Genomic DNA, 144179 nt, shown 5'->3' with positions numbered 1-144179 from the left:
CCGTAATTTTATCGGGCTAATTCGTGTTGCATGATGTGGACACCCGACTTTAGGCAATAAGGCATAAAACTCAAACCATTACACACCCAATTAGACTCAAATTCTTCACCGTTAAGACACAATTTCAAATATCAGCTCAAGCAAATACGACCTAAAGGTTTAACCGTTTTCAGAAAGTAGAGTTTCCGATAGCATGTTTTCATTTGTCTTGAGAGGTAATAAAATTGTAATATGTTACTTGGAGATGAAAGGTTCAATGGAAACCGTTCTGGAATTTTAATTTTATTGTCTGGAATAACAATGTTTGAGAGTAACCACTTTCTCAGAGTAATAAATGACTCTACATTTTTTACGTCATATTTTGTTATGATGAGTCGATGAACTAGTTTTTGCAGTTTTTTTATAGAAAATGGTCTGTAAAGCTTTCATGTAATCGAATAATAGAAAATTTGCAAATATTTGCGTGCTCATTAATACATTATCGAGTTATATAATCTGTTTGCGCGCCATTTTTCCAATTATTCGTCTCGTTTCCACTGAATTGTGTCGTGTTTTATACGAGCGGACTAACGACATAAACTGCCGGCCAATTTGCTAATATTTACACATCCTCCCGCCATTAGCGGTCCAAATAATACTAATTTTACTAAACGCGAAACAATCGTAAATTATACTTTAATGTTTCCGCTACCGATGTTGCTACATTAAAAATTAATGGCCGTTTTAAAACTATTTCGCACTGGCAACAAATCTGATGGGAACAGGAAACGGACACATCCATTATATCATTTGGAAAACATGAATTTTTTTTATGAAAATAGCGTTATGAGGAAACTATAAAATAGCGTGATTTATGTAACCCGTTTATGGGTTTTAAAATATCGCGATATTTATAGTTTGCTGTCTTGGATATTTATATTCGTCACTGTTGTCTGCAAAGGCATTTGGGTAACTTTTGTAACAGAAGGCAATAATCCCATTTTACCCCCTCAGGGGTTTAAATTTGCAAAATCACGTCTTAGTGAGTACCTACGCTCTAAAAGGAACCTCCATGCAAAATTTGAGACTCTTAGCACTTGTAGTTTCTGAGATTTCGTGATGAGTGAGTTAGTCAATCAGTAACCTTTCGCTTTTATGGCATGTATGTATATTACACGATATGGTTTTACCCGTGTCAAATAAAGATTAAAGATGATGTTTTGTATGAAAATGACGATATGTAATTTACCTGTTATAAATTATAGTAGGAACTTATGCCACCAAATTTTTATTTCAAACTTCAACTGACCTTTGTCTATCTTTGTTACAGTCAAAGACCACCTCCAACACTCGGACCTGGAAGCCGACGATGTGGAGACCGACGACCAAACCTCCAATATGGATGACGACATCCTTACCCAATCCGATCTGGACGAGAATGGGGACCCAAAGAGTCCCACCAGCTCCAGCTCCAAGAAAGGAAAGTCTGGGTCTTCCAGCAGAGATTCTAAAGGGGGCACTAAGCCAAGAAGGGCGAGGACGGCCTTCACGTACGAACAGCTGGTGTCTTTAGAGAATAAGTTCAAGACCACGAGGTATTTGTCGGTGTGCGAGAGGCTGAATCTGGCGTTGAGCTTGAGTTTGACAGAGACACAGGTACGGATATAACTAATGTCTGATTCTTTAGACATAATGTAAATTCAAAGTTTGATTATTTTTAAATTAAGCTCTTACTTGTGCCCTTTATAAATCTTATTTTTAATTGTACAAATAATGATTTTCAGAAATGAAAACTCTGTTTAGTTGCTCGTGCAGACAACTGGTACAGTCAGCGTCAAATAATTCGTGACATGTCTTTGTTACAATTCGAATAAGGATGCGTTATGAACTTTTTGGTCACTTTGGGTGTCACGAACTATTTTACGCTGACTTTACAAGTTGTCTGCACGTACCAATTTATATTAAATGTCAATTTCTTGATATACTTATATGAAACAAACCAAAAAGAGTTTTAAAACGCATATTTTGTTCCTAGGTCAAAATTTGGTTCCAAAACCGCAGAACGAAGTGGAAAAAGCAGAACCCTGGGATGGACGTCAACAGCCCAACCGTGCCACCCCCCTCAGCTGGGGGATTCCCCTCCGGCCCCTACCCTGGAGGGCTGCTATACTCCCACGGGGTTCCCTACCCCTTCACAGGCCCGGGACCCTACGCGCCATACTTCCACCACCTTGCAGCGAACCACCACCATTCTCATGGGAGTCTGGGACATTCCCACACGTGATTGTGGCAGCGCCCAGGGTCCCAGGATCCTAGGGTTGATAAGGAAAATGACAGCCCGTGCGGTCTGTCAAATTGAAGTGACAGTGACAGTTAGTGTTGAGGTGTTGGCAGAACACAAGGTGATGATAAAAATTATCTTTTTTGAAAGATATTCTTCGAATCAAGCATAAAAGGTTCATCACTAACATGTGTTGGCGAAAAACATTAGTGAACAATTTTGCCAGTGACAGTTTCGGTCTAGTTTTTATCAAACATTTTTTAACATAACTAGTGCTTTTAGTGCAATTGTCTAAGTGAAATTATGAATCGATTGTGATATGTATGGATAAGGAAAGCGCCGTAAAATTTTGGATAATGATTTTATTGTGTCAGAAATTACATCAAATACTTAAAATCATATTCCGAAATCTACTGGACACTCTTTTGCATCTTTAGACTAGGCGCAGACCACCGATTTTCAGTTGGCCGATGTTGTGCCCGATTTTAAATTGTATGAAGAATCGGCCAAATCAAATCGGTGATATCGGTGTAATGTGCGCACTTCCATACATGCCCATACTGATCTACTGCGCGACTAAACTATCGGCCGACGAAAAATCGATGGTCTGCGCTTAGGCTTAAAGTATCTATTTTCTGTTCTAATGAACTGTTAGCACTCAAAAGTTGGCGCCAATGTAGAGTGAGTCCTGTCACTTGTTTGTTAGTGGCTCATGTTTCAGCCACACCAACGCGTGCAGATTGCCATCACCGGCGCGATCAAAGGCCAATGACAGGTCGCGCGTAGGGTTGCCAGGTCCAAAAATACAAAGCCGGACTCTGTGCTTCATTTGGCCGGACATGTTACCCTAAAAGCCGGACATGTGACGGGGGGGGGGGGGGGCTCACGAGTGAGTATGTCATCGTATCATCGGTTGCCCAACATAACATCCTGATGCGTGCGCTTCATGTTATTCTGTGGCTCGACTTTCGTCTGGCGCAGCAGGCCAAATAAAAAGCCGGACAGGCCAGACAAGGCAATATTTGGCCGGACAAGACCGTAAAAAGCCAAACATGTCCGGCTAAAGTCTGGCAACCCTAGTCGCGCGACCTATGACAGTTCACGCCTCCTGTCTTTGGTGTTTGATCGCTCCGGCGATGGCGATCTGCACGCGTTGGTGTGGGTGAAGCTTATGACAGTGGCACTAAAGTAGTACCTACTATCGCATTTTGCATTCACAAGATGGCGCCACTGTAAAGTCCTGTCATTACCAGTGGTGCCAACTGTTGAGCACAAAAACGGTAGGCCGCATTGAAATATCGCAAGTAAATATTGTAATTTCCTTTGAAATTAGATAGTAAAATAATTTGGTTTACTACTTATGTGACTAATTTTCTGTAACTGTTTTATATTTATTTAATGAACATCTCAAAAGGCAATGTTGTGAAATCAACCCTCAAAAAGGTGTTGCAATTTCATTATTAACTAAATTAACGACAAAATTTCTAATTATTATTCTCGCAATTATGTAAAAAGTTAGTCTTAAGGTAAGAAATGTACAAAGAGTGTTGTAAATATCAACGAGTAGTTTAGTGTTAATGTACCTACTTTATTTTTACTTAAGTGCTTGGATCTGTGCCAAATAACATATTTTATAGTTAGTACTCGAGCATTTGGGTATGGTGGTTTACGAGATAGTTTTTGTATAACAACGAATAATAATAATTCTTAGTTATTATAATAAATATTCTACCTTTTTCACAAAATTTTAAATTGTAAATTCAAATACTTGTCTCTATTACTCTGGCACATAGCGGGCATGACACTTGTGAAAAGATCGCAGCGTTTATACCTACAGGTTTCTTAATTCAGTCAGTGCCTGAGGTAATTGGGAGCGGCACGGGAGAGTCTTTGTAACGTCAGACGTCAGCGAGACTTCCAGATCTCCTTCAGAATTATATGACTTGTCACGTCACAATATGTCAATGTCACCCATCCCTTGCCACTTCCATACCCCAGGCATAGACTAAGTTAAGAGCTAGATCTATAATATGATTTGACAGCTTGCACCCAAGACAGCGCAGTCTCACTATTGTATTCAACAGTTGGCACCACTGGCGAATGTTACACAAGGCCTAATGAGGGCTATCGTTTTTATACTTAACAGTTGGCACCCCTGGAGATTGACAGGACCTTACTCTACAGTGGCGCCATCTTGATGAGTGCAAATGCGATGGTCCTCCTACCACTTTAGCGCTCACCAGTTGGTGCCACTGTCTTCGCTACTAGCAAGTGACAGGACCTTACTCTACAGTGGCGCTTACTGGTGAGCGCTAAAACGATAGCCCTCATTAAAGTTCGCTTCACGGAGCAAGTAACTACACAATTAAACGCCAGAGCGAAGTGATTTCGGAATTACAATTTTCATATTTGTAATTTTGACGAGAGGGATATTCGGCGCCAACTGTTGCAATGGACAGTCCTCATTATATGACAGGGGTGGCTCGGTGGTCGATCGCGAATATTAGTCCAGTCGATCGTGGCAAGACAAAAAATACTACATTGATTGTGTACTAAACTATGCTGTTTCATATAAGATTTCAAGAAGTATGTAAGTGGTAGAACGCCAAGGGTTTCGTTAGTAAACAGTAGATCTTATGTCTAATAAAGTTGACCACCCCTGTTATATGAGAATGCCTTCAGCGCTCATGCCAGGCTCAAGAATGGTTTATTTTCTTTTTATGACGACCAAATGTCAACAATTCTAAGCAGCCTGTATTTTACAACACTATAATTTTCACGCTTATTCTCAATACCTCGACGTTAAATTTTCAGAGTTTTTACAGAAAAAAATATTTATTAGACAGGTAATTACTTACATGTCATTATTATCACAGCGTTACTTTGTAATATTGATTAAGTTAATTCATATTTTATTGTGTACTAACTCTACCTATCTAAACCTTATAAAAATATAGGTACCTACTATAAAACTATTTTAAAGTTTTTATTTTATTTAAGTTATATTGTCAGACTTTCTGTATCTCATTAAAAAAATTGTCTTTCTAAGCGAAACCAAAAATTTTTTCATATCATTATTGTGTCAACAATTTAAGTGAAGATGAAATAAAATTGTAAATAGTCTTGTATATTATTTAATAACATAGTTTAATTTAAGTTGAAGCTCAATGCTGTAAATACATGTAGCCCGTGGACGACCCACTTACAAATTCGATGTTGATATAAAATAGTTTCAAGTTGTACAATTGTTTTATTATACATCACTAAACCACCTTTAATGAATAGAAACCCACATTAGGTTGCATGCAAAAGACAAATTAAGAGTTCGTAAGTATGAAATTCAATCGATTTTTTTATTGAAACTACACAATGGCGGATAACAGACTGCATTTATTTTATTTCTTTTCCATATTTAAACAGGTTACAGAAGCTATGACACTAGGTGGCGCTAGTTTAGTTCGTTACACTTATAACACTCTCTCCTAACGAAATAAACTAAATACTATTCCAACTAAAACATAAAACAGAACAATATTCCTTGGAACAATCTTAAACTTCTGATATGCCCATTAAATCTAAAAACTTATGATGTTTATTAGCACTAAGACTCTTTGTCAACAAATCAGCTGGCATGTTGGATGTTGAAACATAATCAAGTTTGACTTGACTATCATGCACACATTGCCTTACAAAATGATGTCTCACTTCTATATGTTTTGTGCGCCTATGAAACAAAGGATTAACAGCCAACTTAAGTGAACTCTGACTATCACTATACAAACATATAGGTACATCACACATTGTTCCAAACATTTCACATAAAAGACTTTTCAAATACAGAGCCTCTTTACAAGACTCGGAGAGCGCCATATACTCGGCTTCTGTACTCGAAAGCGCGACAGTTCTCTGCTTTCTTGATTCATATGATACAACACATCCAGACATAATGAAACAGTACCCAGTATATGACCTTCTGTCTAAAGTGCATGATGCCCAATCAGCATCTACAAATCCATGCAATAATGAATTATTTTTCTTATACACCAAACCATAACTTTTAGTTTTCTGTAAATACTTTAACAATCTCTTTAAATGCTTCCAATGAGTTTCATTAAAACAACTGTTAAACTGACTTAAATAACTTACACTAAAAGCTATGTCAGGTCTAGTCAATACAGATAAGTACATAAGGCTACCTACTAACTGTTGATATGGATATTTATTTTCACAACTATCAACATCCTTTTCCAACTTTAAATTCACTTCCATAGGTGTGTCTGAAGTGTAACAATTTGACATATTGAACTTATTCAAAATTGTGTTTATATATTGTTCCTGGTCAACAGTAATACAGTCTTTCATAACTTTAACTCTCATTCCTAGACATTGCTTTACCTGACCTAAATCTTTTATTTTAAATTTATTTATTAACTCACTTTTCATCTGATCATAAGAACTTTCACAGTTATAGAATACGAAAAAATCATCAACAAATAATGCAATAAATACTTTAACATCATTATTACACAACATAAAAAGACATGGCTCATGATCAGATTTTTTATAACCTAAGTTCAACAAGCATTCCTCTACTCTGATATACCAGGCTCTGGCAGACTGTTTCAAGCCATACACTGCTCTATTTAGCTTTAACACTTTGTTATCACAATTTTCAAAATTTGAGCACTCTGGTATTTCCATATAGACATTTTCTTTTAAATAACCATTCAGAAATGCTGTAGGTACATCGAGATGATTAATTTTGAAATCATATTGAACACTTAAGGCAAATAAAAGTCTTAAAGTGGAATACCTCACTACCGGTGAGAAAGTCTCTGTGAAGTCGACACCCTTCTTCTGGGTAAAACCCTTGGCAACCAGTCTAGCCCTGAAGCGCACTCCACCATCGCTGTTTAGTTTCTTTTTAAATACCCACTTATTCTTGACTATGGTAGCATTATCTGGCCTATCCACTAGTGTCCAAGTGCCATTATCATCGAAAGACTTCAACTCATCTTGAATTGCCTTTTCCACTGCTCTTTTTCAGGTCCATTCATGACTTCATCTAATGAAATTTGTTCCCCTGTCACTTCCTCCACGCACATATTAGCAAATGTGAATCTATCTGGTTTTCTTCTTACACGTTTTTCTGGAACATTCTCCACATCTGGCTGTGTAGTGACATGATTTTCCTCGGGGCTCATAGTGTCATGGAAACTGGTGTCAGACTCACTTGAATCTGGAACATAAGTTGGATCACTTACATTATGTCCTTCAACATCTGTGACATCTGTCTGACTGCCCAGAGTTTGGTCTTGAGAGTGGTCTAATCCTTGGTTATCTTCACTATTCTTTACTGGCAGATTGCTGGTTGTGTTATCCTCGTCCTTCATGTTCTCATTAGAGTTCTCCATGACCACAACATCTCTGGCAATAACTATTTTCCGCTGATCTGGATTGTATAAGCGATAGCCTTTTGTGTTTTCCGAATAGCCAACTAGGATCATCTTGTTTGCTTTCTTATCCCATTTACTGTGCTTCTCTTTCGGAACATGGACCATTACTGGACTACCGAAAATTCGCAGGTGACTCAGATTCGGTTTTCTGCCCGTCCATACTTCAAAAGGTGTAACATCGCATTCCAATCCTGCTGCTGGTGATCTATTTTTTATATAAACTGCTGTGTTAACAGCTTCAGCCCAAAACTTTTTCTCTAACTGAGCATCAAAAAGTAGACATCTGGCTTTTTCAATAATAGATCTATTGTATCGTTCTGATACACCATTTTGCTCCGGAGTGTATGCATTTGTCTTCTGATGAACTATGCCACTTTGCTTCAAGTATTCCTCCATCTCAGTTGAGCAGAATTCACCTCCATTGTCAGATCTTAGAACCTTTATCTTCCTGGATTTCTGGTTTTCTACTAACGTCTTGAATTCCTTGAAGTATCTGAATGTCTGATGTTTTGACTTTAGAAAGTAGACAAAGCACATTCTGCTATAGTCATCTACAAATAGCAACATGTATCTGGCCATTCCGAGCGAACTGTTCTCCATTGGTCCACAAAGGTCTGTGTGAACCAAGTCCAGCACATTCTGACTTTTGCTTTCACTCATAGGAAACGGGAGCCTTGTTTGCTTGCCCTCGCAGCAAATTGTGCAACTGGATTTGTCAATTTCGCTTTTCTCTTGGAATGTCACGCCGTCAACCACTCCATTCTTCATTTTGCCAAGGTCTTTTGAGTTTATGTGACCTAGCCGCCTGTGCCATGTAGTTACTGATGTTTTTACTGTCGCTGCCAAAACTTGCTGTGACCTTGCTATGTTCAATCTATAGACATTGTTCTCTAACTTTGCTTCACCAATGCATTCATTCTGTGAGTTTTAGATAAAACAGCCTTTCTTGTTGAAAACCACTCTGTTTCCACTCGCGATGATTCTACTCACAGACAGCAAATTAGCGGTGAGGTTAGGAACACATAAGACATTCTTTACATTTACTTCATACTGCTTGTTTCCTACTGCAGTCGTAATCTGTAAGTCTCCTGAACATATTACTTGCACACTGGTCTGATTTGCCACAAGTATTTCTTTGGTTTTCGGCTCATACGAAACATTCGACAACATCTTCTCGTTTGATACTAGGTGAGTACTCGCGCCGGAATCCACATACCAGTCGTGCTGACTGAATTGACTTGTCAAGAAAACGGCACTAAATGCATTCAAATTTGCTTTCCCTGCTGTACACTGGCTCTTGAAATGTCCAATCTGTTTACATTTGTAACAACGAATCTTTGAAGATTTGTTTACATTATTGACATTGACAGAATTGACATTTTGCGTTTCATTACTTCTTCGATAATTTGAATTACCGTAACTGCCATTTTGACTTTGTCGCTTTGAGGAATTTCTTGCAATGAATGCACCTTCTGTTTTCACCTCAATATCCGTGCCCATATCTAAAAGCTTCGTCTTTATCGCATCAGCACACAGCTTCATCCCCGAGTGTTCGATCGCCATGATCATCGGACTGTACTTCTCTGGGAGACCCGCTAACAGCAAAGAGCCTACCCACTCGTCACTGATATCAAAACCAGTCCCCTTTAGCTTCTGTGCTGTTTCTACTAGCTGTGTAACATAACTAGTCATGGAATCACACGTCTCCAAGCGAATTGAGATCAGATTTCGCAGTAGATTGATCTTGCGTGTGAAGCCGGAGTCGTCAAACAGTGACTTCAATTTGTTCCACACTTTCAGCACTGTACTTTCCCCTTTAATGTGTACGTAAAGGGTGGGATCGATGGTCATGATCATCTTTGCTCTGGCTTTTCTGTCATTCTGTTCATCTAGCACTTCTTTACTAGACAAATCGACGCCTTCGAGGATCATAAAATTTTCAACTGCAAATGCCCAGTCGTCATAATTCTCACGCCCTTTCAGTTTAGGAACGTTTACTGAGTAATTTCCTGACATTTTACTACTGAACACTGCGAAAATACTTGATAAAAACTGATAAAAACGGGTCTGGGCCCATAACCTATTGAAACTACACAATGGCGGATAACAGACTGCATTTATTTTATTTCTTTTCCATATTTAAACAGGTTACAGAAGCTATGACACTAGGTGGCGCTAGTTTAGTTCGTTACACTTATAACATTTTTGACACCAATAACTAAAAATTAAAAGACACATTTCTACAAAAAAGGCTTGTTCAGGAAAGTTACTTTATTAATTTTCCACTGTAAAAGTAGTGTTGTTGCACTATACAAAATCTTAGGAAAAATCAAACAGTTCAAAAAAGTATGTTTAGCAGATATTGCACAAGCTCATCCCTATTACAGCAATGGAACAGCGGGCCACAGTTACAGCTACCCATTTCCGGTCATATAGTCTCGAATTACCATCTGATGAGAGGGAAAGGATGCCTGCCTGATGCAGGCCACTACCAACCGTGCGATGTGGAAGTCGTTATAGAAATCCTTGGGGGAGGCCTATGTTCAGCAGTGGACGTCCTGTGGCTGAAATGGTGATGACGAGAGGGAAAGAAAAAAAAAAGAAAAAATGGGTAGCTGGGAACTGTACACTACAATACATACCTACATATAGTGAAGGACTGATGAATGATACTTCCCAAATCAATGGTTTAACAATATTTCAGGAAAGCCAGCCTGCTGGGCGATGGGAATACCCCAAAACCTTAGTTCTCTTGAATCTAAAAATTGACCGACGACAGACACAGGCCTCCCCCAAGGATTTCCATAATTACCAGTCCCGCATCCAGGTATAATATACGTCCCGTGACCTTCACCAGATCATCTTGAAAATTACTTGAAAGATATTATACTAACGTAGGTACATCATAGTCTGGGTTCAACCTCACAAAAAATACCAGTTATCGTTAAAGTTACGGTCAAAGTTAGGTGGTGCAACTCAGCCATAGTCATCATAATTTTCGACCATACTCGTCACAATTGTTATTACATCCCTGAGTCCTATACAAGACACCATAATCTTCACATTTCACCAATACCATCACCGCCACAGCCACCATAATAGTCAAGAATCTCTTCATTTCGATTTTCTTTTCTGAAAATGAATATTCAAAATAATTAAAAAAAGTGGATGATGGATCTTGTAAAAGTATGTACATTTTTTGATTGGAATATCTAAAAATGTTGCAAATTGTGAAAATGCGTTATTAATGTTTAAAATATTTTTGTAGTAATTATTAAACCTGCAGTGAGAATATAGTGATGATGGCTTGACGTCGATCTTAATTCTGATGAATTTTCTGAAAGGGTCTTAATTTTTATATTAAGCACATCTGTCGTATGGTATCCTTCCGTTTGGCCAAATTACTTTTCGCCAAATTTCACTTCGCAAACAACTTATCGCCAAAGTTTCATTTCCCAAATGAACTTTTAGCAAATGTACTTTTCGCAACTAATTCATTTGGTCAAATTATCATTTGGCAAAATTTTACTTGGCAAATGTTTGTATAGCAAATGTTTTATTTTGCCAAATATTATATCCCAAATAATTTGTTTGGTCAAAATGACACTTCACATACCCACCGTTACCCACAAATCAAAGCATACGGCACATGATCGTGGTTTTCACAAGAATTTTATGTAAAACAAAGAGATTACAGAAAACAGTATGGTTGCAGAAAGTAGGTATTGCAGAAAATAGTAGGTTAGGTTAGGTTAGAACAGTGACCCTTAACGCGCGAAGGCGAGCGAAGCGTGCCGCGGTAGCGGCCGCCGAGCGCTAGAATCACCTCTATTGTTAATGAATAATTTGGAAATTTCGATAAAAAGAATGAAATTATGAAAATTAATTTAGAACAAATTTTATATTAACTACCCACTAAACAAAATAATAACCACAAGCTAATTTTTATTCCATTCTATGCACCAATCAAATTGTTTTGTAAATAGTTTATCGTGAAATATTTTTGCCAAATGAAACATTTGGCAAAACATACTTTGCCAAACAATAATTTGCTAAACAATAATATGCCAAAAACGACATTTGCGAATTAAAAGTTTGCAATAAGTTGTTTTGCCAAATAAGAATTTGCCAAATAAAAAATTGCGAAACGTTGTTTGCGATGTGATAATTTGGAAAACGTTTTTTGGCCAAACATTAGTAATCCCTGTCGTATTAACAGGTGTTGTATACAAAACAATTTTTATATTATGCACATCTGTATTAACAGGTGTTGTATACAAAACAATATGAATATAAATAGCTATACACATTTTAATTAATCATTATATTATTAGGCGAAAGTCACCTTTAAATACGTCATTGAAAATAAATGTAGCATGGCCGTTCTGCTGTCGTCACATGCGTATTCTATTGACAATACTTAGTTCTTGTAGTAACGGCCAAGCCTCATAATTTATTTTACTAAGGTGTAGAGTTAGTGCGTGTAGAGTTATACGCCTGACTCTATAAATTAGGGATAACTTTTTCACCGTGCGAACCATACGGTTCTTCTTGGCAACTGGCAAAATTTGAAACACGTTATAAAGCTTTATAAAGTTGACAAAGCTTCATGAAAATTAATGCAGTGATTTTTTACGTGAAAGAGTAACAAACACCCGTTCATTCCCGCGAGCTTGTACCTACATTATTAGTAGGATTCATAGTAAGTTAGTATGATCGCGATAAAATTCGCATTATGGCCTTGGAACTGTTGTTTATTCTTCAGACGAGGCCACGTGCTAAAACCAGTCTTTTAATGAAACTGAAACCAAAGTACTAAATGCGAACTTAACATCAATTTTAAAGCTGTTAGCTGTCGCACCTCATAATCTCAACAAAATTACCTCAAGATTGATTGACAGCTACTGAAAAAACAAATTTTAACTAGCTAAAAATGTGTCAAGCAAATTCCTAACATCAAGGGTGTTTTGCCGCACTAACGGTGTCTTTGAAACCGCAAGATGGCGGCGCGTCATCTGTCATTTTTAATTGCTTGTCAGGGCGGCAGCGTCACGCGCCGCCGCGAATATATTTAGTTTATTGCCGTATAAACGAGGCTATTATAGCTGGGGAGGACCTCATTAGATCGGAATACTGCTTCGATCTTTGCCTGCGGATAATAGAGATATTTTGTGGTAGATTTTGGTACTAGCCACGACTTTTTGACAAGTTATACTCGTACTTATCATTCCAGGTGTACAAGTCTGAGAAATGGCCCGATTCTGATGCAGGGTTTTCATAGTCATTAAATACTTTTACAGTACTTAAATTTAGAGCCACCGAAATTATATTGAGACTAGCTTTCCGCCCGCGGCTTCGCCCGCGTGGAATTTTGTCTGTCACAGAAAAACTTTATCGCGCGCGTCCCTGTTTCAAAAACCGGGATAAAAACTATCATATGTTGTTTCCCGGGACTCAAACTATCTCTATGCCAAATTTCATCAAAATCGGTTGCGAGGTTTAAGCGGGAAAGCGTAACAGACAGACAGACAGACAGAGTTACTTTCGCATTTATAATATTAGTTGGGATAATTTTATCGTAGCTTTATATTAAAAGGATCTGAAACTTCAAAAAAGCTGTTAAAATGATCCAAATTAACGGACGTCATTCGTTTTTAAATTTTGTCTATTTATGGCCGGGACATGTGAACATCAAAGCGGCCATCATCGATGACGTACAAATATGGCCTTTGAACAAAACTATGCTCGATCTCCGTAATGTCTTAATTCACCCGCCACTGGACCGCATCGGCGCCTAACTCCGTTTATTTCACAATAAACTAAATATATCGCTTTCCCTCGCTTGTTTTCGACAACCAACAAGTGGCAATTAAAAGTGACAAATGGTTTGAGTTATATGTGTCGTGGCTGTAACCGCGTGTCGGCTTTGACGGTGCGTTCAAAGCTCCCGTCTGTCCTGTGATCTTTCCACCGTCCACTTCATTCTTCTGACGAGCTGACAGTGTCGCGATAATCTTTAAAAAACCGTTTCAAAAACTCAATTTGCGCTTTAGCACATGTCACTTATTATGGCGGGCGTTGGCGCCAAATTTACTCCGCCATGTTTGTATTCGTTACTTTTTGACGGATGTGAGGTTAGAAAAAGATGAAAGTGAACGTTATGACGCGTGACTGGCTGGTTTACGGTAAAGCGGCTTGTCGTCTAGTACATTAAAAAGCAATAAATGTTCCCGAGAATGCAAGAGGAACACGGCAATTTCGTAAATTATTGTTACTCGTTTGCCGGACAGAAATATGTGGGACCCGTGTAGTTTTTACGCGGTGTCAAATATATCAGAGTTACCTCAACGAAAATAGACATTAGGATATTCTACTAATAGGCTATATTGAGCATCGAGAGGACAGATTTATAAATGTGATTTAAAATCGCCCATTTTGAAATGAATTGTAAGCTCAGGGAATGTTCCATTCTAATTTGAAATTGTAATCGATGTTATAGATCAAACGAAACATGACAATCGTTGGTCGATTCGCCTATCCTTGTGTTCTTTGAAATATTTAGATTAAGTTATAAAAACTTTTAAATAAAACTTCACGATTTTATTTCGTTTGCTCTATATTTTGCGCCATTAAATTAGCTAAGAGCGACACGTTGAAATCTGTATTAGCTACCCTCAGCGTAGCCAAACGGTTTCATACACCAAAGTAATTAATTTTAATTGCTGTGATTAGTGCCACTACGCTATAGCGAAGTGATAGTACCAGGTATTAGCTATTAAATTTGTGTGTTTAGTCAGGTGTGTTAAAATTCAACTAACCTGACTCCGGTTCATCAGATACAGTCTACTCCACAATGTCAGATGTCAGAGGCGTATAATAGTCACTTTGGTTACGGAACCCTAAAAATAGATTTTATATTAATAGGTCAATTTCAGAAGTTTATTTTTATTTATTTATTTATACTTCAATGCCAAAAATATTAACACTAGGCGAACTTAATGCCATAAAGTTTCAGTTTGACTCGCACTCACTCAACTGAGAAAACGTACAGTAGGCCTAAGATGTGCGCCACGATATTAAGCTTTTATCGCGCTATTTTATCGATCAAACGCGATAAGCCCATACATTTGTCATTTAAAATCATCGATAATATTTTATCGCGGCGCGCATCCTAGCCTGGCAGACGACAGCACGTAAAGGTAAACTGATACAATTATCTTATGTAGTTGTAATAGGTGCTATTTTGCAACAAAATGTATAACTCTAATATTCCGTCGACTGTTTAAACTTACCTACAAAAGCCTTCACAGACTAAAGCTTTTTATTGGCCTACCTATAGTTTGGTTGGCTTCTATTTTTTGTGAGGATTGCCTAGTACCAAATCAGTGTAACGTGCGTCCTTCCATGTTCATTGTTCATACCGATTTACAGCCCGATTAAACTTCAGCCGGCAAAAAGTAGGTATGTAGTCTGCTGGGAATAACTCTACGTACAGTCAGCGTCAAATAGTTCGTGACATTCAAAGTGGCCAAAAAGTTGATAACACAACCTTATTCCAATAACAAAGACGTGTTGCGAACTCATGCCAGTTTTCATCATTAATCCCTAATTTTAAGTGACCCCTTTGAAAACAAAATTCCTGTTATTCTTTCTAATAGTGACTGAATTTCTTGCGCTGCTTCTTCTCTGCACTGGCCTATTTATTGTACCGAAGCAGTGGTAGGGTTAATAGACCAGTAAAAGTGCTTTTTAAAAACCTACTTGCAGAAATAAAGGAGGTTTTATGAGTTTTCTTGCCAAAACGTGTTGCGAACTCTTTGGGTGTCGCGAACTATTTGACGCTAGTACAGACAGACCTATTAAATCAAATCAAATCAAATCAAATCAAATCAAATCATTTATTTTGCGAAAATGGGTTTACATCAGTAGGTGTTACAATTTTTCAAGTAGGTATCTCCATCTTCCACCTTTAGGCATGCAAAATTATTACTGTAATTGTCATTTACATTCATTAACAAAATATAATTCACATTTATAAAAACTAATGTCAGACAACTCAGGGTCAATAATTACATTAATGTCAAGTCAAAAATAATAAATTAAAAATACTAAAATTACCTATATAATGTCAACTACATTGTACTGGGTATGTCAAAAGTATTAGATTTGGACTACATACATTACAAACACATGAAACTGTCCAGGAGGAATTCGCTAATCGAATAATACGCCTTATCTACCAACAACTTATGAAGACATTCCCTGAACGAGAATAAGTCCTCCTTATTTCTTATACCCTGTGGCAGTTTATTATAAATACGGGGTGCCATTCCTGAAATATTTTTCGTAAAAAGAGTCGTTTTGTGGATTTGTGCGCATATCCTGTTTTTGTGACGTTTGCTGTTATGAGTAGGAAACATACTTGGGTTTTTACGAACGAATAAACATATTTCCTCTATATATATTGATGGAAGAGTTAACAAATTCAATGATTTAAAATGGGGCTTACAGCTGTCTCTAGGTTTAAGTTGACAAACTGCTCTTACGCATTTCTTTTGTGCTCTGAAAGCGACGTCTCTATCAGTGGAGTTTCCCCAAAATATAATACCATAGCGGATAGTCGATGAGACGTATGCATGGTAGGCGATTAACACTGTGGACTGGCTCACTACTTTAGATAGTTTGTATAAGGCGTAAGAGTACTGGTTTAGTTTTTTACAAATAACATCAATGTGAGTCTTCCAGGTTAAGTTATTGTCTAACCAAATGCCTAAAAATTTTGTGGTGTCAGTTTCATTAATCTTTTTATTATCAAATAGAATGTCAATGTTAGTTGAATTCGAATGATTTTTAAATGTCATTAAATTTGTCTTATCTAAATTTATATTAATATTATTCAGTGTCAGCCAGTTTACTATGTCTTTTAGAGTTTTTACGATTTCCGATTTAAGCGAGTCTACATCATCATTTTTCATGAATAATATAGTGCTGTCGTCTGCAAACAATGTCATAGGATATGGGGATATTTTTGGTAAGTCGTTCACATATACCAAAAACAGTAGTGGTCCGAGAATACTGCCTTGAGGTACACCATATGCAACATGTCTTCTTTTTGAGAAATAGCGTTTGTCTATTAATGACTTAGGACAGATTCTACTTATACACGTTACTTGCTGTCTGTTATTTAGGTAAGATTCCATTAAGTCCAGCACATTACCTCTAATTCCACACGAATATAACTTTTCCAAGAGTAAAGTGTGGTTAACATAATCAAAGGCCTTGGTCATATCCATATATAATGCAATAACGGGTATTTTTTTGTCAACACATTCAAAAACCTTAGTAAGAAAATTATATATTGCTAGATTTGTATCTTTATTTTTTCTAAATCCGAACTGTTCCTTGGTTAAAATTTTATTTTTTTCGAAATAGTTACTGAATCTGTTGTGTATTACTTTTTCTATGATTTTAGAAAAGATGGGAATTAATGCTACAGGTCTATAATTATTAATATTCAGTTTGTCATTTTTCTTGAAAAGTGGTTTTATAATCGACACTTTAAGTTCATCGGGAAAGTAACCTTTTTCTATACATAGGTTTATTATATAGCTAAGTACAGGAGCAATAATCGGAGCAACAAACTTAACAGCCTCTGTTGTGATATTGTCATAGCCACAGCTTTGTGTATTTTTTAAAGACATTATTATTAGATAAATATCATGGGGTATGGTAGGATACATGTAAATGGAATTTTCTGTCAAGTTCAACTCCGATTTATTATTATCATCCATACGATTTTGTAGTGGAGCTACTTGATCTATAAAATGATCATTGAAGACTTCAGCTATTTCTTTTGGATGTTTGATTATTTTACCATTGTGTGTAATTGTTGAAATTGTTTCTGTTGGTAATTGTATTTTTTCCCTTTTTATTACATTCCATGTTGCCTTGGATTTATTTTTAGCTTTAATGATATAATAGTTATTTTGAGATTGTTTGGTTAATGAGATAATTTTTTTTAATTTTTTTGAATATTGTTTAAGTTTAGTTTTATTTTCTAAGTTAGGGACTTTCCTATACTGCCATAACATGTGACATTTACGCTTACAACATTTTCGAATGCCATTCGATACCCATTTAGGTTTTTTAGTTATTGAGTTTTTGATTCTTGTAGTCGGAAAACATAGGTTATAAAACAGTTTAAACATGTCATTAAATTCTCTAAAGGCTACGGATGCGTCCAACTGCTCAAATACGTTGTTGAAGCTTAAACTTTGGAGACACTCTTTAAATTTACGCATATTATCTTTGCTAAAATCGCGTTTTTCCGAATACCAGTGGGTTCGAAAACATGATTTTCGAACAGGGCATTTGATGACCTGGGCTGTGTGGTCAGATAGGGCGAGATCAACAATGTCTGTTTTACTTCCTCGAATGTTGTGGGCTATGTTGTCAATACATGTTCCGCTTATTGGGCGCGTAGGTTCGCGTACACTTAGCTTTAAATTATAACAGAGTAATATGTTTTCAAATTGGGTCGAATATTTCGTTGTTTTTAAAATGTCAATATTAAAGTCACCACATAAGATGACTTTCATATTTTTAATAAGGCAATATTGGGTTAAAATGTCATTTAAATAATTAAAATAAATAGTCATGGATTGTAATAAATTATTTGGTGGTCGGTATATACATATTATAGCTATATTGTGATCTACTAATTCAACCCCACAGCTTTCGATAAAGCTACATTTTCGGAAACCTCGAAAATCTAGTTCCCTAATTGCATGGACGTTCCTAACAAGTATGCAAGAGCCCCCACTACGACTATTCCTGCAACAACTGGCGGCTAATTTGAAGTTTGGTATATTGATATGTTCACGGTCACATTCTTTCATATTATGTTCAGATATACACAGGACGTCAATCAGCTTATTCTCCCGGACCATATTCCATAAGTTTGCGCATAATAGGTCTGATTTATTGAGGAGTCCATTAATATTTTGATGTAAGACTAAAATATGATTATAAACAATATAGTTGTCATTTAGGTCATACATAGCTTGAACAGATCGCTTTGTGATGTTATTCGACTGTATCATGTGAGGCACGAAAAAAGTCATCATCAGAATCCGTTGAGGAGCAATATGTTTGGTTATTTATATTAACACCAATGTCATGTTCATGCAGTGAAGGGCTGGTCTGTGTATAGACCTCACAAGTAGATTTATATTCTCTGTATGTTTCACGTGACTTAGAAATGTATTCTAAATATTTATTTGTGTAATTTAGGCGTAGTATAGATTTAAGTAACAATTGAGTAGCCTGTAATTTATTAAAATATTTTTGTTGTCCATACTCGTTATGTAAGTTTGTGTCTAGTGGTACAAAAGTTGCATTCGCGCTCAAATTACAAATATGTCTTAAAGTATCATTCAACATTCTCAAATTCAGATTTACGTTTTTATAGACTTTTCCAACCAAGATATTTGTATTTTTAATCTTGCATAGATTATAGTATAAGAAGGACTGTAAATTCATGGGATTGTTATCATTTGAGCCACCTAAAATTATTACAAAATCTGAGTTGGTAAAATCCTTACAAAACATTTCGGCAGAACATAGAATTTCACTAATTGGGGCATTAGGTTTTATGATAGAGGTTACAGTAAAAGTGTCCCCCAGATACATCTGGAGCAGTCTTCTCATTCCGCGTCCAGTTTGATCCGCAAGAATCAATACTTTCTGTTGTCTCAGTCTTATCGGTGGTAGACAGGTCTTGTTCTTTTTCAATTCCATTAACGTTTCATATTCATGTCTTGGATTCTTGATAGGTTGATGTTGAATGTTTCTATTCGTAAAGATTTCCGTAGAGTTATGTTCCACTAGCGTTCCCATTTCTTTATGACATTTCTGTGGTGTACTACTTAATTTATTTTCTATAGACTTTTCCTTGCATTCATCATTGATCTCCTTCTTATTATGGTGTTGATTGTCTACATGCTTCGGTTTATTATTAATACCTGAGGATATATTATCCTGGGTTTTAGAATTTATCAAACTTCTGTCGATTGCACCAATTGTAAACTCTCTTGAAGATGTTCTAGGGAGACCCATTTTCAAAGAAGGATATTTAAGACGTTTTTGGTATTGTGGGGAATAAAATTTGATTGGTGTTTGGTTCAGAGGAACGTTGGATCCGCTGATGCCTACAGATTTATACCGAGCAAGTTTTTGTTTGTTACATAATATCTCTTTCTTTAGATTGATATTTTCAGTATTTAGATTGTCTATTTCTGCATTCGCAATTTCCAGTTCAATTTTTAGTTTATTTATCTGTTCCATTGTCGTTATACTTTCATCTTTATTTCCAAAGCTATTAGGTAGGCTTTGGTATGATATATCCATTTCGCAATCACTGTGCACTCGTTCTGTATTCAAATTTCGTCTTCTTTGTGTATTAATATTACTTTCATAGCTGTCCATTGTGATAAATATTATGTAGTTCCAAAGACAAATTCCAATGATAAATAATAAATAAAAAATCCTTTTCTGTGGATTTGAACTTGGGTCCCACCGGATTACGCCTGCCGCTCAGCCAAATGCGCCACGATGTCTTAAGTCGTGGTGACGAAATTTAGTATATGAGAGTTCAAGTCAGATGATCAGGACTGTTTTACCGACACTATCTACGTAGTCTGTCCTGGGGTCAGCTAGATGTCACTGTTTTGTATGAATAGTACTGTATTTGAATAAAAAACGATTCGCACACAAATTGTTTTGACGTTTTTTACAATATCTCACTGTTTAGCTTAGTTTTCTTCAAGAATGTTATCAGAAGAGATCAATACGATTAAGTCCAATGTTTATTTATGCTTAACACACATTCTATGTAGCTAGTCACTGTTCTAGTCACTAAGTTATTTTGGTCACTTTTTTATCGGATTAGTCACATATTTTCTCTGGATAACACTTTCACAGGTAAGTTACACATAGATGTTTAGTTTTTTGTATATTGAGCACTTCAAAATGTAGGTTTTATATTTTTAAATTGAACTAAATCACGGATGCAATGTTTACATCTTGATGACTTTTTTTTTTGAACTATAGGTAGATACCTACTACTGTAGAACATCAGCAGTCAACACCAACACGTGTGATCGACACGCTTTATCATCGCCTCAAGGATATCGGGTGCCGCCAAAATTAGAGCCGCCCTGAATCTGTCCCTTTCGGTTTGGACAAGATAGAGAGCGACAGCTGTAACGTTAGAGGTATTGGTTTCACGTTGGATAAGGTGCGGTTTTGTGACAACGATTTCAACAGCTAATGTAACATTTATGACATGATCGCCTCGCTTCGTTTTTTTCCTTTTGTACGAGTTTCTTCCACCACTTCTTCTCAGCACCAGGCAATAAGGTAATCCGTAGTGGTAGAGGAAATTAAATAATAGTTATTTGCTTTGAAAGGAGCTTAAAAATACACTCTACAGCAAATAAATCGCACCACCCGCGACAAGCACTTTCAAACGTATGCATCCCCACTTCACACCAATATTGGTACCATTCAAAAGCCTAGTTCTAAACTTCATTTCATTATAGGAAAGGTTTTTACCCCAAAAATGTTTCTTTAGAAGGATCCAGAGTCACTTCTTCAAAAAATAGATAGTTACGCTTGAGCCAACTTTTATGGCTATAAAACTATTAAGTTGGGAATAATCGCTATCCATCTGTTAAAGAGGACACGTGTGATCATTATTTGGTTTTATAACCATAAAATTTGGTCTAATTGATCCCAGAGGTGAGACCAAAGTGAGGTCTTTTTTCAAGTCACATTTATGGTATATGTTAATCATTTAGGGGAGAGTTCGGTATATTGTACCGCCGGGTAAATTGTACCACCCTCATATTTCGTAAAGTATTTATTGAATGTCTGTAATTGCAACACTCAGCGATACACAACTAAAATCAATTAATATCGGCCATGTGGTTTTTGCGGTGACAACAAACACGTGTATTTTATTTTGAAAAGTATTTTTTCATTGTTTTCAAGTAACTTTTGCCAATACATGTTTAGATTGTAATTTTGTTAAATTTAATCACAGGATGTTTCTAATATATTATTTAGAAGCGTAAATTAGTGTGGATTACAATTATTTGAAACATTTTTCGGTATTTATAAGCTATATTTTTTACCGAATTTTTAAAAGGACTATCACCTAGTCGGCTAAATTGTACCACATCAAGTTGTATGGAACTTTACCAAAGGATTTTGAATTTTTTTTAGTAAATCATATTTTGAAGTTATAATAGCGTAGTTATGTTTGACTAACAATAAATGAAAGCAAAAGACTGGCAAAGTAGATTAGGTACAAGTGTGCGTTACGATAATTGGAATTACAAAACTTGTACTCAAAATCGTGATAACGTGTAAAACAATATCGATTGTCTATGTTATTAACTACTGTTCCTCTTCGTTTCCTAATTTGTTAAGAATGTATCGTATAATATTTTGCCATAGTTTTTTTAAAGGCTTGAAATTTATTGAAATCCAATTTAGTAACCCTGTGGTACAAATTATCGAACCGGTTGGCTAAATTGGACCGAAGCTCTGAACTCGTACTTTGTTGATTTGTGCTAAATATACAACAATCATGTTAATTAATACTTATGAAATAGTAAGTTGAATAATGTATCTTTTATTATATACCATGGACATTAGCAAAAACAAAAGAAAACTATGTGTAAAATGGGATTGAAAAAAACTGGTCCAAATTAGCGGACTCTCCCTTATTAAGAAATTAAATGTGTTTTTCTTTAAGGATATTTATTGGACTTTCAAATAACACCAATATTGTTGGGGCACCATTATTGTGTCAAAAGAAAATCTTTAAAGTTCGCGTCGCGGGTGGTGCGATTTATTTGCTGTCGAGTGTAGATAAATTTCCAAAATTCGTAAATTTGCTGAAGGACCTGAAGCAAGCTGACACTCTGTGTACTACAATGTTCAGGATTGGACTAACTTTGTCATACATTAAAATCGTCTAAATGTCAATTCTATACAAACCGTGAGATTAAAATGGGGCGACTAGGATTTGATGTTGCACGTAAGTGCCAGTAATAATAACCAACCTATACTAACGAATATTTTCCCGACTACGACTAGGCGTCGCTACAGAACGGCACCTTGCCACCGGGCGTGTAAAATTGATGTTAAACTACGCGATATGTATAATTAAATGTAAATTGCAACCATTAGCCAGTCTTTGATCGTTCGTACGCTCCAACGGCTGAAGCCTCGGCTGATTATCGTGACAGGAATATCTGGTAGTCACAGACACAAAACGAAGATGTTACATTTGGCTTTGAAGAAAATATCAACAGATATAATCGATTTTCTATCGTGCTACGCGTTTAAACTTATGAAATCTGTACCTACCTATGTTTAATATCTGATAAACTGTGAGGCGAGATTAAATAAAAAATCAAAATACTCGTATTTATTTAGTACTTAGGCCCTGGTACACATCCTAAATATAGCATGCCCTACCACCTTCGGGATAATATACGGGCTGGTGCAGAGAAGAAGTGGCGGAAGAAACTCAGGCATTTGTCAGCCTCTTTTTCAATACGAGTATGTAACATGTACAAGCTAGGCAGGTAGAGTCTATGCATTCTATATAAAATCTTCACATAATCTTTTGTTCATACCGTGTAGTGGATTTTTAGATAATTCGAACTCATAATTACTTATCAGCAGATTTTTTGTGAATTTATCTCATTCGCGGGGAAATAAGGGCGACCAAATATGAGAAGAATTCCACGAACATTTTAAAATCCTGCACTAGCGTTAGAGAAATGTAAGTAAAACAAGTTTCGCCTTTTTGCTTTTCTTTTCATCCCGAATGCTGCTGTCTTTAGTAACTAGTTTTTAAAACAGTGAAAAATTTTAGTACTCCCAGACAGAAACTTAAAATGTTCTTAATAAAACTTCTCCAACTTTTCTTTGGAGGAAAAATAATGCATTTTAACAGCAGCGCCTGTTTATTACATTTCTCGGGGAGAATAATTCTGCTTCGACATAGTGGAAATGTTAACACGGTAAGCTCTCACTCACAACCATGCATATAAATCATACCATCAAATGTTTCATGATGATGATGATGACTTATCAAATGGATGGATGGATGATAGATGGATTATCCACTGGACTAATCAATCATTGATTAGTTGTCAATTGAGAATGTTACTAGGTATGCAAAATCGAAAATTTCAGCTTAATCGGTTGCCTGGAAGTGGGTCTTAATTCAGCTTGCAAGATTTCACCCATACAAATATGAGCCAGTCACTGTAATATGACGTCACGCGCATAAAATGGCGGGCCGGCCGCCGCCCGCACTTTTAAAATTCAATATCTTGGAAACTAATTGACGTATCGAAATAATTCTTTCACGTGTATTTTTTATTTTTAACAGAGAATACAGAAAGCTAAAAAACAAAATTAGTGAACATTCTTCATTGTCAAGATGAGACTTTCCATAGTTTTTTTGACAGTAGATGGTGTCTAATTAGCTACTGTCGTTCAGTCTACAATCAACACATTGCGTATCTAATGTATTTATTTCTGAAGCATACCCAGGAAGTCGAACTCGCACAAGATAAGTACGAATTTCCTCTAACCATCGCGGCATCGATGCGCCTAATAAGTGAGGATGGGAAATAAGGAAACTTTTTATATTATTAGAAAAAACATATCTAACATTAGTATGAATAGATTTTAAGGCTGAGTTGCACCAATTTATTTTAACCGTAACTATAACAATAATGTTCAGTGCAACTCGGCCTAAGAAATTATATATTTTAACACTGTTCATTCAGAGTAATGCTTCTGTAAGTGCCTCCATTGCGGTCCAATCTTCAGATAAACTGCTGTATAAAACGTATTTTATTTACTGCTCACTTCTAGCAACAAATTACCTATTTTGCGATGTAGATTTAAGCGACATTGGACCGTATCGTCGGGAATTTAAACAGCATTTTGTAACGTGGTCTATGGACAGGTAGGTATAAAATTTTGTATCTTTGGTGTCTGAGAATCTCATCTTTGCTAGTGCTCAAACGGAAAGTTATAGCAATTTAAATGTAACAGATAACAGTATCTGGAATAGGTATTTTTGTTTGTATTTGTTGTTCACACTGCATTAGTCCATTTATCACTTTAAAGCTATTCTAAGATTAGGTACTTATCCAGATGGATACCTGTATTTTTCAGACTGTCAGTGAAAATAGCGTCTCACTATTGAGAACAAAGTCGTAAATAATATCTATTCTGAAACAGCATTTTCATCAAAATAAAATTAGTTTTCATAACGCTAACATGAAAAATATTTTTTGCAACCAAAACTAGTGTAATTCTTCAGTAAACGATAGAATTATAAAGGCACGACTCAAATGTTTAGAACGCGTAGAAATAAGTATTTCAGCAATTACGAAACATAGATATTTTGCAAATAGGTACATCTACTTTAAGCCCATATCACATGCAACACTAAAGTTCGGGTAATTTTCTCACACGCGTGTGCTTCCAAAATCGAGTCAGTACCTTATTTTACGAACCAATAAGAATCGAGGCAGCGCTCTTTAGAAGGTCATTTATCCAACCACTTCTCTGAAACTTTCCGGGCTGCTATCAAAACAAGATGGCGCCTTTACGTGGCACGATATCGAACGCGGTTCCTCGATACATATTTGATGAACGAGCGCCGTACTTGCGAACTAGGAACGCTAGTGGTGTACGCAAGTATGGTAATCCAGTTACATACATACTTGGTCCAACGGAACGAGTATTGTTTTTGAATGCTTTTCCAGTGTGATGTTTAAGTTTTATAAAAAATCCATACTAAATTAATTATAAATTCCAAAATAACTTTGTTCATTACATTTTCACTCTATTATCCATTAGACCAATTTAGATGCAAATGTGTATCAAGTAGGTATTATAAAAATATTATAGTTTGAAATTCAGGGAAAACCCCTTCTTCATTTTCCTAGTCATAATTTTCTTTTCCGTATTAACTGCCTCATTTAACCGTTCAACGTTCGACGGTCACACTATGGTGGAACGGATATATTAAGTGTGTAACGCGGTGTAACTTCGTGATGTGTGACTACAATGACATCACTAGTCCCCACATTTAGCACTCGAAGCACGCGGCCCATCTCCCGAGATTTCTTCGGAAACATTTGTAAATTGAACCCGAATTTTGAATAAATAAGAAATGCGCAATGATAATAATTTAGAGTAAGAAATGAAGAGCGAAATACTTTAAAACCCACCAAATGTCATATTGGTCCGAGCTATGAAAATGTTTTAGGTAATTTGAAATAAATTATAGCTGTCTTTATGTATGAAACAACTAGACATCATTGACTGATTTAGCTCTACCTGTCACCTACGAATTTCCATTCGCGTTACTATAATTTTGTGTTGGAGAAAGAGTTTGAAACTGAAAAGTTGCTATGTGTCGTTTTACAGTTATTTAGGTTGATCTTCTGTTAAAAAAAAGTATCAACAGAATTTAGCTTTGGGTTAAAGTTATTTTAGTCTTGATAACTCACAATTCGATTAACTGTCAAAACCTAATTTAGCAAAAAGAACTTGGCAAATACGAGTATTGTTCGTATTGCATCAGAGTTAGCAAGTCAAGGATAATGGGAAAATTGCGTTGCAGGTCCTAAAAAAAGGTAAGCCAATTAATGGGTAATATTTTTTAATGAGACCAAAAAGCTCATGGCCATAGGATGATGGGAGGTATTCTTAAAGGCATTATACCGAGATATCCTAGCGGATATACGGCCGCATTAAACGGCGCGAGTCGTGGTAATTGAGAATTCAATTCTTTCATAAATCGCGCCGGCTCTACGAGTAGACGGTCGACACTGGCATGATTCCAATGTCTCGCACGGCACGGTGCGAAATGTTATTGTGATATTGTTAACGCGATCTTATTACGCTATATTCGATCAGTAGGCATTAGACATATAAATTTAAGTATATTGTTAGGTTATTGCAAATAAAATACAGTGAGAACAATAGTCATAATAACATCAAAATGTGTTTTAATTAAAAACGATATTTAGAGGTCCGCTTAATAGGTATTCAAGTGAAACCCAACGATTATCTGAACTCCATTGTTGTGTTAAGTAGCGTGATTTAATTTTTAATCGCACGAGTAGGTGAAAGTTAATAAGCAATACTGAAAATAAACTGAATGTCATCATGTTTTAAGTTCATTCACTAATACCTAGTGTCAGGACCATCTTACTCATAGATGGAATCACGAGAATAAGTCTTATTTCCTACTTGGGGAACAAAATACTACAGTTTTATTTCAATTCTAAATAAAAACTAATAACAATGGAAACAGACAGCGTCTAAGACTTCATTTAAAAGCTGCATATTTAGGCGGCTCCGCGCTTTAAGCTCTTAAAAAGAATCATCGCGCCCGCCCGCCCTAGCACACACGAACGGAAATCTTGTTTCATTTGTTTGAATAATTTAATTAAATAGCTAAAAAAAATTAAATTTGCTACAAGTTAGTTACTAAAAGAACTCTTTATTACAAAACAGGCGATACACGTGTTCCTTACTTTTTACCTTCCCAAGTGACGATAGCGAAACGACCGTGCCGCCTATTTTGATTAAAGTGTACATAGGTAGAGTTTGCTTATTTACGGCTATTAGAGATAAGTACGCCCGCATTCACAAACATTACTATGAGGTCTCACAGAGCGCGTGGACGCACAGGGTGACATACGAACCAATCACAGAGCTCTATTCAAAGCTGTGCGTTCGATTTTCTGCTTCACTTAAGCAAGCATCATTAGTGAATACGGGCGTTAGGGACTAGGCTCTACACGAGTTCTGTAACTTTTACACAGAAAATGTTTTTGTGGGATTATTTAAATTACGTTTAACTATTTTTTCCTGTTTAAGTTAACAATTTTAATAAAAGAGAAAGAGGTTTTTTTTTAAATCCACAAATGCAAATGCCGGATATACCGCCGTGTGTACACACGCGCAGTAAAAGCCCGCATTAGGGCCGTATGAGGAAAATTGCTTCCAGCGATTTGTTTTGTTATACCAACTTAGTATGCGGCAATACCCCGGTATGCTCTTTCCGCTTTTTAAAACTTCCAGAAGGTTCCAAAAGAAATCTCTGCAAAGTTTAATCAGGTTTTTAAAGGCGGTGATGTTATTTCGGTTTTGTTTTCATTTGTTTTTTAGAGTAGCGGTTGGAAAATATAATTGAAGTATTTGCGGACGAGTTTATTTCATGCGACCTTTCTGCTATGAAAGTAATGTACCTAAGTAGTTATGTAGTTAGTATTCTAAGTTTCAGGCATTATGTAACTGTACGTATACTAAAAAGATTACAAAGTAATACTAATAAAAAGTCGTTTAAATACTTAAAACTCGAGTATTCTTTATGGATGGTCTAATGCAGGGTACAGTCAGGGTTTTAACTTACTAATCTATCTTAAAAAAAGCTCTACATAAGTTCTCTACTGGACACTGAGCTTGACTGAACATACCTTCTCCTGTTTTATATTTGTAGTCAATCGTGTTGTTGTAAAAGTATGTCCTGTTGCTGATGTTGTAAGCTGAAATAATATTCGTCTGGAACTTGCTTAACCTCCAATAAAAGTAGAATCATTTTCGTTTAGGACAAACTTCAGCCAATTTACTGTACAAACTAGAACCCATTTATGAATCGAACTCAGAACTCATTCGAAAGCATCCAACTAATAATTCAATTCATTTGAGGGTTCCCCATAATTCTGCAACTAAGTGATACGCAGCGATTATGCCCCATTGTAATGTTAAGCAGCGTGATCTATTTTTTAATCTCACGCCTGGCTGCCGGTTTAATAAGGGCGAAAATTGTGTTTGGGGACGCTTTTGTGACGTCATAATTGCGATTTCATAGCCGTGTAAAGATGGATGGAATGCCACTGGTTAATCTTTGGAAAAATACAGGCGAAAGTTTCCAATTGTGATTGGTGTCTTACTCAAGGAAAAACTTACTGACGAAATCTAGAGCAAAAGTGAATTTGATAAAAACTTAAACTGTATTACCTACTTGAATTGTTCAATAGAATAGGTAAACGTGAATCAAACCATATTTAATGTAACTTAAAAAAAGATTTTTTATTTATTACCCGACTTTATTATGCGAATTTACGCGAATAAAATTATCCCCAACGAAGATAGTAAAGCAAACAAACCTTTAAAACAAAATTAGCAATGTCAACATTCCCAACCCAAAACTTTTAACTCTGTATACAGCCAATATCACATTTTCCAACTGATCTGAAAACCGCGCGCTGAAATCGTTAGTTTTCACAAGCTCCCGTTAAATACCCTTAAATCGGCCGTCATATTAACCGACTACCCACTCAACCGTGTGATTAAAAATTATGCAAACCCCGCCATTCGCTCGCCGACCGCCGTCGCGCTAGGTCGCGTGCGCGACGCGTGGCGGCGCTTTTCCCCTTTTATAATAGTTTAAAAGTATATTAACATTGTAAGAGGTCAGATTAGCATTAGAAGGATTTATTTATGTCTGATGAATCGAGTTTTGAAGAGGCTTGATTTGATTGCGAAGTTGAATTGGGTGTTTTGAAATGTTTTGTCATCTTTACTTCAAATGTTTGCATTCTTTGTTTTTTGCAGACGAATTTTCCCATTTAACTGACTCTAAAGCAGTTTGACCGATTTAGACACGGTTTTCTGTCAAGAGTTTTAGAATTATTGGCTAATTTTGAGGTTAATTTAATACATTAGTTCCGCCACGATTAATTAGGTAGAACATAATTCGACATAGCAATTTTTACTAAGATACCTAATAAGATTCGTCGCACTTCAAGTCAGTTAATGATGTAATCTGCAGAAAATAACGTTAATAGCAGCATTAACCGTAGAGTTACACCATTTGGGTTATTTAAAAACTTTTCCTGTTACAATTTTAACGCCCGTATTCACAAACATTACTATGTGGTCTCACAGTGCGCGTGGACGCACAGGGTGACATACGAACCAATCACAGAGCTCTATTCAACGCTGTGCGTTCGATTTGCTGCTTCACTTAAGTAATCATCGTTTGTGAATACGGGCGTTAGTAAACTGACATTTAACCTTTTCACTTATTCATTTAACAAATAATGATTTGCCAAGCCAAGGTTTGGCTTGGCTTTGTAGTTATAAACAATAATCTATGTAAAGTTTCATAGAAATCTTTTCAGCAGGTACTTTTCATGGAATAATAGGTAACAGACAAACTTTCACATTTAATATTAGTAGGATAAAATCCATGTCTACCTTTTGACGGCAGAGTCGAAACGTTTCAATTCTGCTAGCTAGAAAAGGAGCGCCCGGCCGTGAAATGTGACCTCTTACTGGATATCGATTGGAGCATACGACATAGCGTAATAGCTCTCTATTAAGCTGTTAGTAGATTTTATGAAAGATAGAAGTATATCATAAACGCGCAAGAAACTCTATCTTCACATTTATAGCACAGATCCGATTTAGATTAAAGGTATAGGTACTTTGAGGTAAAGGTAGAGATAGTTTGAGACTCAGGAAAACTTTTGACACGCTCTTCTATGAGAAATTAAAACAAGACAGGGCAAAAGCTATTTATCATAATACATTAACTGTTACTCTACTAATTGATTGAATACTAATCAGCGGCCCGCCCGGATTTGCGCTGAATTTTCTGTTTTCGATTAAGGCTCTTTTCGACTTGAATTTTCTGAAATACAACAACTTTTTGTATGAGAACATCGAACAAACAATTTATTTCTCTATAGTTTCTTAACTAGCCGATCTGTAGCTAAAGCACAGAATCATATTGTCACAAATAATGTCACTAAAACTACTTATAAACAAATCCATGGAGTAATTTCACACTTTTAATGTGTAAGATAAAAAGAAAATCTTTATTCAGAATTTAACAAAAGTTTCTTAAGTCTTGAATACTTAAATTAATTAAGATGCTGAAAAGGTGTTACACCGTTTAATTAAACTCTATCACCTTCACGAGACAGTTCAACTCTGACACCGTTAACGCCAGTTACCTAGCGCCAAAAACGGTCGTTCAAAATGCCGGCCATCCAGGGCGGGCTGCAGTGGCTTTGTGATGCAGATACCCTTAATCCCTGTCTGTCGGCGACGTGTCAACACCAGCCGCAGAGCCGCTAGCCGCGCTGGATACGCCCTTGGATTTGTGGGATGTATTACGCGGGATTTTCTTTGTAAAAATGTATGAAAAAAGCGTACTTTAAAGTAATTTTACATAAATGAATTAATAGCGACAGATATAAGTAATCATGGTACTTCAATCCTGACTTGTTGTCGACCGAATGGTTTAATTAACTTGATATATTCTGAAAATAAGTAAATAGCGTAGGATTCCATGCAAGTTAAAGTGTAAACATATTCAAGTGTTAACTCAGTTGTCTAATATCTAACTTAGTTGTCAGAAGAAGGTCAAGAAGGAATTAACTTTTTACTAAAAGTGAATTTCTTTTTAACCAATAAACGTTTTGGACTTGCCTGAAGGAGTTATTAATGTTCTGGGATGACCTGAAAAAGAATCAATTAAACCTAATTCCAATCAAAAGGCTAAATGGTGAAAAAGCCTTTTTTTCAGGCAAAAAATGCATGAAATCGTATAGCTACACCTACCCACTAAAATAACCCCGATGTCCCCCCGATCGCCTTAGTGGGAAGAAATATTTGAATCCGGCTACCGCCCTCCTGTACTACCATAGTCCCTCCCGGACTACTATGGGATATTACTATGCCTATTTTAAGGCTAATATTCCATGGCATGTCCACACTAAGCCCAACCACCCGCAGACGCAAGCAACAGCGCGAAAGGATTATGAAGGGCTGAGATAGCAATTTGAGGCGTACTTAATTACAAGATAAATTAGTATGCAAATTAATAGCTCGGCGGGTAAATACTAAACACCAACGCGCTTTCATTTTGAGGAATACGCAATTCGCGGATATGATATAGGACGTTTATGAGGTAATCTTTGAGTGATGCTAGTAGGCACGATTAATGAAGTAGAGAATTTATACATGTTAGGTGCTATAAGAGACTTTATTACTATGACTTGTAAGTTTAGGTAGTGAAAGCTGATTTATTGCTCACTGAGTTAGTGAATGTGACCGAGCAAAAGAGGCAGGTGCCTCGAGTGTTATGACTTATGGCACGATATGAACCGTTAGGCGCCACTACTCCTGTAGTGAATGACCATTGACCATCTCTAATTTTACCAGTGGATAATAGAGGATTTGACCAGTACAGGTGGGTGACGGTTAACATAATATATAGGTGTTATGAGGTTTAATATTTATTGTTTTGATCAATCGACAGCAATGGCAATAATTCTACGCCTGATTCTCTTTTAGCTATTTTATGACCACTGGTATTAGTTTACGAGGTAGCGTTACTAATCTTACTGTGAGAACTCAGACAACCTCCATTGACTTCACTGCCCTATTATTCCACCATAAAAATAACAATCAGGCAAATCCACTAATAACACATCTCAATTTCGCGGCAGTATTCAATGAATGCCCTTGCCTGTATTAGATTAAAACGTTACACGGCGACGCGTGCCGCGCGTGCGTCGCGCCAAAACTTTGACAGCTAAACAAACATGGCCGCCGATACAGGAATCAAATCTTTATTAATATTATATCAGTAAACAAGCTTCCTTACTGCTTGCATTGTGCAAATATATTTTTTTGTAATTGATCTGCTCCCCTATTATTTTATTGTTTGAAATTGGGGTAAATCTTGGGCAACCAGAAGTGGTTGGTTAATTAATTGGTATGGGATTGAGATGAATTGGGCAGCGGTTGACTTTTGCAAATATTTGTCTTTTGATTTAATGTGGTAGGTAGAGCTAGCTCTACCCAACTACGAAAGTTATTAAAATTAAATGCTGTAGAGATTATTTTTGTAATATTAATAGAATTATTCCAAATATCACATAACTAAACTCAAACTTCGCAATGTTTTAAGAGAATAATCTAAGGAGATAATAAATACTTTTAGGAAGCATAATATAAAAACTACAACCGCAATCTTTACAGCCATCTAATCTTAGACTTAATTGCTTGCTTTGAAAGAACTGGAAAATTATAACTAATTCTTCTTGCTTTGTTTGCTTTACTACAAGGTTTATCTTAACGCTTTAAATCATCCAAAAACTATATGTATATATCAATGTTTCCCAAAAGTTCCCATATTTTTTGCCGATGACAACATTACAGATTACAATCTCAGGGGGTGCACTCTGCACTCCGGCATCAAATCGCAATTTGGAGATCGTGTCGACAGATCAGTAGCGATTGCATCCCTTGTTTATTTGATTAGGACGCTTTTTGTCAGAATATCTCCCCTCTAACATTTTGGCGAAATTGCGGTCGGCTGCTAGTTATCTGTGGATGGTGTCAGATGATACGATCGCGGATGAAAATGATATTTGCCTGTTATTTATTTATTTATTGTGATGAGTAGAGTGCAGGAGCAGTTAAAGTTTGATGATACATTATTAGGTACGTTATGCATATTATTGGTGTTAGAAGTTTCAAATACTTACATAGAAACTCGAAATTAAGGTACATAGTAGCAATCCCATCAATAATTATTATTATAGTATAATTAATTCTACCGGTTGATTGTGCGATAGTTTAAATAGGTAGTTCTATTTTCTTTTATTTATCTAACTCTTTCTTAAAATACACGGTAAACTTGGCTGGTAGAATGTCTATAGCGCAATCAAGTTTCGCTATAAACAATTGACTACGAAACTCCTTTCAACTGACATCCAATTAAAATACTGGCAGCCAAGAAATAATTTGTCGTAATTGGCGATCTTAATTCAAATTTGGAACGTCATTGTTCGCGCGCACCGGCCCCGCGCTGCACTTGCCCGATAGCTGACATTTCTGTTTAAAACATAATGGAATAAAGAAACAGTAAACTGACAACCCTCGTTTGGGGGAACACTTCGTTATAGGCCGAAAAGCGGGACGCAAGTGTCTTGATACTTGGAAATTATCTCTACAATATTTTACTATTTTAATAACGTGATTAATATTGTAAACATTAATAATTTTTTTACTTACATAGTGCCATAGGATTAAATTAAGTAAGTTTGAAATTCAGTCTTTGAAGATCTAACACTTAAAGAAGTCTTAATTTTCGTCTCTACTAATAAGTTTGTATACCTACGTTTATTTTCGCCTATTAATTTAATAAATTAAACAATAAAAATGTTATACTAGATAAACAGTTTCAATAAAGTATCAAACTTTACCATCCAAATACACAACGCAGGGTAGGTAGCACCATTCAGAACGAATCACCGTACAAAATGATATTATTTGTAACAAAATCCGCGAACAACTACGCAGAGAGATTGATATTACACTAGGGTGGTATTGACATTAATTTATATGGATACGGTTTAAAAATGTATAATGGGCAACGTCGCCTCTAATAAAGTCCCTAGGGGGCGCTTTAGTGCGAATATTCGCGAAATTACGTAATTTGGTAGACAAAATTTTGATGATATTCTTGTGACGTCACTACCGAGCATTTTATTTGAGCAGTTTAATTATTTTTAGCTGTCCTTATCATCATCCTCAGTGCTAAAATATTTGTTCGTCGCTTGTCCACGTTCTCGTCTAAACTAATAGGTACAATGAGTAAAACAATAAAATAATTCTTTAGCTAAAATAATTATAAAACAATTTTAATCAATTACAATTTCTGAGGTAACATACACCCAAAAAAAGTAATCTCTTTTCTGATTGCTAGACAAATTAAAAATAAATTGATAAGCTGTCACTTTTCCCGCCAAAATTGTATCGCTTTTTATCTGTGGCGTGTGGCCCTACAAATAATGCTGCGGTCACACGAATGATTGATCGGCTAATTTTGTAGGACGATACGGACTATGAGAAGGCGTCTGTCTGACAATGATTGTGACATTAAAAACTCATTTAAAACATTTTCGCACGAGAAATCAGTTATTGTCTATGTGTATGATGGATGGCTTTACATTACGAGGTTATTTCGTTCCAATTTAATATCTGGTTGAAAATTTAAAAATATATTTCTTTAATAATAATACTTTAGCGTAGAGAAAAAGTATAATTTATTAGGTACATAATAAGATCAGCAGCATTTACATAATTATCGCTATTAGCAGTTTTGCATGACGAACTTATAATGAAATTTTGTACCGTAACTACAAAATTCAACTTTTATGAATGGGATTATGCAAATCATCTGACGAGCAATACGAATTAATGTGAAATATATTGTTAAATAGCGTGTAAACTCTTTTGTTAGCGCGTAGACAAACAGGGTTAGTTTGACAATTTAAAAGGTCCGGCAACAGATTCGTCTTTCGAAGTCAACTGCGTGTTAAATTTAAATAAACGATCGGTGATTTCAAATTTGAATATGGCAGCGGTTTTGACGTCTTTATAACAATTTAGGATAACGAGAAATTAGCGACGCAACAACGAACGCTTTGATATTGAAATTGTCTGCAAATGTTTCAATTATGCGCTTGAGATTAATTTCACTGATGTCACATTAGCGCGTCCGTGATTTGATACCAATTTGATTTAAATGATTGCTAGTTTACAAAGAAAGAAAGAAAAAAATGTTTATTTAGTACCAAGTAATAAGCAATACCGAAATCAAACTTGATTATATTCTATACAAAGTTTACACCTGCATAAATACGTTTTTATTAAAGTTACAATGTTTTTTTTGTCAATTCGAATAATTTCACATAATCTCCTATGATTTGCCATAAAAACTGTCAAGACTGCTTCTAATACACTGACTGACAAAAGATTTATAACCTGTAGAAAATACGAAAAAAATATCGTATAAAAATCTGAACCCTAACATTACTGCAAAACCCATCCCTTTATTACTTAACAAACCCCGAATCGTTTATATCTCTAATTATCCCGGCGTGAAGGCGACACCTCCGGGCCGATAAATCAAGTAAAATAAAATAGTTGTCCCGCGGGAGAGGCCTGCTGTCGCGACATAATGGCCTCTTATCGGCTGTGTAACGAGCTGCGAATAGTGTGTACTCCGCTCTATGTTACACTTTCGTTTGTTTTTGGAAGGAAAATGAACACGCGATTAAAAAGGTTTTAGTTCAAGTAACTGGCTGTTACTACACGATTAATACCTGACGTTGTAGTGAGTGATATGGGTCATTCCATAAAAATCTGTATATTTTCGACGTCATTTTGTCCGTAACTTTTTTAAGATGCTTTTGAATACTTTATTAGTGTAAATTATTGTTTATTAATTAATTATGTTATGTCTAAAAGGGCCAGTCACTTTATGCTTTATTTTAGGAGAAATTATAATTTTCAATTTTTTCATACTACATTACTCCTATATGACTTCTAATAAAGTATAAAACTTTTAACCTTAACATTTATAGATAAGTTAATACACATAATGTAGTTGTTTTGTTATTATCACTATATAAAAAACATCATTCCCTAACTAGTAATTTAGTCCCAAGTGCCATTTAAAGCTAGGGCCTGACGCTCTAGGGACTGACGATTTGGAGTAAAACTTAACACAAATGCAGATTAACTTTATATTATAAGATGCTTAATACCATGTGCCGAAAATAGCCAAAAAACTACACGTAAATACTATTAAATTATATACAATTTCCTATTATAATCAATAAAGCTACTCAACTAGGGACTGACGAAGTGACTGGATTAACACATGTTTCGGTAACAACTGGCACGTTTGCACTAATTCAAAAAACGGCTACCGCAAAGCCAGTATGGTCTGAGGATAACTTCGTATCGTACTTTAAACTCAACTAAATGTCATTCACTCTAAATACATATTAAAGCGCAAAATTATAAAATCAGTGCGTGGCGAGGGAATGACGCTAAAAACTGTAGACTCTTTTTCAACTAAAGAAAATCAAATTATTGTTTATTGAAACCGCAAAATATTAATAGAATTTGGTGTAATATACATTTAAATAGATTATTCGTTAATTAAAACAAAGGATAAAGTTGATGTTTTTATAAATGTGGGTACCAAAACACAAACTTTTGGAGTACGGACATGCCTAGGGAATGACGTTTTGGGTCATTCAAAAGGAATTTAAGATGTTTTAAAAATAGTTTCAAAAAATATAAATGGGTGATGAATAAAGCACATTGCGAGCTGTTATTTAACAATTTTGGAATAAAATATTAACAAATATTTCATGTGAAATGTGGCGCGGACTAAGAGTTGACATATTTTTGTGGAATGACCCATATAATTATCATGCCTATTCAATACGAGAACATGTTTGGGAAAATATTTATCCGATAATCTTCAATTTAGTCTTCAATCGTTACATACACGTCGTATGTACTTGTACATACGTCTAATAGAGTTTGGTAAAACGCTGATAATCGAGTAATAATTTCGAATAAAATAAAATCGAATTTGAATGGAACATTACAGCTAAAAACGTTCGTTAATTCTCACTTTAGGTTCCCACATAGAGTTCAAACAAAACAAGTGCTATTTGGGAGCCTACCTGCATTTAAATAGACGATTTGATTTAATTTGAGTTAATGTAGGTACCAATAGAGATCAAAAAGCCCTATCTTTTATCGTTAGTTTCATATATCGCAAATGATTTATTTTCTCTATTAAAAGGGAAATAAAATAGTTTTTAATAGGCACTACATCTACCTCTATGAGAGTCCCAATACTCCCAATCGCCATACAATTATCTACCACATTGGACATTCTGTAAGAGTCCCACTGGATTAGAGGAACCAATGAAGTGGTGGAGAGATCTGTTGTCGTCCCCTACGACATTCTCGATTGGGTTTGTATTGTATTTGCTAATACATAGTTTAACGATAACGAATAAGTATGATAAAAAACTCATTTATTTGAGCCCATTCTTTACTAACTGGACCGCGGAGAAAGTTACAACGGTTGTCTTTGTATTTCTCACTTGTATAATGATATAAAATAATTAATTTAATTCACATTTTACCCTCCCTACTTAAAAAGTGTTATTAACGAATTAATTATTACCAACAAAGATCCCTGCTGAATGTTCAATTTTCTCCTACATCGGGGTCCTGTGAGGCTCCCGAAGGATTAGTGGGACCAATGGCACAGACTGACCAGAGCCATTGTCGCTCCCCTACGATATCTAGATTAGGCTAGTGGCTTCGATTCGGATGTAAAGCATAGTTTAACAACATTTTTATGAATCACTAGCGGCCGCCCGTGACTTCGTACGCGTGGATCCCGTTTTACCCCCTTAGGTGTGGAGTTTCGTAAAATCCTTTATTAGCGGATGCCTACGTCATAACATCTACCTGCATGCCAAATTTTAGCCCAATCCGTCCAGTAGTTTGGGCTGTGCGTTGATAGATCACTATGTCAGTCAGTCAGTCAGTCAGTTACCTTTGAGTTATATAATTTAGATTATCAACAATATTTAACTCGTAGAGTACTATATTTTCCCTTTTTTGCAATGCTCTCTACTACCAAGTTGATACTTACCTACTAAAATCATTTTAGCCAAAAAAACTTACTACTAACTTTTCTATTATGGACACCTATATGTTATTATGACAGGTGATTGTAATTATTATTTATCTGTGGCAATAACTACGTGACGGCTACGTCGTAGCAGCTACGAAGACTGGCAGCTACAAAAGATGCTACGAAATAGACCCACCAAAGCGCCTTTTATAGAGTTGCTATCGCTAACTGGCATCTACGAAAGGGACCCAAAACTACAGGACGAATATTAGTTTATCAGTAATTGATTTCTCAATTAAAATAATGCCATTTATATTACACTATAATATTCATAGGTGGGCAGTATAGATGCTTACAAATATTGAAACTGATTAATCATTGAAATACTGTTTACTAGGTCTAGGTACCTACCTACTAAGCATCTGACTGCACTGGATGTCCTTGCCTACAATGTTATTTGAGGAAAAAAGTGTCATTCAAAATCGAATCGAATTCAAAGCAGTATGTTCCCACTTCGCCTCAAGTCCATTTGCTAAGGACCCGTCCCCGCCGAGGACTATCGATTGCGTCCGACAACTATTCGAGTTGAAGCTCGCTTGTTTGGTCAACTCGATAACGGGTGCAGGGGTGCTACTCTTCTGGTCTAAAAAGTTCACCATTATATAGCTTTATCGAGGAATTTTTATCGATTTTTGACGATAAGTTCATACATTTGTTGTCTAAAATCGACGATAAGATTATATCAAACCATAGTCATATCATATCATAGGTTTTTCTTAGAAAGCTTTAAGACCAAAAACTGAAATACACTGTGATGAAATTAAAGCTGCTTAATTGAAATAATCGGTCATTAAAAAAAGTATTTGTACCTAAACGTAACGAGATATGAAAATGTACTTAATTGTAATCTGTAATTATTCCAAGAATCTTTCCCATTTCACAAAATATCATTTCGTCTAAAGTTTCCTTCTGTTGGCAGCCCTGAAGGGGTGTAATCGAAGACGTCCGCCGTTGTTGATCGAACGGGATTGGTTTTTAAATAGGTTTGGCTGCGTAGGTTGAGGTGAATTAGCGGCCCGTTTGCATAGGCAAGGAGGTTTGTCAATAAGTTTTTAATCTGCTCTAAATAAAGACTAGCCCGATAATACTTAGGTACTTAAATATATGTATTTACGATTACGCGATTCTTTTTAAGACGTAAACTATACCTGTATTTGGCAGATGTCATCAGATATTTTGGCAGATAAAGTCACAGGTCACCAGCAATTTTTATTTTTAGATATTGTTTTAGGTACTTTATATGGTGATGCATATAAATATCTAATCTATCTATCTATAAGAAATTTCCATTTCGTATCTCTTAAAAATTGGCAGTTGTCTAGTAGTAAAGTACCTTTCTATCTTCAAAGAGACAATCACAATAAGCTATCTACATACGCACAACACTTATCGGAGATTTACTTAATAGAAATGGGCAAAAGTAGGCTTGCTAACCATTCGTGAAATTCATCGCCGCTGGACTATTGTGGTGAACCAACTCCTAACAATAAACTCACGCCTAGCCTCAAAATAGAGCTTGAAAATACATAAATAGGATCTAATAACCTTATACATACTGTCGTAAATTCTCACGTCTGTAACACAAATAGGTGCGAGTAATGTATTCATTTCATCATAATTTCAGCTATAGGACGTCCACTGCTGAACATAGGCCTCCCCCAATGCTTTCCATGTTGATCGATTGTATTCATTTCAATATTCGACAATTTTACTTTGAGCATGGTAGAGTATGTAGAATATCGATGGCTTAGAGTGAAAAACTCTTCCTCTTATTTTCAGGAGGAAGATCCAGAACTGTTTTATTCTGTAAGATTGACTGAAATACATAAATATGAGCAAAATGCATTCCCGAGGTTATCACTCGCGACGATATACAAGTAAGTCTACCGTAAGTATTTGTACTGTGTGGTAGTTGCAGGATGCAGGGCCCTGTTAAAACGTTAATCGAATCTGGACGTAATGGGATTTCTTTCTTGAGGGGCGCGCTAAAGGATTAATTTATATCAATTTAAATCGGACTGCTGATACAGGGTGAGACTTGTTGCGATATTGCCATAATAAGGCAATTGTTTTGACCAATCTTGACTCAATGTGCTGCCAAAAAGAAATTATAAAAATTAAGATGATTTTTCACGTTAACACAAGAGCATTTTCATCCTAAATAATAGATTTATCTAAACAAAAGACGATTCATTTTAATTTTTGTATCGCTCACTCTTCAGTTAGGTACTTATGTCGATACTAAGATGAATCCATAGTTTTCTCTCAGTAAAAATAGTTTTATCCATACTTTATCTACCATATTTTATTTTGATGCTAGTCATTATTTTAAAAACTACTAAACTTTCATTTATTTTTTGACAAAAAGTTTCCTAATCTAGCTTTCGCTACACCCTGTAGATCCGTAATCCCGTTCCTAATGTATGTGGGAGCGCTCGCGTGTAGCGAATTAAAACACGCTGTAGAGCTCTTTTTGAACGTGACGGATTGGAGACAAAGAAGCTCTTGCAGAAGGAAAATCCTCGAAAAGATCGGAAAAGAAGAAGATAATCTGGAAATCTTTAGGGGTGACCTTCATAATTATGCTCAGACATCCTGTGGCTGATTTAAATGACAAAAGTGCATGGACTTTACCTTCCTAGCTCGCACTAGCGGCCGCCCGCGACTTCGTTCGCGTAGATCCCGTTTTACCCCCTTAGGGGTGGAATTTCGTAAAATCTGTTCTTAGTGAGCACCTACGTTCTAATAGGAACCCCCATGCAAAATTGCGACTCCTAGCACTTGTAGTTTCTGAGATTTCGTGATGAGTGAGTCAGTCAATCAGTGACCTTTCGCTCTTTAAGCTATACTAACACGAGAAAAATTATGGAAACAACGAGGTGTCGTTGGGTTTTATTCAGAGCGATCTTACTGAACAAATAGGATGATTCCATACTTTTGCTTGCGAGTGTATTCGCTGTTTCTTCCGTCACTTGTTCTCAGCACCAGCCGTTTCAATTTGAAATAATCATAATGATGATGAATATCTACAACATTATGCAGCTTATGCAGTGTTTGATTGCTGTAGGTATTCACTGTCAAAACCGCACCACAAACCACTCATTACTTTTTCACGTCCTCGGTTGTTTGACAAGTGTACATCGGTTAGCTTTCCAATGAATTGCCACAGGGTTTCGGCATAATTCAACCATGGAAGCTTTAGTTTGTATTGTCAATTAAATTAACTAAAATTAAGATTTAAGATTACAATATTGTGGCTTGCAACAGCTTTAAACACTTAGTTTGATTTGATTGATCCTACTAAACTAATTGTGGGTGGCTAAATTAATGAAAAATGCCTTAGTTTTTTTCATAAAAGTTTTTGGAAATTATCTGTTTGCCTCCAAAGATACTTGATTGAACCTTTTGAAAATCCTTCCTCTACAGTGGGTTTAAAATGGGGTTTGGTTTTACTTATGATTGTGGACCAGAGCGGTTCCATTAGTAGCGTCATGTAGGGTCGTGTCGCGTTGCCTCGCGTGTCGCTACAACTCATGTCGCAACTCTGTGGCCTATCGCATTTTATACCCGAAACTAAGCAATGGCCAAACGTTGCGTACAATTTGCTTAATATAATTAATCTTTGCGGTGATGGTGCTTAGTGGCGTTGTGTAGCGTCGTGTCGCGTTGCGTCGCGTAACGCTACAAACTGGCTCATGTCGCAACTCTGTGGCGATGGCCTGTCGCATTTTATTCCCAATACTAACCAATGGCCAAACGTTGCGTACAATTTGCTTAATAGTTTAATCTGCGCGGTGACGGCGCTCGAATAACTCGTGAATTTTTCAGCGGCGGCCATTTTTGGAATACCATTCAACCTTTTAATCTGCAAATTGAGACCATGTTTGCTTTGGCTACAGTGTTTAACTCAAGCTGTGTTTTATAGTCATTGGCTATTAGATATGCAAGCGTTTTATTGGTATGGTAAGGAACTAAAATATTAAAGGATTGACTATGTTTTTTTTTTTGAACAGTTTTTACTATGCAGAACTTATATTCACAGTGAGAATCGAACCTACAAATTCGCTTGCTTTTTGACTGTTCTTTATGACGAACATTTTTACAGCATCTTCTGCCTCAACAAACTGTAGTTAAGAAAATGAAAAACATTTCAAAAACAACTTGATAATTTGCATTTAAACTACTATCACTCTCCTAAACTATTCAAGTTTAGATGTCATTGTTAATCCGCCATGACAGTTTTGCAAGCGGTTGCCTAGCAACGCGTTAATTGGCGGCAAATTGGCTGCCGGATTATTCGACGCGAGTGTGCGAGAAAATATAATGAACTATTCGGATGAAATACAATAAAGTTATTGTGATAATTTGCGCAGATATGTAGAATTAATGGCCTAACGGAAAATGTAAGATAGGTGGAAATGATTTTCTGGGAAGATTTATCGTGATTCTGAGAGAGCTGGTAATATTTAATTGTCTATAGAGGCTATAAAGAATTTGATAATCTTATTGTTTTTGATAATCTATGGTCCATTGCATATTTTTATGAAGAACTAGCGGCCCGCTCCGGCTTTACACGGTTGCAATGGATTTTCTCGGCTTTTCTCTTCTAATGCATGTTTTATACTGGCAGGATCGCCATCATGCTAACAAATGTAATGCTTAACTAAAACTTACATAGGCAAATATTTATTGTTATAAATAAATTCTTAATAAACCTTCCTCTTGAATCACTCTATCCGTTAAAAAAACCGCATCAAAATCCATTGCGTAATTTTAAAGATCTAAGCATACATAGGGACAGACAGACAGACAGGAAAGCGACTTTGTTTAAACTATGTATGTAGTGATAGTAATTTGTATTGCACAACTTACCTACTAAGTAATACCTGTTAACCCCTCATTGCATGCTTGTGTTGCCAGTGGGTTCACCACAATATTCAGCGAACGATGGGGTTCGAATTTTTACAGGAAGACTAAATTCCGGAGTAGTAGGCATTGCTGCGTCATAGCAGAGCCTCTTGCTCTTCGAGTATCCATGGAAGACCAGCGTCCGCGTCGTGGTGACTGGTGTCCCTATACACCTCGTCATGATGCTGAGTGGTTTCGGTGACACGCACATTAGATACCTACTTTATTTAGTTTTAGTTTTGTTTCATTTTCTTGATGTTCTTTTGTGTCACTGAATAATATGAATGGTAATATTTCTTATTTGGATTTAGATTTAAACATTAATCTTCGTCTCTGTCTTACGTCTAAGTTAACTTTTCATTTCTTGAGTTTTCATTGTTACTGAAAGATGATATATTTATTAAAAATATGAACGACTTCCTTGATCAAAGCAAAAAAAAAGTATCAATGTCAAAATGAGCACGTGTTCAATCCGCAGTCACGTGGCGCAAAATGGCCACTCGCAGGTGTCATTGTGACCCTTGCTACCTCAGGGCTTAGGGCTTCGTTGGGGGACATCCACACCTGTTGGGATTAGGGCTGCCTAATCAAAGCTCGAGCCTCGAGGTACCAATTAAATATTAATTGATTGGTACATATTTTATTGCGATCAGTACTAAATATTTATTCGTGGTGTGAATTGTAGGACTTTTTTTTTACTTACTATATTATACTGTGTTACATATTTGAAAAAGAATTCTTAGTATTCAGTGCATTAGAAAAATAATTAATTATTAACGAATTTATCTCTCTAGATTTTATTACTTTAAATATTTCTTTAATTTTAACGGTAACTTAAACTTATTTCTGTAAAGGTAACTTTTATTGCCACCCCTATTTAAGGATGATTATTCCGTACTCAGTGGCCTGTTCATTTTAAATTGGAGTTTAAACCGATGCGCTTTTTCAAAAGGGAAAATGGCTAGCTTATAATCGCATTTATCCCCCTCTTTTGGTGTTACAAATAATAAATATCTTAAAGATAAATACTTACCACTTTTTGTCAGTCAACCGCGTAGAGTTGAAATGGCATATAACTGAAAAGACTGTAAAGAATAAGATGCCACAGTGTTGATCTGGAGGTATACCTCGAAGCGCGCCAATTTTGAGGCGCACCTATTAAAGCGTACCTACCTACCTAAACTATTTCTCATAGCGCACCTAAACTATTGCTCGAAGCGCACCTATGTTTAATAATAAGTATAAAGATTTTGAATTGAAATCGAGCCTTAGTAGATTCTGTAGATTCTACTAAGGCTTGATTTGACCAAACTTTTATCCGAGAATAACTCCTTGTAGGTATACCTGGCACATTGACAGTTTCAGTATGGGAAATATTATGTCAAAACTGACGATATATTCTGAGATTAATATTGACTCTTGTTTGGTCGAATCCAACATAAGATGATTAAAAAGTACCAGGGCCACATAACATAGGTGCGTTTCCAGGAATACCTCTTTAGCTAGCTGGATGTGTCTCATATAAAATACATTGTGCATTAGTCCCATATATTTTGTATTGTAATAGGTACCCGGGTTAATTTAGCCGGGCGTCGTTATCGCGGCAATTATAACTCACGCGCAAACGACACCGCCATTACCCGGCTAACCGGGTGCGGTCAGCTAATAAAGGTTTACACACACTGAACGAAAAATGTGATTTTAGTTCAGTTAGAATGTGGTTGAACTCAGGTTTAACTCATTCGTTCGTTCGTTTCAGCCGAATGACGTCCACTGCTGGACAAAGGCCTCCTCCAAGGTTTTCCACAATGAACGGTCCTGCGCTGCCCGCATCCAGGCTCTTCCCGCGACCTTCACCAGATCGTCTCGGTCCACCTAGTAGGAGGCCTGCCCACGCTACGTCTTCCAGCCCGTGGTCGCCACTCGAGAACTTTTCTGCCCCAACGGCCATCGTCTCTACGAGCTATGTGCCCCGCCCACTGCCAGGTTTAACTAATCTAAGATAACTCGAGGAACCCTAAGCGGTCGCATGAGACCGCGGTAACAATTGAGTTCTATTGTGTCTCGATTCGCTGGTACTTGAAGGGCTAACTAGAAGATGGTTAGGTTTATCTTAAGCTCAAATTAAACACCATATTGTATTATTTAAATCTTTGATACTAAATACATTGACCCTGAAAAAGTACAAAAGTTCAGTAAAAATACTTTAAAAAAAATTTACACACTGTCTATTTCATATTATTTTTACTACATGGGCATGGCCTATGTTCAGCAGTGCAGCGGGATACGGGAGCGACAAAAACTCATTGACAGCCCGAATTCACGTGGGCGAAGTCGTGTTGAAAAGCTAGCATATAATGTCAAAGCAACGCCATTGTGAACACTGTAATAGATGCCGTAACACGCCCAATAATTTAAGCACTAAATACAGTTTACAGCTATGTACCGGTATGTACGGGTTAAATACAGTTTACGGCTATGTAACCGGTATGTACGGGTTAAATTAACTCGGCGTTATCGCGACAATTATAACTCACGTGCAAATGACGCCGTCATTACGCGCTCCGGCTTAACGGGGTATCCGGGTACGGATAGCAAAAAAATATTATGTCCAAAATTATTATTATGATCTTATGAATATAAAGCTATCTTAGCGTTAAGTTGTTAACTGTTTTGTAAATAATATCTTCAAACATTTTTAAAAAGTATTTTAACAATCGATTTGAACACAAAAATGTTAAGAGAAAAGTTGTATTTCATCATTTTAAGGCAAAACTCTTTGGTTGAGAATAGGTGAAACTAACTATCATCACTTACCGTCACGTGAGATGCAGAAAGAACTGCGGTAAAATAAAAATAAAGTTTTTCACTCTAAATCATATTTTACTTCAAGTTACGGTTAAGAGTCAAAATAGGTACCTACGTACCTACCATACGGTTTCCTCGTAAGTTACAAAACGGGAAGATTATCTATTTGAAATAACTGTACACACAGCTGTAAAAGTTCTATTTGGGAGCTACTTGCAAATAAATAACTACCTTTGGTTTTGTGTGTGTGTTTCCATATGACAGAAAAATATAAAACCCCAAAAATATGTATTACCTCAAACATTTTTTTTTGCCGTCAGTACACCGGGTGGTGTCATAACAAGGCGTGCCGCCCCGCCCACCCGTTAAACAAAGCAGGCTATTATTATTAAATATTCGAGGCCGATTGCCGCCGTAATAGCAGCGGACAACGCCGTAATCGCGCCAGCTTAATTAGCCTAATTAATGTGTTTACGCGTTTTTGCTGACGGTACACAAATTAGATTGTTATTGGTGATCTGAAGCGTTATTTATTTATTAGCCCTGTATATGGTGTAGCAAATGGCGACATAATTCCTATCGAAGACACGCTTTGAGTCACTGAGTTTTTGGAGTAAAAAGTACCTAAGTATAATATAGGGTAAATTGTAATAATGACATATTTAACACAATACGTTTCATTTTCTTTTTTTAACGGCGCAACATTGATAAGTCTTATTGCATTATACAGTGGATAACACATCAGACAAAAATCTCTAATGAAAAACAGCAACTAAATACTTAAGTACTTTACATTACATTAGATGCCACAATATTTAACTAGATGTGACTTCCTCCGGATAGTAACTAGGTTGTCTGTAAGTGATCGTTTTGTAGCGATAAGACCGCCTAAATTGTGCCGTAAATTTCTTTCTCTTTCTTTTCTTGTTTTGTGGTGTAGTTTCTAACTTATAAGTGTATTACGAAAATAATACTAAATGCAACTGACAATAAAACAAACACCGTCTCATAAATACCCATTAGATAAATATCAAACCTACAATTGTTCCCAATGACTTAGTGGCAATTTAAAATAAACGACATGCCATAAAGACAGCGTACTATTCCTCGGAGACCCACCGGGAGTCGAACCCCGCGCATATGGCCACTTCTGCCAAATGTAATGTGACGGGGTGCATTTGTTTGTAATGTGGGTGATTGTAGTTAATTGTGCCAGTATGACAAGTTGTGAATTTTATAAATCGTTGTTTATTAAATTAAAGGGTGGGATGCAACGGAAAAAGGTAAGGTCGATGAGTAGGTTTTTAAATGACAAGAGTACACGGACTTTTTACATAATAAAAAGTGAAAAAGGTGCCATTTCCCAGTTTTTCGAGCACTATAGGAAAAGGACACAATTTTCAGGGTTGGAAACTTGCGTGTAAACTTCTCTCAAGGAAACTAATAATAAAAAAATCCGAGATACACGCGCGTTTAAGATGTTCGATGTTGTCGATATTTATTGGACTTAATGCTCTGGCAAAGTATTTCCTGTAATAAACAAAAGGCTGACAAATTAAGCCATGTATTCATTAGGCAACATTTGTTGATAAACTGTTTATGACTAGTGTGAAATAAGTTTACACAGGTTTCTGAAACTTGGCCGTCCATACTTGCTCTCCACTCATAGCGGGGAGCACGGCAACATGTATCATAAACAATCTTTCATCACCTATGTTTATGGACTGTTTACAGAGATGATGAAACATTATGAAACATTGTTTATGAACAGTTTATAAACAGTGTTTATCAACAAATGTTGCCTAATGAATACATGGCTTTAATGTAACTGAGTTTTTCTGTAACTTCTTAACACCAGTCTATGTTATCCAGAAGTGGTGGAAGGTAAATCTATGTTGGTACTGAAGAGGCACTAAATAAAAAAAATGAATTTGAATAATGAATTGAAAAAGTGTCAATCATTTAGTTTTAAACCCGATCAACGTTCTTTGTAATCTATTTGTTTAATATTATTTTATCATTTAGTAGAATTTTTCAAATTATATTTTGTTACACAAACTGCATTTATAATCCCATAGTTGCCACCTGTGTAATTGAACCGAGTGAATAATGAAACGTCAGATTAATCCAAGTCATTATTAATGATGCCGTAATTAATGACGCCACTGCAAACAATATTGCACGGTCAATATAACGGTATTATTAGAGTAAACGGTTTAAATATTATTTTCTAGCCCAACGATTTAAAATTTTACCTTTTTTCGTGTATTTAAAAGTTAAATGCGCATTTATAATCTAAGCTGGGTTGTACCATCTCCCTTTTTAACAAACGTCAAAAGTCTGTCGTCCAAACCAAAAACACCGATTATAATTATGATTATGATCTATCTCAGCCTTAGTATGTAATAAAGATAGGGTGGTATTTAATCACAATAATAGGATTACAAAAAAACATTAATGCCTAAAAAGTTCATAAGATTTTTTTTGAGAAAAATGATCTTATTATGCACCATACTACTTATGCTACGAAGTCATGCCGTAGCCCGAAGCACCCGTAGCGTTTTCTCGTAGCACTGTAGCGCCGTAGTGCTATTAAATTATTGCTAAAGGGTTGCACCATATTACCTTAACTGTAACAAACGTCAAATCTGTCAAATTTCCTAAAACCATCGGTAAAGGTTATAGTTACGGTAAAAGTTAAAGCCAATTCAGCCTTAGTAGTAAAGTATGCCAAGATTATTTTAATTCTCTCCTTTAAAACCCATGCTGTTTTTAATTTGTGAAACTATTGCGGTAAATGTATTCCTCTGGGACGCCAATCAGCACAAATTCAAACCCCGGCCTTCTAAGCCCAGCATAATGGAATACTAAGCCATAGTACAATCAATTATCGCTATACCCTGAAGCAAATTATGGTGGAGCTATAAAAAATAGCTGACAGGGGTGAGTGAGGTTCCGTATCAATATATTTACACTTCGTAAAACTTTTATAAAATTTATAAAATTATAATGCCAAATGAAAGTTTTTTTTGCATAACAAGGCAGGTAATTGCAGTATAGGATGGTACATATTATCTGCCCTATTCACTGTCGCCTTGAGAAGACCCGAATTACAGTCTTCGGGAAAGACAGCAGCAGGCAGCGAATTCCAGTCCCTAGCTGTTCGCATTATAAATAATAATACTGTAGACAGAATTTACTTAAAGAAAACATTCAAAGATTTCCGAAAATTCGCTTGCCACACCCGGGAATCGAAGCGACTAAAATCTATTAAATAACTTACAATAGTCTAAAACACTGTGGAAATCATTGGGGGAGGCCTATATTCAGCAGTGGACGTCCTATGGCTGAAATGATGATGATGAATCTAAAACGAAACGATCTCGAAGGATCTCTATAAAATTGGCACATGGCTCACTACAGAGGGCGCCACGTTCGGACTTGTTTGCTTGCCTTAATACAATTCCGCTGTTGACCGATATCCCCGGGCGGTGGGGACAAATAACGTATAAATGGGGACCATTGGCTTTTTTAATGGTGAATTAAAGGTACCTATGCGATTTGTTTACATTTAGAAACTAGCGGCCGCCCGCGACTTCGTACGCCTGAATCCCGTTTAGGATTGAATTTTGCAAAATCCCGTCTCAGTTGAGCACCTACGGTCTAAAAGGAACCCCCATGTAAAATTTGAGACTTCTAGCACTTATAATTTCTGAGATTTCATGATGAGAGAGTCAGTCAATCAGTGACCTTTCTCTTTTATAGATACAGAGATTAGAAAAATGAGTTTAAGATCTAATTAAATAGTAGATCTAAGTAAAAGTTACATTGTGTAAATAATTTAGCCATAAGTAATTCTATTGATCAATTTTTACAATATTATTTGTAGGTAGGTACGAGTACCTACAAGCAAAAGTACAATGTTTCATCTCAACGATGCCTTAATTAAATTAATCAATTAATAAAATAGAAAGGGATAGGTATATATCTAATTATCTATGTAGTTAATTACTATCCTCAAAGCAGAATGTTCAAATATTTGGCATCCAGCAAAACATAATCAAAATTCCGCCCAGCCCTCCATTAAAGGAGGTAAATTAACAACAATGAAGTAAGGCAATATTCAGGAGTAGATTACCCTACAAATCAAAAGGGGACTACCTGCACTCACAAGGGCGATAATGCCGTGAACTTAACTCCGGTGTTCTCATACTTGGGCAAACTTATTTGGTGTAGATGTGTACGTGAATTTGAACCTTATGTTACATGTATAAAGATTAAGATTGGAATTTTCGTGTGTAAAGGTTGGCTGGCTTGATGTAGCCGCCACTTCATTTGCGAAATGTTGGCAAGCCTAGCTTAAGTGTTGCTCGCTGTTAAATTAATGAGGCAATCTCAGTCGAGGGCCCCATACTTTACAAGGTGGTAATGTGTTGTGTAGCATACCTCTTTAAAGATTCAGTAGTAAATTAGATAATTTCAGCTGAAAGTAAATTTTCTAATCATAGTAATTTTGTCTGATTATTTATGCTTTAATCTAAAAATAACATAATGTTATTTACATGTTTAATTTTAGACTTTAGGAACATCAAAAGACCTAAGATAGTTCCCTGTGGCATACCACACAGAAAAGTGGCGTGAATTAGTTAGACTGAATGTGTATTAGATTAAATGAGATAGGTAGCTAGAAATTTAGGCTATCTTAGTAACAGTTTAGCTTAGCTTAAAAAGAAAAATAATAAATTACTGATACCTATGCGTAGATAGAGTACTAATTTGAAGTTTTAGAGGATTCGTAACAATCTTAACTATTGTATGACCAAGGATGGTCAGTTAAAAGTGAGTTTTAGTGGTGTTTGTATTAGTAATTGTTTTCAAATTGTATCAGATAAGGGCACTTCTTCGAAATTGCATTCTTCGGCTGATTCATATGGACAAATTTCAAATTCAATTTTAGGTCTGTAACATAGACTCATATGAAAATAGGTACACCCAATAACATATATTTGGATGAGGGACTCGTTTTTGTAAAGTAGTTTTCAAGATATCGACGTTAAAATATTTTGTGCCCATATGAATCAGAATTTGTTACATATTAATCAAAAATAGAAATAAAATTAAAAATTTTATGTACAATTGGCTCTACATAAAGAAAAGAATCATATTATAACAAAAACAATGATCTGTTGTTATGAAAACAATATCAGTTATCAAAATATTACGAGAAAAAAAATGCAACGAATTCCACAATAATTCGTGAAAAACATTTTTCTGAAACTTTAGTATACATCCATAATATTTTGTCATCATCATAATCATTTCAACCATAGGATCCACTACTTAACATAAGCCTCCCGCAATAATTTCCATAATGACCGGTTGGTAGCGGCCTGCATCCAGCGCCTTCTTGTGGATGAACGTTCTACACTGAGCTTTCCGGCACGTGGCTTCCACTCCAGAAACTTGCTATCCCATCGGCCATCAGTTCTGCATACTATGTGTCCTGCCCATTAACACTTCAGCTTGCTAAAACATCGGACTATGCCACTCAGCTGTATCACTTATCCAAGCTATCGTTGTTAAGACGTCCACCCACAAGGTGAAGAAGGTGAGATGAGCTTATAGAGGTTGTGGAAATGGCAATCAGTTAATCTCGAAATCATTAGAGGCCTATGCTCAGCAGTATATTATTATGTGCCATGGATGGACGCCATAAGTGTAGCTGAAATAATAATAAAAATAAATAATCGTTGGGCAATTTCATACAGCGCCATTTAGCCACAAAATAAGCAACAAATATGCTTGTGTTATGGTTGCTAGCTTAACGGTAACTTATTCACTGTTTAAACACATGCATTACTCATAGTATAAAAATGATGATGATTTTTTTTATTCATAACAAGACCGCAATCGCACCTGGTCTTAAGTGAGATGCAGCCTGGGATATCATTTTTAGCTAAAAACACTTTTTTGGTGCTTGATAGATCAAAAACTAATTTATTTTATGATTCATATAGGGCCCTGACCATATGAATCACGCACAGATGAATCAGTTTTTTGCCTAAAATCGAGCAAAACTCATACATACAGACTATAGTGTTGTCATTTTTCTACATGAATCTATAACCCAAAAGCATCACATGAAAGACAGATTTGATTTTTAATGCAATAATATAATTTTATAAAGTAGGCATTGTAATCAGCATGCCACCTGAACCAAGCACAGATGAATCAAGTATTTGCCTTCGTTACACCGGGTTCTAAGCCAACCAGCTCCACTTCTGCCTTCTAGCTCATCGGTTGCAAGATGGGCTTGCTTCTACACCAGAAACCAGACTCTCATGATTAAAACCTGACCAGTTATGGTCAAGAACAGCTCACGCCATATGAATCAGTATTTTATGCCGGACACTGCTTATTTATTTTTTTGCAAACAAACTAACTTAATTAAAATTATGACACATTTTTTTTGGAGAAGGACAACTCATTATCTTTCGAAATAATTTTAATTTATATTGATATATCAAAAGGAAAATGCTACATCAACCATTTTGTTCCGGAAAATGGCTAACGGACACACCATATTAATCAGAGAATCACACTTCAAATATTTTTATTTTGTATAAAGACAGCAATTATGTCAAAAATGTAATTTGCGCCAGATAGGGCTATAGCTAAGCTATACGAAAAAAAATATTGCATGCCATTTTGTTAGTTGGTTACAGAACTATACCCAAAGACATCGAAAATTTTGCCTTCGAAGAAATACCCATAAACTCGAGAATACTTAGACCAATCTAATTAATAAACGCTGTTGTCTTTATTCTGACTTAACTACAAAACGTAGTACCTCGATTGTTGTATAATGAATATTCTTAATCCAAATCCCCCAAAAACCAAGATGTACAGCTTCCACAATCCAACTACAACGTTGACTGATGCTCCAATCCCATGGAACAATGGCGAAATGAGCTAATCTATCCGATGGCGGTATTAATAGCTGCGGTGCACTGACAAACAGGCCGAACGAATGCGGAGACGTACTACTTATCAACCCTCTTTGGATGGCGACAGTCCCTGATTCCTTTCGCGGATAGAGTTTGGACGCAATCGCCATGTGAACATTGACTCTTTCTCATCGGGAAGTTAAGCACCGAAGACCGCCTTATACTTAGTGTTATTTTCAATTTTGTGGTTCTTTTATTAGGTTGAGTTGTACCACCTAACTTTAACAGTAGCTATAACGATAACCGGTATTTTTTGTATGGAGTTTGAAAAACTTTTGACGTTTGTCAAAGTTAAAGTAAGATTGTGCAACCCAGCCTAAGAGTAGGTCAGTCGGTACCAAGCATTTTTATTTCCTCCAAACGATTTTCTTCTGCCATGTTACATCATAAGGTATGCTATGATGTCATAGTTAATTAAAATCATTGTTTTTCTATCAATAAATTAAATTTAAAATAACAAAATTTGCAAAAATATGTATTAAAATCCTAGATAGCGACCGCACTTGCCATGTCAAAGCGCAATCCTCCCCAATTTCCATGTACACAATAGAAACCGTATTCGTTATCTTTGAGCGCGCCTTAATCAACCCCTGGCGATCATTACTCAGGGCCTAATTACCGCGTTTGTAGGTCGCAAACTACCCCTTTAACCCCCTACCCCTGGGGGTTGAATAGTGGACGGCGATTTCAAGATGTCTTTCCTAGTTTGCTCCACAATTGGGTGTGGATTTCGAGTATTGAAGATTGTTCTAGTTTGCAGAGTGCAATGGATTGTTGTTTCACGAATAGAAGGGAACTGAACATTGGTATCTCTAAAATCTGGTTTTGGCACATTTTACTCGTAATATTTGTAACAAAGGTATTAAGTTTATTTTTATTGCATCATTCCGAAAAGATTGTGGTGATCTGCAACTCTAGAAGTTCGGCGAATACATAATGCGATATACCTATGAACTATGTATTCGTGGATTTGTAGGTCTAGGATAAATTTTTATCGAGGTATTTTATCGACTTTACGCGATAAGCCCATACATTTGTCATCTAATATAGATTTTATCTAAGCGCGAATCCTAGCCTGGCTGCTAAACTAATAAAGTTTGTTTTAAAATATTTCCCACCTTCAAATTTTTCTCATTTTACAAAAAAAATAACAACTTCATAGGTTAGGTAGGTCATTACTTTTTCAAGTAACCTAACACTTGCCCCAAAGCCGCCGAGCTAAGTCTTCGCAATCCGTTTACAACAGGCTAAACCTAGTCCTGGATTCCCTTTATCGGCCTCGTGACAAGGTACTAGTCTAGTCAATGTTTCCCAAACTTCTTTTGTCTACGGCAAGGCTGGTGCGGGCCAGAGGGCCACGCTGTGGCCCGCGAAAGAATTAAAAGTGGCCCGCGCAAGTATGGTTTGATCTTAATAATTGAGTTTTTATTGCGCTTGAGTAATTGTAATTTGTAAGTGACCCGTTGTTAACGACTGAATCCACCGTTTGGCCCTTGGAGACTGAAGACTGAAGAGAAACTTGGAGTGCAAGTGTGGTTTTGTTCCCCAGTCGACGAAGCACATAATGTCGTGCCCTGCGTGCCGAAATAACTGCACGCAGGAAGATTTAATGAAGGCTACTGACAACGCCACTCTTGTGGCTGACCCTGTGTAGATTTGTTGTCGACACGACCCAGAAGAAGACCGTTTGGCCCGACTCTTCAAAAGATTGAGCAGCCTTGATATACGGTAACCTAACTTTTCATAGAGATAACACGACTCACCTGTCAATGAGGGCTTTCAGTTGGCACCACTGGTGAGTGACAGTCCTTACTCTACAGTGGCGCCATCTTGGTGAGTGCAAATGCGATAGTCCTCCTAACGCTTCTGTGCTCACTATAGGCATGGCATACTGGTCTAACGCTTAATTTAGTCAGCGCCTGAGGTATGAGAGTGGATTCAAAAGACAATGCCGGAAATTGGCGTCTTTTTTTTTTCGCGCGGCCATCGACCAAACCTTGTTTTTTGATTACAAAATAGTGTAATAAACCAAACTTACTAAGACATGTATACCTCTAAACTCAGTCTGAACTGAGTTACGAGCATTAGAAGTTTGATGATTTTACATACTAGATTTGCTTTTTGCGCGTAAGTTTTGTAAGAAATTCCAACAAAATAGTGACATTGTATGTGTAAACAAACAATACCATCCATTAAAAACTCCAGACATCAGTATAGAGCAGAATCAGCGCAATAAAAAATAGCGCAATATTTTGTTGCAATTTCTTACAAAACTTACGCGCAAAAAGCAAATCTAGTATGTAAAATCATCAAACTTCTAATGCTCGTAACTCAGTTCAGACTGAGTTTAGAGGTATACATGCCATAGTAAGTTTGGTTTATTACACTATTTTGTAATCAAAAAACAAAGTTTGGTCGATGGCCGCGCGAAAAAAAAAAGACGCCACCTTCCATACAAAATCTGGCATTGCCATTTAGCGAGACTTCAGGTAAGCTTTTCAGTGGGTCTAGACAAAGTGCTTAATATAATCGCAAACCAGTCGAAAAGTGGTCGAAAAGCCCCTTTTTTGTATGGAGTTTTGACGGATTCGATTTTCGATTCGATCAAAAAGTGCGTTTTGTCTAGGGCTTGTTTGTTATTTTTATGATACGTCATAATATGTCAATGTCACCCTCAGATCATAGAAGGGAATAGATGTGAAACGGGGGCGTGGCGCGTGTCTCCGCGATATGCCCAGAAACGAACATCGCCCGCGACGCCAGGTTAGTCGCGATTCAGTCGTACTGAAGAAATGTTCTCCGATATTGTTGGATAATGCGTCGTAACGTGCAATAACATAAGTGAAACGAAGAACTACAGGAACAATGAAGTCATTTACCACATGTAAGTATTGCAAATCCATTGGTATTTAGCTTATAAATAAAAAAAACTAAACATTTTTACGAACGAATTCAGTGCCGTGACATTTACTGCGATATCGAAATTAGTGGTGATAAAAATTCAAACACGTTGTACATTGACGATTTAGTTAGCAACCACTTTATGTCATGCGTAACTACTGCGCAATGTATTTTATTTCTTCCGATATCCACTGACGCGTGAAAATACACAGTACGGCCGCATGTGCCGGTCGTAACATAGTGCAGGGCTCGTGTTCTAATACGGTTTCCTATTATCGATAAATAGAAGTAAATTATTATTTTCTATTTTCTAATTTTGAATGAAAAAATCATGAGTTGCTTGCGATTTTTAAGTTTTTACAAAAACAATAACAATAGTAGAAGGGATTAGTAACTGTCAACTATGTAATTACTATAAGAGCTAGTTGAAAGCCTAATATAGGCATTATTTTTGATAAACATAGGCGGTACGATTTTCGCCATAATTAAAAAGTTAATGCGCGATAGTAGTTAATAATAATTACAGTGATCCTGTTATTATTATTAAAGTACATAATAATATATTACCAATATTGTAAATACTGGTAAAAATCGCAAGTACCTACTTAACCCATGACTTTTCATACAAACTTTGTCAGTCTAATAACTTCTATACTCCATCGATAACGACATTGAGCTTTGGTTGGGGTAAATTAATATAAGGTAACTTCATTTAGTCCCAATAATTGATTCTGAGTTTTTCGTCCATACAAAATGGAACTGACTCCTTTATGCAAAAATCGTTAAAGAACATAATAATAACGTATAATAATAAAAAGGTTTTCATACAAGCATTTTTTAAACCAATTTCGAGCCTTGCCCCCAGGATTTAAAGTATCGATATCTTATCGACTCCATTTTATCTTTCTTCTCTCTAATTGCTTTTTTCAAAGTGTGCGTCACGTCACGCGGCCATTGATTGGCCATAAGGCACGCCTTCTGGCCAATCACAGCACTTTTAAGCCGGTTGCACATGTTGTCGTAGACTCTCAGTCGCTTTGTTTTTACACAGTTGAATGTGTGTGTGGGAGCTGTGGTGGGGGAAATGTGGGGCCACTGGTTCTCGTTGTAGTTACGCGCGACTTCATATCTATTCTCTTTCTATGATCTGAGATGTCACCCCTCCCTTGCTACTCCAATACCTCAAGCACTGACCGAGTTAAGCGCTAGCACTATAGTTGTTCACTGTCTTAGCCACTAGCAAGGACTAGCCCTTATTGACACACTTATGAGTTATCAATTGTTAATTATGAAAAATCTAAAACGTTAAAATAGCGGTATCGTTATAGCCAATGAGATGCTGTCATAGTGACATTGACAATACGTCAATGTCACACGAGAATCAAACGTCAGAATAGAGGGACGCGCGGAGACGACTCCGCGCGCTTTTGTGCTAAGTGATGAATTGTACCTATCTAAAATAAGGCAATATACTGTGAAAGTTAAGTATCCAGTGTTTTATTTATGAGAATAGATCGACCGGCCTTTAATACAATGAAACCCAATCAGAACTACAAAAACAATTTTCTTTGAAGACGGTAGAGTTAATTTAGAGTTCGATTTTCTTTGATGTTGCTACAACCCATTGGTTGTGACAGCTGAAGTTATAATTCATGAATATTCTCCTATGTTAACGTCAAGTTTTGGAGACGGTTATAGAAAAATCCAGTGTTTTCTATAACTTTTTTTGTTTACATGCCGCCCCCAGGTTGAGAAACTCTGCTCTAAGTTACTCCGTCTCACCGAGGGTGCTTCCCTGCTCAAACACAACTTGTAAAGTGATTGAGTCCTTCGATACCACACGATCCCTTCACACACAACACCAAATACACCCCAATTTCAGTTTTATTACGTGTGCACTAAAGCCGTGTGGAGTTTCGACACTCATTTCTGCAGCTATTTGCTGTTGGGAGATTTACAAAAACCGCGTTACGAACGATAAAGTTCTTCAGCTTCACGATTGTGATCTCTATTGCGTAGGTTTAAAGATGAAAATTTGTTTATTAGGAGGTTCAATATCAGTGATTTGTTCGAATACCCATCGGACTGCAGCATTCAAATTGGAGGTTGAATGTTGTTTGCGCGCCTTTTTGAGTGGACACGCGAGATTTTTCTTGTATTTGAACGACCGTCTGATAGTTTGCGCTTAAATTAATGGAATCGAATCGCATCGTTCGATTAAACCGTTAAAAATGTAGCAACTGCAATTTCTTATGATCTTCTTTTTTTTTAAGTGGGAAAATCGTGTCATTTTTTTAGAGGTGGAATTTTATCTGAGTTTTTGCTATAGTAGGTATAAAAATAAACTAAGTAGCCACTAAAATAAAATGGCAATAAGTAATTGTATCGAAAAGCTCTAAACAAACTAATTTACTGCATAGAGATAAACTTTTTAATCTCAAATCTAACTTTAAAGCCGCCACCACCAAAACAATGCATCAATTTATAGCCAACATCGCCGATTCTTCACCTTTTTCCATTTCGGAAAATCCGTCCCCGTAAGCCGTCTACGTTCGGGAGCCGGTAATAATTGATGACTGCATTAGACTACACGTGTCGCGATCGAAGGCATTCGTTTTGTGCCGCACTCCCCAGTGCGGCACAACACGTTTCTGAACTGAATCTTGGATTGGGAGAACGCAGTATATTTCGGTAAGGAAAACATGGAAGGTGAATTGCGATTGTAACTAAGCTTTAGCTTTAAGAGAAACGCAGTGAGGTTTTATTTTCATTAGATTCCTGCTATATTATTGTAGAGCTCATAATATGGCTAAAGGCTGATTTTTCAATCGTCAGATATCTTTAACTGCAGAATAAACTTGTCATTTTGACATATTTCCCATACTGAAACTATCAATATGCCAAACTCATACGTTAGCTCATACCTACATTCATAAGTTTTATAAACTGAACGTCGCATCGCATCGTCGCAGTTTTATAAATTTCTTGTAGATGTCTTTTTCATTTTTGAGTCCCAGACGGCATTAATTAATGTCATAACAATTGATTATCTATTGTGTCTAGATTCGCGGAGCTTGAAGGATTAATAATGACTGTCCATTGTCTTCACTTTCACTCATAGTCGTCGTCGTCGTTTCAGCCGAAAGACGTCCACTGCTGGACAAAGGCCTCCCCCAAGGATTTCCACAAAGACCGGTCCTGCGCCGCTTGCATCCAGGTACTTCCCGCGACCTTCACCAGATCATCGGCATCACTCATAGTATCTAAAGTTATTTATTGACTGAGTAGTATCTGTATATCCAATAAGTAACTGTACTTTTAAGTAGAAAATTCGCTTTAAACTAAAACTTACCAAAACAATAAACAAAATGAGATCGCACCTACATGATTTACTATTCCCGAAGCATAGTCAAAGAGCTTAATCCAAACAGGGTGAAAGCCTCTTATCTGAGCACTTTGTAATTTCGTCTAATCCGATACAAGTTTTAACGCCCGTCCCCGCGCCCGCGGCAACGAAAAAAGGGTCCGGTAAGTCTCGAAAAACTGTACGTTTTCACACGGTCACATCCTTTAGGCCGAGGGACAGGGTGCTGGATACTAATACTGTGCTCACACCCCGATGATGACGGTATGTTTGAGTCAGAAAATAGAGCTACTTTAGAGTTTGAAGTCCTTTAACATATTCTGCTGTGCTACTTATTTCTGATCGCTAGATATACTACATAATTATGATAAAACGCGCGTACTTAGTTGGCGCGTTTATTAGAAAGAAAGAAAGAAAGAAAGAAAAATTTTTATTTGGTCCAAAACAATTTATACAATTTTACAGTTCAAAGTATTTGTACATGTTTGAACCAAAATGGCATCCGCTCAGCATTGTGTCCTGCTCTGAGGTAGACCCCAGAACAGGACGCTGTTATTCTGCGGAGGCCATTTTTAAAAGAGCGTCACATTGGACGCCATAAATACTGGCATTTTTATTTTAAATAATAACTAGCTTTCCGCCCGCGGCTTCGCCCGCGTGGAATTTTGTCTGTCACAGAAAAACTTTATCGCGCGCGTCCCTGTTTCAAAAACCGGGATAAAAACTATCCTATGTTCTTTCCCGGGACTCAAACTATCTCTATGCCAAATTTCATCAAAATCGGTTGCGAGGTTTAAGCGGGAAAGCGTAACAGACAGACAGACAGACAGACAGACAGACAGACAGAGTTACTTTCGCATTTATAATATTAGTTGGGAAGTTGGGATAATATAATAGGTAATTATAAACTTAACAATTCACAAAACTTAAACAATTAGGTAGGTACATACAATTTTTAGTGTGTGTGCTAGGCGTATGCGTTTTGTATATGTGTGATCAGAAAGTGCTATATGTATCAGAAAGTTATGTTTATGCAATAGAGGAAAGAGATACAGAACATCTACTCAGGCACCGGACATCTGTTCGTTAAGCCCTGTATTGAGCATATCAACCAATTATTTAACAAAAATACTGTAGGCAAACTTAGCTTGTTGTTACGGCCATAAAAATACCTCCATCAATTAGTCTGATAACTTAAATAACGTTTTATTGGAGCAATAAAAATATTAAATAAGTAAAGTAGATTACAAAGTCGACAAATAAGTTATTTCTAGTAATTTTCCGAACACGCCTATTGTTATCTCAAATGAATTGATTTACAGAAAAGCTTATCAGTTAGCCCTTAGACTAAATGAATTAGGAATGGAAATTCTTCTGTATCCATCTCGCTCGCACTCCACCCTGCCAAAAAGAGAGCACATGCAACATAATTGAAATCATTTTACGCCGGACCTTCCTGTGTCATACCCTTTTAAATGATTTAGAAAGGATTTGAGACCTTCATAATGGCGACAATAGCCTCCGGCTCCGACTCAAGTATTTTACATGGACAATAAGTGCTTTTATTTCTGTTAATTACTGTATTATTTGTACCAAATTAAATATTTAAAGTGTGTTAATGAAGAAATCGTTTCAACTGCTAGAAAAAAGGCGTTCAAGATAAAGTGTCTCTCAAAACTTTCTTCACAGTTAGAGGAAGGGAGTGCATTTAATAAAAACACCAAGTATTTCAATTTAATTAAAAAGCAAACTTTAATTGGACACAAAACAATATTTCTTTCCTCGTAAATAAATCCCTGCAAACTGTATACCTACAAATTGTGTACAGACGTTGCAATTAAACAAGTTCCGAACTTGAACGAGACAGCTCCCAACTCCGAAGTACAACAATGTTATTTTTCCTATAAACCGCCACCGCAATCTACAAAAGAAGCAAGATGGAACTTGGAGCGCAGCCTGACTCCGATACAAAGGGGAGCGAGCTCGTTACCATTCATAATTCACGGAGGAAACTCCTCGTACGTTTTCCCATTAGAAATTTTATAAGGTTTTTATTGCGTCGCCGCCATTGCGGCACCTCGTTCCCGCGTAAAGTTGCGCTGCGGTGTTTGACAGCTCGCGAGCGCGGGAAACGGACGATTTTTTTTAAAGAAAAAGTAGAGTAGCGCTGTAAAAAGGTTGCAACTTGCAGTGCGGTGTTAAAAGCTTTTCGGCTTAGCTTGCGAACATGAAAATGGACGTATTTAATCTACTATTAATATAATGGCAGACTTGGTTTAAAATTGTAGATTTCCTACGCATAATTGTACAATCCTAGTCTTCATACTTAATTAAGTATTTTGCGATAACAAACCTGTTTATTTTAGTAATAGAAACCCACCTAATTTCTAAACCAGAGGATTTTGTCTCATGTCAATTAAATTTGCCAAACAAGCGAGCCTAAAAGTTGGGTACTTTACAGCGCAATTTTGGGGAAACAAATTTAGCTGAAAATGAAAACGGCAAGTCCTTTGCGGCCAGAAAGTTAATTTGTGCTTTACAAAGCGGCGGCAAAGATTGCGCTGCATACAGAGACGAATTAATAACACATTTATTTATTTTGATAAGCAGAAAATGTAGGTTTATTACGATTATTTTGTTAAACTAGTTACTGTAAGATTCATATGCTTGTATGATAAATTAAAAACACAGCTTATTAAAAAAACTGACTTTTATTTATAAAAATTATATCTTAAGAGATTAAAACGATATCCGTACCTATAAAATTTGAGGGTTGCCCACGATTTTCCAAGAATCCCATTATCAGACCCTGATTTCGTAATAATGAGACCACCATCGAACAAAAAAAAATGTAAACCGGTTCATAATTGATGGAGTTTTGCGGTACCTAACATACCTACATACAAAAAAAAAACATACAGTCTACATGAAAACCTCCTCTTTTTAAGTCGGTTAAAAATAAATTAGAGACCTTTTAAAAACAATTACCTACCTACAGATAGTGTGTTAAGACACTAGTTGATTTTCGCCTTAACAAAATCCAAATGGCTTCTTTTTTCAGTTCTCCTTAAAGAAATAAACACGCAAAGGTGTTGCCTTCTACAAAAACGTTCCCTTATTCTTTGGCCCAACACAGCGTGACAGTCGAGTCTTGATTACATTAAATTTTGGCGGAATCATTCTCCCAGAACTTCGCCAACTTAGATGGGACTTTGTATCGAACGTTGTTAACAACTTCTAATGAATTAGGTACGTGGGCACGATGGAGCTACACCTCGGCAGAATAGAGGTTCAGTCTAATTACTGATAGAATAAAAGTACCTACTATGCTATGTTACTAGCTTTTTGCTCGCAGATTCGTCGTTTTTTAACGTCACTTATTTTACAACTTAAATAAAAATTAAATACCTTGTATCTGCAACCATAATTTGTGACATGCTGACAAGCATAGCATGGGACGTCCCATGAAGCGGACAAAGACCTTATAAAGATTGCAGGAAGCCGGTAAATGTATTTAGGCCCAGCCAATCAGGAAATAACTGCGTATGTTCAATGGATATCCTGTGGCTAAATGACTGTAATGCACTGAACCGTAGATGCAGCCGCTGAAATGATGATGACTCCGACTCCCGATGCATATTTATCAATATTTAAAGAGTTAAAGCCCTAGCGCTCAAATCATTCGACATGACGCTATATAAATAATCATCCAATCGTAGTATCACGATGATAAAGACGATGCTGGAAATCATCGGGGTTCAATCATCCCGAACAATCTAGGTACATCACATCTAAAGCACACCGCTGGAAAGCGCTGGATGCAGGCCGCTGCCAACCGGCCAATCTGGAAATCATCGAGGGAAGCCTATGTTCAGCAGTGGACGTGGCTTAAATGACAATGAAAGTACATCCAGCGTTTTAATAATTCCCAGATCAAAAAACCCAATCGCAGTATAAGCACGGCAATCAAACGCGATAATTATTCGTAATATCGCGTCGGCCGCAGGTGTCAGCCCGCGCTTGACGACCCCTATTAATTAACGCGCTGTGTAAACCGAGCTTTATCGGGCGCGGCCGCGGCGTTAAGCGGAGTACACATTCGGTTTTTAAATTACATAAACTATATTCTCATTTCTGATTCGATTGCGCAGGGAAACTCCGAGCATAGCCCGCTCCATCGCCCTTTGGGTGACTTTGAGCGACCACGTCTCAGATCCATTACGAGTACCACACTGGCAGGAAAACCAAAGTGACCGTTGTGGCAAACCCATCAAGGTGTAGAGTTAGAAGCTTGGCTCTACGTGAATTCTGAACGCTAATAAAAAAAAAATAAAAAAAAAATGTGCTTCTGATGCTACGATCATTGTCGTAGCAATGTTGCTACGATTACATCTACGATCTACGAAATACCTTATAAGTACCTATAAAAATTACTACTACGTAGTATTAATGTCATCTTTGATAATACTAAACTAAACTTAAAATAATATTAGTGAGAAAGAATGACTTTTAGTAAGATTTCTAAGATCATCGATTTAATAAGTTAGTAAACCTCAAGTTACGATAGACAAGACAAAAATAAATATAATTACCTTCAGGTATACGTATTTTTCTCTCGAAATACCTATTCTTTGAACAAGGCAGCAAGATTTATAATCTTTGCCAGCTCCTTTAAAAAGGGTAAATATTTCAACAAGCCATGCAAATTGCAAGTGACAATGTCCTTCGTAAGCTGAAGTAAAAAGGTGGTTTTGGCCTCCAAAGTTTCCAATAATACATTATTCATTATGTAATAGGTAGTTATGATTTCCCTCTACAGGGTGGAAACGTTAAGTGATCTCACTCGATTATTTCTAAACTATACAAGATGTTGAAAAACTGGTTACTAATCCTGAAAGTGCTTCATTAGCTCTTTCAAACGGTAGCAATAATAGGTTACAGAATAAACTGGATCTATCTGAAAATTTAATGTTTCCAGCTTCCATACTAAATGTTTTTTTTTTTTTTTTTTTTTTTATGTGATAGGATGTATGCCAGACACACAATATTAGAAGTGTATTTTTTTTATTAAATAATAAACTCTTAAAATAAACACGTAAATTGTATTCTTCTTTAAAATTATTCATAAAAAACATTAGTTTTAGGCTTTACTTGCTATAATATCGTCAAGAAATGAGTGTCATGACTGTGGTAGTACTAAATGTATGGAAGAAGGAAACATTGAATTTTTGGATAGATGCCGTTTATTCTGTAACCTAATATTGATACCATTGGATAGAACTTGTGAAGCACTTTCAGAATCAGTAATCAGTTTTACGATATCATGTGTAGTTTTTTAAATAATGTGACTTTACCAAATGTATGGAAGCTGGAAACATTGAATTTTCGGATATATCCAGTTAATTCTGTAACCTATTATTAATACCATTTGATAGAGTTCATGAAGCACTTTCAGTATCAGTAACTAGTTTTTTTATATCATGTGTAGTTTAGAAATAATCGAGTGAGATCACTTATCGTTTCCACCCTGTATACAGTGTGTTTATCCCTTTACCGTTGATCGGCAGCACCCAATTAGGGCGCGCCAGTCCGACGCGCGCCAAAAATTACGCGGCTTAACGGTTCCCGCGTAATTTTGACAAATGACCGTTCCGATACACGCCCGAGCGCCCGCTGATCGATTACTCTATTAAAACGATTCGGTAACTCGCAGCGGATTTGGTTGGCTATTTGGGAGATAGTTTGAATTTTAAGCTGTTAGAATTTGTTAACAGGTTTTTTTATGTTATGTTAAGTTCCCATTCATCAGAGGAAGGCAGATAAGTAGTTACTGGTAGGACGGTATTTGAAGTTAAGTGGCCAGCCTAAGTTTTGTAAATTGTTCGCATGTCATATTTTTTTAAATTGTCTTAACACCACTGTATACATAAATAAATAATTTCAGCCTGAGGCATGCGAGTAGCTAAAAACATCTTTATAATCCCAAAGAAAAGGTTGAGTATCGCTGTTTTAACACCTAATACCAAAATGGTTATATTATATGAACCTCGCCTAAACTCGCTTACCAACTCTCCAACCCTTAATTTGCTGTCTCAAAAATTTATCTCAAAGCGCTCCGGGGACTCGGCGGCCATAATACGTGGCACCAATATGCCATTCATCAGGCAGGCGTCGCTAAACACCGGCGCCCGCGGGAGATAACCGCAGTAAACCGACAACAATGCCAGCCTCGCACTCAATAAAAGATGATAACGCATGAAATATGAACTGACGACACCCTTCTGCCGAAAGACACCACCAAACCTCCAATTTGCACCGTAAACTGGAAAATATAGAGCTTAAAATCCGGTGCAGCAAAGATAAAGTTAAGATGTTTCGACATAACAAAGGCTTAGGCATAATAAACGCACGCCAACGAAAACAAACCACTGAACGTACGCGCATACAGCCAAAATTCCCAACGAAAACAGGACAGCGTTAGAACGTTTCGGAACGCGGCGTCGGCGGCGCGAAACAAAAGCGCGCGAACCACCGCCATTGGCGTAGGAGGTGGGCGGACTCCGGATAATATGGCGGAAATATTGCTAGGAGGTATTCAAGGTGCCGGGCGGGGTGGCACCCCCGAGGTTAATTACACCGACCGATAAGGCAGCGGCTCGCTAATTACGTACTTATGGCGGACTGAAATTAAGTTATCGTCGGCGGGAGAACGACGCTCGCTTTGTTTGCGCTCCGTTTTACGGATAATATGTATTCTGCGGTGCTCGAGAGTAATGGAACAAAATTGGCGGCTATTCAGCTTTATCTCTTACGTCTGGAGATAATGGAATCATTGTTCAAACACCGAGCGCTCGGGAGTCCTTTTTAATCGTTTAACTTAATTTTTGCGTTGTTTTATATTCAAATTCTTAGCGAATAAGGAGTGGAAAATGCGTCCATGATTTTCTTTTCACGAAAAACGTTGAGTATTTAGAAGAATCTCACAAAGAATATTTAAGTAGGTATTGAATAAGGCTCTGTGCTCTTTTTAAACTTTCAGAAATTAAATATTAGGTTGGAAACGTACGTGAATCTTATAACGACGATGAAGCATCTTAATATTTATAGGAAAATAAATATTGAGGCTTAATCAGACATACTCTCTGATATGTGGCTTAATCTTCGAATAGTTCAATTCAGAGATTCATGAATGCTGGGATAAAAGCTATCAAATGATCAGTCATAATAACGTTACAAATAAAAACAATGAAACTTGAATAACTGTAATTCCAAACTCCTGGCTAAGTTAGCTACCTACTTATAACCAACGTTATATTGCGACACACAAAAAATATACAACACGCGAAAACAACATAGCTTGCAGCTGAGCTCCCAAATAAAACTCGATAAAATAAAAAGATGCCGGCGACAAAACGTAGATACTTACACCCGCACAAACTTTGTACGGAATCATATTTTTTACGCCTTTGCCTTATATCCTTAAAAATAAGATCCAATATGGCGGCGGGGAAATTTTCCCGCCCGAAAAACTGGAGCGCACCGCCTATACATATTTACCACAAAGCGGCTCAGCGAAAGATCGCGGGATCCGTTCCCCAGTTTTATTTTCCCAAACTCTAAATGGAGTCGGTGGAGCATTTAAATAAGCTTCGCCTGAAGTATGGTAATGTTGGTAATACGCGGCAAGAAACCGCGCGAGCTCGCGTTTCCGACGGCCATTTTGAATTCTTGAAATTCACGCGAGCAGGATCTGCTAATAAAGTTTTGTTTATTTGGTTATGAAATAGGTTTGGTTATTCTCATAAGTAAGTATTAGAGATGTAAAGCAAATACCACTGGCTTGACTACATTTAATTATTACACTACGGCATGTAGAGAGCACTTAGATAAGTGTAACCTACCCTACACTGTACATTTTCGTCTCCAATATAGCCAGACATTTCGGTCCACGCCACGTACAAAATGCATCGTCATTAAGAAACGAAATCATGCTTCCAAAACTGAAATTCCGAGTAAAGTTTAATGAAATATCTCTCAAACCATTACAAATGCAATTAATCAAACAAGCAAAACGAAGTAAAGAGTATCGGCATCGGCCACATGTTCGCTGATCAAAGGGCGGTTTTTTGTCACATAATTAGTTACAAATTATGGCGCAAAAAATGCCCCACTTTAGCGGCGTCAGCGCCACGGATGGTCTCGCGGAACCGCTGAAAAATGTAACGGTGTAGACTTACGAAATGCGAGTAAGAACATTAATTATAACACTTTTTACAGCCCCTGAGAAAAGCTGAGAAAAGATTGAATTAAAATACTTTTCAGGGGTCTTTCAGGTTTCAGGGATATTGAACCACCTCGTCTTACAAGGCGAATGTAAGTCAAGATTATTGAGGCCTGCTCTTCTAAATAGCAGTAGGTACCAGATTAATTTCTTCACCATCTAGTACTTATATTTCTACCTTGTAATCGAATTTTAAGCATTTCCGAGTCTTTTTGCTAACAACAGACGCGCAATGCAACAAATTACCTAACAACGTACTTACTTCCAAATATCAGTCGTCTTAATAGCAACAAACCTCACAAAACTAATAGCAGCAATCACAACCCAATCCCAGAATTTAGCCGCGACGAATCTCAAACAGAATCGTCGATCTATCTGTAATCCGATCTATCAATCATGCTCCCTCTAATCTTTCCTCGTCCTACGTTACGTTCCGTTTCACACGAGGCGTGCGGGCGTGGCCCGTGCGAAGACTGTCCCTCCCACTCGTATCTAATTAGCTTCCGTTTGCTGTAAATCTGACTTATACTGCGCCGTCAACGCGCCAGCTTTGATCACGGGCTAAGTGAAACGGAACGCAGCATGTGAATGAGCGGCGAACTGAACGGTTCCTGAACGCAGCACTTAATGTCAAATGTGGCGGGAACGCTGTTCCGTTGGCTTTGAAACAGATTGGAACGATAATTACATCCCATTTATAGAGCCCATTAGGATTTAGGTGTTTGTAGCTCAATCATCCATGGGAGGGAAGGAATCTGTAGCATATTACAAAAGTCTGTAGCACAAAACAACAAGACAGGAAGAACACCTATCAGGAACTCACGCGCATCTACCACATTATCTCTCAGACTCTCAGACAACGCCTGTAGTTTCAGTCTGACTGAATGCTAAATTCTAAAATATCTAGTTTATCTCCTCGTGATTCTCCTAGTTGTGGCAGCTGTCTCGAGAACCAGAAACAAATTAGTTGACCACCTGATTAATGTGTAAAATAAATAAATAAATACACTTATAATTTAGGTATTCCGAAAACAAATTCCAAGCCTCCTTGCAGATTTAATTATTTTAGTTTCAAAATACAATACCTGGCCATACATTGCGCTTCAAAAGTAACCTGATATACGCTCCTAAAATAATTATCACCTGGAAAAGACCTAAAAAGGCGAAGGTCAAAGGAGAATTTTATTACCTTTTTTGCAACAAGTCGAATATTTATTGAGGCCCATCAACAAATGCCTGCCTATATAGGTGCGAAAGCACTTAATCAGTGCTCCGACGACCTACCGGCTCGGTGGGCAGGACCTAATCGCTCTATCATATCAATCAGTCGACCAGAACAATCAATTAGAGACGATCCCCTTTCAATTACCAGCCGTGTCTGATCGTAATTGCCTTGCCGCTCCACCCTGGGGCGGGGTGCGTACTTATTAGATGTGAGGTAGAGGCTATCGGTGAAGGCGATTTGATAGCGATTTTCTGATTTAAAAGCGACTGTTCGGGTGGGGATTCTTAGATGGCTCAAACTTGGAGTGCAGGTGTGGGTTTGTTCCCCAGTCGACGAAGCACATGATGTCGCGTCGTGCCCTGCGTGCCCAAACAACTGCAAGCAGGAAGATTTAATGAAGGTTACTGACAAAGTGACAACGCCATTCTTGTGGCGGAGTTTTGGGCCGACGCTGTGTAGGTTTGTTGACTTGTCGACAAGAAGAAGAAAAAGCGACTGTTGCACCGTGAGCCAACCTCATCATCCATCATAAAAGCTTCTGTCTCTTTTATTGAACTTGAGAACGCCTTGGATGCTCACACAGATGAGATATAAATCAATGACTTGTTTTTATTCAGGCTGGGTTGCACCATTTAGAACTTTAACAAACGTTAAAACACCTGTAGGAAGGGTTAAATTTGTAAGTTATAGTTACGGTTAAAATTAAGGCTTTGCTACTCAAAGTTAAATAATTGGCTTGAACAAGAATTGTAAATTACAAAGAGGAAAGCATCCCACTTTCCATCCAAACACGTAATGGTCTCCATCACAATTTCGACACCTGAGTCGTTGACAGCTCTGATGGATAGCCACACCATTGTCACTGGACATGGCAGGCAGACCACCTCCTACCTACAACCCTATCCACCCACATTTAGAGCCCAAAATCCTTCAGCCACAATATCGTCAGGTTCGTTATACCTTCGCCCTAGCGAGGGGGGCAGTCATTATATTCAGATTATACGGGGATCTCCTATACTGTATTGTTTCGTACGGTGATATGTTATAGATAATTATGTCTTCACTTCACACAGGCTTGAAGATGGAAATGTATCCTCATGTATCATAAATAATTCTTCCTTCGGGAGAATTTCTTATCAGTATTTAATTATGAGAATACTTTTCTACCGAGAGCTCTGCCAAGTGAAGGCTATTATTATACCTAAATGAACAAGTAACTTTAAAATATGTGTAGCTTATCATACTATGCACAATTGTGTCTACAATTTATTGCTTCTTTAAATGAATTGCAGATTGTTTCTGATTATTAATCTAGCTAAGTTTAACTGCCAATTTAATAATGAATATTTATGATTATTTAATTTTGTTCAACTTTTTAATTAACTTTCATAGACGATCGATTGTTGAAGTTTCTTCTCGCGAATATAATCTTACATAAAAACTTTTTGAACAAAAAAAACCAAACAAACAAAACACCGCGACATCAATCATTCAATGTCGCTGTCATCAGTTATTTTAAAATTTTTGTGCAAGTGGCGTAAATGGGTCGGAGGGAATGAGACCATGAATGCTACTGCCGCCGCAGGGGCAGGAGTGCTGTTCGTATTGTTGCTCCTCCTCATCAGATGGAAATGGAAGTCGCCCAAGGTAGAGAATGTTTACATTTGCGGACTATGGCCTCTGGTTTCTTTAGTACCTTCACTTTGAGGGAAGTACTGACCCTCCTGCTATTGTTACCGTCTAAGGAAGACCAAGGGCACCTGTAAATATCTAAAAAGCACCTTAGTGACACAAAACAGAACTATGACCCGCCATACACGGACAGCCTAAAGCAGAATCGACAGTTTCAAGCTGCGACTGCATAACAAACTACAGTATTCTATGTACACATACACACGGAACCGCTCGAGCAGTGGTGACTTCTTCGGGCAGTTGGCAGCATGGTGAAATTTCTTTGACTATGACTCTAAGAGCAGTCCGTGTATGTTTATCATTGGCTTACTGCTCGATCTGTCCTGTAGGCGGGCCTATAAGCCCTTCTACGGTTCGAAGTGAAGGTACTAGCGATTCTGGAGTCCTTATGACCTTTTGTTCTGGTATGCGGATGCGGGTTACCTCGTCGTATGACTTTTGCAGAGAAGGCCGCATCCGCATGACTGCGGGGCAGGACGCCGGGAAGATTAGACGACCACGGAGAGGAAGCGACATGTATCCACGAAAAGAAAGCCGATTGCATAATGTATACGACGGGATAACAGCTGCCGCACACGAGGTCACATGTAACTGCCACTGAACACGGTCAAGCCTATACATGGACACCAATTGACTACTAATGGCAAAATGCAACGCAAAATTGGCGACTAACGAAACTAGTGAAACGCCAAGTAGCAAAAATTAAGTTTACTTGTGCAGCTTTTGTCTTCTAAATAGTTTATCTTGGGTGTCACTTGTCACCTGATGTGCGGCAGTGCTAAAAGATAGTTTTAAGAAAGTAGAAAGAATGCGGGAATTTTTCCTACTAAAATAAATCATAGTTATCCTACCATTTCCTAATGGTAGCTAAATAGACGTATAATTAATAATCTGGAATTTTTAGTTAACGTTAACTTTCACACACTCTTTTTGCCAATTAAAGTTTTTAATTAGATGCCACACTTATAAATTTTAAAGAATCTTTTAATACATTTGCAAAACAAATCTAAGAATTGCATTTACTTAATTGACTTTGACAACTTTTTAAGCCATATTATCCGTTATCGTGATAGTTTTCTACTGCTGAGAAAAATTACCTGTCCCATTAGGCTTCAGTAGTTAGGTTTTATAACCTCATATACTGTCAACCACTCCATCCCTCCCCAGGAGGTGGAGTGCCCGCCGTGCACGCCGGTCCAGCTGGTGCACCGGCTGTGTCCTCACAACAACGTCGTGCAGAGCTACGAGGTGGAGCAGAAGGACAGCCTGGACGAACACCTGGACGTGCTCACTAGGAAACTGGCTGAGAAGGTATTTGATACGATTTGAGTAACTTTTTCAAGAGTTGTTGGATGATATTGAAACTAAGTGTAACCAAACTTGAACTCGTTTCCTGTGTAGCCAGGAACTACAGCTTGACCGCCAATAAAAACCCAACCAGTGTGAATTAAGGTCAAGTTTTATCCCGGGGGAAAGTTTAAACTTCATCAGTAAAGAGTTTCCACTCTCCCTTTCAGGAAGGCCGTCTCCGCCTCTCCAAGTCCAAAATCCGCGAGACCCAGCACGAGATCGACAACCTCCACGCCATAGACCACGACGTGCGGACCCAGTACCGGGACATCATGGAGTCTCTTCGCAAGGACCTATTGGGCAACGAGAAGGAGTGCAAGAAACTACAGGAGCAAATTGAGTGGGTTTCGCGTCGCCGCGCGGAGTTGAGAGACGAGGTACATTGCGGCTGTCTTGTTAATGTGACCTGATAATCCTGATATACATTTGTGATTTGTATTGTAGTTGCTTTGAAGATGGCTAGTCAAAATATAGCTTATTTTCTTTCTAATACGTATAGAGATAGAGATTACCTACTCTTACCCAGTCCCCAAAAATTGATAAATAAGAAAATTGGCGCATGAAGATTGCCCTTTACCAGTCTTCAAGTTTAATATGCTCATTAGTCATAGCAGCATAGCATACTTGCTACTTTGGATATAAGAAATTGACGATACAGTCGCTTTTCAAAAGAAGCTATGACCGCTACAGAATTGGTAGTCGACTAGTCGCTTGCTATTGCCAAAAGTAGCAAGTCTGCTATAGTCCTTTCTTATTATCGAGGCGACCTAAGTAGCTCCTTTCAGAAACACCTAGACTTCATATCTCGTGACCTGCTTTGTTGTGTTTCCCTTCACAGCATCGTCCAAAACTTTCATAGAAATAGAGATTCAAGACCTTTTTACATTAGGTTCGTCGGGGTCAGAGACTGTATGGGGAGGCGGCGGCGGAATTGGCCAGCAATCTGGCCGAGCTGCAGCGGGGTCGGTCCACCGAGCATAAGGTGACCGAGAAGCCTCAAAGGCAACACTCGCTCACGTCCCTAAGGCACCGAAAGGAACCTCAGCTCCCCAGGGCCTCGCCCGTCGGCTCCATAGTCATCAAATCGCCACCTTCCTCTCCGCCCGAAGTGGTCGCGTCCCAAATGAACCCGCCGATGCAGAAATAACCTCCTATCACGTCATAGTGCTCTGGTACCTTCGTTGAAATTGCTGTGTATTTATTGACTTATTTTAATTTGTTGTTTTTATCGTTTTGTATTTTTATTGTTATAATATTCTTTATTATTGTTTGAAAATAAGAAATGTGGTTGATAATCATGTTTTATTTTTATTTTTTAGACCAATTAGGCCAATCAATCATTGCTGTTCCAGTGTTGCAACCTCAAGATAAGCCAACAAAGGCACTGTAAGATTAATGCCCCTAGCATCGCACACGGGACAAACAACTGCACCGTGGACCCCCTTTATAACTCTCGTTAATTCAGAGGGTTAAAATCCCCGAAAAAGTGAGCACTTGCCTTGTTTACAAGGTTTTAGATTTTAATTTAGATTGGGGTAAAGGTAGCTTCGCGCGCAAAATGACGTAAGTGACGCACAAAATGGCGGTAAAATTGGGTCTTTTTACAGGGACATTGAGTCGCGTGGGTATTTTACGAGGGGAGCGCTCGGAGTATCCATTAAAATCGCATTCGTATGTGATCACCTAATACAATATCATCAAGTCCGTGCCGAGGGTGTTTTGTGAATAATTTCGCGGCAATCTGCTCGCATTTGGATTTGTATAATTTTATAATTTCATAATTGTTGGAGTTTTTGAGCAAAAAGACCGATTTTCCAGTTAAATGTTATCCTTCACTCAATAGACAACTTCTTGGTACCTACCAAGGAAATATAGATATCCACTGCATCCCAGTGAAGAAAGTAGTAAAATCAAGATATCCAATCAAAGGCACAAGCTAAGTTAAATCCATTATACCTAAGGAGCAAAAAAATCACAAATCTTTTGAAATCTGCACAATGCAATATCGCAACAACTTTTTTTTACTCTGAACTAAATTATGTTTCCCTACAAAGCACACGTTGCCCTATTAGTTAGTTGATGTCCGGAATGAAAGCACTTTTCCCATGTTTACAAACTTGACAATCATTGAGTGTTTGCCCACTCAATTACCGACCCTGCCCGCGGGCGAACAAATGCATAGTTTTAAGCCTGTCAGAAACTGCACTTATTTATTTATTTATAAGCACACTATATGTTGTTCCTAACTATACCATTGATTGCCTACTTTAACCATTATTAAAATCTCTACTTACGTTCAATAAAAATAAGTGAAATACATATTTAACAAATGGTGAATTTCCAAAAGCTTTTTCGACTTTCGGAGCTTTTCCGACGTTCACAAGATTCTACGTAAACTTGTGGTTAAAACTGTAAAACAAACTGGGATGGACACTGACTAGGCGATAAGCTTTTATCGCGCCATTTTATGGATTTTACGCGATAAGCCCATACGTTTGTCGTCTAAAATCATCGATAAGATTTATCACGGCGCGCAGCCTAACCCGACTGGACAGGGTTTAGGTGAATAGTGCGACGAAAATTAAATATTTTATTAAATCCCGTTCGTCCCAGTGGTGGGACAAAGCTTGGTGGGACGAACGGATACGAATATTCCATTATAACGGGACTGCTAAGTGCCGAGGCATGTTATGTAACCAATTAATTAAAAAAATGTATTTTAGTCGTACACCACGGGATTATTGGGACAAAGTTGAAAGTTGTCCCATGATTGGATAAGCCAAATAAAAAAAAAATACAATAGAAGTAGGTAGATAAGACAGTACCAAAGTAAGCAAGCAAACGCCATAATTTTTCTATTCTAATAATTTATATTTTAAAATTTGTTAATTTATGTTAAATGTTTTCATATGTTTATATCAATGGGTTAAGTTTTTTACCGCTGTCATTGTCGGTCTTGCGTGCAAGTACAAACAGACAGACGGCCTGAGAGACCAGATGTGGAGCCATCAGAATTTAATTAGGGGGTCTTTTGTCACTTGGAGCGGGTGACGCGAGATTTATTGAACCCGAGTGACGTTAACAGGGGCATTTAGTTCAAATAAACTTTCTGATTCCACTTTATTACTTATTTGAATGGATGTAATTAACATTGATCTATAATTGGTTGTATGCTCGTTTTTAAAATGTCTGCGGTTAGTCAGAGGCTAAGATTGATTATGTATTAGAGGTCGAAAGCTGACAAAAACTGGTGGTGCGGTCTTATGGCTAGGAAAAAATATCTTAAAGACAACTTCAGGAGAAGAGGACTGGTATGGAATTATTTAGTTATGTAACTGAGACTTATCAATGATTAACACATTCATTCTTCTTCTTTGCTAGTGTTCTAGATTTATATCTACCTACCTACGTTCCATGCAAAACCGAAAGTTGTAGAAGACTAGAGGGCTAAACTACCTATCTAGGCCTTCTCCGTTTTGATTCAAACCAACAATAGCCAAAATAAGACGACAACATCAAGTGCGACGAACTGAAATAAAGATTTTACTGAAATTAATTACTTAACCGCCTAATGGGTGTTATAACAGCTCGAGAGGCCACAGTTAACAAGCCATAAAAATTCAGCCGGATTACTCCTTTCGCCATTTAAATGGAATCTAATTGTTAAACAGACGGCAAGCAACATTATCAGCTCGGAGCGAAAGCTTTTAAGACAACCAGCGACATCTATCGGGGCGTGAGTGAACTGTGAATAAGTAGTGCTGAAAACCTCTGAAAACTGGAGAAAGTCAAGAGTTGTGTAAATAAGTGAAAAATGTTATATTTTGAATGGCGTAGTAATGATACTTATTGAAGCAGAGGAAATTGATTTATTTTTATGATTTTGAGCGTGTCGAGAAGCTTACCGTTGGTTGATGCAGACGTTTTGTGAAAATGTACAATAAGAAGTTTGATTTAAGTATGTTTTTGCTAAAACTTTATTTTCATGCACACGGTTTTACTATAATTTAGGTGACTCTACGACTTTTGTATTAAACTGGTGGACACCATAATTGTAGAGCAATTAGAAATTACTAGACTGAACAGCACCACCTTACTTTAACCGTAACTATAACCGGTGTTATGGGATTGGGCAGAATTTTGACGTTTGTTAAAGTAATATGATGCAAGTTGCACTGTGCAACTTAGTCTTTAAAAATACTAAATTGTGTTTCTGTGTATTTTAAAACCGCTCTGTAGGTCTTAAAAATAATACAGTTTCATTAAATACTTATTACAATTTACATGCAACAATAAAAACGTTTCGTCCCCCAATCCCGAAGCGGCGAAATCGCTAAAAGAGGAAGTATTTAAAATAACTTTACATGCTCGCCCCGAAAGCATTTTAAAAAGGAATTTTCCGAATGCGCAGCGATAGATGTAAATAAAATAAAAATGTAAATGAAGACCCCCTCCCCTCCCGAAAAAGGGGGAAACCTCCTCAGAGGGGTGCAGAGTTCGCGGAGGAAGATGCTTTTATACGGAGGTCAGTGGAAGTCAAACATAGGTAAGTAAGTAATTCACACACAATTCGGTATCGAACGAAGAGGTAGGTCAATTCTAATAAAATTCCTCTTCGTTCATTTTCATTTGATAATTTTCGGAAAAAAATATCTATGTATGTTTATTTATATCAATTTTATTAGGACAAAAGGCTAGAGGAACATTCGTCCTAGGCGCCGGATGATAAGTCGCTCCACGTTTAGGTACTAAAGGCATAAAATATAATCTCGCCATCAAAGATGACCCATTTTCTTGTGCTTCTCAGCACTGGCCCGTTTATCGTTCCGAAGCAGTGGTAGTAAAAGTAGCGGTTAAAGTAATACTTGGGACGTGTAACCAGCGCTTTTTAAAAACTATTTTCAGAAAATAAATAACTTTTGAATTTTACGAGTATCTTTGATTATTCCGATGCCGCGATGGTAAGTAAATGCTGAAACCTTTAAACTTGTACGCCAACCTTTAAACCTTTTTAAACTTCTCACATTTTTATTTTAGTTTATTATTCCCATTTGACTTTCACAGAGAATCCATGACGTCTGGCAAAATTATTCAAACCATCAGAACTATTTATTTTCTCTGAAAAAAGGAGAGGGAAAGATATTTTTTAAATAAAATAAACCATCTAGATTTAGAACCACCTTTTCCTACTTCATTAAAAGTGGTCTACCTCCAAAATCCGACGAAAAAGTTTGAGATCCAGCATTTTTTCTCACTCGTAATAAGCGCATTAAGGGTGGAAAAATTTAAACTCCGTGTTCCAAAACTTTCGCGTTTTCTTTTTGCATTAAAACAAAAAGGAAAAAAAGATCGCCTACTTAGAAGGGTGGCAACTTTAATATCCCTCAGATGGTCGCTACATCGGATGAAACTTACGTCGCTATTTCGTTAGACATAAGATACAGTTTTGCAGTTAATCGAAACAGAAAAAAGTTGATGCATTTTTTATTATAAATACAGTGTGTGCCGCTTAGAAAATTTAAGCGATGGTGTCTCGGGAAGTAATTTCAGTTATTTTGTAAGCAATTGTATTCCCGATTATGTTTGTTCGTTACACCGTGGATAATATTGTTTATACCTACTATTTATCTTTACGTGTAAAATAAGTATTTCAATATTGTTATTTTTCTTATTAATATTCTCATAGTTACTACAGTAGTTTAACAATCTATTGTAATGCGTGCCCATGACAAGGAAAGTGTATCTTAGGAGAAATTAATTTGATCATTATGCGCTCTTGAATAGTTTCAGTTGTTGTAGAGTAGTGTGTAAAGTATTAAAAGAGTGGTGATGTGGCGCGTTATAATGGAAGGTAAAATCATTATAAAAACACAAGTATTCATTACATGATTTTATTTAATACCTTAAATACAAAATAATTACAATGTAAGAAACGGTCATGTTTGGTTTCCTAATACTATGAAAGTGAATTACATTTTCTAATGTAAATAGGTATACTGTATATTCCAAATTCCTTCTTACAATGTGAAGGGCGACTGACTGGGGTTTAATACATTTTTTATGTTATTTTCTAATTAAATAACTATAAAAGTTTAAAATTACAGGTATAGATAACAAAGAAAGATAGTTGATTAAAAGCGTACATTATTTTAAAATGTTTTCAGTTAACATAGAACATCGATTATGTATAATTATTATGAATTTGGTTTACAATTACATAATTCCCAATCAGACTCCCTATTTTTATACTGAACCCTAACTACGAACATGAGTGACTATACAGTGACATGTTTGATTATACCAACGTTATTAGTTCATAATTATTATAAATATCCATTTATGGATTTAACATTTGCTATCGTCGTCTTCTATACAAAACTCTGCATTCAACACCCCCTGTAAAAAACGACAAGTTTTAATTACTCGGAACTATAAAGTTAATGTACCTAGCGGAATAGAGAAAAAAAGGAATGAGCGAGGGAGATGTCACTAGCTTCAACAGTGTGATAAAAAGAGATGCGTGATGCGTCGTAACAGAACCGTTTTTTGCAACAATTTGACAGTTCGTTAGCAACTTAGCACTCATTGGTACACTGAAAATTGAAACTCTTGAGATTTTTTCACTCATTTTTTCAGTGAAATCGTGTGCTTCAGAAACTTGGTGCCTGGTTCAGAGATTGATTAATGTACAAAACAGTGAAACCAAAAGAATCTTAGGAATATTGTCATCATCGACTATTTCAAAATCGATTTCGTTCGATCGTGGTAGTTGCTCTATTGCTGATGTCGTGCCCTGAGTGCCCAAGCAACTGCACTCAGGAGGATTTGATGAGTGCTGCTGACAACGCCACTCTTGTGGCGGAGTTTTGGGCTGACACTGTGGTTTGTTGTCGACACGAAAAGAAGAAGTTGCTCTATTAACTTTATGGTTAGGCCCAGAACACACCAGTTTGAAACCGGTTTGAAATGGTCGCGTCATGTGTGGTCTCTCAACGGAATCTATGGCAGAAACTTAGATGCAACTCAAAAGTAACTAGAAGTTGCAGTTTCGTTGCAATGCGTTTCACCGTGTGGTCTGGGCCTTAGTATGAGTAATGTGTATGTATTTTGTTGCCAAATATAATTTTTCTTTCTTTCTTTGATGTGTATTAATTGCATATGAAAACCGAGTGTTATGATAATAATGTTAGCATGTTATGAGTACCGCTTGCATGTCGGCCACGGCGCGATCGGTCTCCTTGTCAGCGTCCTCCAGGTGCTCCACCACTTGCATCTGAGCATCTTGCTCGCCATCTGCCGGGGATTTACACAATTAAACCAAAACCACCCTTTTAAAACTGAGAATTGAGAACCTCCTCCTTTTTAGGGTTCCGTAGCCAAATGGCAAAAAACGGAACCCTTATAGATTCGTCATGTCTGTCTGTCTGTCCGTCTGTCCGTCCGTATGTCACAGCCATTTTTTTCCAAAACTATAAGAGCCATATACTGTTGAAACTTGGTAGGTAGATGTATTCTGTGAACCGCATTAAGATTTTGATGCAAAAATAAAAAAATAATAATAAATATTGGGGGCTCCCCATACTTAGAACTGAAACTCAAAAATATTTTTTTTTCATCAAACACCTACGTGTGGGGTATCTATGGATAGGTCTTCAAAAATGATATCGAGGTTTCTAAAATACTTTTTTTCTAAACCGAATAGTTTGCGTGACAGACGCTTCCAAAGTGGAAAAAAGTTGGTCCCCCCCCCCCCCCCCTCTAACTTCTAAAATAAGAAAATCTAAAATCTAAAAAAAACATATTATTACGATGTTCATTACTATAAAAACTACCAACGAAAGAAAATTGTTTTGAACGAGATCTAGTAAGTAGTTTTTTTTAATACCTCGTAAATCGTAAACCGCGTAATCTTTCATACAAATAACTTAAATAAAAAAATTAAAAAAAATTCATAAATCAATGTTACGGAACCCTTTGTGCGTAAGTCCGACACGCACTTGGCCGGTTTTTATTGAAGTCGTTTAAAAAACAAGAAACACAAACATCCGTACGAATACTAAATTATCAGACGCTCTTCAATTTAGCCTAAAACAGAAGTGGAACTGGGCAGGGCACTTAGCAAGATGGACCAGATGGACCTATCAACAAAATGGTAAGGCTTGGCCCAAAAGGCAAAAGAAACGTAGGACCGCCGCACGGTGGATCGAGCCCATACAAGGTGTTGGACATGGTGCTTTAAATGCAACTACTTAAAACAAGATTGATTTGCATATAAGTTGAAAGATGAGACTTCATTCTATCAAATATCATTAATATCAAGTCATGATCTACTATCATAGCTATGTGGTGCGACCGTAAAGTGAACAAAGTCAAAATCATGGATTTTCTGACTTCTGTTTGTATTGTCAATATATCCAATTTCGTTCACTGGTTTTATGTTAGTACTTAATAATGTATTAGTTTATACCTTTATCTTAATCTGTGTGTTAAAATGAGTGCCTAAAAAACTTCTAGCTTGGCTATTTTGACGTAATTTTAAAAGGTATTTTTTTAAATGAAAACTGCGTGTTTTAGTTGACATCTTGGGCGATCTTTAACAAACCATGAATGAGAGATGATAGATGACAATGTGGGCGATATTATTACTCAGTTTTTGGACCCTTGTTCATCCATATTTTCGAGAAAATCACAAAAAACTAAATAAAAGCGCCTCATTTTTCCGCATAGCAAAATTAACTTAGGTAAAATTCGTTACACTAAAATAATGTCAGGTAAACCAAAGATGTTTATTTTGGTTTATGAGTTATTTATCGTGTGCAATTCAGTAAAAAATACTCATTAAAATGGAAAACCTCAAGGCAAATAGAGATTTGTATGCATTATTAAAAACCACGATGAAAGATCGCGCTAGTTCTTTAGCTAGGATACTAGAGCTGTTTTCCCATACACTCTCTTCAGATAAACAGAGGTAAGTACTAACGTAGTTAATACTTTATGAACATAAAGAAATACTATAAAACAGACATAGTAAAAAAATCACACTGTCATCATCTCAAAAGATTGTCGTCGTTGAATTTAGTACATACCATACATACATTTTGTATGTATTTTTTTCTTAATTTATGATTGTGTTAGGTAGGTACTAAGTTACACATTTTATTTATCAGATAACTATCGAAAAAAATCAATAATTTCATTGACACTGTTTGTCGCAAGAAGAAGCAGTGTCATTATAATGAGAACCAGTTTTTAGCTACAAACGTTCTATTGGCGAATATAAACGTATAATCTGTTGATTGGAGTCAGTTTTGTAGTCCGCCAAGTTCCTATAAAATTGCATTAGTATGTATCTAACAGCTAACAGAATATAAAATCAAGCTCGACAAAATCGAACAAAGTGATTGTGTGCAATGAAAAATCAGGCGTTTACAAAAAAATTTCTTTCATAATTTTAACACTTAATGAGAATAAATTTAGAGTATTGTTAGATTATGTATCTAACAGTTAACAGAATATGAAATCAAGCTCGACAAAATCGAACAAACTGATTGTGTGCAATGAAAAATCAGGCGTTTACAAAAATATTTCTTTAAAAATTTTAACACTTAATGAGAATAAATTTAGAGTATTGTTAGATTATGTTACTCTTTAAATATGGAAATAGACCAAAATGAGTGAGTATTTGCTTTTCATTGAACAATAAATACAAGTTTTTCATCACTATATTTTAAGAATTTTTTTCACTTATATTAATTGCCATCTAATAAGTAAAACCTATCACATTAGAAAGATAAACTTATCAACCTTACACTGTAAAAATTTGAAGTTACTACGTTGACGCAATCTCATTTTATTTTAAAAACACTGAGTAAGGAAGCGATGTCCAACGCTTTGTATGGGCTCGATCCAGTGTGCGCCGAAGAAAAGATAGGGTCGCCGAAGAAAACATAACAAACAAGGCAGGGAAAAATTGGATGCACATAGCCAGTGACAGGGAAAAGGTTTTCGCAAAATGGTTTGCGAAGGTATTTAAAAAAACTCAATTTCGTCAACAATATGGTGTAATTCTAGTTTGTCTCAGAGTTGAGCATAGTTTCGTTTAGTGTGCGTCAGAACCGCGGGTGGGGTATCATGAAATCGAATGAAACATATTCTGGAATTTAGTAGTGTTTTACTATTATTTGATAGCGAAGATAAAAATTTTAGTACTTATCTATAAACAAAATTAAACGAAAAACAAAGTTCCACCGCCAACCTGACGTCAGAATGGCGGGTGGGTAGTTGAACGGTGTACAATACTTAGAAACTGTAAATGCCAATTTTTAGTATCTCTTCATTAAATAAATAAAATAATGTTAATTCTTATCTACGCCTTTTTATTTACTTGTGAAATTTATTTTTTTCAATGTCGGAAGCCATACAAATTTTTTTTTTGTTTAGATTTAAAAGTTCTCTGATTAAAACAGCATTAAACGATAAATGAAGTGCACTGATATTTAATACATATCTACAAGTATTGCATAGTAGAGTAAAAAGATTTAGTAGTTCTACTAAATACAAGATGAAACGATTAGCAAAGTCCGCCGCCGTCCATTCTGACATCAAGTTGGCGGGTGGAAATAAAACGGTGTAAAATGCATAAAGACTATAGATGTTAACTTATTATAATAGTCCTTTGGTAACTACTTACATTTATTTTAAAATTTTAACTTTTAACATCTTTAAATATTATTTATTTCATTATTTTTAATAACCATTCTGTGCGCCCACATGTTAAGAGTCGCGGCTTAGATTAAATTATGGATTGTAATTTGTATTGAAATATGACTAACTTGTTTTGTGAGCCTTAAATAAATAAATAAATAATAAACCCTTGTTCCACATACTGTATGGAATGAGATCTAGTTGACGGGAGGGATGATCGGGATCACATTCTTTATTAGCCATGGAACATTTCTCTCGACAGAGTAAGAGCAATGAGAATGAGAAAATGTTTTAAATTACTGCGTTTCATCTTTTTAATCTATTATTTAGGTACTTACCTACTTACTAGTAAACATTTACATACATTTACAATATTTAAATAAAACAACTGCTGTTTACATAATTTATTCATAATCATCTCTAAATTAACTATAATATTATTATATCCGCCAATATTCCTAACTATAATTTACAGTCTTGATAGGAATTCTCATCTGAGGACTTAGTGTGAGTTAACATCAAAGAAGATTTTAGTTCTTGAAAGTTTCCGCTAGGTTCGCTGTCATACGTTTATTGTTACTTTTGCAGTCGACATCGAATGCGTTTGTCATAAACTCACACTACGCCCCCTGCTCTGAGGAACTTCTATGTAAATGTTTACTAGTAAGTAGGTAAGTACCTAAATAATAGATTAAAAAGATGAAACGCAGTAATTTAAAACATTTTCTCATTCTCATTGCTCTTACTCTGTCGAGAGAAATGTTCCATGGCTAATAAAGAATGTGATCCCGATCATCCCTCCCGTCAACTAGATCTTATTCCATAAAGTATGTGGAACAAGGGTTTATTATTTATTTATTTATTTAAGGCTCACAAAACAAGTTAGTCATATTTAAGTACAAATTACAATCCATAATTTAATCTAAGCCGCGACTCTTAATATGTGGGCGCACAGAATGGTTATTAAAAATAATGAAATAAATAATATTTAAAGATGTTAAAAGTTAAAATTTTAAAATAAATGTAAGTAGTTACCAAAGGACTATTATAATAAGTTAACATCTATAGTCTTTAAGCATTTTACACCGTTTTATTTCCACCCGCCAACTTGATGTCAGAATGGACGGCGGCGGACTTTGTTAATCGTTTCATCTTGTATTTAGTAGAACTACTAAATCTTTTTACTCTACTATGCAATACTTGTAGATATGTATTAAATATCAGTGCACTTCATTTATCGTTTAAAGCTGTTTTAATCAGAGAACTTTAGAATCTAAACAAAAAAAAATTTTGTATGGCTTCCGACATTGAAAAAAATAAATTTCACAAGTAAATAAAAAGGCGTAGATAAGAATTAACATTATTTTATTTATTTAATGAAGAGATACTAAAAATTGGCATTTACAGTTTCTAAGTATTGTACACCGTTCAACTACCCACCCGCCATCCTGACGTCAGGTTGGCGGTGGAACTTTGTTTTTCGTTTAATTTTGTTTATAGATAAGTACTAAAATTTTTATCTTCGCTATCAAATAATAGTAAAACACTACTAAATACCAGAATATGTTTCATTCGATTTCATGATACCCCACCCGCGGTTCTGACGCACACTTTCGTTTACATACGTCAGTGATCGGTACTGTGCCTTGTTGATGCACCTTGTTGTGGTACTTCAGGCGTCTGGATCCGGACAGAATTCCGGACAGTGTTAGTGAAAAAAGAAATAGATCTCGTTGCCTATTTACCTTCGAACGACGTGATAGGCCGACTGTGAGGTTCCGTCCATAATCTGTCCGGATGCGGACAATACTCCGGACAATTTGAATGAAGATCCTATGAACCTATTTACCTTCGGACGGCGCGTGATGGGCCAGCTGCAAAGTCCCGTCCACAATCTGTCCGGACAGCACTCCGGACAGTCCGGTGGCGTTCATCTGCTGACGCATCTTCTTGGCTTGCATCTCCAGCTGCTGTTGTATGTAAAGCTCCTTGTGGTGCACCTTGTTGTGGTATTTGAGATGGTGGGCTTTGGTGAACTTCTTGTTGCATGGGCCGCAACTGGGGGGAGATATTGAGATTGTTACCCATTTACCAATTAATTCAAAACACAAAATTTTCTAAATTCACATCATGGAAGGCGCTGGATGCAGGCCGCTATCAACCGGCAAAATTAACGCCCGTATTCACAAACGATACTTGCTTAAGTGAAACAGCATATCGAACGCACAGCGTTGAATAGAGCTCTGTGATTGGTTCATGTGTCACCCTGTGCGTCCACACGCACTGTGAAACCTCATAGTAATGTTTGTGAATATGGGCGTACGAATCATTGGGGGAGACCTATGTTCAGCAGTGAACGTATTTTGGCTGAAATATTACTTGCTTTAAAGTTAATAAAAAGTCTTGAGTGAGTAAAATGATGACGTCAGCATGTAATGACATACAAATTCTATGTATAGAAAAATCGTGTTTTAGCGCTCTTAAAATAAATTTCAGTAGATCGATGGTGTTAAATACCTATTGAGACAGTTTTATGAGTTAGCGAGATTAGTAATTTGTGCAGTAAAAATTACACATTAATTCTAAAACTGACCAAATGATTGTAGATTTTATAGGTATCAAATAAACAGATCCCATCAAAAACAATACTTGTCAAAAAAACCAAGTCTCGCAACTCAGTTGTTCTACGGTAAAAAGTTGTGAGATCCATGTAATACCAAGTCCAGGCCAGGAAATCTTTAACGTTTTACATAAATTATTGACTTGGCCATCGCACTAAATAATTTAATTTACACGTGTTTTCATGCGATGGCCAAGTCAATATATTTATGTAAAACGTTAAAGATTTCCTGGCCTGGACTTGGTATTACATGGATCTCACAACTTTTTACCGTAGAACAACTGAGTTGCGAGACTTGGTTTTTTTGACAAGTATTGTTTTTGATGGGATCTCATTTCTTTTTGTATTTTGTAGACAGCAGTTATGTATCTAGAAAACTGGACCGAAATTGAAAAATTTTACTCGACTTGGCGGTTGCACTACCGTGCCCCCAAATATCATTTCTTTTTGTATTTTGTAGACAGCAGTTATGTATCTAGAAAACTGGACCGAAATTGAAAAATTTTACTCGACTTGGCGGTTGCACTACCGTGCCCCCAAATATTTTAGTTTTTCCTTGATTCATACACCAAACACTACTTATATTCCAAATTTGAAGCTTCTAGGTCTGCTAGAAGTGCCTTAGAGTTTTGATGATCGGTGAGTCAGTGAGTCAGTGAGTCAGTCAGTGAGTGCCAAAATTAAGTAACTTTGACCCGTTATAATTCTTAAACTACTGGTTCAAATTGAATGAAATTTTAAATATACCGTGTCTTTACAATGCCTGCATAGCTAATGAAAATTCAGCCTTCTAGTTTTATCCACAACGAAGTTACAGGCGGTCGAAAATGGCCTGAATTGCTTCGAGAAAAGGATGGTACGGCCGTGCCGCTTTTTTGCTCGACTTGGTGGGGGCACTGCCGTGCCCCCAGATAAATGATATTGAGCCAGCGCTTATCTTGATATGCCATCGTGCGTACATAGAAGTCTTATGTAATATACAATATACTCACGAGTATTTCTTCTCCCCAGTGTGAGTGAGCATATGGTTGGCGAGCACGTACGAATACGTGAACGACTTGCCGCACACCGAACACTGATACGGTCGGAGGCCCATGTGTAACCTGTGGTGGAATATGATTAATTAGTTGTGATACTATTGAAAAAGTAAAGGTTGGTGAGAAGAATAATTGTAAAAAAATAATTTCATTGCCTTTTTGAGGGTTAGAAAGTAATACAAAAGTTTTTTTTAAATACATCTGATTCTCCTTTCTTTGAATCACGTATTTGTTGATTATGTCTATTAACCAATTTAAAGCAAAAATGTAATAAGAGATTTGTATGATCACAGCCAGTGGCTGGTATTAATTTTGTTCAGTCACAAATGAGTGGTTTGAGCAAAGACTTATCTATGTCCTATTTTCTTACCTGTCTTACTTCTGCCTCGTGTTACCTCTTTCTCTATCTTTTCCTGCGTCGCCTCGTGATACCCATCTTAAGTCTAGTGCTTCTGCCTCAAGTTACCTCTAGCTTCTGCCTCTTGTTACTTCTTTTTCTTTTCGTTAAGCCGCGCTCGCACACGCGACACTTGTATGGCCGCTCGCCCGTGTGACGTAACATGTGTCGCTACAACGCCTCATTCATGACGTACGCGTATCATGTTACCTCTAGCTTCTGCCTCAAGTTACCTCTAGCTTCTGCCTCACACTACCTCTTTCTTACCTCTCATGCTTCTGCCTCGTGCCGTAGTCTCCAAAGCGGCGCTCGCACACGCGGCACTTGTAAGGCCGCTCGCCCGTGTGACGTAACATGTGTCGCTTCAACGCCTCATTCATGACGCACGCGTAACCACACACGCTGGCGACACGTTTACGTTACGTTTAAGTTAACAAGCCTAGGGTTAGAGTGATGGTTGCCGTAAGTAAACCAGTTTAGAGTGGATTAGTGATGGTTGCCACATACCAAATACCTGTTAGTAACGCGACGTGATATGACACTGCGATTTTTGGAACATCTGAAAGGTTTGTGTAAGAATCTATGCCCATGACGCTTTCATACAAGCAGGCGCATATTGAACTCTTGTTACCGCGTTCTCATGCAACCACTTAGGGCTCCACGAGTTAATCAAATTATGGCGTTAGCCGGATCTCCAACGCGCGTTTTGCCTTACACAACAAAAACGTCAACATTCAACATTTTTGCAGGCAATTTTGTTAAACGTTGACATGTTTTTGTTGATTGTATAGGGCAAAACGCACTGGAGACCCGGCTTTATGTGAGCCTTTAAAAAACTGATGCTGTCTGCTCGTAAAAAAACATCATCTACATAGTCCCGCAACAAAACACTCGCCTTTCGTGCTTCTGTCGGGAACCGAAGTCGCCGAAGCGTCGGTCGCACACGCGACACTTGTAGGGTCGTTGACCGGTGTGCCGCATCATGTGCCGCCGGAGTTCCATGTTCAGAACGCACGAGTACCCACACACGCTGGAAGAACGCGGAATGTTTTACTACCCTCCGTAGATTTTTTTTATTTTTTTTTTGTTTTATTTATTAGGTATAAGTATACTACAGTTGAAAATTCGACATTTTAAGGTAAATTTTAAGGTAAGCTGAGAATGCCTATATGGCGTTAAGTTCGCCTTATGTACCAATTATATGGCATAAAGGCTTAAATAAATAAGACGCAATGTTATACTACGCTAGTCAGTTAAAATAACGCGCTAAGTTATACTACGCTAGTTTATTATAAGACAAAAAAAGAATGGACTTTGCATTAAGGTAGGTTTTATGAAGATTAGTTCCGATTTTCATTCATAGATGGCGTTATCCTGAATTAACTCACGGTTTCATGATAGGTTTTTATAAGATTTTACTTCTTGAACTATAGTTAGGACGTAGTAACCCTTACGTATGACTATTTCGAATAAACACATTCCATTAAATAAATGCAAAATTATTTAAAAAAAAGTTTTTACCTACTTTGTTTAGTTTCGATTCATGGGTGCGGGTGCGTTTTGAACATGGTTATTTCAAAAAAAAGCTCAAAATGTCAATACAAATATGTGGCAACCATCATTATTTGCGACATGGGGACAGGTGATTCAACAATTTAATATCACTCTAGATACATGAAATATAAGGTTCAATTGACAGTGTACCGTTTATGAAATGTACTAACATTTTATCAACATGCCCCAACCCGCACCCATGTCTCGAATTATGAAAGGAATTTAAGTTTTTAGTTGGTTTAAATATTGAAATTCACTGACTTTAACTTGATTATCATTTAATAGTAAAAAAGTAAAAGTTAAATTATACTGAGGTGTGAATAAGAGCTTGAATACAGTCTCTTAAATCCGGTAACTAAAAGGGTTAAAAACTTTTAGGATTAATATTTATTATTTATAGAATATAAAGAACTTTAAAGCTAAGTTACACCACCTTAACCACCTAACTTTGACCGTAAATCGATAACTGGACCTGGTGGTTTTTGTATGGAGTTTGACAGATTTCTGACGTTTGTTAAGTTATGCTTCAACCACACCAAAGCGTGCAGATCGCCATCGCCGGTGCGATCATAGGCCAATGACAGGTCGCACGACCCATGACAGTCCGCGCGACCTGTCATTGGCCAATGATCGCTATGTTAGTGTGGTTGAAGATTTAAAGTAAGATGGTGCAACCCAGCCTTAATTATCTAATGCTTACTGATCACAGTAACAGCTTACCTGCAAACAAAAGGCTTGATGCCGAGATGTCGGCGAATGTGAGCCTGCAGCGAGGCGTTGGACGTGAACGAAGAGCCACATGTCTCACAAGTGTGCCTAGAAATCAAAATCGAAAATATTTTATTCAATTTAGACCACTAGTGGCACTTATGAATAAAAATGTATGTCATGTAATAAAAGTTGTAATATGCATAAATAAATAGTCTATGGCCAGATTTCTTCTGTAGGAATTGCTCCAGCCATTCTTAGGAAACCCTGTATAAACTGAACATTGTTTTACAAGTGGGCGAGAAAAAAATTAAAAAGAACATCCAAGAATTTTACAGTTTAGATTATTTTTAATCTGCAATTCTAAAATAAGCTAATAAGTTTTCTTGCCTTTTTAAATTTTTAAAACTTTAAAATCAATGAATGTAACTGTAAAGAAATCCTCTTATCTAAGAACTAGCGGCCCGCCCCGGTTTCGCACGGTTGCAATGCAATGGAATTTACTGGCTTTTCTCTTCTTTAATATGCATGTTTTATACCTATAAACCTACCTCCCACCTCCATCTATTAAAAAACTGCATCAAAATCCGTTGCGTAGTTTTAAAGATACACAGGGACAGAAAGTACACGGAAAGTGACTTTGTTTTATACAGTAGAATCCCGATTATCCGGATCAATTAAAACCAGGGGTGTTCCGGATAATCAAAAATCCGGATAATCGAATTCAAAGTAAAATCATACAATAATTACCTTTTTACAATAGAAAGGGATTTCAATACATCTTTTAAAATCTAAAAATCTAAATTTTAGACCATTGTATGAATCCATTTCTTTTAACAATGAACTAAACGACGTCCGTACCGTGTTACGGTGGCGGCGCCTTCTGTTTTTAAAGGTCCAAACCTCAAATCGGTAATTAGAAATCGTGAAGAATGAGTCCGGATAATCGGATATCCGGATAATCGAAGTCCGGATAATCGAGATTCTACTGTATTACGTAGTGATTTGCTTTATGACGCTACTGCTTTTCCTTTCACTCTACAGCATTTAGTCACAAAAATTACAATAGAAATAGGCATAACAAAAACTTACGTCTTCTCATAGACATATTTCTTCCTCTTTGCATACTTCTTTTTCTTCGGCTGAGGGTTGAGTATGTGCTCCGGTATGGGTTCTGAGAACGCGAGTATAGTTTCTTTTAATAGCACGTCCTCACCGTCATCCTCCTTGGATTTTTCTGGTTTGTCTTGGATTTGGACTTTGCGAGGCCGGCCGCGTTTCTTGGGGGCAGGTTGCTGTAAAAACAATCAGTTATCATTAAATAATGAATGCAGAGAGATCAAAGCCTTTTGGTATGTGCTTCGTTAAAAATTGTGTTACCAGTCCAGTAGCCTTATTCACGTAACAAAACTTCAACGACAACAAAACACTGAGTTGCGATCCTATCGAGTAATCATTCTATCGAAATGACCCTTGTGAATACGGATTTGGAACTGTTTTTCAATGGGACGACGTAACAAAACTTCAATGACAACAAATCGATGAGTTGCGATTCTATCGAGTAATCGTTCTATCGAAATGACCCTTGTGAATACGCTTTTAGAACTGTTTTTCGGGACGACTTCTGAACGTCAGCGAGATCTTGACTGTTGACTGTCAAAATACCTGAATTAGGGCAGTTATGTTCTAACTCAGAAACTACAAGTGCTAGGAGTCTCAAATTTTGCATGGGGGTTCTTTTTAGAACGTAGGTGCTCACTAAGATGATTATCACACTACACAGCGCTCCGCCGCGGTCCGCGTGGCTACATATAAAGAATCCCGCGCGCAGACGCGTTGTCAGTGTGTTGTGCCGCGCGTGTTTTCTATACAGACTGAGGTACTTGTATACAATGATTAAATCTGTCGTTCCGCGTACCGCGGCGGAGCGCGGTTCAGTGTGATAATCGCCTAAGACAGGATTTTTAAAAATTCAACCCCTAAGGGTGTAAAACATAATACTTTTTAACATCTTAACAACAAAACTTACCACTTTCTCAACAACCTCTGCTTCAGATTCATTTTCTTCACTCTCTGGGTTAAATTCTGGATCATCGTCAGCAAAATCTGTAACAACATTGCGATTCTAAATTGTATAACAAAACATTTTGTTCTATTATTAATATTTAACACTTGTAACTTTGTTATTTGTCAGGCTTTGCTTCAGCACTGATACTGACAAAAAGTGTCCGAAGAAATAGAAATGTTACAAGTTAATAACTATGTGTTATGAGCACTTTGGAACCAGATTTTGTTTTTCAAAGTCCTGTTAGCCTCTCGTACTAAGCTAAATATGCTTGTATCACGAGTGAGCTCACTACAATAGTCGAGCGCCGGCGGGGACCGAACCCGCATTCCCCGGATCACGAGTCGGCCAGTCCGACCCCTTCACCGTTCGGCTATCGTGGCTTCATTTCTGATGATGATGAGATTACTGAAATAAATGATTTGAATTTGTCATACCATCACCCAAATGCTGCTGCTCATCCTCCAGAGGCTCCTCTTTTATGGCCTCTATAGCCAATGTGCCGCTTGCAATCATCGTAGTCAACGATTCAGGCTCTTTCACCGGCTCCCTCGGTTTCTTCCTCTGATAGGGTGATAGATCTGCAAGGTATTATTTATGATAATGCATATTCAGCCTCTAGTTCTAAAGTAGGGTAAAATTCCTGTCATTGGACACTTACTTAAGGGCATGACGTTGAGTTATTGGACAGATCTTTAATGAATTTAAAATAGCATTGCTATTACAATAACTAAGGAATAGTGACTGATAGAGATAAGGTGACAATTTGTTTGAAGTCATATTATAATTTAGGACGTTCAATGAGTGTTTTATCCAATGACTGGAAAATTTAATTAAAATTAATTAATCAGCTTTATTCTGAAACAATTTTTAGTTAGAAATTATAACTATTTTTAATCATTTATCAAAAAGGTATTAAAAATTACGTACGGATCTGTCCTTGTTCATTAGGGTATTTCCTCGGACGGCCCCTCTTCTTCGGTTTTGGAGCTTTCGTGACCACGGAGCTACTTGGTGTCTTGTTGAGAGTCCGCGTCCATGTGGCCGTAGGGTCGTGCTCAACCGGCAGCTCGTATTGTAAGAGCAAGCCATTCTCTTGCTTTATGGTGATTGTCTCGGTTTCTGTAGCTGAAATAAGCGTACAAGATTGTAAAACAAAGTGTATGCTTTGTAAGGCTTGAGTTTATATGAGAAGAATGGTAAATTATTCACAGTATTATAAATTTAGATACAGAATACAATTAAATTGGTACTGCCCGTTATCACCATCAATTCCTAATTTTTAAGTGACCCCTATGAAAAATTCCTGTTGTGTGTTACCATAGGGGTCACTTAAAAATTAGGGATTGATGGTGAAAACGGGCATAAGCCAACTGACCAGTCCAAAGAAAGGTATTTCTATGAAGGAACTTACGTTTGGATGTTGAAGTGGAGCTCACAGCAGCACTACTCTTCATGAACTCCCCAAGACATTCTTTCAAAGTGGTATTCGATGTTAAACATTGCTGCTTGAACTGATAGGCGAAAGTAAGCCTATCTACGCAATTCAAACATATCAGCGTCGGCAGAGAATCATTTTTACACACCTAAAAATACACATTCAAAATGACCATGAGATGTCAATCAACAAGATTTTCCCAATTTTGCAAATAGGGATGACAGCAAAAAATCACCAAATAGTTACAAAATAAAACAATATAGCAACATTATCTTAGGAAAAAATTATAGGGTGGCCATCGCAACCATTTTGGTGTGGTAATTTTTCCATACCTTGATGCCGCAGCAGTAGGTGTACTTATCGCCAAGTTGTTGATTATTTTCGTCCCAATCGAACAGGGAAACCATATCACCCGTTTCCAGGCAAACTCTACAAGTTAATTGCCAATCCATTTTGATATAAAACTTAGAAAACACCCAAGAATTAGATTTTAACTCCTAATAATTTTTAGCATTTTCTCACCGGAAATTGATATATATGGCAAATTTAGCCAACATCACAAAACTAACGCTTGCGCCCACACGTCAAGCATTGCTACGTTTCGTTGTACGCAAAAAAAAGGAAAAAAGTTTTAAGTACGATAATTAATAATTATGATATTAATTTAAAATACACTTCATGATTAACAACCAACATTGTTATTGAAAGAAATGTTTGACTTGATACGATCGAGTACCTCAAAACTTTTTTTTTAACTATTACTTTTTCTATTGTAGTGAAAATTATTTCAGAAGACTAAAAGAAGCTTAGCTGATTTATTTTATTGAGCTCACTTAACTTTTTCTGTTTTATTATGGTTTTATATTTAAAAAATTAACGTTCCTTCACACGTTTCTTTTTTTCTATCAATATCGATCATCTCAACGCGATGTACCGGAAATGATACCACCATTTAGAAATTAACTGTCATCTGCCCCTTCCCCAATTTCTGAAATGTCAAATGTCTACAAATTACAACAATAATAAACACGATGAAATTCAATAGAAACGACGCGAAAAATAAATAATTTTGGCAATAATGGAATTGTTTCGATCAGATCAATATTATATATTTGTTAGAAACGAGTCAAGTTTGTGGTGGAACCGGTTAACTGGGGCTTTTTCAGTCAAATCAGGTACGCATTCAATTTCGTATTTATCATATTTTGCTTTGTTAACTGACCTAGATTGTACTCAGTTTAGGTAGGAAAATAAACTAATTGTATTTTCAAACAGTTTTTTATTTGATTTCAATTATTAATAGTTGTACAAAATAAGTTTCATTCATCATAAATATATTTTCAATAATTTCTTGTTTTTAGCATGGGACCTCTCAGATATCGAAGATATAGAATGTCTGGGCATAACAGAGGGCATTTTAGGCAAGGTGGAGCATTCCAATATATTCGAACCGCGTCTAATGATCATAAAGGAGAGTGTGCCCGTTGGTCAAATTTATTTTCATCACACAATTTATAAAATTAAATCGATATGTTTCCTGAATATGGGTGTGACAAATCAAGAAGTAGAGTTGTGTCCGTGCACAAAACATGGGTCCTCGAGCTCTGTTGCTAGTTCAGGGAGATCAATCAACAGAAAAATGGGAGGGCGCCTGTTTGAGAACTCTGCATTTCTGAATAAAACAGTTGGTGCGGTCAAAAACGTCAGTAATACCATCAAAACTACTACTCAACAAGCTGCTACACAGGTAATTTGTATGTTATAGGCTGTTATTCACCAATTTTATAATTATAATTTCATTTGTAGTTAAAAATTGGCCATAATTTATTGCTTCCTATTTACATTTTCCTTTCTAGTTCAAATTACATAGGTAGGTACTCGTATTCAATGTGTTATCTTAGTTTTGCAGACTGAAAATAACTTATTAATTTAACATGATATTGTTCTTCCTTTATCCTTAATAATATTTATGATAAATCAAATTAAATGAATAATCAATGTTATTAATTCATAATTCTGGGGCTTAATGTTATTAAGGTAATTTCTTATATGTAATTTTTTCAAAGGTGAAACAAACAGTGAAAAAGCAAAGAGATCCAAAATTAGCCGAACGGTTTGAGAAACGTCTCACCGATGAGCTCCACAAAATCTTTGACGATTCAGAAAGTTTTTACTACTCCCGGACTCTAGACTTGACGAACACTTTACAAAGACAGTATGAGATTGAAAAGATTCTGGAAACCGAAGAAGGGACAGGGAAACCAGTTACGGACATCACAAGATGGTGGAAACATGTTGACGATAGATTCTTCTGGAACAAACACATGCTAAAAGACATCATTGCATTAGAGGTATGTGGAATAAAGAGTATAATTCATTTTGAACCTCATTTTGTGTTGAACCTCATGTATGAAGTTCAAAATACATATATGGATATATAGCTGAAGTCTTGCATAAGTACCAGCTTATTTTATGTGTAGAAGGTTCAAAAATAGGTGCATTATTATTACATGGTTGAAGTTTACTTTCTAAAGTGCTTTTAGTCATTCCTATCTTATCTTTAGATTTCATTGTTTATCTATTTTAACAAGTAACTTCACTTATATCTATCATCAAAATCATATCACGATTATCTACAACAAGTAACTTCCCAAATATTTAAACTCTTTTGTAATTACTTACTAACAAAAAGAAAAAATTAAAAGAAACCTTATTGCATTGGCCCATTTATTGTCCTGAAGCAGTGGTAGGGTTAATACAGGGATGTGTAAAAGTGCTTTTTAAAGCCTATTTGCATAAATAAATGAGTTTTATGAGTTTTATTGAAATAATGGGGGCTTTTGGCGAAATGAAGTGCTTAAAAACGCTTATAAGCTAAATGGCGATCGCTAAGGGCTGTCGCTATTAAAAAAATAATGAAACACGTCACTATTGCAATTAGCAAACGTTTCCTCGCCGAAAACTGCCTTAGCGATCAGTATTTTGCTAATAAGCGCTTTATTCCGCCAAACGACCTAATGTTGTTTTTTTTTTAAGATTATTAGTAGGTTAATTTCTAATTGCACAAATTACTTATAGTCCCGTTAGTCGCTCGTACTAAACTAAATATGCTTGTGTTACGAGTGAGCTCACCACAATAGTCGAGCTGCGGCGGGGACCGAACCCGCGTTCCCCGGACCACGAGTCGGCCAGTCCGACCCCTTCTCCTATCGTGTCTTCTATCGTTATTGATGATGAAATACTTTTTAGAGTCCCAAATGCGATCAATGGGTGCTCCCCATCATCCAAGGCTACGTCCACCTGTCACAAATAGCGGTGGAGCCCGCAGACAGCAACCCACTGAACACTGAGTCTCTGACCAACACTAATTCGTGCGATGAGACCTTTACTTTGGGCTTGATTTCACGGCGGTCGCGGTACCAGGCTGGCACCAGGTGAGTAAAGAAATATGCTGGAATCAACATACTTTTTTTTAATTATAAATAACTTGAAAAAATCGAACTGCCTAAGGCGGGAATTGAACCCACGACCTTCCGCTTGCCGGGCGACTGCTCTTCCAACTGAGCTACTTAGACACTGGATGAACCCGTCAAGTGTACTGCTGCGTTTACACTGCGCGGAAATTAGCCAAGTCAAGTCAAAAAAACAGAGGAGTGGGGATGAAATTCATTCATTTTTCATCCCCACTCCTCTGTTTTTAGGGTTCCGTACCTCAAAAGGAAAAAACGGAACCCTTATAGGATCACTTTGTTGTCCGTCCGTCCGTCTGTCAAGACCCTTTTTCTCAGGAACGCGTGGAGGTATGAAGCTGAAATTTATATCAATTACTCAGGTCTACTGTCCCTTGAAGCTGTGAAAAAATCAAACTTCTAAGCCAACGCAATCAAAAGATACAGCCGTTTATGCCGCAAATTTTCGACACTTGCAAGGGAATCAAAACCTACAGGGTGCTTCCCGTGAACTCAGAATCTTGAAATTTGGTACGAAGCAACGTCTTATAGCATAGATAAAGGAAAAATTACGAAAACCATAAATTTTTAGTTACATCACATAATATATATTTTTTTAATAATTTTAAACTTACTACCCATTTCCTCATAAACGCGTAGAGGTATTAAATTGAAATTCATACCAAATACTCAGGTCTATTAAGCTGTAACAAAATCAAACTTCTATGTCAACGCAATCAAAAGAAACAGCAATTTAAGCTGCATATTTTGAAACTCGCAAGTACTCGCAAGGGAATCAAAACCTAAAGGGTACTTCCAGTCGACCTAGAATCTTGAAATTTGGCATGAAGCAACGTTTTATAGCACACATAAAGGAAAAATTCCGAAAATCTTAAATTTTTAGTTACATTACAAAATATATATTTTTTAATAAATATAAACTTATGAATTTCATTTTGCAATAAAAATACCATAGTTATGACTCGATTGTCGTAATGAACGAACTTTGTGAACCTTGCAGGTTTGTACGGAACCCTCGGTGCGCGAGTCCGACTCGCACTTGGCCGGTTTTTTTGACTTGACTCGGCTAATTTCCGCATAGTGTAAAAGCAGCATAATACTCTGTTACGGACGTTACGGTCAGCGTTTTGTTTCATCAATGTTGGGTTTAATCAAATTAGTTTGAGATGCATCTCTTAATGCTTAAAATTAAATAACAACATACATTTTTACTCTAAAATAGCTCGTAGAAATACGACTATACTGCATAAGATGCCATAATGTTTATTGGTTGATAATGTTTAGCTATCGCAGTTTTTTCTGGTGTTGTGTTGTGTGAACAATATGAGATTAGAACATTCGAATCTCGCAATAAATGCTTCTATTTTCCTAAAAAAATAAAAAAGCAAGTTTAAATAGTCAGATGATAAATGGCTATACTTTGAACTTGCGTATAAAGCAATACAAAATTTGTAAGATTTACCATCTTGCTACAGCTTAAGTTAAGTTCTTCTTCTTCTACTTTACCATTTCCCAATTTATTTGGAATCGGCCCTCCTCCTTTTAAGGCGCAAAAACCCAAATACAGTTTATGTTGGGTTATCTAAAGTTGTCCCGAAATGGTGGTAGAGTAAGCTGATTTTGGACACGTAAAAGCGCTTTTTAAAATCAACTTTAATTCTTTTCAAAGGTACAACCGCCGCGGCATCGAACCCGGTGGCAAAGTGGCGAACTATGTGGAGACAGAGCAAATCGTCTCCATAGTCTGTTCCGACAGCATTCACAGGGCTTCCTTCGTGCAGGTATGTCGTTTTGAACCTTACTACCAAGTTATTAAGAGCTAAAGTACAATCACAGTGACTTCTTATCCGGCACATGCTGATATGTCACTTTGAACCTTGTTAAGAAGTAATACTTGACAAAGTTCAAACTTTTACGGTATTGAATCCGGCGAACTATCTAGAGACTGCAAATTATTTCAATAGTCTGTTCTGACCGTATTCACAGAGCCACCTTTGTGCAGGTATGTCGTTTTGAACCTTACTACCAAGTAATTAAGAGCTAAAGTCGCGGAATGAAAAGGTTCGTCACCTTAGTGTCGGTTTTCGCTTGCACTAGGTAGGTACTGTAAGAGTCAAACCTGCCAACATAACAGTTCAAGAAACAGTGCTGCTAACATTTAAATAAATAATAATATGACGTTTGCTAACGAATAAGGTTTTGCTTGTTTATTTTTCTATCCCATCAGTGCAATGCAATGATGACATTGACCAATTGACAATAGTTTTTTTTTAATTTAATAGAAATAATAATGGCAGGTTGAACCAAGAAGAAGGTTTTAGTGTATCAATCATAATAATCTTCTTGACAAGATAAATCGTCAAACAACTTTGATCTGAATAATTTTGAACTTTATTGACGAACAGTTAAAGATTATTTTCTCTAACTCGAGATTATTCTGTAACATAGTTTCAAAAGGTAATATGTGCTCGCGATTCGTTGAAGGAATCAATTTGAAAACTGACGAACCTTTTCATTCCGTGACTGTACAACCACAGTGACTCGGCACAAGCTCATATTATATCACTTTGAACCTAATAAGTAATACGTGATTTTCAAATCTTAACGGTATTGAACCCGGCGAACTATCTAGAGACAGCAAATCATGTCCATAGTCTGTTCTGACAGTATTCACAGAGCCAACTTTGTGCAGATATGTCGTTTTGAACCTCACACTACCAATTCATTGACTCGTGCTTATACGTCACTTTGAACTTCATTAATAAGTAATCCGTGATAAACTTCAAGTTTAGTCTGTTCTGACAGCATTCATAGAGTATTCGTGTAGATATTTCATTTTCAATCAAATCAAATCAAATCAAATATATTTATTTTGCGAACATGGGTAAATGTAGGTATTACAAGTATTTTAGTATCTCCATCTTCCACCTTTTGAACCTTACTAACAAGTAATTTAAAGTACAAACACCGAGCATCAAATCTGCGACAAGGTGGCTAACTGGGTATACAACACTGGGTTTGTGCCCATACGGACACAGAGCAAAATAGTGGCTATAGTATATTCCATCAGCTATCAATCTAGTACATTATTTACTTATTTACCATAATTACGGTAATATTATGCATGTATGCCAAAATTATATTTATCTCACAATGAGGTCAGTACCCCATAGTAAGCAGAGCATACCATGCAAAATTACGAATGAATAACCATATCTAATTACAATACCTACAAAATAATAGTTGTGTCATGAGTCATCATGTCGCAAAATAACCCAACGTGTAATGATCTAACGGATATTTCAATTTATTTCATTAATTTCCTATTACATTATAAGAATAAATGGATTTTGAATCTGTATAGTTCATATTCATTGCTACAAATTCGCGTATAATTTATGCTAAATCAAAAGGCGTGAAGGCTATAGGAAACAAATTATAAATTTATCAATTAACATAAAATTAATATTACCTACAGTAGGTAATAATTTATTGAATAGGTATTCAGCTACATTTGACTTCGATTAAAACTTTTATACATACAAGCTTATGATTGTATCATAGCCTCATAAATTTATTTTTATGGCACAGATAAAAAGGAAATACCTACATACATTACAATAATGTAAGTAAAGACCTGGACCTCTTCGGTCCAACTAATACATTGTATTTATTCAGACTTGTAGGGATAGGGTAAATGAATTGTTATAATAAGATTGAGTGAAACTGTCTTTTGTTTGTAAGCCCGTTTTTTATTATTTTTTTATTATTTAAATGTTGTTACACTTAATATTGTGCTATGTTGTTGTGTTAATTGTTGTATTGTTATTGTTTGTTCTCTGTAGCTGTGCCTTAAATAAATAAATAAATTATTTATACCTACAAATACGCGCGTTACGTAAATTCTACACCATTTTATGTATTAATCTTGTAAATTGCACCCGAGTCATGTTAAGTATTATTATAAGTTTCACTCGTAGAAAGTAAAACGCCTTTCTACAGTTACAGTCATGCGCTGTTGGTTTTGAACGTGCAGCGATTAGTTTTGTTACACCAGTGTCCGAATTGGGATACCGTTTTGAAAGGCTTTTTGTATGTGCTATGGTCAAAGACATCCACTGTTTGTTAGCCTGTGTATTTGGTTGTTTGATGCAAATGTATGAACTCTTCATTAGTTTTTATGTTCTCCATACAAAATGCAAAACATATTTCAGATTCGTAGCTACTTTTTATCTTTTGACGGGGTTTTATGCTAAAATAAATCTATAATTCAGCCAAAAAATGCAAAACGATTGTATTATGTACTAGCTTTTGCCACATATTGGTTTGTCACATATCGTCATACATTATAGCCTATGTTATATTATGGGTTATAAACAATAATACTGTAAAGTTTCATCAAAATCCGTTCAGTAGTTTTTGCATGAAAGAGTAACAAACATCCAGACATCCATACAAACTTTCGCATTTATAATATTATAAGTAGGATTGTGAATCAACAACATAAATAGGATTCTGATGGGAAATCATTAAAGTTTTTTCCTTTTCACAGGTGCGCGGATCGGTGCCCATATTTTGGAGCCAACCGGACTACAAGTTCAGGCCGCCTCCTCGCCTTGATAGAAGTTCGTATTCTTTATATTTCACATATGTACGTACATGTTGTGCTTTTCTTTGATTATCTAGAGACATAATTATGGAAACATTCTGCAGCAATCATAAGTTTTCGTCTGAAATAAATGGGTTTCAAAACTAGGTCCAACCAATCGCAAGCATACTCGTAGATTGAGGTTTTTGTAAGCAAATATGTCATAATGTGTATTAAATGACTAATTTCAATATTTAGTAGATGAATTACTATTGTACTATTTTCTCTCCTGACTCACCCGTTGTGTGTGCCTTTCATTAATAAATAAATTACAGGGCAGAATATTTTATAATGAACATCATACAAATATACTCGTATTATGTCGTTACCTCATTCGATTCCATATCTCTTTCTCCCTCTAAACAGCCGAAGAGGAATCTCACGCAGCCTTCAAGAACCATTTCCAGGAAGAACTGAACATTTACAAGCAAGTGTGCATTGTGAACTTAGTGGAGCAGCAGGGACGAGAGCGGATCATATGGGAGACGTACGGCAACCATGTGCTGAAGTATAATAGCCCGGATATTATATACGCTACGTTCGACTTCCATGAGTATTGGTAAGTTTGTTGTATTTATGGTAGTTTAAAAGTTCTTTAATAATTTCTGAAGTACTAGTAGTAGTATTACTTTTCTGAATTCTACAGGGTGTTTGGCGCATCGTGTGCCAAAATGATTTGGCGGATAGAATGGGTCATTTCCTATATTTTCAGCCCCCATAACACGTTCCATGCCAGGCGGCTACTTTTAAATTAATTTTTTTAGTAATTTCACCAAAATACCCAAATCGCATCATTTAATTTCGATTTAAAAAAAAACTACTAGGCGCAGCCCTAAAGTAAATATTTTGTTTTGACGTGCATTAATGTAGGGTTGCATCAAATCTAAATTTACTGGCAAATATCATCTAGTTTTTTTTAAATTCACCTTTGAAGTTTTCCGAAAAGTTAAAAATGGACTGAACATTTAAGTTTACATGGGTATAATTTTTTTTTTAAAAGAGATAGCGATCTTCGGATTTTATCAAAACTTCTCTAGTCTATCCTCATTCAAACGGTATACTAATCTTGTTTAAATAATAACAACAACTTCACAAATTCCTTAAATTAGTGCATTGACTCTACTCGGACTGATTTGCGAAATTTGTGTTTATAGCCCCTTTTTGTGTGAATAGCACGTTAAATACCTACAGGTAAAAATTATTTATCTTATGCAATGTAAAAACCTTTTCCCTATCGTTTTTCAATGTGGATTTCTTGAAATTAAAGACGAAAATAATTATTTTGATCGTTTATTAATTATTACAAATTTTGTTCAAAATGTCCGCCTCGGCAACGTATACACTCAAGACATCTTCTTCTAATTTCGACTGTTGTCGTATGCAGCCACATTTCTCTTTTTATTACTAATAAGGCGTTTTCTATTCGTTGTAGTTTTTCTATTGTTTGAATCCGTTACGTACACCAGTTCTTTAGCTTGTCCCCAGACGTAAAAATCGAACGGAGTTAGGTCTGGGGAACGTGCAGGCCACTGTATAGGGCCATCTCTTCCAATCCACGAGTAGAAAACGCCTTTGTAGTAATAAAAAGAGAAAATTAGAAGAAGATGTCGTGAGTGTATACGTTGCCGAGACCATTTTGAACAAAATTTGTAATAATTAATAAACGATCAAAATAATTATTTTCGTCTTTAAATTCAAGAAATCCACATTGAAAAACGATTGGGAAAAGGTTTTTACATTGCATAAGATAAATATTTTTTACCTGTAGGTGTTCAACGTGCTATTCAAACATAAAGGGGCTATAAACACAAATTTCGCAAATCAGTCCGAGTAGAGTCAATGCACTAATTTAAGGAATTTGTGAAGTTGTTGTTATTGTTTAAACAAGATTAGTATACCGTTTGAATGAGGATAGACTAGAGAAGTTTTGGTAAAATTCTAAGATCGCTATCTCTTTTAAAAAAAAAATATACCCATGTAAACTTAAATGTTCAGTCCATTTTTAACTTTTCGGAAAACTTTAAAGCTGAATTTAAAAAAAAACTAGATGATATTTGCCAGTAAATTTAGATTTGATGCAACCCTACATTAATGCACGTCAAAACAAAATATTTACTTTAGGGCTGCGCCTAGTAGTTTTTTTTTAAATCGAAATTAAATGATGCGATTTGGGTATTTTGGTGAAATTACTAAAAAAATTAATTTAAAAGTAGCCGCCTGGCATGGAACGTGTTATGGGGGCTGAAAATATAGGAAATGACCCATTCTATCCGCCAAATCATTTTGGCACACGATGCGCCAAACACCCTGTATAAGGTCACTCAGTCATTCAGTTGCCCAAAAGTCCCCCCTCAATATCACTTTTCGATGAATATCATTCAGGAAACTTATACGCGTCACAATATAGCCTACCCTACCACCAGTTTGGGACAACATATCGACTGGGGCTGAGAAGAAGTGGCGGAAGAAACTCAGATATCGATATGATAAACGTTATTTAAGATCTTATTGCCTTGTCTTAAGATCCAAAAAAATCATGTAACTTGCTGAGGCTCAAAAAACACTGATGTGTATCGATTAAAGCATTATGTTCCCGTTCCCACTCTCTTACCAATAAAGACCATATTCTCTCGTTCGCTTCACACACAAATTTAATCTGCAAAAGAAAAGTACCACTTTCTCCTTGTCAATAAAGCTCATTTTCCTACAGCCGCGGCATGCACTACGAAAACGTGAGCATCCTTATCAACGCGATAGCAGACATCATCGGCGAGATGCGCTTCTGCTGGCGCGATGACCGCGGCTTGATCTGTGCTCAGAATGGGGTGTTTAGGGTGAATTGCATCGACTGTTTGGACAGGACTAATGTGGTGCAGGTAAGCTTTATCATCGATAACCGTTGACAGCCACTGATAGCCACCGATGGCCACTGATAGCCACTGACAGCAACCGATAGCCACCTATAGCGACTGATAGCCACCGATACCAAATCCATGATAGTTACTAAGAGCTCCGATTGTCACTGGCAGCTGAAATAGCCACAGTACCAAATCCATGATAGTTACCAAGAGCTCCGATTGTCACTGGTAGCTGAAATAGCTACAGATAGAGATTGTCACGTATTATCAATGCGATCTCGGACTTTATCGGCGAGATGATATTCTGCTGGCGCGATGACCGCGGACTGATCTGTGCTCAGAATGGCGTCTTTAGGGTGAATTGCATCGACTGTTTGGACAGGACTAATGTTGTTCAGGTAAGCTTTACCAACTATAACCGTTGACAGCCACTGACAGATACCGATGGTCGCTGATAGCCACCTATAGCCACTGATAGCCATTGCAGCCATTAAAGCCACTGATAACCACCGATAGTCACTGGTAGCACTGATGGCCACTGATAGTCACTGATAGCCACTAACCGCCACTACAGCCATGATAGGAACCAAGAGTTCCGATAGTCACTGGTAGCACTGATGGCCACTGATAGCCACCTTTAGCAACTAACAGCTACTGATGGTCACTAATAGCTACCAAATCCATGATAGTCACCAACAGCTCCGATTGTCACAGCACTGTGACTGTGATAGTCACAGAAAGCCACGCTGTCACGTATTATCAACGCGATAGCAGACATCATCGGCGAGATGCATATCTGTTGGCCCGACAACCACGCATATTTCAAAAGAACGGCCAAAATAATGGTACCTTTTGCCGTATTAACATGACAAAAAAGTGAAGCTTATCCCTAGTAGAAAGAATTTTGAATCCAAATAAAATATTCGTTTGAGACCCGTTACTTTCAGTTTCAAATATAATATAATGTGAAATCGTGTGTATTTTTTACAGACAGCGATAGCGAAATACGTGCTAGAACTCCAGCTGTGCCGGTTGGGATTAGGGACTCCTGGCTGCGGCCTGCCGCCGGCGCTGCGCCACGCCTTCCTCACCATGTGGGCCGACAATGGAGACGTGGTGTCCCGCCAGTACGCGGGGACCAAGGCGCTGAAGGTACTCGCATAGTCACAGTGGCCCATGGTAGCCACTGATAGCCACCGATAGCCACTGTCAATCAGCATAGTAGCCACGATAGCCACAGTGGCCCGTGATAGCCACCAATAGCCACTGATAGCCACCGATAGCCACTGATAGCCACCGATAGCCAATGTCAGTCAGCATGGTAGCCGAGACTCCATAGTAACCGAAAGCCACTCTTAGTCACGACACCATAGTGACCAAAAGCCACGATAGCCACGACACCAAAGTGTCTGAAAGCCACGATAGCCACTGCTAGACTCCAGCTGCGCCGGTTGGGATTAGGAACTCCTGGCTGCGGCGCTGCGCCACGCCTTCCTCACCATGTGGGCCGACAATGGGGACGTCGTATCTAGGCAGTACGCCGGCACCAAGGCGCTGAAGGTACTCACACAGCCATGGTAGCCATAAGTTTCTTGGTAGCCACTGATAGCCACTGATAGCCACTTACATCTATTGTCAGTTAGCATGATAGTCACTATCAGGCAGCTATAGCCACAGTGGCCACGATAGACACAGTGACCCATGATAGCCACAGTAACCGTTGCAGCCATAAGTTTCATGATGGCCACTGATATCCACCGATAGCCACTGTCAGTCAGCTTCAAGGCGCAGAAGGTACTCGCATAGCCACAGGCCACGATAGCCACTAGTTTCATGATGGCCACTGATAGCAACTTACAGCCACTGTCAGTCTGTAGCAGGACTCCATAGTGCCCGCGAGCCACGATAGCCACTACTAGACTCCAGCTGTGCCAGTTGGGTCTAGGAACTCCGGGCTGCGGCGCTGCGCCACGCCTTCCTCACCATGTGGGCCGACAACGGAGACATGGTGTCCAGGCAGTACGCCGGCACCAAGGCGCTGAAGGTACTCGCATAGTCACAGTGGCCATGGTAGCCACAAGTCTCATAATGGCCACCGATAGCCATTTACAGCCACTGTCAGTCAGCATGATAGCCACTATCAGGCAGCTATAGCCACAGTGGCCACGATAGCCACGGTGACCATAAGTGTCATGATGGCCACTGATACCTACTGTCAGTCAGCACCAAGGCGCTGAAGGTACACACTCACATAGCCACAGTCAGTGGCCATGTTAGCTACTGGTGGCCTTGATAGCCACAGTAAGCTACGTGTTTGTCAATAATAAACTGGTTCAAGGGATTGTCATGGCCATAATAGCCACCGCAGCCATGATTGTTTCTAAGAGCTTCGCTGGCCGCTAGTATTATTAGTGGCCATGAAAGCCAGCGTGTGTTTGGGTACAACTTCATCGACGGGCCTGATGGCTTTTACCTGAACTAGGTTACTAGTGGCTATCAAGCCACGACACTTTTTAGATACACGATAGGACCGGTCTTTGTGGAAATCCTTGGGGGAGGCCTTTGTCCAGCAGTAGACGTCTTTCGGCTGAAACGAACGAACGAACACGATATGGCCACTGGTAGAGCTGCAACTATGCCGTCTGCGGCTGTCACGCTGGGCTAAGAAAATCAAAGTAATAACTGTTTTTTTTTGTTTCAGGGCGATTACACGAGAACAGGCGAAAGAAAATTCACCGGCATGATGAAAGATGGCGTCGCGTCTGCTAACAGGTACCATAGACAGTCACTTCGGCCACCTTCAACGATTTATTGTTTGCCACTCGCAACAAACAAATCATTAATCATCGGGTGATGATGAAATCTAAGACCGAGTATGCATACTCAGTAAATACCTACAAACTACGTAAAGCCGGGTCTCCAGTGCGTGTTTTGCCCTACATAATCAAGAAAAACATGTCAAGATTTTTTGTAGGTAATTTTGTTGAATGTTTAGATGTTTTTGTTGATTGTGTAGGGCAAAACGCGCTGGAGAACCGACTTTATACGAACAATGTTGAATACTGTGTATTTTTCCTATCACAGATTCATCATCTGTCATTTCAATGACGCACTGACGCAGTGCGCCATAGACATCGCTCTCGGGCAGCCTGTCAATATGGCGGCCATAGACGAAATAGACGACTTTTGGCGCGATTTAAAAACGGCGTCCATGATGGTATTTGAGAATATGGACACTGAAAGGCCTAAGTTAGAGTTGATGCCAAGTTACTTTGGACATCCATTGGCTACTGAGTTTGCGACGGCTGAAATTGCATACGGACTGGGGAGGTCAGTTTGTATTGATATTGGCAAAGTTTTTCTCAAGTTATGTTACCGCTTTCTTGGGCCAGATTCCGTTCCACTATTAACTTGAAGCTTAGTTTTCTTTTTTCTTCTTCAATAAAAGTTACAGTGTGTTACTTTTATGCTTGATCAAACAAAAGGATTGATTTGACTGCTCAAATGCAACAAATTTTCCTAAGGGTTCAAATTTTGAAAAAAAAAAAAAAAAAAAAACTTTTCCATACAAATTATCTTCAGCAATCAGTCATTTATCATCATCAAATGACTGATTGCTGAAGATAATTTGTATGTTTGTATGTAGGGGATATTTTTTTTTATATTGGTCCTGTAGGAAACGTAGTATGTAGTTGTATTTGAGCAGTTGATTCCAACCTTTTTCTTTGATCAATTATAAAAAACACCGTGTATAATGCTGTCAAACTGAAGTCTCTATTTCTGAAACCAGTTCAAATATGAATCGACACTCAGATGACTCACTTATGCATAATTTGTCAGTAGCTTATCCTTATTTGAAAGTGGAAATTTGGAATCAGACCCCAATGTTATGTTGCGACCTCCTCAACGTAACACAAATAACCTTTAATATTCGTGGTTTAACAATCAATAACCGTTTAGATGTCTGGTAATATTAATATGAGTGTGGTTGAGAATTCCGGGCGAAGCTCGCTTCCACCTTCGGCCTGATCATCACTTTCCATCAGGTGAGATGCAGGCCAAGAGCTTCTGTGTTGTGGAAAAAACTGCCAATATTCTGGGTGGCGAAAATTAGTCTTACAACCAAGTCAAGTTAACTGCGTACCTCGCTGAAATGTCACTCACCCCCACATCTCCCCGCGTTCACCTCGTTCGTACCGGAGCGTCGATGTGACGTCACGGCAGCCAGGTGCGCAGTTAACTCGACCGGGTTGTATGAAATATTTTTCGTTTTTGCCGTTCATAAATAACGCTTTCATTACTAAATTGGCTTAATAATTTTTTCTTGAAAAGCACTTCATTTCGTTATTTTCTCTGTGTTAAATCGTTAAGACAACAACGCGTCATAGTTACGTTGTGCCCATTGCGTGAGCGTGTAAATGCTTTTTGTACATATTTTGATTTGAAATAACATTCGTGTTCTTGTAAAACTATGTAACAGATGATTAAAATTAAATATTGATTCACCCCAACGGCCAAAGTCGTCTAAATTACAACCACAAAACCAATTGAAAGTATGAATCACGTTGTAAAAGCGAGGCATGTAAAATCCGGTCGCCGAGCACATAGAATTTCGTCCAATGACCCCAAGCTACAGCTACCCATTCTTATTCTAATTCTTATCGCTCACGCGTAATTTTATTGCTTTCGCGCTCGCACACTCACTGCGGCCGCCCGTCGCACAGTCGCGACAGCAATATAATTACGCGCGAGCGATAAGGATGCGTAGCTTGGGTTCATTGGATGAAATTCTACGTGCTCGGCGACCGGACTTTAGCAAAAGTCAATTATAGGTCTAGCGCTTAAGTAACTCAGTGCCTGAGGTAAGTATAGGAGCGGCATCGGAGGTATTCTGACGTGTGGAGGAAATCTGAATTCTCGCTGACTTTTGACCCTCACAAAAACACGCTCCCATACCTCAGGCACTGACTGAGTTAAGCGCTAGACCTGTAATAGAATATGGCATTTATTGGCATTTACAGTCAGTGTCGACGAGCGTCTCAACATAAGAGCGCTTTCACATTTAGGCGATTTAGCAGCGCGACAAACGCGCGACTGACGCGCTGCCGAAAATTTTATACTATGTGACAGCGGATGCATGCCTTCACATTATAAAAACGCCGCTGCCGCGCTGCTGTCGCGCTACTAACGCCTTAATGTGAAAGCGGTCTAAGAGTAAACTATAAGTAATAGACAACCCTATACATAGAATGTCATCAACGGCTTTGTTGCAGATACTACCTGTCTACCTTCAAAGACGCTCTCCGTCAAGTGGCTATAGACGTCATGACGGGGGAGTCCCGGTCCATCCCGGAACAACTGTACGTGCCGGACTGCGGCCGGTGCACCTCGGTCAAGGTGCTCATGTTCAACGTGCGTCCCTAGTCCTGTTCCTACTCCTAGCCTTGTTCCTAGCTCCTAGTGTTAAGGAGAGTCCTGTTCCAAACTGGAATAACTTTACGTGTCGCGGGTGGTGCACCTCGGTCAAGGTGCTCATGTTCAACGTGCGTCCCTAGTCCTATTCCTACTCCTAGCCTTGTTCCTAGCTCCTAGTGTTAAGGAGAGTCCTGTTCCAAACTGGAATAACTTTACGTGTCGCGGGTGGTGCGCCTCGGTCAAGGTGCTCATGTTCAACGTGCGTCCTTAGTCCTGTTCTTACTCCTAGCCTTGTTCCTAGCTCCTAGAGTTAAGGAGTCCTGTTCCATACTGGAATAACTTTACGTGTCGCGGGTCTTCTAGCTCCCTAGCTCCTAGCTTTTCAGGAGAGTCCCATTCGAGTCCGGAACAACTGTATGTACTGCGGACGGTGCACTTCGGTCATAGTGCTCATGTTCAACGTGCGTCCCTAGTCTTATTCCTACTCCTAGCCTCCTAGGTTAGGTTCCTAGCTCCTAGAGTGTCAGAGGAGTCCCGCTCCATCCCGGAACAACTGTACGTGCCGGACTGCGGACGGTGCACCTCGGTCAAGGTGCTCATGTTCAACGTGCGTCCCTAGTCCTGTTCCTACTCCTAGCCTTGTTCCTAGCTCCTAGAGTTAAGGAGAGTCCTGTTCCATACTGGAATAACTTTACGTGTCACGAGTGGTGCGCCTCGGTCAAGGTGCTCATGTTTAACGTGCGTCCCTAGTCCTGTTCCTACTCCTAGCCTTGTTCCTAGCTCCTAGAGTTAAAGAGAGTCCCGCTCCATCCTGGAACAACTGTACGTTGACTGCGGACGGTGCACTTCGGTCAAGGTGCTCATGTTCAACGTGCGTCCTTAGTCCTGTTCCTACTCCTAGCCTTGTTCCTAGCTCCTAGAGTTAAGGAGAGTCCTGTTCCAAACTGGAATAACTTTACGTGTCGCGGGTGGTGCGCCTCGGTCAAGGTGCTCATGTTCAACGTGCGTCCCTAGTCCTGTTCCTACTCCTAGCCTTGTTCCTAGCTCCTAGAGTTAAGGAGTCCTGTTCCATACTGGAATAACTTTACGTGTCGCGGGTCTCCTAGCTCCCTAGCTCCTAGCTTTTCAGGAGCGTCCCATTCGAGCCCGGAACAACTGTATGTACTGCGGACTGTGCACTTCGGTCATGGTGCTCATGTTCAACGTGCGTCCCTAGTCTTGTTCCTACTCCTAGCCTTGTTCCTAGCTCCTAGAGTTAAGGAGAGTCCCGCTCCATCTCGGAACAACTGTACGTACTGGACTGCGGGCGGTGCGCCTCGGTCAAGGTGCTCATGTTCAACGTGCGTCCCTAGTCCTGTTCCTAGCCTCTTAGCTTCCTATATTCCTAGCTTTCATTTTATCCTTGTTGCGCTACATCCTGGATCCCTAAATAACATTTCCGTTTCAAATGACCTATTGTCATCCTAAAACCTTAGTAAAGTCAAAAAAAATTAGTCAAATATCGTATGAGTAAATTGGCTGCGTAAGACAAAGATATAAATAATCTTACAATAATTTTTAATTATTCTTACGAGCAAGAACACGGCGTCGTGTTTTTTGTTTGCCGAGCGATCTTAAAAATTAAATTACTGAATGTATCAAGGTATCAATTAAAGTTTTACAAAATAATCACGCGAGTGCCCGCTTCGGGAACCTGCGCAAGTTTAAGTAACGTGGCCCTTAAGGCTTAAAGTCGCTTGGAACAAAGAGGATGATTCCATACTTTTGCTTTAGAATTGTTTCTTACGGAATTATATAAGCAACTTTTCCATCTTCAGGATCAGTCGGTCCCAGACACGGCGGCCATGGCGCAGCACGTCAAGTCGCTCATCGACGACTGCAAGAAACTGTTGGTTGACACCGAACCCGTACTAGGCAGCTGGGGACTCATTGACGCTGATCCTAAGTGAGTTTCATAACTTGAATTTATCATTTACATATTTATCCACAATACCTAAGGTATTGTGGCAACTCGTAAAGGCGAGGAGAGGATGCAATTTTCATTCCAACTGTTTGGATTTGGATACAATTAATACATCGAAATAATTAATATGCGAAAAAGTACATGCTTTGAATCAGAGTCCTCCGAATCTCCGACCGAACTATTTATTATATTACTATTTTATGATTTTGATAAACGATTTTGATCTTTTATTAACGACAATGAACTTGTAAGTTTCGCAAACGCGTGGTCAAAATAAAGTTATTTATTCATATTGGACATTTTATTTTCATTTTGACTTAGGCTGAATTGCACCACCTAACTTTGACTGTCCGTAATTTTAACGATAACCGGTGTTTTTGTATGGAGTTTGACAGATTTTAGACGTTTGTCAAAGTTAAAGTAAGATGGTGCAACCTAGCCTTAGATTCAAAGATTGGTTTGTCATTTTACCGTAAAATATTTTACTGTTTATTGTATTTTTTGCCAATTCATCTTATTTTCTTTACAGCACCGGCGACCCACACGAGACAGAAATGGACAGCGTGTTAATACTAACAAGTGACGCGTACTACGTGGCGGACTATGACGAGACATCAGACCGCCTGCTGTCGGTCCAACGAGTCCCGCTGGCGTCTGTCACTTGTGTGGAGCTCGGAACGCTTGATACTAGCTCCTCCACTGTAAGTAAAACGACAGCTATTTATTACTATTACTACTCTCTCCCAAACTCCCAAGCCGCTTTCGGCTACGGTAACTGCCACAGATTCCCTTTAGTCCGCAGTAAGAGGGCTACGCTGTGCTTCTCTGTCATATACAGCTATTTCTAATCACTTGGTGGACCGACGTTCTGGTGAAGATCGCGTGAAACACCTGTGGAGCTCGGGACGCTTGATACCAACTCATCCACTGTGAGTAGAATGACAGCGAGTTAATATTAACAATCACTAGATGGACTGGCGACCTTCTGTAAATAAAATGACAGCGAGTTAATATTAACAATAACTGGGTGGACTGGCGACCTTCACTAGATCGTCGGTCCATCGTGTGGGGACTATGAATATTGACGACTGACGCGTACTACGTAGCGGACTATGACGAGACTTCAGACCGCCTGCTGTCGGTCCAACGAGTCCCGCTGGCGTCTGTCACCTGTGTGGAACTTGGAACGCTTGACACTAGCTCCTCCACTGTAAGTAAAACGACAGCTATTTATTACTATTACTACTCTCTCCCAAACTCCCAAGCCGCTTTTGGCTACGGTAACTGCCACAGATTCCCTTTAGTCCGCAGTAAGAGGGCTACGCTGTGCTTCTCTGTCATATACAGCTATTTCTAATCACTTGGTGCACCGACGTTCTGGTGAAGATCGCGTGAAACACCTGTGGAGCCCGGGACGCTTGATACCAGCTCATCCACTGTGAGTAGAATGACAGCGAGTTAATATTAACAATCACTAGGTGGACTGGCGACCTTCTGTAAGTAAAATGACAGCGAGTTAATATTAACAATCACTAGGTGGACTGGCGACCTTCTGTAATTAAAATGACAGCGAGTTAATATTAACAATAACTGGGTGGACTGGCGACCTTCACTAGATCGTCGGTCCATCGTGTGGGGACTATGAATATTGACGACTGACGCGTACTACGTAGCGGACTATGACGAGACTTCAGACCGCTTGCTGTCGGTCCAACGAGTCCCGCTGGCGTCGGTCACTTGTGTGGAGCTTGGAACGCTTGATACTAGCTCCTCCACTGTAAGTAGAACGGCATATTGACAGTCACTCGGTGGACTGGCGACCTTCACTAGGTCGTCCGTCCATCGAGTGGGGGCTATGATATTGGCGAGAGACGCGTACTACTTGGCAGACTATGATGAGACATCCCTGCCTGGTTGGAGATCGCAGTTCAAAAGATTGATGTTTTTCAGAGAGCGCTGCTGCCCGTTCTCTGTTTGATGTGTAGTCCCCAAGTCGCCTCTTACGACAACCGCAGGAAGAGTAGGGTTTGGTGACAAATGCATTCTACTCTGCCGTCACCACACGGCTTGAAATTGTAGACTTTACTCCATTATAATAAGGTCTATTTTCTCGCAGCTCTTCGGCGTCGGTCGCAAGTCATCAGGCGAGCCTGTTGTATGCATCAGGTTCCACTACTCCCATAACAACGAGGCGGGATACTTCCACATGTTCCGATCTACATCGCTGAGGTTCTTCAACAATATGGCGGTCGTTATCAATACCAAAGACGAGATGGTTGGTGAGTACGACAGTTAAATTTTATGTTATAGTACTTGCAACTCATGAAGGCGAATGAACTTCACTTGTGTGTGTACGTGTACATGCACATAACGATAGTGTAATGTCTATCAAAACTTGAAAAACGAACAGTAGCGAGCCTCCACACATGTAAAACTTACCCACCTTCGTGATTGTAACAACTATAACGCTTGTCAAATCAAAAGTGGGCGTGGTCAACATGATTGCTGTCTCATAGAACATGAAGTAATAAAAGAAGGAGAGTAATAAATGAGTCTTCCAGTGACTTGGCCCAGTTTTAGCTTCGTCCAAGGGCCAAGTTGCTGGTTTGAATTTTCAAATAGTTTTTCTTCTGGGCCCATATCTAAGATTCTAGAGTAGATGTTTGTTGATTAGGTGTTTATTTTGTAATAAAACATTGAAGGTAGGCCCAGTCACGGTAATAATATCATACAGTATTGTAACTTCATATAAACAGACGAACCGCGAATTTCAAATCTCGGGACGCACTCGAGATGCAAAAGTCGGGGGTGTCGCGAATGTGCCGAACGGACGTCGGTGGCCTAGTGTTGAAAATGACTAAAGTGATCGAATTTGACTGACGGTCATTTACGGTCAAATTGGGCAAAAACTAGTCATTAACTGCCAAAAATGGTAATTTTCAGTCAGTTTGATTTGAAATTAAATTAAATTGTATAAAACCAGCTTTTGCCCACGACTTCGCCCGCCTGAAATTAAAGTAAAAGGTCATTAAGTACTCATTATGATTAGTAAAGATTCTAAATTATTTTAGTAGCTTTTTTAAATTAAATCTAGGTACTAATCACAAAACAACGCGCATTTTTATCCTATTCCATTCACAGAGTATTTTGTTTGTCTAAATTAAAAAAATTACAATCACAAAACTAGATAGAAATTTTAAGTAATTAGAATGTGTACTGTAGGTGAGCAGCCCTATCGCATGTTGTCATACCGTGACGTACCGCGCGGTTGTTGACATTTAATTCAAAAATATGGCCGAGTTGGAATACTGTATAGATAGTATTACCGTGGCTAGAGTATTTTTACAATTTTGCCATTTTGGATGCCGAGTGCTCATTCTCAATGAAATAAAGGTTGTATGTAGTATGGACCACTATTGCCAACATAATCATAAAACACCACAATAAATACCACAGATAAAAACACACTTTCATCTGTCACTGTGTGTCACAGTCTCAGTCGCTCACTGTCTTCTCTTGTGTGCACATACTTTCTAATCTGTGCTCGTGTGCGGCAAGCGAATCATCAAGAACGTGTTTTCAAGCATTTTCGTGAAATTCTAGGATTGTAAATTAAAAATGCCAAAGTACTATTGTGATTATTGTGACACATATCTAACGCACGATTCACCTAGCGTTAGAAAAACTCATTGTACAGGAAGAAAACATAAAGATAACGTGAAGTTTTACTATCAAAAGTGGATGGAGGAGCAAGCACAACATCTCATCGACGCTACCACAGCAGCGTTCAAAGCGGGCAAAATTGCTCAAAACCCGTTTGGAACTAATGGAGCAGCTATACCTCCACCTTGGGATCCTTCTGTGATGGGTCCTGGTGGTCCCAAGCCGCCTGTTCCTGCGCCGGGAGGCCCACCGGGCATGTTACCACCGCCTGCTATGGGCCCAGGAGGACCGATGGCTCCGCCGATGATGATGGGGCCTCATGGACCTATGCCGCCAATGATGGGAATGAGACCAATGATGGGACCTATGATGGGGCCGATGGGCCCCATGGGACCTATGGGTCAGATGAGACCACCTCTAATGAATGGACCTCCTATGAACAAATAGTGAAAGTGTGTGAAATTGTGTTAAAAAAATACCATGTCATGTTTGAAAAATACCACATTCAATGGTAATTAACACAATCAGGTCTACTATTTGTGTTATTTTGTTATTTAAAATATCTTGAATACTGGATTTGACTAAGTTAAAATATATTGTTATTATAGTTTTAATGGTAATTAATTTTATTATACTTTAAGATCACTCCTGTCAGATTATTAAAAAATAGCTGTACCCGCGACTTCGTACGCGTGAAAACCCGTTTTCGCAACATTTTTCATTTTTGCTCTGCACCTATTACTCGTAGCGTGATGGTATAGGCTATAAGGCCTATAGCCTTCTTCAATAAATGGGCTATCTAACACTGAAAGAATTTTTCAAATCGGACCGGTAGTTCCTGAGATTAGCGCGTTCAAGTAAACAAACAAACAAACAAACTTCTCAGCTTTATAATATTAGTAATAGATGAAGTTGTGTTCTCAGGAATTGATATTAGTTTGATGATTTATATAGAAAATACTCAACCTCTCAGCCCACAAGCGGTAGCCGGCTACCGCGTAACAATTGATTATCTATTGTGTCTGGATTCGCGGAGCTTGAAGGATTAAGCGAAGTAAAGTGTAACAAATTTGTCATTTTGTTTTGTTGTGTCAACCTGTAGAATATCAATTTACTGCAAGTATTGATGGTGTTAGACTGACAAATTAGTTTTCTAAGACGTTGAAATCCACCATATTCGTTGTTAATGTGGTCTTATTGTGTGATTGATTGATTTATATTTTTAGAATAAGGTAGTTTTACTAAGTAATGTAAAATTAAATAAATTTTTCTAAAATAAACTGTTTTTTTTTTTTATACAATAAATACCCTATAAATTTTGTTAGTGTCCGCTCTTTATCGAGTCTTTTCATCTGTTCGAGACTTTTCAAACTACTTTTGATGAATTGTGTTCTCAATTACACTGAGTTAAGCTACCAAATGGCTATTGTAAAAAAAAAATACTCAAATTAGCTCCTTATGTGTAAAAGGACAATGGGCAAAATGGTACCCGGCTCCAATAGATATGTGTCTAGTATCGTTTGAAAGGTCTTACCAAGATGAACAACTTTTACTATGACCACCAGCCTCAGATCTGGTTGTGTACGAAGATATACATACTTTTTTGCAGAATGGTACCCGGCTCCAATAGTTATGTTTGTAGTGTCATTTGAAAGGTCTTACCAAGACGAACAACATTTACTATGGCCACCAGCCTCAGATCTGGTTGCGTTCGAAGATAAAAGATACTTTTTGTGTAACCTAAGTATCATACAGTATGAAGGGGGACGCGCTCGGGGCAGGGCATCGACGAGATGGTCGGACGCGGTGAGGAAGACGGTGGGCGGGAGTTTGCATCGTGCGGTCCACACAGTTTATGACCGCAGTCTGTAGAGGAACACTATCTGTGGTCGCGATCCTCATCAGTGAGGGACCGAGGAAGAAGAAGAAGAAGTATCATACGTGTCCATCGTATGGTACTTTATGCGAGGCAGGAAGAGTTTACTGCTCCACCATCCTTCCTTAACTCTATAATTATTGATGGGGATAATTGTGAAATAAATAATTTTATTTAAAGAAGTACTACCCCCTGATTAATAAAAAGTTACACCTAGGAAGAACCTTGGATTAAAATGACATTTCCATACCAAATGACAATTTAAGCCAGAGTTCAACTAGGGTGTAACTTTTATTAATAAAGGGGTTAAAGTTGTATTACTTCTTAAGGGTTTTATTTTATTATGGGTTGCTAAAGCGAATAAACCCACAAGACCCAATAAGTCCACCCACAAGATGGACCGACAACCTCATAAAGGTAGCGGGAAGGTGCTGGATGCAGGCCGCCACCAACCGGCCATTGTGGAAATCATTGGGGGAGGCCTATGTTCAACTGGACGTCCTATGGCTAAAATGATCATGATGATGATGATGAAAGCGAATAAAGGGCTAATAGCTTGGGTAGTTCATCGTAGGTACAATCCTTTCCTTTTCAATGCTTCTTTTAGTTATATTAATAGATTGTAGTCATAATACATACTCGTATACATGGATGATTGTGTTATACTTTCATTATAATACTTAGTGGAATTACTGCTTTCAAAACGTGAATTAGAACTGGCCCCATAGCAGACATTTTCCTACATCTAAAGGCCTTTTAAAATATATATTGGTTATGGCTATTGGAGCGGGTACCACTTTCCATACATTTGTGCCCATCATCCTTTTTAAAACAATTTAGCAACCAATTCAGAAAAGTCTGGTGCTCTATGACTCCCCAAAATTGTTTGACTACTTAAACAAAGCTTAGCCATGCTTCAGATTCAATTTGTGTTATGTGGTTCACAAATACAGTGTATTTTATAAGAGTACGGATTTGCAGCCAATCGAATTTATTTTTTCGGTATTCAAACGGACGTTTCAGGACGTAAAGGACTTTAATTTGGCTGACTTTTGATCATTTTAGTGATTAGAAAGCTCACTTCATATATTTGGCCTTCCAAATTGAAGTCCTTTACGTCCAGCTTGACTCCAGTATGGCAAAGAGTCTACACAAGGTTTGCAGACGATATTTATTATTTTATACCCCCCCCCAATATTTATTATTTTATGGAAGTTTTATACCAAAGTATGCTTGGTAAGTTTTTATCACTACCTCCGTGATCTTATTTCTTTGCTTTTGTATGTTTACAAGCCAAATATTAACAAAAACTGTTGGGGTTATAATCAAATTAATTTAAGTTTAGGGAGGGTTGTTTAATTTTTGTCATTGATTTCTTGCGTCTCGTTTATCTCAAGAACCAGAGTCGATCCAAAGAAAGTAAATGCACACCATTTATGTCTAATGCAAGTGTTTACAAAAACCAAAAACCATTAACAAAATAGATGCCGCAGATTTTTTTTATTTTTTTTGTTCCGCTGTGATTAGTACTTACCTAGATTCAAAATTATTTTAGTATATTTTTTTTTAATTAAATCTACTAATCACAAAACAACACGCATTTTTATCCTATTCCATTCACAAAGTATTTTGTTTGTCTAAATAAAACAAATTACAATCACAAAACTAAATAGAAATTCTAAGTAGACAGATGTAATTAGAATGGGTACTGCAGGTGAGCAGCCCTATCGCATGTTGTCATACCGTGACGTACCGCGGGGCTGTTGACATTTATTTCAAAAATATGGCCGAGTTGGAATACTGTATAGATAGTATTACCGTGGCCCAGTCACTGGATGAAAAACTATTTAAAAATCCAATCCAGCGACTTTGCCCGTGGACCATGATTAAAGTGGGCCAAGTCTCTGGAGGACTAATAATAATGGTTTAACAACTACAAATACAGCGTTTACCCATTTCGGCGATTAAATAGCAAGGTTTCTGTCTCATCTCACACATATCCATTTTCAATCGTAATATCTAACATATTATTCATAGTTTTGCAACACAACTATAAATTGCGTATTTAATTTTCCAGAATCGCTGCACTCTATCTGTGAATCTTTACTGGTGGCACGCGACGTTGCTAAACTGCCTTCAATCCCGTTCAACGATGGAGTCAAGTTGGAAAGGAAGAAGTCAAAGGTAAGGCATCTTACATAGTTGTAATTGGTGCGATTATACCACAATAATTTGTTATTTCTTGTCGTCGGCATCGTTCCTTCTTTACCAATCCATTTCTCTCCCGAAGCCTATTCTGGTTTACTCTGGTTTAACGATGCGACAGTGTTTTGTGGTACAGTCAAAACGTTTTGACGTTTGTAGTTCGTGACACCCAAAGTGATCAATTAGTTGATAATACAACCAGGCCTGTTCATCTCCGCGAGTTTACATCGAAAACAAAACACGCACGATTGCCCCCTACAAGAGTACTATTCGACAAGGCCTCACTGTATACGAGCGAACATTGACTCACGCACGCGTATTCTTGTGTATGATGGAAGAAAATAAAGAAAATGGTGTACTAAATACTGTGCAGTATTTAACTGCCTAAATAATAATAAAAACACAGAATGTACTTTTTTAAGTTGCCTGAAGACACTGAGAGGTAAATAAGTAGTTAATATTATTCATGATAATTCATGCTAAATCATGTATTTCCTCCGCCATTTTCTGCAGATTGGCACCTCACGTCACATCATTTTACCGAAGTCAGCCCTATAGCTTCGGCGCAGTACCGATCACTGACGTTTGTCAACAAAACTTCTGACAAACTTGCTTGACTCTTGAGACAAGCTAAATTACACCATATTGTTAATGACATTGAGCATACATTTTTTTAAATACCTTCGCGAAGTAAAACTTCTGTACGTAGTACTTATTATTATTCTGTGATACAACCTTATACCACAATCAACAAAGACTTGTTGCGAACTTATTGGTCACTTTGGGTCTCACGAACTATTTGACTCTGACTGTACCCACAAAAACTTGACTATGCTTTCCGTAGCGCCACTAGAGAAGCCCAAAGATTAGTTGGTTCTTGTTGTTAAAAACCCTCTGCGCTTACCTATTCTAAGAAGCTGTAATTATAAATCAATCTCAAAAACGTGAGTTCATGACACATTAATGCACTCTGGTTTTCTTATTTGGTGCTATTGTTGCTCGGATATGAAAGGCTTGAATCTTATATTCCACTAGGTGCACCCAACGCAAGGCCAATCTGGCGGAGGCAGAGCGTCCCTCTACCTAGACTTGTCGCGACTACCCACGCTGACTAGGAACGTCAGCGAGACGCAGCTGGTGGCTGATATACGCAGCGTCGGTAAGTATAACATTTATCTATAAGGGTTTATTCCTTAACTCATGTTTAAGCCCTTCCAGAGACATACTTACTCAGTTCGCGAGCGTCAAAAAAGTAGGAGGACTTCTGAAATAGGCTGGGATCTCCGTTCTCTTTGGTTAACTGTTAATGCCAGCCTATAGCTACCAGGACAAGTTGAAGTGCTTCTAGTGACAGACTTAGTCCGCGAGCCAGAGACATAAATTACATTACAGACAAAACAGGAGTAGGCGTGGCTTCCAAAATAGGCGTGCCTTCCAGTTCTCTCTGTCTGTCAATGCCAGCCTAACGCTCTTAAGATAGATTGCGGAGCTTCTAGTAGTACCATTTTTCGAAGCAGTCTCGTCCCGTCTATTTTACAAAAGTAACAGGATCCTCCCTCCAGACCCCTTCCTGTCGCAAGCGTCCGCGAGCCGGATACATAAGGTACACCACAAATAAAACACCAGAGAAGTAGGCGTAGCTTCCCGTTCTCTCTAGTTGCAGAATAAATAACAAGACTTCTGAAGTAGGCGTGACTCTTACCACTTTCAGTCCTGTCTCCTCTTTAGAAACCTAACAGCAGTATCCCTTCAGATCCCTTCCTGTCGCAAGCTTCCGCGAGCCTGAGACATAAGGTAGACCACAGACAAAATATCAGAAAAGTAGGCGTGGCTTCCCGTTGTCTCTGGTTGTGAAATAACTAACAGGACTTCCGAAGTAGCCGTGGCTCTTACAGTCTCTGGATTGACATCTGTCTGTTCCCCTCCTTAATCTCTCCAGATCCTTTCCTGGCGCGAGTGTCTGCAACAAGCAAGTCAGGGACATAAATTACACCACAGACAAAACATCTGAGAAGTACACGTGACTTCCGAAGTAGGCTTTTAAAATAGGAATGGCTTCGAAAGTAGGCGTGGCTCTAGTAGCATAAGCCCCTCCCCCCTCCCCCCTTTCCCCTTTAATCCCCTCCACATGTCTACGTCGGCCTAAACCTAACATCCCTCCAGATCCGTCCGATCCGAAAGTCCGCGAGCCATAGACAAAAATTACACCATAGGTAATTTAGCCGACAAGTAGGCGAGACGTCCTAAAGTAGGAGTAGCTTTCCGTTGTCTTTGGTTAACTTTCAATGTCAGTCTAAAGCTACCAAGACATGTTGTACGACGTCTATTTAGTCTCAGTCCGGGAGCCACAGACAAAAATTACATCACAGATAAAACATCAGATAAGGAGGCGTGGCTTCTGAAGTAGGCGTACCTTTCAGTTCTCTTTTTCTGAGTTAGAGCTCTTAAAGAGATTGCAGTGCTTCTTATCGTCACAGCATTTTTCGAAGCAGACGTGGCTTACGGAACAGGCGTGGCTTCCAAAGTAGATCTTACGGTCTCTAGATTACCCTCTGTCTATTCCCCTCCTCAATCCCTTCAGATCCCTTCCTGGCGCGAGTATCTAAAGTGGGCGTGGCTTCCAGTTCTTTCTGCTATTTAATGCCAGCCTTAAGTTCCTAGCATAGATTGCGGAGCTTCTAATAACAGCATTATTCGAAGCAGGCGTTGCTTACGAAGTAGGCGTGGCTCTATCCATCTCCCTCTATCTACTAGCGTGGCTCTTAGTCTCTGGATTCTGTATATTCCTCTCCTTTATAAAGCTAACAGGATCCTCCCTCTAGATCCCTCACTGTCGCGCGTGTCGGCGACCAGCGCGGTGCTGGAGCAATCATGCGCCTGAGTCCGCGCGCGCACACGGAGTGCCGCTACATCACCGGCTGGACGCGCGCCCATACTGCACTCATTGAACAACAGACCAGCCTAAAGATCGTAGGATACATTGCACAACTTCTAGTGACAGCCTTGTTTCGAAGTAGGCGTGGCTCTTATAGTCTCTGGATTGCCCTCTATCTATTTCTCTTCTTTCCCCTCTTGATCTTTCTTTACTCTCCTGATCCCTTCCTGGCGCGAGTGTTCAGAAGTAGGCGTGGCATTCACAAGAGGCGTGACTTAAAAGTGTGGCTTACATTTTATTTTAAGTTACTAGGACAGGTTGAAGGGTTTCTAGTCACAGACTCTGCCTGTAAGAGACATAAATGACATCACGGACAAAATATTAGATAAGGAGGCGTGGCTTCAGAAGTAGGCGTACCTTTCAGTTCTCTTTTTCTGAGTCAGAGCTCTTAAAGAGATTGCAGTGCTTATAGTCACAGCATTTTTCGAAACAGGTGTGGCTTACGGAACAAGCGTGGCTTACAAAGTAGGCGTGGCTCTTACAGTCTCTGAATTGCCCTCAATCCCTCTCCTTTGCATCCCTCCAGATCCCTTCCTAGCGCGAGTGTCCGCAACCAGCGCAATATTGAATCAAGCCAATATCAGTAGAGTAAGCGTCGCTTTTGAAGTAGGCAGGGCTTCCAAACTAGGCGTGGCTCTTACAGTCTCTAGATTACCCTATTCCCCTCCTCAATCCCTCCAGACCCCTCCCTGGCGCGCGTGTCGACGACCAGCGCGGTGCTGGCGCAGATCATGCGCCTGAGTCCGCGCGCGCACACGGAGTGCCGCCACGTCACCGGCTGCACGCGCGCTCATACTGCACTCACTGAATAATTCACACTACTGGATGCAACTTCGTTCTCAGTTTAGCTATGAATCAGAGTCAAGTATAGTGAAAGTCAAAGTATGTTGAAGCGCTTCCAGACTGAAAGTCCGCGAGCCATAGACAAAAATTACACCATAGATAAAATAGCCGACAAGTGGGCGAGACGTCCTAAAGTAGGAGTAGCTTTCCGTTGTCTTTGGTTATCTTTCAATGTCAGTCTAAAGCTACCAAAACATGTTGTAGGGCGTCTATTTAGTCTCAGTCCAGGAGCCACAGACAAAAATTACTCCACAGTTAAAACATTAGATAAGGAGGCGTGGCTTCAGAAGAAGGCGTGCCTTTCAGTTCTCTCTTTCTGAGTCAGAGCTCCTAGAAGATTGATTCCAGCCTAACGCTCTTAGGGTAGATTGCGGAGCGTCTAGTAACAGCATTTTCGAAGCAGACGAAGTAGCTCTCTAGTAGTCTCTGGATTGCCCTCTGTCTATTCCCCTCCTTAATCCCTCCAGATCCCTTCCTGGCGCGAGTATCTGCGACCAGCGCAGTATTGAATCAAGCCAATATCAGTAGAATAAGCGTCGCTTTCGAAGCAGGCGTGGCTTCCAAAGTAGGCGTGGCTCTTACGGTCTCTAGATTACCCTATTCCCCTCCTTAATCCCTCCAGATCCCTCCCTGGCGCGAGTATCTAAAGTGGGCGTGGCTTCTATTTCTTTCTGCCATTTAATGCCAGCCTAAATAAAGCTCCTAGAATAGATTGAAAAGTTTCTAAAGCTCGGTCTCTGAGCACGTAGAATTTTGACCAATAACCTCAAGCTACCCATCCTTATCGCTCGCGCGTAATTATGTTGCTGTTGCGCTCGCACACTCACTGCTGGCGCCCGTCGCACAGTCGCGACAGCAATATAATTACGCGCGAGCGATAAGGATGGGTAGCTTGGGGTCTATGGACAAAATTCTACGTGCTCAGCGACCAGACTATAGGTAGTAACAGCATTTTTCGAAGTAGCCGTGGCTCTTACAGTCTCTGGTTTACCCGTCTATTCCTCTCCTTTGCAACCCCTCCAGACCCCTCCCTGGCGCGCGTGTCGGCGACCAGCGCGGTGCTGGCGCAGATCATGCGCCTGAGTCCGCGCGCGCACACGAAGTGCCGCCACGTCACCGGCTGCACGCGCGCTCATACTGCACTCATTGAACTATACACACTTTACTAGATTCATTGTCGTTCTCAGTTTAGCTGTGCAATTAGAGCGAAGTGAAAAATTCATGTTCAACGTCAAGATTCAGACAGACTCAGCCCTCAAGCCAAGGATATAATTTGCACTACAGCCAAAACAGCAGAGAAGGAGGCGTGGCTTCCGAAGAAGGCATTACTTTCAAATAGGAGTGGCTTCAAAAGTAGTCGCTCCAAAAGTATGCATGGTGTATTTAGTTATAGGATAAGAGAAATAAAGTAAACAAAAGTCAACATGTCAGGAAAGTGGGCGTGGCTTCCGAAGTAGGCGTGCCTTCCCGATCCCTTCCCTTTAGAAAGCTAACAACGTTGTTCCTTCCTGATCCCTCTCTGTCCCTCCAGACCCCTCCCTGGCGCGAGTGTCTGCCACCAGCGCTGTATTGAACCAAGCCATGTGCAATATCAGTAGAGTAAGCGTGACTCTTGAAGTAGGCAGCAACTTAGAAAGCCCGAAACGAAACGTAAGAGCCACACTCACTTTGTAAGGGCTTTCAAATAGGATAGATTTTTCGGCGTGGCTCTTACAGTCTCTGGACTACCCATCTATTCCTCTCCCTTACAATCCCTCCAGACCCCTCCCTGGCGCGCGTGTCGGCGACCAGCGCGGTGCTGGCGCAGATCATGCGCCTGAGTCCGCGCGCGCACACGGAGTGCCGCTACATCACGGGCTGGACGCGCGCTCATACTGTTAGTCAGTGTAGACAATATGCAGTTTAATGTGTTATAGGGCAGAGGATATTGTAGTTAATTGATTTACTTTTCAAGACCTCTGTAGCCCATAATTAATGCCACTGTAGACTAAAGAACTGTCACGCTATGTGAGCGCTAACAACAACTGTTAAGTATAAGGCTGGTTTTAGAGTCACGCGGACCGTCCGGTGCGGACCCGCTCCGCACGGTTAATCTGTATGAACTTCTAGGGAGCGTTTTAGAGTAATGCGGTCCGGAGGAACCGCTCCGCTCCCTAACAGTTCATACAGATCGGCTGTGCGGAGCGATCAGCACTGACAGTCCGCGTGACACTAAAACCAGCCTAAAACGAAAGCCCTCATTTGCAGTTATGTAGAAGCATAACACCGAGATTGTGGGCGCAGTAATAGAAGAATAGGAACCAGTAAAAGTAGTAGCATTCGTGACAGCATTGAGTAGCGGTATTTCAAGATCCTAACGCATTTTTTTTTCAATTTCACTTTGTCTATAAGTACGAGTTATAATTATTATTGTACCTATTCACTTCATCTCTATTCGTCATTCATAGCTAGATCATACATTACTGGTAGAAAGTCGTATGTAAAAGATCTCCCTTGTAATATGTGCTGAAGATTCAGATTTTTAACCTTCGTTCGTTCGTTCGTTTCAGCCAAATGACGTCCACTGCTGGACAAAGGCCTCCAAGGTTTTCCACAATGCACGGTCCTGCGCTGCCCGCATCCAGGCTCTTCCCGGGACCTTTACCAGATCGTCGGTCCACCTAGTAGGAGGCCTGCCCACGCTACGTCTTCCAGCCCGTTCCACTGTATATCCAACCTTATCTCGTTCTATAAAGTTCAAAATCACTTACTCATTTCTTCTTCACGCGTTACTTTAACTATTCCAGGATCAAAAGCCTTCAACAACATGACAGAGCAGTTTAGCAAGCTCAACAAACTCAGTCATTCTCTCAACGCGCTTGCACGTCCCAGCCTCCAGCTAAAGTTCGATCAGGGAGCGTCTAGAACTAAGAAAATATTCACTCTTGGCCAGAATAAAGCTGACAAGAAGAAGGGAAGCCTGTCTGATGGCATGAGCAGTGATTACTCGTCCGACGATGAGAATAGGACTAATATTTTTGAACCTACGTTGGATAATTTTGAGAACAGTCAGCATTATATTGGTAAGTGATTACCTACTATTTTGTAACAAAATAGCAACTACCATTACGTACATAAGATGCGACAATGTTTAACTTTATGTGACGATTAATACAATAACCTAGTTTGTTTAAAAACCCGAAGGAAATTAAAATGATGAAGATGTAAAACAGTAGAGAAAAAAAGACAAGAAAATAAAAATAAAAACTTTATTGTACAGACAACGGGACATCAACCTAAATACTGACCTCTTCGTTCGTTTCAGCCAAATGACGTCCACTACTGGACAAAGGCCTCCCCCAAGGTTTTCTACAATGAACGGTCCTGCGCTGCCCGCATCCAGGCTTTTCCCGCGACCTTTACCAGATCGTCGGTCCATCTAGTGTCGCCACTCTTATGTAGTCGTTATAGGGTTATTTAGCAAAAAAATTTGACCACACAAAATAAGAAAAAAAAAAAGGAAACACGTAAAAGAGACCTGTTAACATTAAATGGCAATGCCAGATTTTGTATGGAAAGTGGCGTCTTTTTTTTTTCGCGCGGCCATCGACCAATCTTTGTTTTTTTTTATTACAAAATAGTGTAATAAACCAAACTTACTATGGCATGTATACCTCTAAACTCAGTCTGAACTGAGTTACGAGCATTAGAAATTTGATAATTTTCATACTAGATTTGCTTTTTGTGCGCAAGTTTTGTAAGAAATTGCAACAAAATATTGCGCTATTTTTTATTGCGCTGATTCTGCTCCATACTGATGTCTGGAGCCTTTAATGGATGATATTGTTTGTTTACACATACAATCTCACTATTTTGTTGCAATTTCTTACAAAACTTTGCGCGCAAAAAGCAAATCTAGTATGAAAATCATCAAACTTCTAATGCTCGTAACTCAGTTCAGACTGAGTTTAGAGGTATACATGTCATAGTAAGTTTGGTTTGTTACACTATTTTGTAATCAAAAAACAAAGTGTGGTCGATGGCCGCGCGAAAAAAAAAAGACGCCAATTTCCGGCATTGTCTTTTATTGTATCTTTTTCATCAGGTAAAGTAACATCAACAAGCCAACCCCAAGCAACAGAACCGGAAAACGATTGCGAATTAATCGAGAACCCTCTCTACTCTTCCAAAATAGAGCCGCAAGAGAAAGAGGCAGTTTTTGACCCTACCCAACTCGTCCCCACCACCATCGAGAAACAAAACATCAAAACCCCAAGCAACGTTAACAAATTCAACCCCTTTGACACAGAAATGGGTACAACCCCCGAAATCCAAGTGGAAAGCGAATCATATAAGCCAGCGCCCCCTAACACTCTATTGCTATCCCAAAAGTTATCCCACAGTTCGAATGATATTAACTACGAGGATCTGCCAGAAGGGGTCAATTTCCATGTCAGGTCGAATTCTCAGCATGAGATCACGCTGAACATAGCTCAGTCGCACAGCGAGTCAGCGATTAGACAGCTGAAAAATATCGCCAGTCCAGTTTCTAGCGCGACTAGGGAGATGGTACTGTCGCCACTGTCGAAACTCGCTAAAGGCGTGCAGACTTTGGGCGCTAATTTAGATCCGAGGAAGATAAAGGTGAGTTTCTATGTCCATACATCTTTGGAAATCACATTGCATGGTGTATGATATTCTTATGAGACTAATAATACCCGTTCTCACTAAACTCGATTGAAAGCATGGCCTAAAGTAGTTATAGTCTTTCATTGGTTTTTCGTGTGTGCAGTTTGCCAAACTGTTGATTGACGTTTGATATTATTTATGACTGTGCATTTTATACATTTAGGCTAAGAACTCATGGCGCGATTTTCACCCGCGCCCGCGACGGTTGCGGGCCCGCAGCTTCTGTAAAATGCAGATACTTATGTAAAAACTAATGCACAACTCACGACGCTGTGACGGTGACAATCGCGCTGTGAGTTCTTAGCCTTAGCTCGCATAAATAATTGGCACCGTTAAACTTTTGGAAAATCCCGGTCACTCTACGTCGTCTTTAACCAAATGTTTTTAAATTTTCTTTATTAATCATAACGTAATACAGATACTTTAAAAGAACTCTGATTTCCGAACTAGGTATAGAATACCTGTATCTCAGAAGAAAAATGTGTTAGTCAATGATGGCTATCGTTTTTATACTTAACAGTTGGCACCCCTGGCGATTGACAGGACCTTACTCTACAGTAGCGCCATCTTGATGAGTTCAATTGCGATAGTCCTCCTACCACTTTAGCGCTCACCAGTTGGTGCCACTGTCTTCGCTACTAGCAAGTGACAGGACCTTACTCTACAGTGGCGCTAACTGGTGAGCGCTAAAACGATAGCCCTCATTGTCACATTGCAAACTTTTAACGGTATCTAACGATGCTAGTTATTTCCTAGCTGTTGTTGAAACTTCATTTTGTCGTAGATAACTCCTAAATATTTAGGAAATTCCTGTGTTTAGTAAAAACTGAGTTTAATTGTATTTTGTATGTATTTACAGGGCTCCGCTGCAGTGAAGCATATTTCCGAACAGCAGTACGAAGAGCACAGGCAACTCCAAGAAAAATGGCGCGATTGTAACACTCGCCTCGTGGCGTTGTAACGGTAGTGTTGCCACACGCTAAAATTGTAGAATACACATGGTACGTTCTTTTAGTTATCCTTGAGTCGCGTATTCGTTCAAATTGTAAGTTGTAGGTTTAACTTGTCACCTAATGACAGTGTTGCCAGCCAAATATTAGAATTACAGGTGACAAAATAGAAAAGCTTTGCTTTGTAATTGAGAAATGGCAACAGGATACACCACACGTAGCTGAAGTAAATGAAATTGCAGTAGAAAATTGTTTAGAGAAAAAAATGCGTTCTGAAAATCAATCAGAATGAGCACTTCACTACTTAAATGTTCTCTCCAGTGATGAGACATAAGCTTTATAAGCAGAGGTCTCAGCGATTTACATAACTGTATCGCATTTTAGCTTTCTTAAAACTAAAATTTTAATGTTGCAAAACTTGCAGGAATAATATTTGAGATTGAGTTTTTTTTAATATGGCAACATTAAAGAAGGCGTGACCTAAAACATGGCCGCTGCCGCCACGCATTAAAAAGTTGAGTCAGCATCAGTTTTAGACGCACTTTTGACTGTTTGCAGATCTTATTTCTAGAGACATTCACATAAGTGTCAAAACTGTGCGTCAACTTTTGATGCTGACCGTACCCTATTCTGAGGGTAGATAATAATCGAATATAATTTATTTTCAAAAGCGTTGTTATTTAAAGAGCCAAATAGATGTCTTCTTTGAATAATATTATTGATTCGAATTATGGATATTGTATTCCGAATGTTATTAATTGTCTAGCTTAAAACGTCAATTAATTACATTATAGTTCTTGTTTTAGCAGCTTTAGTTAATTCGAATAAATAGTGATCTTAAAGACGGTAATATTACAAGGAATTGATGTAATGTTCCCATAAATTTGTGTAGTTACTAGAAGATCAAAAACGCAGTTTAATAATAACCCTATGGTTTATCGGTTGCCTCTGTCACACGTATAGATTAGACAAGGATAGATAGATTAAAAGGGTTTAGAGTGCGTTAAGAATTATCTACATTGATGTGTAGTCTGTGTTAGTAAATAGTATGCATTCTTTTCGATGGAAAAGTATCAATATCTCTTCAAACTTGAATTATAACACAATTGAATAGAACACAAAGTCCTATGCTAACTTTATGGCATTTTGGTGATTAGGTGGTATTGATATTTAATCATTGTTGTGTATCATAAAAATGTTATAGTTCCTTTAATTAGGCTCTATTATAAAACCTAATTTACTATTCCACAATTTGATGACTATAACCCATTTTGATTGTAATAAAATTGCTAAACGTGACAATTTGTATTTAAAAATTAATATTATTTTTAAGAAATGTGTATATTTTGGCTTTGTTGACGCATTTTAGGGTAGTTTGCATTCATCCTATATGTATAATAATCCTCGTACCCCTGAAATTTTAAACATTCCTGTTATAATGTAGTAATATTTAATCTCGTGTACAAACATGTTTAACGAAATTATAACCTTGTCCACTAACAGTATTAAAATTAAATGTAACTATTGAAGCATAGTTTTGTATTAGAACGTGTCTAGCAAAATATTACTCAAAATACTAGTGTAAGGTAAAGTAAATACAAGTACGTTTTGCTTTCGGCAAGCTGGTGATTTGAGTAACAAAACATAATTTTCGTTCATTTTGAACCTTTTCATCAGTAAGTTCTCTCCAGACCAAAATAATAGTAAAAGAGTTACACATTATTTAAAAAATATTACAATACATAAACAAATTAGATCTTTGCGACGACATCAAATTTTGTCTATGGTATTATTCAACAATTTTACTATGAAATATTTTAAACTATTATGTTGCATTTTTACTATAACTGCGACCATGACTCGTGCAACCGAGCGGAAACGTCGGGAGGGTAAATATTTTATTTACCGTTAAAATAGATATTGTTGCAATAAATCCCGTGAAGTGATAATTTTAATTTTACTATGAGTTAAATTAATCTGTATTGATTTCCAATTTAATTAGTATAGCAATCTTTAAGTTAAACTTTCAGTCCTTTTCAATGTCACTAGCTTTTGTTTGAAGCAAACTGTACTATGTATTAAAATGAACTAACAGTATAATAAAAGTACAATATATTTGCCAATAGAACGAAAAGTATATAAAGTTGACTATTTTATCCTGCGCAAGTTCTATAAGATATATTTACCGTAATCAGAATAGTAAACATATAACTTATGTCACAAAATAATTAAGTTCGTATAAACAGAGGCATTCGCTTGATTTACGGACGACGGCACGTCAAGCGAAACACTGTAGGACCCATAGAGATATAGAGAGATGCCAACTACTGCGCTGAGTTCGAAACTCAGTGTCGCATTAGAAATTCACACACAGAGTAATCAAAATATGTTCTCATTATCCATGCGGTATCAGTACTCAACGTTCGAATAATCTTTAGTACTACGCAAGCAATGTAAACTGTTTACTTACTGACGTCATAATGTAAACTGTTTACATTATGACGTTGCTGCTATCATCATTGCTGTCACGAGCAATGTGTTGTTTTTGGGCATATTGCTGCGACACCGGCCCCGCCCCCTTGTCACATCTCCCTTTAGTTTCTGTGATCTGTGGTAGGACCTTATACATGTTGTAATAGGGGCTATTTTGCAACGAAAATCTCCTCCATTAAGAGTCGAATATCCCCTAAAAGTAAACCAAACAGTATTGGAAAATAATTGATTGATATTTTAAAGATGCGCCTTTTTGATGGAGGCAGAAAACCCTGCAAGCGAATTTCTTTGTTTGTACGAGTTCACCAAAATAGTTCCGCAACGATTCTATTGTAACATTCGCCTTAGTATACAAATAGAGTTGTTCCGATGTGTAACACATATTATATCGATAAAACTACTTTTATGAAATATTTACAATACATACATTTATAGCAATAATAACTTTTACATAACAGATTAATTTTATACTTTTGCACTATAATCGACATAGGCAACGAAAAGCCTTTTATAACAGACTATTTTCTCACAAACTATAAAAAATAAACAGTATTTACTCGATTCACAATAGTATAACTTTAAAAATACGCAAATGCAAGTAATTTTAGGTGTTATTAGTCCTCAGAATGATAGCTTGACTTGTATCGACATAGTGTTCAAAATATCTGTGACAATGTAGGCAAGATTACATAGTATGTTAGCAAAATATATATACCGGTATAGTTAAATTACCGTTGCTGTAATAATAGCGGTAGCCGTTGAAATAGCGAAATGTTGCTACGTGTATTGTTTAACCTGGTTTTCCGAAATCAAAATGATTGTGTGAGTCCTTCAGAAACAACTGAAGCATTGAATGAGTGTTTATGAACTAAATAAATTGATTTAGTTTATTCCATTCAGAAAAAGTTTGAGGACTGGAGATAATAATATATCATACGTACCTATAAACTTGACACCCATTTTATGTTTTAGTGTGTCTTTACTTCAAACATGTTGATTATCTATCACACGAAATGTCATTCAATTCATTTGATTGAAACGGACAAACCGGGTATTAGTGATTGGTAAATTATAGACTATTAATGCACCAATATGTTAGCGAATTTGATATAAATATTAATAGCTTTTAAGGTGTTTTGGAAATTATGCTTCCTTGTTGTAAAACTCTTCGTACTCTTGATTATGTCTTACACGCATTGCCTATTATTAATAATTCGATTTTATATCGATGTACACTTTATCGACTCTTTGTCAACCCTATTACATATTTGTTAACTTTGATAACATAAAATAGTTATAAGTGCCCACTAGTTGGCGCTACTGGCGAGTGACAAAACTTGTTCATCTGATTTATTTTTTTAAATATAAAAGGCAATCCGTATAAGATGATCCCTTTTTAAGCACTTTCAAATTACGAAGCAATAGAATCGATTCCGAGATCTTTTTCTCAGTTTTTGGGTTTATTTCTTTTATTTAAACGTAATAGAAATTTCAATGCCAACAAAATAACATAATTTTACTTTAATATCACAACGATAAAACTTTCCAAAAAAATCCTTTTTATAGTCCTTTTTTGTTTAAAATGTGAAAATTTCGGAATTGATAAACTACTACCTACCTTATATTAAGCACGTTATACAATACTCTTTTCTAATCAAATTCTTACTTTTTTATATTTCTATCGACTTACATTGTAAACAGTTACTAATGCTAATTAATAAAAGTGAGAGTTAAATAGTATCTAGCGATTAGATTAATATAGGAAAGTTAAAGCCGGTATTATTGAGTATTAATGTTATATATGCCAGTTAGAGCGAGTATAATTCATGTAAAATAGTTTTCAATAGATAAATTGTAGACTTGTTTAAAAATGCAAAATGCTTAGCGAAACCAAATAGTTGAATTCGTAAAACATAATTTTGGCGTAATAACTGAAGTCTGTGGAGTTTATTTTATAATTATCAAAGATATTCCAAGAGTGAAATAAAATATTAGATAGATTCTAATTTTCATACGAAATATACTGAAAATGAGATACTCCGCCGTTACTTAAAAACTTAATTTCTCGAAAGTTTACATACGAACTTTGTCATATTTTATTCCACTCTCAAAATTATTTTGGGTGATTATAAAATGGCTGTATAAACTGCGCGCGCGCGGCCCCATAAGGCCGAACTAAAACGTTACTCGCCTACTTATTTTATTCAAAATTTATATAATTTTAACTTATTATCTGAGACAATTATTACACTGCACAACAGCATTTCTGATGATTGGGTTATGTTACATGATATTAGTCCAATTTTTAATGACAATTTCAAATCTGTGATTGAAATATCTGTATCAGCTCTGGTTAAAAAAATATGACACTTGGGTCTTTTTGTAAAAAAACACTCTTTTTTTAGAGATGATCCTATTTTATGAAGTTGTTAAGTTGAAAAAACTTTCTTTTATTTGACTTCCTTGCTGATGCTGAAGGCAGACAGCTCTTCTGAATGATTCAACAGCAGTCAGCCATCATGTGTGCATTCCAGTGGCCCTGATAGCGTCCCTCTATCGTACGAAGGCCCTGGTGGATTTGCTCGCCATGTTCTTCACTTAGATCCTTAAGAGTTGTGATAAAATTGTTCAGGTGATTGCGAAGAGAGTGTAATTCGATGTTTATATTACATCCAACCAAAAAAACATGTTTGTAAGTGACTCATACGTTGTTCAATGTGTAAGAATAGTAAGATTTTTTCGGATTTTCCAAAAAAAAATTAAAATGCCAAAATAACTCATTCCATGTCTTTTCGGAAGACTTGAAGATCCTAAATCTCTAAAACGATCGTTTAAACCATCTTGGCTACATGGTTTTGAAAATTTCGGGTCACATTCAAAGTCTCTACCACACTGACAGTTTTCGCCTCAAAATCCTCATGTGAAGTATCAACATGAGGTTCAGGTGACTTCTTAGGGTTGAAAAGAAGTCTACATGCCAAACGTATGCAAGGAATTACTATTTAGTTCAATATTTTTTGGTTAATACCATTTTTGTTCAAAAATAAAAATAACAGTCGTCGCGAAGGTTCAAGGGTTCTTTTCAGATCATAGCGGTTTCGTACCTAAATCTACACATATTCTTATTTGTTTATAAACGTAAAAACTCAACGCATCTTTTCCACGCCTTTTGCGGAATTCAAGGCTTATCTTTCATTTCCACTAGGTCCACAAACTAATTTTTTTAAGCCAATTTTACGAACTTTGTCACATTTAAACGGATTATTTAAACATATCCTCTCCGCAAATGAAACAAAATTGATTTAGATAATTCACACAAACACTTCTTAATGCTACCATATTAAATTATACAAAGAAAACATAGTATTTTTTGAACTGTCGGCGAATTAAGACTGAAATTTAGCAATTTTTGAGTGAAAGCTATAACACGTAAACAAGAGCTGCTACGAAAAAATGGACGGCAGATTCAGAATCAGCGACGTCAAATTAGTAAACATCATGTAATGAAAGTCAATCATCAGCCAAAAGTTGCAATTTTGTTGTGCAGTGTTATTTACCGTTTTTAGAAATGTTAAAGAAAATAATGTAAAATTATCATAATTAGGCATTAATTTACTTGTATTTATTTATGTACTTACTTACGAAATTGACCTAAATCTGTATGTTTCCCTGATTTTATGAGAAATTCACAAACTAGATCATGGAAAAGAGTACCTAAATATTTGAAGTTACAATAATTTTATTTACATTAAATAATATAATGCTATTATTATTGTCTGTGATTATTATTTATGTCCTTGTGTAATGTTTTATTTATTAATGTATCAAATAAATAGCTTTGACAATTTTAAAGTTTTTAATTTAACCACTACAGATGTTTAAGTGTATTAGGCACTTAGGTAAACAGTCTAAGCACATAATATACATTTGAAAGCTAAAATTATTGCAAACGAAATATTATTGGGTCGCTGTGCTATGTTGATTGAGTAAAGTCGGACTTAGATAGGTTCCTTGTCAACTCTGTGACCCTAGAAAATAAACATGTTCGCACGACTTTCATACAAATACTACTCACAATCTTATAATAATACAAAAAATTCACCACTAAACAGGGAAGGACTAAAAGATACTTTTAAATCTTTTGGCGCAAGTACACTATGCAGGAAATTCTGTGAGGAAATTGATGTGATGAAAACAAAACGCAAAGATTGAAGTTCATTCATTCATTCACTGCTGTCATTTTGACAGTTGTAGAACAACAAACTTTGGCGAAGACCAGAAAAATCAACAGTCAACACAACAAGGAAAAACTAAATAAATTGGATAACATACTCTGCTAAAAAAAGATCATACAGCATTTCTGTCCATAATGGAAGACCAAATATGTCGAATTTGTTTGGGCGACGGTGACATTCCGATTTATGGTGAAAAGGACGATTCCAGGATTTCTGAGGAAATCAGAATTTTCGGTGATATTTGTCTCGATAAATATGACGACACTCCAAAACACATCTGCGAGACTTGTTACCAGCTACTGCAAAGTGCGGTTGTGTTTAGAACCCTTGCTAAAGAAACTCAGTCATACATGGAAGAGCCAGTATCTGATGAAGACAATTTTCAGGAAAGTGACAGTCATAATAATGCTTTAGACCGAATAGACCAATCAGAACTGTTACAAAACAGTGAGGATAATGAAATGGTAATGATCATTGTTTCTGACACTGATAAGAATTCTATAATATCTACGGAAATTGCAAATTCAGATGAGGAAACTGAAGGTTACAACTGCGATCTGTGCAATATGAATTTTGAGTCTACTCAAGATTATAATCAACATATCAATAACAACTGTTTAGGACCTTTGAAAACTCAATGTCCTAAATGTAATCTACTTGTATTGACAGAAAATTATAATACACATTTAAAAACTCATAACTCTGAGGAAGTAAGCTTACTTATGCAGGAATGCACAACTTGTGAGATACTGTTTCAGTCTATAGAAGACTTTGAGGCACATTGTAAGACAGAACAACATGAAAATGCTCTGAAAAAACCTTCTGACAACCCAAAAATTAAATGTCCAGTATGTGAAAAATATTTGACCAAGTCATATTATAAACTACATTTAAAACTACATGGTAATGATGAAGAAAAAGGGGAAAGGCTCAAAAAATGTCCATTTTGTGAAAAATCTGTTTGTTATTCGTATTATAGAGCCCATATTAAAAAAATTCATCCTGGCCAACAAACAGATGATGAATATCAGCCAAGAAGAAAACACAACCGGACTCACAAAGATAGTGACTCAATACAAAAACTCATATGTGATCAATGCGGAAAAGATTTTAAACGAAAATATGCTTTAAAACTGCACATGTTAACCCATGGCAATGAGTATAAATATAAATGTATGTTTTGCCCTTATCGAGGACGCTATGCTGGACTTCTGAAAATTCATATACGAACACACACTGGAGACTATAATTACAAATGCACCAAATGTCCTGCTAAGTTCATCACCAAGAGCAACCTCAATAAACATCTGCAAAGGCATCAGGGTCCTACAGATATCAAATGTGAAACCTGTGATAAATATTTTTATTCCAAGTCTGATTTTGATAAACACAATGATGCTATTCATTTGGGTATCAGAAACTTTGCCTGTAATATGTGTGGAAAAGCTTTTACTTCCAGAAACAGCATGATGTGTCACCAGCTCAAAGTGCACAAACGTAAAAGATTAACAAATGGCAAGGGCCGTGTGGCTGATTACTTGAAAGATAATCCTGAAATTGCAAAAGATACATAAATGTATTTATGTTTTATTACTTATACACTAATTATATTTTATACCTACACTAAAAATTTACGGACTTTTTCGTAAAATTAAATGTATAAAAAGCAAACGTTTATTTTTATTTTTTGCAACGCATTATGTCATTTATTAAATAGAAAATGTAGTTTTTCTGTATGTTCTGTTATAGCAACCAATATAGAAGAGAGGCTGGCCGCATTTATCCGATCTTATAATCTCACCGATTTTAATCATAATACGATACGATACGATAGTGCCGACCCAGCCAGGACGAGGCCTGTCCCGGTCAAACCGGTATACCAGGGGGCACGATTTTAAGGAAAGACACGCTCTAGGATGGGAGAGGACGGCCGACTAGCCGCTGCGTCTTTTAAACCGCAACCGGTCGACCACAACCAAGTAGATATGCATCCTGAGCCTGGTCTAGGAAAATAGGTAAAGACGGGTTAACGTTGATAGGACTGAGCGTTGATGCGATGAGATGGGCGGTCTGGCCTTTGATGAGATGGCTTTGGTTGTTCTTGGTTCATGTACTGCTGCTAGACTAGCCTCGTTGTTCTCTTGATGTCTGCGGTACTAAGTTTTTGTCGTCTCTGTATCTTCCAGATTAATTATTTCTTCTACTTCTTTTCTTAGTGTCGTTGGAAGGACTAAACGCGTGGTGCGATGAGATGGGCGGTCTAGCCTTTGGTGTGGGAGGTGGCTTGTTTATTCTTTGTTCTCGTACTACTGCTGGACTAGCTTCATTGTTGTCCCGATTGTATCGTCTTATTTTCTGCCTATATATTCCTCCAGGTAAAATATTTCTTGTATTTCTTTTCTTTAGCTTAATCTGGCTTTTAATGAAACGGCTTGGTTATTCTTAGTTCTTGTACTGCTACAAGACTAGCTTCATTGTTCTTCCGATTTTATGCTTCTTTTCTTGATATCGGTGATCGGACTGAGCGTTGATGCAATGCGATGGGCGGTCTGGCTTTTGGTAAGGCGGCTTGGTTTTTCTTAGTTCTACTGCTACAAGACTTGCTTCATTGTTTTTCCAATTGTATGCTACTTACTTCATATCGTTGGTAGGACTAAGCGTTTCTGTGATGAGACGGGCGGTCTGGCCTTTGGTGAGATGTCTTGGTTCTTGTACTGCTGCTAGGCTATCTTCATTTTTCTCCTGAGGTCTGTTTTAGGTAGATACCTACTGAGTTTTTGACGTCTTCTTTATTCACATGTTCCGGGTCAGATATTTCTTATGCTTAATTTATTTGTGTCATAATTGAGTTCACTCTTTTCTATTTCTTGGATAGTAGATGTTTAAATTTTAGTTCCATTTATCCACAACCTCTGAAAAACTTGACTCTTTTGGGTTTTTTTAAATAATTACTACGGCGATAACTGTGGTTTTGGGTTTTTGTCGTCTTCTTTGTTGTCTGTTTTCCCTGAGTCGAATATTTCTTATTATTGTTTTTTGTTTTGGGCTAAATAAATCTTCTCTCTTCGATTATTTGATTTGTTTGCACTTTTGACTATTCCGTCGATATATGCGGTTCTGGGTTTTTGTCGTCTTTTTCGCTGTCTTTTGACATAATTTTTCCATAATCTAGTGTTTCTTGTGCTGCTTTTCTTATATAATTTTATGGTGGGTTAATTTAGTCTTCTCTCTTTCGTTTCTTGGATTGTGCTTGATGCGGTAAGCGGACGGCGGGTCACTAAAAACGGCATTTTTGGGAGCGCGTTCATATTTTCCTAACATTAAACGGTTCGCCTTGGTGTAATCTAGTATGATTTCTTTTTAGTTCAATGATCTTTATGCAGGGTGATTAATACATTGGGTTTCTTCCATCGTTTCCATTAGGTTTTTATTTCTTCACTGTTTCGTGGATTTTTTTTTTCGGTGGATATTTTTAATTTCTTTTAGTACTTAAATTATTTTTCGATGTCTTCAAGATATCCATGATATTGTCCTCTCGAGGCAAAAGACAATGCTAACTGCCTCGTTGGATTAGGTTTTTATGCTCTTGGTGAAAGTATGTACCTATTCTCATTGAAAAAAATCTAATTACCTAGATTCAAATTTTCTGGTTGAAATCCGTTTTCCGACAAGGTTGCAGCAGAGCTTGTTGAGCTGTGTGTACACTGTAGGTTAAATTGCTTGCGATCTGAAGTTTCTTATTGGAATACGTAGTTTCTCCAATCGATTTGAATATTTTGTGGTTCCTATAGGATTTCGTTATTAATTGGTCAATGGCATGGTTTTGGTTCCAGTTTTTGAGTTTTCTTGCTATCTTAAAACTGTAGTATGTTCGATTACTCTTTCAATTTTCCGATTCCGGTAAGCTGATGTTCTGTCTGATAGTATTTATCTACGCATGTGTAAATATGGCAGTAAATTCTGATTCTTTAAGGCTCAAGATTTCTTAAATGATTTTCCAGGTACCTGGTCTGCTCTTTGATTGGTGATTCACTTGTTTCATCCACTAGGTATATTTCTCTCGTTAAAATGTACAAGATCTTGTCTGGCCGCTTTTTGATCAAGTCTGGGATACATAGGGTCATTGATTTGGTAAGCTCTTTCTCCAAGTCGATATTTTCCATCGCCAGGTAGTTTTTAAAGACGTGTATGCCTTCATTTTTTAGCTGTAAAAAGGGGCTTATAACTAGAGGGTTAGTGAATTATGACTACGGTGTTAATTGTATTTTGTATTGTCAAGTCTTTTGTTTTTGACCTGCTTTCAACAAAATGTTAGTCGGGCCACCTCTTTTTTTGTATGAGTTGTACTTTTGAATGGTTTACGACATGCAGATGTGACTATTAGTTTTTTTGCAAAGCAAAGGATCTCTGTTGTTTCAATTTTTTTATTTGTGTATTTCGTGGCAAATGTGTTTAAACTGCCCATCTACTAATGGTAGTGCAATAGTGAAGTTAAATATTTATTGCTTTTGGAAACTTTTTATGGCGACCAGATGTTGACCTTTCTTGGTACGCGCTTTGAAATTTTGTGCAATAGATGTCTTTTATAGAATGTGTTTGGTGAAAGTTTTGTAGGGATCTTTCTTTGTTATCAATTATTATTTATACTTACTATAATGACATGCAAGAAGTAGAATACATAGACATGTAGAGTACATGTAGAATCTGTATGTATCAAAATTATTAATAAAAAAGTTAGAGCTATTCATTTGACAAACTGCGATCTATGTTACATATTTTTAAATGAAAATACTAGATCATAATTATGCGTTTGCTTTGGTGCTTTTGGCAAGATAATTGACACCACATATTTATAAAGAAAGAAAGATAAGGAAAGATCTCACCGGGTTTCGTCGGATTAGTTTTCTAGGCTTTTAGCTTAGGCGCTGTGCTGGTGTGTACTCGAAGCTTTTTTCTCACCTACAGTATTTCTCACTCAAAAATACCACTAATTTTTACACATCTGACTATGTTAATAGTTAATCGCGACTATGATTTCGGGTAATTTTCACTGTTAGAACATTTGGGTTTCACCGTCGCGTCGGCGTTAAACGCCATAGAGCTTTGTAAGTGCCTTTAAATTTTAGGGTCGGACCGTCTGGAGCGCACGTGTTGCGCACGTCCACTCCCGAAGGCTGCCCAAAACGAACTCCCTCTCACCGATTTTAATCATAAGCTTAAAAAATCACAATTAATAAATGATTTCATTGCTGGCTTTCAATGTTAAAATAAAAAAGTGAAAGGTCACTGACCTTTGTTTGTCAATAAACGTAATCTAGAATGAAAAATCCACAGATATGGAAAAATCAATATCAATGAAATGTTTTGTCTGTGTGTGTGAGAAGAATGAATGATTATGCTCATCGTTCATTCATTTCTTTGACATTTTAAAAATAGTAAAATTTATTTTGAATTGTTTGTTTCTAGCTTTTTCGAAATCTATTAGAAAAAATATTTAATCGTGTTATCGGAATAAAATGACTACTTGGTATTATTGGTCCAAAGCTCAAAAGGCCAAACGCAGTAGTAATAACAACAACATCCACGACTATTATGCAGAACTACCAGAGGCGTTAATAAAAACAAAAGACGATATCGATTCAAAATGCAGAGTTTGCTTGCAGAAGGGCACGTTTGCGATATTTGAAAGTGAAGACGAAAACTCTGAGGATGTTGTCGAAGCCTTGCAGACATTTGGAGACATTTTTGTTAGTAACCAAGACGAATACCCGAAATTGCTTTGCAAGACATGTTACAATTTCATAAAGACAGCTATACTGTTCAGAAAGACAGCTAAAAAGGCCGAAGAAATCCTCAGACAGCCTCTTAAAGAAGAAACTTACCTTGATCCAGGAGATTCACACCACAGCTTCAGTGACAATGAATTAAGTGAAATAAAACCATCAGAATTCAAATGGCCAGAAAACAATGAGGTCGTAGAAGAAAAAGTAGAGACCATAAAGAAAGAAAAAGCAGAAAAAAATAAGAATCCCCCAAAAATCACTTGTAATATTTGCAATAAAATAATCAACAAATCTTATTACAGAGAGCACATGACCTTACATGATTCCGATCAAAAGAAATTTGTGTGTGACATTTGTGGGAAGTCGTTCAGACTTCGCTGTGCCTACCGCAACCATAGCATCCGGCATAGAAATGATTTTCCTCACAAATGCTCTTTTTGTCCATACAGAGGACGGTACGCTGAACTCCTCAAGACTCATATGAGAACTCACACAGGGGACTATCGGTATATGTGTACAGAATGCCCAGCGCGATTCCTATTCAAAAGCAATTTAAACAGCCACATGTTTAAGCACAAAGAACCCCAACATAAATGTGATACGTGTAAACGGGCTTTCCACACTACACTAGCGTTGCAGAGACATTTTGAAGCAGACCATTTAGGAATTAAAAATCATGTGTGTAACATATGTGGCAAAGCATTTGGATATAGAAATGCAATGATGAAACATCAACGAAGAGTACACAAAAGGGAAAAGCAACTATTTGGCCGCATGCCATCATATTTGGTGGCAGAGAAGAAAAAACAGGATGATAATATGCTATAAATATCTCTCAAATGTTTAGGAAATTACTCAATTTACCCTTGGTAGTGTTTTAAAATAAATTATGATGAAAAGAAGCAACTTTAATGTTTTACATAAAACTCACGACTTCCCTCCCAAATACCTATGCTAAAGAAAGTGTTCCTCAATATTGATTAACTCAGTCTATTTCAGCATACAGCCATATTTTATAAAAAAAAATATATACTAAGAACTATCAAGTGAGAGTTGTAGTAATCATACCATCATTATTATGAGTTCCTTAATTTATCTAACTCTACAAACATTCTAAAAGATATATTTTCTTTCTCAGATTTAAAGAAAAGTGTAAATGAGGAGAATATAGAGGAATTAACTATGGAGCAGAATGCAGACTGGCATTTAGTCCGCCTTCTGAAGTGTTATGTGCACGTTCTAAATAAATAAATAAGTTTAAATTAATATCGCTCTTTATTTACTCTTTATGTGGAAGAGATTATAACATAGAAGCTCGGAGATTTTTTTCCTTGAGATTGATCCTTCTCTCATCATACACAGATATACCACGTAACGTTATTCGTTATAGACAAATAAAAATAAAAGATTGACTTTGACAACCGGAGTCTGCAGAAAAAAAAAACAATTGAAGTAATGTTTTGATTTTGTTTCTTTCTTCTTAATTTCAGGAAATATCGGCACGGTTAAAACACGTATTTTAAGTTTGAATTTAATTTAAACTTGTCGAATGAAAACATGGCCACGTCGTACTTCTTTTTGAAAATTCTGCGAAGAAAACGACAGAAAAAACGTGTTCAAAAACGTGAAACTGAAGTAGACCTAAACAATTTTTTAGACTCCACGAACTCCACTAAAATAACATGCAGAATATGTTTGAAGGATGGTTCTGTGCCTATTTACGCTAAGGACAGTGCAGCAGATTTATCAGAAGCAGTAAGATCTTTTGGAGACATCGAATTAAGCGAAGGTGACGAGTATCCGAAATACTTATGCGACGCCTGCCACTCTCTTCTACAAGGTGCAATTTTATTCCGAAAGTCGGCTAAAGAAACTGAAGCAATACTTCTAAATCAAGCTCCTATTCAAGCTGACCCTACAGTCGAATTAGAACCAGAAACATTCAGTGAAACTGATAACAATGACTATTCTGAATCTACAACAAAAAAACTTACATCTTACAAATGTAAAGTTTGCAAGTTAAACTTCGATTCCCACAAGGAATATCTGGCTCATAAAAGTTCCAAGCAACACAGAAATGTGCGAATCCAATGCCCAATTTGTTTTGGATTACTGACACCTCAGCTTTATACGAAGCATTTAGCAAGACATGAGTCAGCTTCACACCTCATTTGTGATGTGTGTGGAAAGTTGTACCGAAAGGACAATCTTGTCAGGCACATGCAGCTGCATAGCTTTGAACTGCCATACCAATGCCAAATATGTCCATATAGGGGACGATTCATGGAATCCCTAAAAATTCATATGAGAACTCATACTGGGGACAAACCATTTTCGTGTGATAAGTGCCACTTACGGTTTCTGACCAGGAGCAATTTGAATAGGCATTTGCTGACCCATAAAAAAGATAGACCATTCAAATGTGTGGAGTGCCGAAGGGGTTTTTATACACTGAAAGATATGGATGTCCATTTTAAGTCTGATCATGCAGGCATCAAAGACTTTGGCTGCAGGATGTGTGGTAACAAATATGGCACAAGAAAAGCTCTTATGAGACATGAACTCAGGGTTCACAAAAGAGATAAAATGGCCAAGGGGCGCATGCCTCTTTACCTACAAACAGAATACAGAAAAGAATAGACATTGAAAATAACAATGATTTTGTAAAGTAATTTTAATTTGTTTCAAATACACTGCAATCCATAAATGTATATCTGTTCTAAGAAATAGTTATAAATAAATTATTTATTTAAGTATGTAATTTACATAATCATTTATTTTTATGGACTTGAATATAGATAATAAAAATGAATAAATATCACAACTTGGATTATTCTTTGGTAAATATTAATTTTATGTATTTATGTTGCATGTTCAATAATATTAAGTAAGTATTATAAAAAATGCATATCTATAATAGTAAAGCACAACAATTTTAACATTTCAAACATCAAACTTGGTATCAATAAGATCTTCTACAATACAATGGAAGATTTACTTTGATAATAAACACTATACATATCTATAAAAGGCCACATTATCACTTTTGTTACATATAGGGCTGAATTTATGGTCTTAATAATAATAAGTGGGAAATATACTCTTTCCAAAACATTAAAGTACATTAGTTATCATGGGAAAGACTAATAAATAGAACTGTCACAGACAAACATCTAAATTGCAGAAAAACTGCTTCAAAATATTACACACAACACAAATAATATTTGTGCTACAACCTACAACACTCACTCTGTGATAAAATACTGGCTTGTGTTGTGTAGTGTCAACACACATCTAACTAAACTAAAATCTTTGGTAGGTATCTAAACTTTCATAAATAAAATTTTACATCATACATTTTAGTAAGTACATACTTTCTGTCTGTATAAAAATAGTTGTAGGTAATTCAAAAATGCTAATAATCTTGTAGTTAAATATTATTACCTTTATGAAAATATTTTAATTATTCATGACTAGCAACTTCAAATAGTAAAATAGTTATAGGTAAACATAATAGTATAAGAGGATGTTGGCATCTTGTACTTATAACAAATCTTTGGCGAATGAGTTCAAATTGAAAAAACATTGTTTATAAAATGCCTTGACTAAATTAAAATTAGTCGTATGTCGGGCCTTTACACATAGTGACAATAAACATAGCCGCAAACATAAACTCTA

The 144179-nt window shown here is 37.5% G+C and overlaps 5 protein-coding genes across 11 annotated transcripts in view; 4 read left to right on the top strand and 1 right to left on the bottom strand.

Moving 5' to 3' along the window:
• The window catches only part of LOC135083855 (homeobox protein slou), a 16652-nt gene extending 14272 nt beyond the window's left edge, over positions 1-2380 (top strand). The window contains exons 2-3 of the mRNA XM_063978593.1: positions 1310-1635; positions 2015-2380. Of these exons, the coding sequence (XP_063834663.1) occupies positions 1310-1635; positions 2015-2263 (575 nt within the window). The 3' untranslated portion in view covers positions 2264-2380. The remainder of the gene's footprint in view (positions 1-1309; positions 1636-2014) is intronic.
• A 68033-nt stretch (positions 2381-70413) lies between these two features.
• LOC135083732 (uncharacterized) lies at positions 70414-73268 on the top strand. 4 transcript variants are annotated; one of them, XM_063978456.1, is made up of 5 exons: positions 70414-70578; positions 71068-71170; positions 71791-71934; positions 72141-72350; positions 72863-73268. In XM_063978456.1, exons 1-5 carry the CDS (start codon positions 70499-70501, stop codon positions 73118-73120), a joined length of 795 nt encoding a protein of 264 aa, XP_063834526.1. In that variant the 5' UTR covers positions 70414-70498; the 3' UTR covers positions 73121-73268. The 4 variants fall into 4 exon arrangements, with proteins under 4 accessions (XP_063834526.1, XP_063834525.1, XP_063834528.1 ...); XM_063978455.1 differs by having other exon boundaries at positions 71068-71203; XM_063978458.1 differs by having other exon boundaries at positions 71068-71203; positions 72812-72901.
• A 4582-nt stretch (positions 73269-77850) lies between these two features.
• LOC135083980 (zinc finger and BTB domain-containing protein 24-like) lies at positions 77851-93040 on the bottom strand. 3 transcript variants are annotated; one of them, XM_063978739.1, is made up of 12 exons: positions 92829-93040; positions 92473-92644; positions 91989-92186; positions 91496-91639; positions 91023-91099; positions 90086-90288; positions 89006-89101; positions 87627-87761; positions 86290-86400; positions 84527-84735; positions 79178-79266; positions 77851-78369 (listed from the first exon to the last, which is right to left on the bottom strand). In XM_063978739.1, exons 1-12 carry the CDS (start codon positions 92946-92948, stop codon positions 78319-78321), a joined length of 1605 nt encoding a protein of 534 aa, XP_063834809.1. In that variant the 5' UTR covers positions 92949-93040; the 3' UTR covers positions 77851-78318. The 3 variants fall into 3 exon arrangements, with proteins under 3 accessions (XP_063834809.1, XP_063834811.1, XP_063834812.1); XM_063978741.1 differs by lacking the exon at positions 87627-87761 and adding an exon at positions 86999-87133; XM_063978742.1 differs by having other exon boundaries at positions 91026-91099.
• A 444-nt stretch (positions 93041-93484) lies between these two features.
• Positions 93485-134256, top strand: LOC135083734 (phosphatidylinositide phosphatase SAC2). Of its 2 annotated transcripts, XM_063978461.1 has the most exons (20): positions 93485-93671; positions 93858-94243; positions 94563-94847; positions 95746-95930; positions 97636-97747; positions 100519-100591; positions 100981-101173; positions 103325-103490; positions 104463-104624; positions 106174-106244; positions 106557-106802; positions 108746-108869; positions 110705-110832; positions 111380-111551; positions 112967-113129; positions 118467-118573; positions 119630-119753; positions 125159-125434; positions 126457-126995; positions 127900-134256. In XM_063978461.1, the coding sequence occupies exons 1-20, from the start codon at positions 93575-93577 to the stop codon at positions 127999-128001; spliced, it is 3711 nt and encodes a 1236-aa protein (XP_063834531.1). In that variant the 5' UTR covers positions 93485-93574; the 3' UTR covers positions 128002-134256. The 2 variants fall into 2 exon arrangements, with proteins under 2 accessions (XP_063834531.1, XP_063834532.1); XM_063978462.1 differs by lacking the exon at positions 106557-106802.
• On the top strand, positions 114378-114998 carry LOC135083684 (U1 small nuclear ribonucleoprotein C-like). Its single transcript, XM_063978394.1, has one exon. It carries the CDS (start codon positions 114469-114471, stop codon positions 114958-114960), a length of 492 nt encoding a protein of 163 aa, XP_063834464.1. The 5' UTR covers positions 114378-114468; the 3' UTR covers positions 114961-114998.
• Positions 134257-144179: the final 9923 nt, after the last annotated feature.

The sequence above is a fragment of the Ostrinia nubilalis genome, chromosome 24 (assembly GCF_963855985.1).
Source record: "Ostrinia nubilalis chromosome 24, ilOstNubi1.1, whole genome shotgun sequence".
In the NCBI taxonomy this organism is placed as follows: Eukaryota; Metazoa; Arthropoda; class Insecta; order Lepidoptera; family Crambidae; genus Ostrinia; species Ostrinia nubilalis.
Note: the sequence above shows the minus strand (reverse complement) of the source record. Positions and strands in the feature narration are given on the sequence as shown.

Coding starts and splice junctions, on each gene's coding strand:
- LOC135083732 (XM_063978455.1), top strand. CDS start 70,499: ATGCTACTGCCGCCGCAGGGGCAGGAGTGCTGTTCGTATTGTTGCTCC. Junction 71,204..71,790: donor TAACAGCTGCCGCACACGAG/GTCACATGTAAC, acceptor ATCCCTCCCCAG/GAGGTGGAGTGCCCGCCGTG. Junction 71,935..72,140: donor CTAGGAAACTGGCTGAGAAG/GTATTTGATACG, acceptor TCTCCCTTTCAG/GAAGGCCGTCTCCGCCTCTC.
- LOC135083980 (XM_063978739.1), bottom strand. CDS start 92,948: ATGGATTGGCAATTAACTTGTAGAGTTTGCCTGGAAACGGGTGATATG. Junction 89,102..90,085: donor AAATATGTCTATGAGAAGAC/GTAAGTTTTTGT, acceptor TTTGATTTCTAG/GCACACTTGTGAGACATGTG. Junction 84,736..86,289: donor ACTGGGGAGAAGAAATACTC/GTGAGTATATTG, acceptor ATCTCCCCCCAG/TTGCGGCCCATGCAACAAGA.
- LOC135083734 (XM_063978461.1), top strand. CDS start 93,575: ATGGAATTGTTTCGATCAGATCAATATTATATATTTGTTAGAAACGAG. Junction 93,672..93,857: donor GGCTTTTTCAGTCAAATCAG/GTACGCATTCAA, acceptor TCTTGTTTTTAG/CATGGGACCTCTCAGATATC. Junction 101,174..103,324: donor TTCGACTTCCATGAGTATTG/GTAAGTTTGTTG, acceptor ATTTTCCTACAG/CCGCGGCATGCACTACGAAA.
- LOC135083684 (XM_063978394.1), top strand. CDS start 114,469: ATGCCAAAGTACTATTGTGATTATTGTGACACATATCTAACGCACGAT.